The sequence below is a fragment of the Gigantopelta aegis genome, chromosome 3 (genome assembly GCF_016097555.1).
Source record: "Gigantopelta aegis isolate Gae_Host chromosome 3, Gae_host_genome, whole genome shotgun sequence".
NCBI lineage: Eukaryota > Metazoa > Mollusca > Gastropoda > Neomphalida > Peltospiridae > Gigantopelta > Gigantopelta aegis.
In genome coordinates, this window is record NC_054701.1 from 54,229,978 (window position 1) to 54,374,156 (window position 144,179).

General features: G+C 37.7%; 3 protein-coding genes across 9 annotated transcripts in view; 1 reads left to right on the forward strand and 2 right to left on the reverse strand.

Annotated features, from left to right (window-relative positions):
- Positions 1–272: 272 nt before the first annotated feature.
- Positions 273–26,173, reverse strand: LOC121368245 (COMM domain-containing protein 7-like). Of its 5 annotated transcripts, XM_041492890.1 has the most exons (8): positions 25,546–25,762; positions 16,686–16,739; positions 14,930–15,032; positions 9,269–9,325; positions 5,443–5,571; positions 3,976–4,025; positions 2,902–2,950; positions 273–2,107 (listed from the first exon to the last, which is right to left on the reverse strand). In XM_041492890.1, the coding sequence occupies exons 1-8, from the start codon at positions 25,630–25,632 to the stop codon at positions 2,031–2,033; spliced, it is 606 nt and encodes a 201-aa protein (XP_041348824.1). In that variant the 5' UTR covers positions 25,633–25,762; the 3' UTR covers positions 273–2,030. The 5 variants fall into 5 exon arrangements, 3 of the variants coding, with proteins under 3 accessions (XP_041348824.1, XP_041348825.1, XP_041348823.1); XM_041492891.1 differs by lacking the exon at positions 16,686–16,739 and having other exon boundaries at positions 25,546–25,776; XR_005957493.1 differs by lacking the exons at positions 273–2,107; positions 2,902–2,950; positions 3,976–4,025; ... (2 more) ...; positions 14,930–15,032; positions 16,686–16,739 and adding exons at positions 19,182–20,430; positions 20,810–22,633 and having other exon boundaries at positions 25,546–26,173.
- LOC121368246 lies at positions 25,162–85,896 on the forward strand. Of its 3 annotated transcripts, none has more exons than XM_041492892.1 (9): positions 25,162–25,216; positions 45,140–45,191; positions 50,387–50,604; positions 51,672–51,731; positions 52,075–52,180; positions 62,390–62,569; positions 67,943–68,133; positions 80,551–80,616; positions 85,560–85,896. In XM_041492892.1, the coding sequence occupies exons 1-9, from the start codon at positions 25,166–25,168 to the stop codon at positions 85,698–85,700; spliced, it is 1,065 nt and encodes a 354-aa protein (XP_041348826.1). In that variant the 5' UTR covers positions 25,162–25,165; the 3' UTR covers positions 85,701–85,896. The 3 variants fall into 3 exon arrangements, with proteins under 3 accessions (XP_041348826.1, XP_041348827.1, XP_041348828.1); XM_041492893.1 differs by having other exon boundaries at positions 67,943–68,115; XM_041492894.1 differs by lacking the exons at positions 80,551–80,616; positions 85,560–85,896 and adding an exon at positions 64,700–64,769 and having other exon boundaries at positions 67,943–68,080.
- An 8,805-nt stretch (positions 85,897–94,701) lies between these two features.
- LOC121390771 (chitin deacetylase 8-like) overlaps positions 94,702–144,179 on the reverse strand; it is a 67,144-nt gene continuing 17,666 nt past the window's right edge. The window contains exon 2 of the mRNA XM_041522690.1: positions 94,702–96,264. Coding sequence (XP_041378624.1) covers positions 95,315–96,175 — 861 coding nt within the window. The 5' untranslated portion in view covers positions 96,176–96,264 and the 3' untranslated portion in view covers positions 94,702–95,314. The remainder of the gene's footprint in view (positions 96,265–144,179) is intronic.

The window sequence follows — 144,179 nt, forward strand, 5'->3', positions numbered from 1 at the left end:
TCAAGCAAGTACTCGACCAACTGAGCTAAATCCCACCCCAGAAAGTAACAAAGAAAGAAATGTTTTATTTAACGATGCACTCAACACATTTTATTTACAGTTATACATGTCACGACCTTTAATATACCAGTCGTGGAGCACTGGCTGGAACGAGAAATAGCCCAATGGGCACACCGACAGGGATCGATCCCACACCGACTGCGCATCGAGCGAGTGCCTTACCACTGGGCTATGTCCCGCCCCTAGAAAGTAACAATGACAAAACTTGAAAATCAGCTTTTATATTTATTTATCATAATGTTGCATTAGGCTACTTAAGACCTTTTACAAACAATGGAATATAATTCCAGTCTGTAAAATACTATTTTGTTATAAATGCTTGGATTGGTCCAAATGATATGTGATTTCAAAAACAACAAAAAACAATGTTCAAAATTGCATGTATGACAATTTTGCATTACTTTTGACAATGCTTAAAAAACTGAATATGTTTCAGCTGTTTTCTTTATTTCAAATTAATAAAGTAGCTTTTACTTTATTTAACAATGTTGAATAATTAAATGTTGTTAATTGTTTAAAATTGTTAGTATTAATATATGAAAGTGGGAATTCCTCATTTGTCTACTGAGGGAAAGGGATTCCCCTTATTATGGTAATTTCCAGAAGAAAGAGTTCGATGGTAATTTCAGAGTATTTTATATGGATGGAATAGCTATACACATGGAATTATAAAACTGAACCTGATCATTTTTGATGTTCATGAAAGTACATGTATGTACCACAGAACTTCTTTTATAGACTTATGTACATTGTATGAATAGCTGTGCATTAACGCTGTTCAAACAGTGTGTAAAGTGGTTCAGCGGTTTATACTTGCTAGAATATCAGAAATTATCACATTCAGTTCCTAAATAATTTTTACTGCTATGGATTGCCCTGCTAGAAAATTATGGGCAATTTTCTACTTGGAATATTCAGTAAAGTTTTGAAAACAAAATCAGTTACAATATATTTTGTGGGATCAAGGTAAAAGATCATGTAAAACTTTAGCTTTTGAATGTTTAAAATATAATTGTAACATTTATCTGTTCAAGGTCTTTAAACAAGCATTTTTCTTTACCTCCGATTACGAGTTCATATTTCAATGACCTACATGTATACACAGATCTTTAAGACTACTTGGTAGTCCAGATAAAAAGTGTAAAATATGGTTTCAAATGTTTTCCTACTGACAAGTATGTTTACCAAATGTCTTGAAATCTGTGCTAAAAGTTTAGGATTTTCTTGTATACTTGGATCTACATGTAGATGTCACAGCAGTAAAGCATTGAATATATGGTCAAGTAATCATTTTCCCCTAGGTAATGATCCCAAAAATAATACTCCTATCTCTGCCCATATGGGTAATAAACAGAGAATACTTTATCTTGTGAGTTGTTTAAATACATATATTTAACAAGTGAAAGTGAGTTGGATACATTTTTAAACAAGTTGTAAGATAAATAGTATAGAACAGACACACAAATAGTATTCTATTTCTTATATTCATATTCTAAAAAACCAGGTGGAAAAGAAATTTCAACATCTGTTCCAACTAAAACTTATTTAAGGCCCTTATGCCTGCATTTAACTTCTATGTCATAGATCAATCAGTTTCAATTTAATATATACATTATATAGTAATCAATTTTAGTCATGCTTATTTCAATGGATGGTATGGCTGTGGCAACTGGTCATCATCATGAAGCAGCCAATCAGATGCCATAAAATTTATATATCAAGGTCATTGTTAAACTCCACTTTTTGTACTATTTACATGTACAGGACTGAACTAGTTATAGTAATCAACGTTGTTCTTGGAACAGTGTTTTCTTAACAACATAAATTTGGATCATTTACCAAACAGGGTTTTTCAGTCAGTTTGGATTGTGGGAATAGAGCACAATGATACAGAAGTAAATGGAATACTCCAACAATCTCTCAAAATACTCCTGAAGTCTGTCAGATGATGAACACAGATGAGTTGAAATTCAGCTAAGGTACTCTAAACTTGCTTTAGCTTTCTCCATTTCATGCAAAAAAGAATAAAACTGTGGTAGCGTAAGTTCTGCAATGAGACAAAATACAAGTATATGATGCACATAATTCAATTTATCCTTTATCATTACAGTATTTATCCTTTATCATTATACACTGGTCACATGTTAGCAAACACTTTTCATTTCATTAACTATGAAGTTAAAGTTTGTTTGGTTTATGACACCACTAGAGCACATTGAATGTATATTCAATGTGAAACATTTGGTAATTCTGACATATAGTCTTAGAGAGGAAACCCACTACATTTTTTTTCCATTAGTAGCAAGGGATCTTTTATATGCACTTTACCACAGACAAGAAAGCACATACCATGGCTTTTGACCAGTTGTAGTGCACTGATTGGAACAAGCAAAAAAAATCAGTTTGAGTGTATCTGCCGAGGTATTTCGATCATGCAACATAAACACCTCAAGCGAGAACAACACCAATTGAGCTAAATCCCACCCCTTAATTAACTATGAATACAACTATAACTTGTTGCAATGAAAGTGCTCTATTTAGATTGTTTAATTAATATGAAGGAAAAAATTTAAACATTGTCAAGAAATTGTTATTTGAACAATTATCGTGTGTTCACACGAGTCACAATAAGACCTCAATAGCTGTAGAGTTGATAGAGAAATTCCTGAACTCGATATCTGGTATGTCCACCCATGGTTTGAATGCAGCGTCTCAATGACATGATAAATTCATTGCAGGAACACTGGTGGAATTGCCATTCTGTTCACTCACAGTACATGACTGTATTGAAACCAGTGATTGAGAAGTAATGCTAGAAAAGTGAAATATTTCACAACTTACCCATATATGTGTTTCTTGTACCAATCCCAGTGCTAATGACTAGCTTCAACTGAAAGAGAAGGATTTTGAGTGTCAACCGTAGGTTACTTAATTATTTCTTCATTTCCAAACAAATCCAACCAACTACATGTGCTGATCAAAATCTGAGGTGCCAGGCACAATACAATGTACGAAAATATAAGTACATTTATTTTCATAAAATACTACAAATATTTACTTGAAAAACTTCTGGTACTGAACAATAATGTATATGTACTGTTACGGGTTGAATTGTGAGCATTTTTACAAATAACATTATTATGTAATTAGGATTTGACTTTTTACAGGTGTAAAAATAAATACTCCTACATTAAGAAAAAGTTAGATACAGATCTCACCATTTAAGGGCAGCTGTCACCCTCTCCCCACACTCCCCTCAGACTAGCTCCCCTTAGCATGGCAATTTAGATGGTATCAATATGGTAACATCTTAAATGGCTCTCGATAATTTAAGTTAAGGGAGCAATTAATCACTTCCCTTAATATTTTTTATGTCAAGGTCTGTAGATGTTTAAAGTACTAAATAGATTTATTGGTTTCAATACATATCCAGAAATGAAAAGATGAAGTAAAATCACATTCAAGTTAATCAGAGAAAGACAACAAATATTTGCTAAATGTGTGAAGTCATTACATTACAAATGCTAGTAATGATGGTGGTCACTATCTTTTGATGTGTTCCAATTATTCAATACACCCATGTAGCTTCTAAATTACATCATTTTTCAGTTATAAGCATTTGCAAGAATAATAATAACAATGATAATATTTCTAATGACTGCAATAGAGTTCTTTGCTTGAAGCCCTCAATATGAAGGCTTCAAGCTGACAAGCAACTCTTACTTTCTATCTTTAGTTTTGAGAGTATTCTATCCTGAATTCCTCATTTTCAACAGTGATAATACAAAGTATAAGCATTTATCCATGTTTATCTCAAGCCTTCCTCATCGCTGTTAAAAGGTATTATTAGTGTTGAAAGGAGTCTTAATTATTTCTGATATTTGTTTTGCTTCCCAATCCACAAAATTAATTTACCTGAAGAAATGTGTTTCCAACCTTATCAAGTTCACTGCTTGATGCAGTTACTGAAACAGAAATCATTTTTATTAGTACAGTTATCCTCCATGAAGCAGAATGAATGAATGAATGAATGGATAAATGTTTAACGACCCAGGCCAGCACAAAAAACACATCACAAATTTATGCAAAACGAACCTGCGCTGTACTTTCTTGTGGTGAGGTATAGGGTTAAGTGAAAAAAAAGAAGATTGTGCAGTTTTCATGAGGTAATTTTGGTGCATAATTTGGAATGGTTCATCAAAAGAGAAATGGAGGTATTGAATAACTGAGTTATTTTACTTAGTTTGCCAAATAGTAGCTCATACTTGGTGAGCAGCAAGGATTCTTTTATATATAAGTACAAATTAGTCACATGGCCTACAGCTGCACTGTAACTGGCCAGCTGATTGGTGATAGTCTAGTTCAGTTTAGTGCTCAAGACTAATTAGTACTATAAGTCAGGTCAAGTTGTAAAAAAAATAGTTAAAGTTTGTTTTGTTTAGCGAAACCACTACAGCACATCGGCTATTGCATGTCAAACAACTGGACAGTTGATATTTGCAAGTTGACCAACTCTGTCGTGACAGTTGGTAGATTGACATTAGCTTAATACACCTAACAATTCCATCTTTAGTTAATAGGTGGATATTATGTATGTCGTTTTAAAAATAAAAATAGACCTTTTCAATTCAAATGGTTTTACTAGTTGTCTTTGTCAGTGAGTGCAAGTGGCTGGCAGTTTGACTGGGAATCATAATTATTACCCGCAAATCATAAAACAAAGCACAACAGCTCTCGATATATTATATTATTCTGTTCAACGAGTTGTTTGTCAATTGTGAAAAAAAATTTCATCTGTAAGGAAGAATTTGTTTATGGACTAGCAAATTAATGTGGTGTTAATTGTATTTGAAATACAGTATACGTATGGTGTCAAATTATTTGCTCATATTAGTAGAGCTGGGCGGTATTGAAATTTGAGATTCAGTATTGATATCGGTATTTTTGGGGTGATTTACCTTAATTTGGTATCAGTACTATATTTGGTATTGACACAATACCAATACCAATACTGATATAGAGCAGTATTTTTGGTATAATCTGCTTTAAAAGTAAACCCAAGTTGAGGCTCACCTGCTAATTTCATCTGAATAAAATTAAATTCCATTCACAAGGCTCTCGTCTGATTTATACCCAACCCATTTTGCATTCATAGTGTTAGTGCTTTACTAAATGGTGGGAAACATTTTTCAATACTGAAATTTCTGTATTTTAAAATTTGCTCAGTAGGGTAAATCGGTATTGACATGATACTTATTGCGAACAGTATATACAGTAAACCACCCAGTTCTACATATTAGCTAGATTACATGTATAATAGACAAAATAATCGGTCATGTTATACAGAAACAAATGGTGCTGCTATTTAAGTGTTGTGAATACCTCCAAACTTCCACTCCATGTCAACAAGCTGATTAACCATCAACGTCTTGTTTAGTGCATCCTCAGTCAGAACCACCAGATTATCTTTCCACAAATCAGCAAAGTGATCACATTTGTCCTCAGATAGGCCTGCAAGGATTTCAAATTCAGTATCTCCATGAAAACATCAATGATAAATATTTCTGCATCAATACTACATGTGTATCAAAAACAAAAGTAAAGAAAATGTGGAATGAAATTGGTTTGCATGACTAATTCTCATATTATTTATCAAACAGCTCCAAAATTTTGATTGTCTACTTTATGTGTTTCAATTCCTCTTCAATTACTATTTAACACATTTTTCAGTTTCATCCGTATTTCCTAGAAGGTGGTAACTTGCCCATGTAAAACCATTATTTTAAGAAGGCAATAAAAGTTTACCAAATAACTACAGGCCTATTTCATTAATTAACTCTGTTGGAAAAATATTCGAAAGAATAGTGTTAAAAAACCTGTACAATTATTACATATTCAACAATTTACTTTACAAGTTTCAGTGTGCCTACCGACCAGATGTTAGTGCTGTTTATCAACTAATTGAAATATATAATAAAATCTGTAAATCATTAGACAATAAAGAATGTTTTTGTACTGTATTTTGTGACATGTTCAAAGTTCTTGATAGGGTATGACAGAGAGGATTAATCTATAAACTTAAACAATATGGTAGTCTTTTAAAATGGATTAACAATTATATTTCTGATAGAAAAAAGAAAGTGTATATCAATGGTACACTATCAAATTATGGTATTGTGAATGCTGGAGTGCCACATAGGCTCCGATCTGGGACCTTTTCTGTTTTTAGTCTACATTAAGAATATTGCGGATGAACTAGACTGTGCAATGAGACTGTTTGTAGTCTACATTAAGAATATTGCGGATGAACTAGACTGTGCAATGAGACTGTTTGTAGTCTACATTAAGAATATTGCGGATGAACTAGACTGTGCAATGAGACTGTTTGTAGTCTACATTAAGAATATTGCGGATGAACTAGACTGTGAACTAGACTGTGCAATGAGACTGTTTGTAGTCTACATTAAGAATATTGCGGATGAACTAGACTGTGCAATGAGACTGTTTGTAGTCTACATTAAGAATATTGCGGATGAACTAGACTGTGTAATGAGACTGTTTGTAGTCTACATTAAGAATACTGCGGATGAACTAGACTGTGAACTAGACTGTGCAATGAGACTGTTTGTAGTCTACATTAAGAATATTGCGGATGAACTAGACTGTGCAATGAGACTGTTTGTAGTCTACATTAAGAATATTGCGGATGAACTAGACTGTGCAATGAGACTGTTTGTAGTCTACATTAAGAATATTGCGGATGAACTAGACTGTGAACTAGACTGTGCAATGAGACTGTTTGTAGTCTACATTAAGAATATTGCGGATGAACTAGACTGTGCAATGAGACTGTTTGTAGTCTACATTAAGAATATTGCGGATGAACTAGACTGTGCAATGAGACTGTTTGTAGTCTACATTAAGAATATTGCGGATGAACTAGACTGTGCAATGAGACTGTTTGTAGTCTACATTAAGAATATTGCAGATGAACTAGACTGTGAACTAGACTGTGCAATGAGACTGTTTGTAGTCTACATTAAGAATATTGCGGATGAACTAGACTGTGCAATGAGACTGTTTGTAGTCTACATTAAGAATATTGCGGATGAACTAGACTGTGAACTAGACTGTGCAATGAGACTGTTTGTAGTCTACATTAAGAATATTGCGGATGAACTAGACTGTGCAATGAGACTGTTTGTAGTCTACATTAAGAATATTGCGGATGAACTAGACTGTGCAATGAGACTGTTTGTAGTCTACATTAAGAATATTGCGGATGAACTAGACTGTGAACTAGACTGTGCAATGAGACTGTTTGTAGTCTACATTAAGAATATTGCGGATGAACTAGACTGTGCAATGAGACTGTTTGTAGTCTACATTAAGAATATTGTGGATGAACTAGACTGTGCAATGAGACTGTTTGTAGTCTACATTAAGAATATTGCGGATGAACTAGACTGTGAACTAGACTGTGCAATGAGACTGTTTGTAGTCTACATTAAGAATATTGCGGATGAACTAGACTGTGCAATGAGACTGTTTGTAGTCTACATTAAGAATATTGCGGATGAACTAGACTGTGCAATGAGACTGTTTGTAGTCTACATTAAGAATATTGCAGATGAACTAGACTGTGCAATGAGACTGTTTGTAGTCTACATTAAGAATATTGTGGATGAACTAGACTGTGCAATGAGACTGTTTGTAGATGATACCACTACTGGACCATCATTTAAACACATTTCAAACCTAGAACATAATCTGAGTATTAATCTAGTTAAACATTAAGAATGGTCGCAAAAATGGTTAGTTACGTTTAATCCGAACAAAATTAATGTATTGTTATTTTCTCAAAGAAAAGTGCTAAATAAACTACATCTTGAGTTTGGTAACACAACTTTAAAACTATCCTAAATTAACACACAAACATTTAGATGTAACCCTGTTAGCTGATGCAAAATGGTCCAGTCATATTCAAACTGTGAGTAAATCAGCGTCAGTAATGATTTCAGTATTAAAGAAATACAAACTGTTATTAAATCGTCAAACTTTAATGAGAATATTCATATGACCTATTTTAGAATATTCTTCTGAGGTATAGTTAAAGTACAGTTATAACCAGCTAGAATAATCACTGGCATGCCCACATTTGCTTTACGTAATTTGTTATATACGGAAACAGGTTTGACTACTCTAAGTGAAAGAAGAAAACCAAAACATTATGCATTATGTTTAAAATAATGAAAAGAATGGCTCCCGATTTCTTAACTGATCATATTCCAGAAAGTGTAGAACAAAGAGTCTTTTATATGCTAAGATGTCAGTGAAAACATATGAACATCATTTTTGAGAACAAGTTTATTAAAATCTTCATTTATTTATTCAACAATTATTGTTTGGAATAATTTAAATCCATTGATTAGAAACTCTGGAACTATATCATCCTTTAAAAAAGTAGTAACACCAACAGTAGATGTGGTTCAATCATACTTTTGGTGTGGGCAACGAAGAGAAAATGTATTATACACAATATTACAGATGTAGGCAGATCGATCCTTCATGTAACTGAATATTTTATATACAAAACAGCATTCATTATTTCTTTCAATGTAAAAACATATGAGCAACAGAGGCAGGTTCTTTGTAACTCGTTACAACAAGTGCAACCAATACATTTACAACTGCTTTTATATGATTGAAATACCTTAAAACAATATTTCTTTGTGTTCAAAGATTTATTAAACACATCGTTTTGATTAATATATAGTCTAATGGTTTGACAGACTATTTCTTTCCTAGTTTCTTTCAAAATCCTGTTGTACTTAATACCCTCTTTTCCTCAATTTGATTATTATTAAAATACATTTGTATACAAATTTTATATGTATACACTAATATTATATTACATGTATAATTAAGTAATTGTTGTCATTATATTATATGTATATAGGAGAGGGCCAAGTAAGTTGGCAACGTGTATTTGTAACCTACTACAGGTACGTGTATTTGTAACCTACTACAGGTACGTGTATTTGTAACCTACTACAGGTACGTGTATTTGTAACCTACTACAGGTACGTGTATTTGTAACCTACTACAGGTACGTGTATTTGTAACCTACTACAGTTACGTGTATTTGTAACCTACTACAGGTACGTGTATTTGTAACCTACTACAGGTACGTGTATTTGTAACATACCAAGTTTCATAAGATCTTCCTTTATTTGAAATGGACTTAAGTGTTTTTTCATTGCACCTGAAAATTAAATGACAGTATAGAAACATGACATTCAAATACACCTTAAGGCTTAATTACATAATATACACATGTATTAAGCTACAAACCAAGATTGTTAATTTAATGCAATCATGTTTCAGCAACATAAATAAATATATTTCCTGAGTTCGCTGCAATTTTTAAGATGTTATCGACTAACAGAGACGTTTTAACGATTTTAATTACATATCAAATATTAAGACGACCAGAAACACATTGAATATACAGACACTGATTTTTTAAACAAAAAAATATATTTAATATGTAAGTTTAATCATAGAAATATTTTATTAGTCGGAAACATCTTACAATGCAGCAAACTCAGGAATGTCCCTTTAAAAAATTGTATGTAATAATAACTAGCATTCTGAGAGTAGCCTACTGCTAAAGCAATACCGAGCCCAACAAATTTTTATGTAGTTCAAGGGCCATAACTCTGTCAAAAATAGGCAAATCCTCATAAAAATAAAACTTTATTTGTATCTCTACATGATAAACCGGCCTCGGTGGCAGGCCATCGGTCTACAGGCTGGTAGGTACTGGGTTCAGATCCCAGTCGAGGCATGGGATTTTTAATCCAGATACCAACTCCAAACCCTGAGTGAGTGCTCCGCAAGGCTTAATGGGTAGGTGTAAACCACTTGCACCGACCAGTGATCCATAACTGGTTCAACAAAGGCCATGGTTTGTGCTATCCTGCCTGTGGGAAGCACAAATAAAAGATCCCTTGCTGCTAATCGGAAGAGTAGCCCATGTAGTGGCGACAGCGGGTTTCCTCTCAAACTGTGTGGTCCTTAACCATATGTCTGACGCCATATAACCGTAAATAAATGTGTTGAGTGCGTCGTCAAATAAAACATTTTTTTCTCTTTTTTCTCTCTACATGATAAAGCTATATATATCCCTGTTTACTCAAAAACCGTCCTACTAACAGGAAATGGCTGATGTGCAAGCTCAGTATTGTCACTCCAACTTGTTACCAACCATAATAAGGTTTACCTTTTCACTTCAGTAATAAAATGTACAAACAAATGTCCATACAATCTCTTGTTTTTGTTTACATAAACATTCCAATAGATAGTAAGAATCTGTAATTTTTCTACCTTCTCCTGAAAACTGTACTATGCAGTTATATTAAAGTGAATCACACAATTTTTAACTAAATTAAGCAGACATGACTGGCAAGGTTTCTGTAAAATTACATACCTTAAAATTTTGGAAATTAATGGATATATTTTTACATTTTTTAGATAGATGATAGTAAGAGAATTGCTGTTCAACATTGTTTAAAGCACGTAAAAATCAGTGTTCAATTCAAAACATTTAAAACCCATAACCACCTAGTGGGGCACTTCATTAATTATGGTCCAGTTAATTTTTACTATGGCAGAAAGACTGATTGGGATACATCGTTTATCATGTAGAAGTCTTGTTTATTAATTACAAGTCTTATTTTTCACATATAATAGGTATGCTTTGAAGTGGGATTCAGTGTGATGGCAGAATGCAGCATAACTGTAATGATTCATTGTATTAATTGTGCACAAAAATAATTGTTACCTTTTTAAAATTTTTTTATATATTTTATTATTTGTTCAAAAAGTGTGTCCTGCACAAACATCAAATGTCCACAATGCGCTGTTTTATTTTGAAATGCCCCATTTTAAAATAGGACAGTTTTCTATTTAGGGTGGTTTTCGAGAACTAGTGATACATAAAATTTCAGGCACTGCAAAAAATTAAAGCACTGTGGGGGAGGAATATAAATGCGACAGACAGAGACAAAACCTACACTGTATAGTCTCCTTCAGTTGACAGGCAGAGGGCTAATAAAATGTATATATATTGTAACAGTATTATCAGGGCCGTAGCTAGGATTTTTTGTTTGGGGAGGCAACTGAGTAGTTAATAGTCTAAAACTCCTTTTCTTTAAGCCCCCCTGCTATCAATGAACACCAGCTATCCAACAGTTTTAAACTACCTGCATGTATATCTGTGAGATTGTCCTGCTCTACTGAACACCATCCAGCAGTAAACATCAATCAACACCAGCTATCCAACAGTTTTAAACTACCTGCATGTATATCTGTGAGATTGTCCTGCTCTACTGAACACCATCCAGCAGTAAACATCAATCAACACCAGCTATCCAACAGTTTTAAACTACCTGCATGTATATCTGTGAGATTGTCCTGCTCTGCTGAACACCATCCAACAGTAAACATCAATCAACACCAGCTATCCAACAGTTTTAAACTACATGCATGTATATCTGCGAGATTGTCCTGCTCTACTGAACACCATCCAGCAGTAAACATCAATCAACACCAGCTATCCAACAGTTTTAAACTACCTGCATGTATATCTGTGAGATTGTCCTGCTCTACTGAACACCATCCAGCAGTAAACATCAATCAACACCAGCTATCCAACAGTTTTAAACTACCTGCATGTATATCTGTGAGATTGTCCTGCTCTACTGAACACCATCCAACAGTAAACATCAATCAACACCAGCTATCCAACAGTTTTAAACTACCTGCATGTATATCTGTGAGATTGTCCTGCTCTACTGAACACCATCCAGCAGTAAACATCAATCAACACCAGCTATCCAACAGTTTCAAACTACCTGCATATATATCTGTGAGATTGTCCTGCTCTACTGAACACCATCCAGCAGTAAACATCAATCAACACCAGCTATCCAACAGTTTGAAACTACCTGCATGTATATCTGTGAGATTGTCCTGCTCTACTGAACACCATCCAGCAGTAAACATCAATGAACACCAGCTATCCAACAGTTTTAAACTACCTGCATGTATATCTGTGAGATAGTCCTGCTCTACTGAACACCATCCAGCAGTAAACATCAATGAACACCAGCTATCCAACAGTTTTAAACTACCTACATGTATATCTGTGAGATAGTCCTGGTCTACTGAACACCATCCAACAGTAAACATCAATCAACACCAGCTATCCAACAGTTTTAATCTACCTGCATGTATATCTGTGAGATTGTCCTGCTCTACTGAACACCATCCAACAGTAAACATCAATCAACACCAGCTATCCAACAGTTTTAAACTACCTGCATGTATATCTGTGAGATTGTCCTGCTCTACTGAACACCATCCAGCAGTAAACATCAATCAACACCAGCTATCCAACAGTTTTAAACTACCTGCATGTATATATATCTGTGAGATAGTCCTGCTCTACTGAACACCATCCAACAGTAAACATCAATCAACACCAGCTATCCAACAGTTTTAAACTACCTGCATGTATATCTGTGAGATTGTCCTGCTCTACTGAACACCATCCAGCAGTAAACATCAATCAACACCAGCTATCCAACAGTTTTAAACTACCTGCATGTATATCTGTGAGATTGTCCTGCTCTACTGAACACCATCCAGCAGTAAACATCAATCAACACCAGCTATCCAACAGTTTTAAACTACCTGCATGTATATCTGTGAGATAGTCCTGCTCTACTGAACACCATCCAGCAGTAAACATCAATCAACACCAGCTATCCAACAGTTTTAAACTACCTGCATGTATATCTGTGAGATTGTCCTGCTCTACTGAACACCATCCAGCAGTAAACATCAATCAACACCAGCTATCCAACAGTTTCAAACTACCTGCATGTATATCTGTGAGATAGTCCTGCTCTACTGAACACCATCCAGCAGTAAACATCAATGAACACCAGCTATCCAACAGTTTTAAACTACCTGCATGTATATCTGTGAGATAGTCCTGCTCTACTGAACACCATCCAGCAGTAAACATCAATCAACACCAGCTATCCAACAGTTTCAAACTACCTGCATGTATATCTGTGAGATTGTCCTGCTCTACTGAACACCATCCAACAGTAAACATCAATCAACACCAGCTATCCAACAGTTTTAAACTACCTGCATGTATATCTGTGAGATTGTCCTGCTCTACTGAACACCATCCAGCAGTAAACATCAATCAACACCAGCTATCCAACAGTTTTAAACTACCTGCATGTATATCTGTGAGATTGTCCTGCAAACTAATAGTATTTCCATACATCTGCCGTCAAAGTGATGACAACGTTGACAACAAATATATCACACTACCTAGAAAAATGACTGAATTTCATGGTGAAAAATAATTAAATATAACAAAAGTTGTGTGAAGTTATATTTTCACAAATACCAACATTTTATGATTTATCCCAATTAAACAGATTACCCGGTAGAAAAATAAGCAAGAGTGAGAAACACTTGATGCTGTAAGAATACAATGCTGAGCACAGCCAAAATGTCCTGAATTACCGGTACGTATGCAGGTCAGATTTACCAAAGATAACGCAATTAGTTGATGAACCGAGACCCCAAATTTGACCAATTGGTATGATCCGAGGGCACCAAATTTAACTATGCTTTTTTGACAGGTGTATATATTTGGATCTCAAAACAACATGATGGACTTTTCTGCAGGGTATTTTTCTAAACTTTTAATAACGTTTTTCTGTATTAATCTGTTTGTCAATATATAGATAGTTTTAATCATACAAACTGAAATGCACTTGTCAACATTCACCAGTAATTCATTTTGAAGTATCCCCAGCTAATTAAGGCATTGCAATATCATTGTAATCCAAGATGGCCGCCAATATATAAGCAAATCGTAATTTATAACAAGGAAATCGTAATATATCACATTTTACATCAACTGGGAAGATATTTTTATGTTATTGAATGAATTTTATGGGCCAAGGAATTCATTTATAACAATCTCTTGCTAACTGACATATTGCATTATCATTTCAATCAAAGATGGTTATGAAAATGGCTGCCAAGAGTAAGACGTGGCCATATCTTACATTCTAGATATATTCCCCAATTAATAATTTATACTTCAAATAAAGGGATTTTTTTTACATGAAAACATTTCAATTCTAGTAACTACTTTGTAATACAGATACATTTTATTACGGTACTGCATGAATCCAAGATTCCAAAATGGTTGCAAAAACAAAGAAATGACCACAGTATTTGTTATGACCTAAAGCAATCATTTTGAAACCAAATGCTACGTTGTAAGGGTAAACCAATCCTTTTCCCAAACACATCTACATATAAGTTGCTTCACAATGCCAATTAAGCAGCCACCTGTGTCCTGTGGCCACATTTGGATACTCCCAAATTATTTAATATAGTATAAACTGACCTGTATTAAGCAGCCACCTGCCCCTGAAGGACACTTTAGGATACTCTACGTGGCTGTACGTTTGACTACATATAAATATATTATGTAAATTTTAAATTAAAAAAGGAAGGCAAACATTTAGATTTATTTTAGTTGTCTTTCATTTAATGTCTATTTTGAGTTATAACTAATACCAAAATTACAAATATTCGGCAACTTATTCTTTGTCTATGATATGGTTGTGTTTATATTCTGAGAAAGCAACATGCATGCACACACACATTACAAATGAAAATGACACAATGTTGCAGTAAAGACAAGGATTTACACATATCCTGCATTGAAATGTGTAAGCCAATGCTACAAGACAATACTTACAAGCTGGAAATGATAGAAGGCTTTTAAATACATTTCTAAGGGCACCAGCACCAACACCATTCTGCTCAGCAAAGTCATCCAGTTGAGATAAAAGTCTGGAAGACTGAAAAAACAAATTGTTTCATAAACATGCTGATAAATTAAGATTCTAAAATATGTCTGACATTACAGAAATTGTAAATGAGAACCAATCTGTAATGTTATTTGAGCTGTCTGATATTACCAAGCCTAATAGAACAGGCCAGTAGCCAGGATTTTGAGAGGGAAGAAGTTTGTTTAGGCTTATGGTGAGGAACAAAGTGCCTCACACGAGACTGCTTTGTGCCCGAGTTGTTATGGGGGGGGGGGGTGGTGGTCTGGGGGGCATATTGAAAAAAATAAAGCCACCAGTAGGGGGGTCGATCACACACATCACCCCACGCCCACCCCCCCCATTGGCTATGGGCCTGTAGAATAGAGCAAAATAGATCAATGGAACATTAACACCCACTGCCAATTAATTACCAGTCAAGGGGGACACAACTCCAGAAATGTAGCCAAGTGGTTATGAGTGATCATCCTTCTGAACAGTTGTTTTCACTTCCGATGCAGTTTTGATAATGTGGCTATATCTGAACAATATAGTGGGACCACCACAAACTAAAATAAAAAACAGAAATGGAACTGTATGCCAAGTCTCAGTGCTGAGCTGAAAATTCCATTTTTAGTTTGGGTCCTTTTCTTTAAACTTATTGCTCTTGTTTCATCCTTTTTAATTAACATTACGTGTACACAAGTACTGAAAAATGTTATCTCACATGTTTGTTTCACTGGATGATCACTATAAGTGAAGTTTGTATCACATGTATAACCATATTACCGGTAGATATTATTTTTGGCTGTAGATTGATGGATTTGTAGAAATACATCGTTTCTAAAAAGGATCTGCTTCATTTGATTTCAAATAATGTTGCCTGCTACTGAAGATGTAATTTTAAAATCTGAATTTCTTGTGTGCATTTTGTGGATTTATATGTTTTATTAGTTTATAATATAATTATTTATGTCTAGATGTATTTAATTACAATTATAAAATAATACTTAGTTTCTTAAATTTTTGTCTATATAGTAAATGGATTTATTATATACATAACCATTAAATATATATACATGTATCTACAAAAACCATAAAAGTGATACTTAGTGAAAAGTCATATTTTTCACTGTATTTTAGTTACAGTGAAAACATCGAAATATTTTGTGTATTATTAAATGCTGGAACCTTTTGTAATACCCTATGTTGTATAGATAGACTTGATGAAGAGCCATAAAGATTGTAACAAGTCCCTGTTATGGCCAAGTAAATTTTCTGCATGCATCCACCTCGATCCACCGAAACATTGCATAATTATAGTATGGCATCAATTATTAATAAAATATATTATTCTATGTACATGTATTCTATGGATCTCTAATCTAAAATAAAATGTATTATTATTACTATAACCTGTGGGCTTTATTTCATGTGGGCCAAAATATAGACAACATAGTACATGTATAATTCAGGGGTGCAGAGAGTACTCACACGCTCACCAAAAGTGAAGACAGAGTATATTATAATATTGTTAAACAATAATATATTGTTCTTTGGTGGACTAGTAGAAATACTGGCAGGCTAGTAATTTTAGTTTGTACTGGTCCGACGAGATAGTGAAATATTTTCTATTTCTGCACCCTGCAGATATTTCTCTGAACTAAGCATGAAATGCTGTCTCACCGTGGCTGGTTCTCTAAGGAACAGGAACACATATTGTACAAGCTGAGAAAACTGCTGAAAAACAAAGCATTCAAATTATAAATAGAGGATAATAAACGACTTTCCAGTTATTATCAAATAAAGCTTGTGACAACTGAACATTATTTCAATGGGGGCATAAATTTGAAAATAACTGGTACCAAGTTTGTTATTCTATTTATTTACTCTCTAAAAGCCTTTATTTCCACACATATGCACGTACGTGTATAGAAATGATGTAAACCACTTTACGCACTGTTCTGAGTATTGTTATAACTTTGTAATTTAATCACGTTCATAAATCATTTTCAAAAACAAAAGTTCTCTTTATTCTGCTAAAAAATCTATAATGAATTACATTAAAATTTAAATTTTGTTATAAATTTAACACCCAAAACAGAGAGCCGTAAATGCAAACTCTTTAAACTACATGACGTCATTTTCTGTCTTTGCCAAATCGTGATGACGTCATCTGTTTCCATCATTAAATTTGTAATAAAATTTTATTTTAATGCAATTCATTATATATTTTTTAACATAATAAATAGAACTTTGTTTTTTTTAAATTATCTAAGAACGTGATTAAAATATATAGTTAAAGCAATACTCAGAACAGTGCGTTTAAATTCATTCTTTATAGGCAACATGTACATTTACGTATATCAAAAATAAAAAGCTTTTAGAGAGATAAAAAAGCTGGGTAATAAATAGAATAGAATGGAATAGAGTGATGTATTTACAGATAATCTCTGTTCACTTTGCTTTGTATACGTTCCTTCCTGAAAGGGTCATCCTGCAGCACATATGAAAGAATAGTTTTATAATCATTTAAAGCCAACATTACAATCATACAGTAACAATAAGAGTCATTAATTTTGTCAAAAGGTCAACTGAAAAATAGTATGGCACCATACCCAAGTACTATTTCGGGGGATTGCATTTTACCCATTTTACCCTCTGGCAGAAACCCTGACTACTAGTACTACTAACTCCTACTACTAATACTGAGTACTAACTACTGCTATATCAATACTAACTAGTACTACTAACTACTACTACTATTAATACTAAATGATAAGGATGTCTGATATTGATAATATCTATCATTGCAACTCTGTTAATATAAATGTTCATGTATCTTTATTTAAATTATTTAAAGTTATTAAAAATAATCTAGTGGTCAACACTGACTTCAAAACTTAAAAATATTACTAATAAGGTCCAAGCCAAGGTATCACAGGGGTGGCAGTGTGAAAAATAATGCTATGGCTCGGGGCTGCCAGACACTCTTTTCAAATTCACCTTTGAAGGACATTTCAACCCCTGCAAGTAAGAAAATGTCCACAGCAAAAAAAGCCATGCCAATAAAATAAAATAAACTTACGGGTAATATAGTCCAAAGGCAAAAAAGTGCCGTGGAGAATTAAAAACTCCACGGCAATCTCCACGGCATTGCCGATTGCCGTGGGCAATTGCAGGAGTTGCATTTTCACAACAAATATAACCCACAAAAAAAAGAAAGTGGTACAGCATTTTTGAAAATTGCGCCATTCCTGTACCATTTCATATGGTATAATGCAGTATATATACTAATCAGAATGGTACCTTCGCTTGCAAAGATGGGTCCAAAGATGTCTGTTATTCTGAACACAGAAAAATTAGATTGGGACGAGTTGGTGATTTGTTAGGCAAGTTTACCGAACAGAGGGAGGGGCAAATCGTATTTTATTTGGGATGAGCTAACCTGCTCCCTTTTTAACATCCATGATCCAGCCCCACCCCTATCAGTGTCAGAGCTTTGTGGATTTTTTTTTTTTTTTTTTAACTTTTCCTGCCTTTGTCTTCTTTTTTGTAACTTAACCTGCCTTCGAACGCTCAAAAACATTCTTACATTCTTAAGACTTAGATCATAGATGTACCGGGTAGTCTGAATAAGACAGAAAATATGTGGTTTTAATCTGGATCATCATCACACATTATTAAAGGGACATTCCTGAGTTTGCTGTATTGTAAGATGTTTCCGACTAATAAAATATTTCTACGATTAAACTTACATATTAAATATATGTTCTTGTTTCGAATATCAGTGTAGGGGAGACCGGGGCACAGTGGGACACATTTTTCAAAAATTGCTTTATCTCCAAAATAATTTCACTTGTGAGAATAATTTGTTGTCATTTGTGAAGGGTTGCATTAAGTGAATGAATAGACAAACATATTTTAGAAATGAATTATTTATCTGGAAACTATTGAATAAGTTTCAACATCCCACTCTACCACTGGGTGGGGCACACTGAGACAAGCATCGGGGTACTCTGGGACATTTGACCATTTATATTATTACAAGCTTCAGAAGATCTTGTTAGCTTATTTTACCATCAGAATGTAATTTGAAATATGCAACATGGCTTAGTCTAGATCAGGATTTCGGTTAGATGATTGAACAATTTTATGTATAAAAGACAATAAATAATTCAGTGAACTGAAACGTGTTTATTAAAATATAACCATCCATTTTCCAGAAAAGAACAAGCTACACACAAACTGACAGAACATTTTCAGTTTTCTTGGGGTTTTTTTGCTGTGGGTTTTCAGAGGTTTTATATTTCGTGTTCTGTTTTGGGGGAGTTAAGGGTTGATTGTTTAAAACTTGTGCCTTGACCATGGATACCTTACAGTGGATGATACGAGGTAAGATCAGTGGAGAACACGTTTCTTGGCTCTTGCCGTTCCACCAACAGTGGAGGGTGGGGGCAATTTCTTTACTATGTCTTCAGAGTTCACCAATGAAACATCTTCAGGTTCAGACCATCTAAACTGTTTACCACTTTTTGTACTAGATTTCAAGAATTTCACTTCATATTCACCACCAGCTTCATCTTTTGTTATCAGACCAACATAATGTAATACTGATCGTTTGGTGGCAAACTTTACAAGAACATAATCTCCTACAGATATGGAATCTGATAAATCATGTTGTTGATCACTAAGACTGGCTTCATCGCTGTTTTCAGAATAAACCACATCTGATTCGGCGTCGGATTCAGATCCACTGTGATCACTTTTCTCAGGAACTCTCCTCTTGGCAGGAGGAAAAAGCTGTTTCACCTTTCTCTTTTTACACTCCAGTTCTAATGATTTTTTTGCAAGCTGTTTCTCTTGTTCTTTCATTAATTCTTCTTTTTCTGGTGTATCTGTAACAATTCTAGTACGTCCTCGCTTCCTATTTACTACTTTTCCTTTCCTCACTCCAGCTTTAGGATATGGTCGTATTTCTTCAGGACTCACTAACTTGCTCGTTTTATTAGCTTCTATGCTTTGCTTTAGTGGGGTGAACACATACATTGAATTAGTTACATATGTCTTTTTGGTTTGGGTAGGTTTAATGTTTGGGGAATTAACTGTCTCTGTAGCTTGGGTGGCTGGGGTACAGGCCACAGTGCATTTGACAGCTTGTCAGTAAGTAAGTTACAAGCATGTTCTCTTCTTCATCTGTGAATATCTTTCTTACACTGTAGTTTGGTGTAAAACGTGGAAGTTCATGGTTAGCTATGGCTGCCTTTGTTCTTGAAACGTATCGACATAATGTTTGTCTAGCAATATTGTATTTTGAGGCAGTTTGTCGTATGGAACTCCCATTAGAAACATCATTCACCGCCATTGCCATTGTTTTCTCATCCACCATTCCAATGTTAGTCTTTCTCTGCCTGTTTCGGACCATTGTAAACTGAAAATAGACCATAACAATTAATAGCAACAAAACAAAACAATTTGTTTTTTAAACGCCTGAAATTAAAACAAAATAAAATAAAATAATGAAATGAAATAAAGTAAAATAAAACAATGAAAATAAATCATCAAATTATTCTGGGGGCACAGTGGGACATGTCCCAGTGTGCCCCAGCTATGCATGGCCCAGTGTACCCCGACCACCCCTAAAAGTGAAAGGTGGACCCCATTAAGAAAACAAAACATATTTTCCACATAACTTTTATGTCTTTGTAATCACAAATGGTGGGAACAAATATGAATATACAAATTTATAACAGTAGAGAAAACATCAATAAATAAGAAGGAAAATATATCAAATCTCAAAATTTACTTACATGCTGTCAAAACGTTGAAGTTTGTACAAAAGTTCATATGTTGAGCAGAACTCTGTGAATTCTGCAATGGAAGCTTACACATGTGATGCTGCATACCACTATGTAACAAGGTATTTGATTGGTTAATATAAATTAAATAAATTAGCAATGTCCCACTGTACCCAGTGTCCCACTGTGCCCCGGTCTCCCCTATGTATATTCAATGTGTTTCTGGTAGTCTTAATATTTGTAAGAAGCCCAAACTGGATTTTGTCTTCAAATAATTTCATACGAACGAAAAAACTATATTTTAGGAAATAAAATGAAATTTAACCTACGTTACCTAGTACAAATGGTAAACGGACAAAACCCCACCCGGAAAAAAAACCACTGGATAAAACCCCACTGGAAAAAACCCCACTCGGACATAACCCCACACAGAAAAAAACCCACTCGGACATAACACCACTCATATATCTCAATATATAACAAAATCGTATATACAGTATTTATTTTTTATTGAAACAAGTGTAATCTAGCCTACTTCCACCTCACACAGTGGCCGATGCCTTTCAGAACTTCCGAAATGGACTTGATGTCATCCCGTCTGTCAGTGCAGAGGTTATGGAGCTTCGTCTGCAGCTTCTTTATGTGGTGTCGTACCCGTTTTGCAGGTCGTTCACCACGCTCATCCATAAGTCGTGCAGTAGCAGCCTGGGTTTGATCCTTCCGAATGCTGTCTATGGCTCTCCAGATGGTTGGGTGGGCATGTCCAACTAGTTTCGCAAAGGAATTGTTCCACCCCTCACATATGTTATTGGTTCTGGATCCACCTTTCAATGTGATGGTGTGCACATTCCAGATGGATGGTGCGTACGCAGGGGGAATACGGCGCATACGAAGAGGAGGTACAGATCCATCTGATCGTTGAGGAGGCTGAATACGGCGATAAGATCCTGACACATAAGTGCTGTCAAAATACACGAGCAAGGGTTCCAGCCCATCAGGGGTGTTGTCACGCAGATAGGTCATCCCCTCTGGTACATCATTAACTGGTAGGAATGCCAGTCCATCAAGCATACCACAGAAAAGCTTAACATCCTTCTCTTCCCGATAGCGTTGAACAAGGCCGAGACTCTGTATTTTCCTCCACGTGCTCTGCGTAAGATGGTAGAAGCATCCATGAACATTGACTTGTGGACCAAAGGTTGTTATTACTGCATTCATCACAGCTTGTTCAAAGTCGAGGGTGACAGTTACAGGATCAGCCTGGAATCCTAGCTCGCTGCAGCGATCCTGAATTGATATGAATAGTTCCTCATATGTGGATTGGTGCTTGTTTGGTAGAAATGCATACACACACGTCACAGCTGACTCACCGAGTGGAACACGAATCACATACAGCTGAGTAAACAACAGTGGAGCAACTGTGAATGTTCCATCCATAAACCATGACTCAGAACTGGCAAGGTGACGTAATCCGTCATCAGTCCCGAACACTAACATACGATCAGAGGAATCCACACCGTTGTCATATATGAGAAATCTGTCTCCATCACTTGAAGTGGTCCATTCATCATCTAGCATGAGATCACGGAGCGAAGTGGGGTTCTTGGGCATATGTTTAGCCCGTTCTCGACGCAGTGCACGTTTGATGTGATCAGGTTTACCGAGTTCTGCGCGTACATCTACAGGTGTGTCACTGATGGAATCGACTAGGAGCTGAGTAAGTGTACCACGTGATGTGCCAGCACGCTCCTTCATGGCTGAACGCAGCTTTGCCACTGCTACAGACTGATCCTGTGGATCATGGCTATGTTGTGTGAAACTAACGATGGTCTTTATCTGGAAAGATACAAAGTCAAATATTCAGGCTTTAATTTAAATCTACCTGGACTTGGGTAATCTCGGCCCGTAACTAATTTTGAATACATTTCAATGCTAAAATAATAATAATAATAATAATAATAATGTTGCATATTAAATTTAAAGAAACAGCATATACATGTGCATACCATAAATATAACATGTATTGGGGAAAAGGTGGTCAAATTAATATCTATCTACCTACACACATACAAGTTAGTTATGATAACATTATTACCTCCAGGTCTGAAGTCACACCGCCTTTACAAGTAAATGCAGCTCTGCTGGAACACTCCCATCGAATATTCTTCCTGGCATACCTCTTAGTATACAAGTAGCCTTCGTGAATTAGCTTGAGACCACCCTTGTTGTTCTTGATAACTTCCATAGTTGTATTTACAGTTCTCAGGAAATGAATACTGACGTAGTATTCTTCAACCTTATAAGGGGTCCATCTGATGCAGAATTTATGACATACCCAATCAACAATGGGAAGCCCTAAATCCATGATTTCCTTGATCTCTTAGAAGAAAACCTGGCCTCCTTAATCTCTTGATCACAAAGTTCAGATAATCCTTTGTCATGGAGATCAATGCAATCAGTGCAACACTTGACTGATCAAAATACAAATGTAAACTTTATTCTTTATCATAATCTATTTTGTGAATTTTATTTATAATTTTATTCTTCCAAAACAGAAATTTCAACTTTATTTCATATTTTTCAGTTTTATGTGTAAAATGGTCACAGTGGGGTTTTGTCCATTTTTCTCATTTATTGATGGGGTTATGTCCGAGTGGGGTTTTTTCCAGTGGGGTTATGTCTGGGTGGGTTTTTTTCCAGTGGGGTTTTATCCTGGATTCAGTACAAATATTAGAAGGATCAGAAACACGTTTAATATACAGCCACTAATATTTTATGTAGAAAAATATATTTGATATGTAATTATACTCGTTAAAAAGTCTCTGTTAGTCGATAACATCTTTAAAATTGCAGCAAACTCGGGAATGTCCCTTTAATCATCAGCTATTGGATGTCAACCATTTGTTAATTTTGACAGTCTTAAAGAGGAAACCTAAATTGCAAAACAGTATGTTAAAATTACATTACACCCATAGCATGGCCTGTTTGTGAATAGACCCCCCCGGGTCTTCAAATGTTAGTAATATTTGGAGGGTGTATGGTCTGACATTACAGAGCCTGGTATAATATCCGCCGGTCCCCTCCTTTATTATTTTTAGTTAGGGTTAGGGGTTAGGGTTGAGGTTAGGGTTGGGGGAGGTGGGACCGGGCGGATATTTTTCCCAGAGCCTTACGTGGGGGGGGGGGGGGGGGAGGGTGTCTGACAAAACTAGTGTTACATATATTTGAACGGCTTTTTAGTAGCAAGGGATATTTTATATTATGCACCATCCCACTGACAGGATAACACATACCACACATATAAGCACTAAGGGAGCGCCCCCCCCTCCCCACCCACCCGTGTCCCCTGTCTCAGTGTCTACGCTTGTAGTTCACCAAGGTAAACATCTACGGTCCTTTTTTTAACATTTTGACATTTATTGGACCCGATGTTTACAACTTGAACAGCAAAAACAAGCGTGCAGTTTCCGCCCAGATTTCAGGCGGAATCGATACAACCATGGAATTAATTATTTCGTGGCGAAATATGAGATGTACCAATAAATATAAACACTTACTGTATAAAGAAAACTTCCCGAGTCACGTTTTACGCATAAATAGACAGTTTGTCCAAATAGTAATCCTGCATTAATCCAATTTTCAGTTACGAACAAAATCTCGAATATTCCCGCCGGCCATTGTGAGCATATTTAAAATGTGATTGAAAACTGTTGGTGGAATCGGATTATTTTTATTATTATTCGTCTCGGGTTCACGAGTTTATTCCACGATATTTAATGGAATATCACGTTTTATAATAATAAATAAATAAACTTAATTAATGAATAATATTGTTTAAAAATCAATTAATTGATAATAAATTAATAATAACAATTAAATTTAACTGAATAAAACTCCTAAAATAACTAATGACCAGTAATTATAGCTAAAAAAAAGAAATGAAATTAAAACAAAAAAGAAGAGAAAAAAAGAAGAAAAAAACCTTTGAAACACATGTAAGCAATGGCCTGTAATAATAATATTTAAAAACAATTACTAAAGGAAATAATAATTTTGGAAAAAGTAAATAAATGAAGGCCTTAAAATAAGTAATGACCTGTACTAACAATCATTATTTTTTTAATAATAATAAAAAATAATAATACACCCCAAAACTTTAATGTGATAATATTATTAACAATGCTTATAATGCAACCCACACAAAGCACATATGTAGAAACAAAAATAACAAAATAAATAAATTTAATAATCAATTCCATTCAGTTCCGCAATATTTCTTTTTACGTAAAATGCTTGATACGAATAATTCTCGTTCCGCAAAATTTTCATTCCGCATTTTCGATGTGCCAGGATAAAAATAGTTTTCAAATGTTTAAATGTGTCATCTTCAAACATCTAATCCTGGAAAGGTTACCAAAGGTATTGTACTTAATATTTTTGTCTAAAATTTATTAAAATATGTTGTTGTACGTGTTGAGGCTCTTAAATAAAGCACATATGCCTGATTTTATTAAATCGTGATTGCAAATGGAAAATTCGATCCAATGGATAAACGTTACGGCACAGCAATAAACATCACAATAATAAATATCGTGCCGGAGACGTTTATCTTGATGAACTACTACGCTTGTAGCTACGCCCCCTCTTTGGTAAAATATGCCGGCATGTTGGATGATTCGCCATTTTAATTTAAAGTGTTCATAATTAAGTGATACCGCGGTCTTTAATTTGTCGCCTGCGCTATTTACCTCATTGTTAAATTTGTTCACTGTCTGAATGTCAGTAAACATAATATCCGGAGGTGACTCCTTCGTGAAGTGAAAGCTAGTAGTCATCTTGTACCGTGTTCAGCGACGCCCACGTTCGCTATCTATTTAACTGGTCCTCGATGTGGTAATCTGGTTTAAGGTGAAGCGCAACAACCCACAAGCGAACGGGTTTTTTTCTCGGTCTGGTTGAACTCGACTTTGTTGTCACAAACAAATCACGTGCTGCTGAAACGGTCACATGACATACTCAAGCAAGCAGCTATCAAAAGCAAGCAGAATTTCAGGAAAGCCGAATATCGGCGGTGACATTTTATTAGTCATTCAATGAACAAATATGGAAAATGCTACTATATTATCAACTGGCCTGCTGCCCATCTTGTAACAATAGCACAGCTATGTTGGGACATGGATACAGAACAAACTAGTTTGTTAGCTAAAACCCTTTTCAAATGATATGTGGCAAGTCGCTTGTTTTATATATTTAGTCGTTAATTATTCTTATCATTAGCTCCAGGCGCGTACGCAGGATTTTTAATGGGTGGGTGCGAATTGCTCGTGATGGGACCAATCAACATAAAAATAACAATTATATGTATACATCATATGTAACAGTAAGCACGGTAATAAAGCATTTTGTATTGGTCTTTTAAAAGCAAACAATGGTATTGTTTACACGTTCCTCTTCAAAATTAATCTGGTTGACATGTTGAAAAATCACCTTAGAGGTCACAATTAGAACAAAATGAGGCCAAATACTAGAAATAGGGCCAAATTAGGTCAATATATCTGTGTGTGTTATGTGTGTGTGCGCGAGCGCGCGCGGTGGTTTTGCAACAATTTATAATCGTCATTGTGTGCACATACGTCTAGCCATAACTAACTACGTCAAACATTGAGACAAAACAAAAACCCCACACAAAACACACCAACAAACAACAACAAAATATTTTAGAATTTTTTTAAAAAGTGTTACGTGACGCTATTTAGTACACCTATCCACCCCCAGTAACTATGGACCTACACACTGGGCCGGCGTAGCCATGGTTTCATATTGGGACAACCCACTATTGGGGTCAACCAACACTATGTATGTGGGTCATTCTACAATTTCTGACTATTTTCTGATCTCACGTAGATAAAAAAAATAAACTTCATTTACAATTAATTTATTACTGTTTATGCATAAAAAGAATGTATTGATTGTGGGCTATATATTCTGATACTCAGCAGAAAATCAACGTGAGTGATTTGCAGAAGATTAATCTATTTTTATATGATAGTCTCTCTTAATGTCGTTTCCGTAAAATACTTAAAACAATGGGTTTTTTATTATAATTAATTATGAACATTTTTGTGTTTAAAGTTTAATTGTAACATACTTTTATATCTTAAACGTATAAAATCATTTGTGACCTGAAACAACTTTACTAAAATACACATGTTCATGTTCAGGTTTGAAATGGCGATTTACAGCAGATTTTGATAGAAATATCCTTTGCAATACTAACTACTAACATCCATCATACATATCGTCGCCCTTATATTGTTAGTATTGTCTTTTTCACTTTCTGTTAGGCTTAGTTAGCAGTAAGGTAAAATAATTCATTAAATTATAACATATTACGGGAATGACGTCATGTAACGGAGCTGACATTTCCAATTACGCAAATGTATATATGATTTTATAAATTTAATGCAGTTTTTAAAAAAAAAGGTTGATTAGGGGAAGGGTCATGGCCACCGTGCCCCCCACACCCAATCGCTAGTTACACCCGCCCATCCCTTCAAGCGTTACGTAATATCAGAATGACTCCAAACTGACACGGATGTAGTATTCTATTTCTGATACATCCTCCCCCCCCCCCCAAAAAAAAAAAAAAAAAAAAAAAAAAAAAAAACAAACAAACCAGGTTTAAAATAAATTTAAACATAATTTATAGGCCGGGATTGTGTAAGAAATAGAACGCAATAGTATGGGCTCATAGCAAGTCATTAACATAGGTTGGTCTAACGCACAGGATTAAAAAAAAAAACACTAACTTTTACAACAGTATATAGACATCCATGTGTGCTGATATTTACTTGTTTCGTTGTTATTCAACAAACAAAAATACGTTCATCAAAGACGCCTTTCGATTAGATTTTTTGCGTTTGTTGAAACCTTGTCACAAAACGTCTCGTTATTTTTAAACTTCGATTTATTTCTGAAGTTGTTCATGTTTCTCTGCTCATTTTATATACCTCCTGCCGAATCGCCACACTTCCAAGACCAGTATGCCATGTTATAATCTGAAATAGCTACACATAGGTCGATGGATTCTATTCTTTTAATGGGAAACACAAACGCCAATACAGCTGATAACAATACCATACTTAATGATTAGTTTTTTCTCAATAATACCACATTTTGGATTTAAAGGCGCTCAATCACGGATTCAGTGGGCCTTATTTCTCTAAATATGGATTATAAATGGAAATTACATTCATTTGGAATACCAAACCTAGTTATTGTATGATCCAAAACATTTTAACTGAACTACGATCGAGGGAATTACATGAAACGCTTCATTTTTAAAATTTGGAAGTCTTCTTATGAAAAGTCATGAAAAATACGGCAAAACAAACTCGTAGTGATGAGGCTATATATACGACAACCTTATAATGTATTTTTGAATTTTACATAAACGACCGCCGTGTATAGAGACTTGGCAAATGAGGGCCGGCTATATACATGGCAAAAAAATATATTATTTCATGAGGAAAATAACTGAATACGCTGATATAAAATAATAAACAGTCGGAACATGAACTCACCATTTATTATTATTATTATTATTATTATTATTATCAGGCACGTGTGCATGGAATTTAGCAGGGATAGGGTCTAGACGGTTACAACGTTTTAATGCTTGGTTCAAAAACGGATAACATGTTTTCCAGTGTCACCAATGTGGCACACGACCAGTCAGTCGTTTTTCGTTAAAAGTTTGCAAATTATTTTGACTAATTTGCAAAGTGGTCATTCGGTTTAATGTATAGCGTAAAAAAACAAACAGTATAGGGACCTACTGTCGCATGATTTGCCTTCCAAAGGTTGGCTTAATTAGTACTTAACCCAGTGGAATCCAGTTCTACGTGCAGGGACAAATTCAGCCTGCCGTGTGTGCAAGCACGTTAATCTTGCATTTTTACCCCCCCCCCCCCCCACACACACACACACACTAGATAAAACACCACCCCCTCCACTCCAAAATGGTAGTAGTAGGCTAATAATAATAATAATAATAATAATGACTGTGTATTATTATTATTGCATGTATTATCATATTATTTCACGGGGAGTTACCTTGGAAGTTGCCCCTGAGCCATCCTGTTTGCTATTTAATAAACATTGTATGTTTAGTTTCAGAATTGAGGGTACATTGATTTTTATCACATATATATATTTTGCTATATAATCATTGTTTTGTAGATTTTGGCGAGGCTTAGCTCTGTGCTTTATTTCCGAGCCACTATATTATTTTTATCCCTGAACCATCCTAGATTCATCATATTATCATAGGACATACACTTTAATTTGTATCCTAGATTTTAAAGAACGTTGTATAATTCAGAAAAAAACTTAATGTTGAATGTTGTTCTGTCAGAGCAATATTCAATATTGAATGCTGAATATCGAACCAGCTTCAGCTTCCCCGTTGTAATCCATTAAAAATGCGTAGTGATTCGTTTGCAACCCTTTGTAACTGCCAATATGAATAAATATTGTCGGGCATTTTAGTTTAATTCCGGCAAAAAATCAGCCTGACACCCCCCCCCCCCCCCGACACACACACACACACACACACACACACACACACACACACACCCGGGTACTCTGACTGTAAGAGAGCTAGACGGACATTTGGACATAAATACGCTCTCATTACAGTCAGAGACCAAACTATGTAATGTTTTGGCAATCGCCGACCACCAAAAAGTAGTCAAAGATTTCCGCTCTAATACCACAACAATCCTATGTTGACGTCAAATACATTTACATCGACCATTTTCGAGTTCCTTGATTTAAAAAAAAAATCAGATATTAATTACTAATCCAGACACTACAGAAAGAAACCCGACAGCACCCACATTCAGCTAAGCTTCGATAAACTCCGGACAACAGAATTCTAAGTTCGCCGACCTATATCGTGACGGTTTTTTTCCTTCTTTTTAAAATTATATTTTCAAGGGAATATGACTTGATCCCCTAGAAACATCGTTTGTCAAAGTCTAGACACGTCACCCCATATATAATTTACCGCACACATGCCAGGGAGCGAGGTCCACACACCTCCGCTCACTCCCAGGCCGTCTTTAGATGACTCAGAAATTAATTCATTTTTATTTCTGTAAGTACACATTCTTTTCATACTCGTGGTCCTGCTTGGTTCTTTTATTGAATATGACCAGGAAGTTGTACCCAAAGAAAGAAATATCACATGACCGGATGCAAGTATACTTTTTCCTCCTACACGGGGGCTTTCCCAAATGAGGAAATAACTGTTGACCCAAACTAAAGTTGCGTTCAGCATGGCAGGTTTTTGTTGTTGTTGTTTTTAAATATTATTTTGTGTGCTTGCCAATTTCTTTTCATGTAAAGTCTGTTACAACCTATAATGTAATAATTTAATAACTACCTGGACATAACAGGAATAACGTCGTATTCATTATTCGTATACGTACAAATAGTTCTGTGAAAATTAATATATATATATATATATATATATATATGCGAACACATTCGTTTACATATGAGTATGTTAAAGTTTGTTTTGTTTAACGACACCACTATAGCACATTGATTAATTAACCATAGGCTATTGACAATCTGATTAAAATTATCTCTACTGGTCTATAGTAATTAACCAATGGAGCTACTTTTAATTAGATTGAGGCTGTTGACAATCTGATTAAAATTACCTCTACTGGTCTATGCAATTAACCAGTGGAGCTACTTTTAATTAGATTGAGGCTAGTGGATGACACTATGAGTATGTAAACATGTACATGCGTATACGTTAAATTTGGGAACATGAAATTGTGAACTATAACGTGACATATTAATTTTTGCATCATCTGGAGTTGTTTTCCTATGGGCTTCAAACAAAGAAATAAATAGATGTTAACACAATAAGAGAAACTCTGGGGCCAATTTACAAAACATCGTACGTTTACGTCTGAGACTAGCAGTTATACCGGGCAGACATACATTTTACAAGTGTTTGGCATCTATCTCACGAAGAAAATTACATCATTAAGGAAAATGGAGCATTTTAAGGACAAAAGAAAATGAAATATGTGTGTTTCTAACAACATGTATATTTGATGATCTATAATAGTAGGCCCCTACCGTAATAAGAATTGTTGTTTAGTCGTAGATTTACGTTTACGTGCAAAACTAGGCTTACGATATTTTGTGAAATTAGGCCCATGCAGTGTATTAAAAACATCAAGTTATTTCCATTTATTATAATATTATGTTGTCTTTGCCTTATATCAGTCTTTTAAAAGATATATTCATATATGTAAGTCTATACTATTGACTTCATTAACACTTTATCAAACTAGCTTTAATAGATAATTTATCATATTTGTTTTCCACAAAGCCATATTTCTGATTCTGTATAATTAATTAGTGTCCCAGATTTAAACGTTAATTTTTATACACACATAATGTAGTTTTAAAAACGCATATGCGTGACATTTACGAATACACATTGCGTTGTCTGTATTTTATATTGGGGAGAGTCACCCTCACGAAGGGGGTGGGGGGGGGCAATCGCACAAGGGAAAAAAAGAGGTTTGATTGAGGTGCATGGCCCCATATGTCTATGGATTTATGTTTCTTTGGGATATAAATAATTTGTTAAATAGTTATTCCAAATGTAGCACAAAAAAACGAAACAAAAAAACAACAACCCAAAACAGAATGCAAAGCCCAAAATCATGATATAACAATCCAGACTACTACGCCAGGGCCATACCCTGATCGAAATCCTTTTATAAACAAATGAAACACTATACAAATTAAACCCTGAGATGTGTATGCTATTTTTGTGGAGTAATGAAAAAGTGAGATTCTCGGGGGGGGGGGGGGGGGGGGGGGGGGGGGGGGGGGGGGGGGGACTGTCATTCACAACTGTCCTCAATTTGGATAAACTGGATGGAGCAGCTTTTGTATCTAAAAGTCATTATAGGTAACACACATGCATACACGGACGGAAGGCCGCATGCACGCGTAACTATTTGAGTTGATCCTAACAACTATTACTGAAGATAAATAATTTAGTATGAGGCAACCTGTAACAAATGACACGAAAAAAAATCTCCCAAGCGCCTCTTCGCGCTGAACGACAACCGTAACCATAGACGACATTAAGAAATGCGGGTCAGTGAGATATGGATTGTAGACTACTGTTAGCCGTGTTATATTCTCTAGTATGGACTGTGGTCACTTTTCAGCCAACTCATCATCATATTATTTGTAAAACTCCATGCCAGGTGAGTCCTACATTTTGTTTGATTGAAGAAAACTAGTACTGCGCGAACTAGTCCAAGGCGGTTCCAATAAAAACCCAATATATTTTCTACGTCCGATTCGGACTATGCGCGAAATGAAAGTACATGTACAATTTATAGTCCGGCAGAGAAATGCGATGTTTCTCGAAAGTCGAACTTGGGGTATTAAGGGCATTTTTATTGTTGATTTTGTTTAAGGACATATCCTAGAACATATTTGTTTTGGACATTTTGAGATATATTGCTTTATACCCAACTTTTTATTTTTTTGTCTTTTTTTGTTTGTTTTTTTGTGTTTGACTTTTAATATAATATTTTGTTTTATCTATTTTATTTCCCTCACTGATAATACATGGTCCTAGTTATGTGTTCAATATACAATATAATACGCAAGGCCGTTTTATTAGTTTCCCATCGTTCTGACCGCTTCTCATCTTTTAAAGTACTGCCGACTGCTTTCTTTGTACTTACCCTACGCCACATTTCGTAATAATCCTTTGCGCTCAGGTCCAGCCGACTACCACACACATCGTGATAAATACTGCGTAAAAAGATGAATTCCAAAAATACAATCGTCATGTTCTAAAGTAAATCTAAAACAGTATTAATTATAAACGCATCATCACATTCTGTTGATGAGATATTGCAAATTGTCTTTGGGAATGGCTTGTGCACTTTAGTTTGAAATTGTTCGATATCTACGATACTGTCCGGGAAGATGCAGTCTTCTTGGTAATTCACTCCTTGTGTTCTACTGGAAAGAAACCAGGTGAATAGAATAGCTAATCCATTCTTTTAACATGTAACATGCTTCAGAATGTCCCAAATTCTGTTGAAACATAAATATTTTTCTGGTTGCGCATGAGGCCAAGTATAGTTTCTTTCTTTCCACAACAACAACTATTTGAAGAACTCATACTGCGTAAGGCTGCATGGACAATCTTTAATAATTTGTTTTCAAAACGAAAGACCAAAAAAGAACTGATGTCATTTTAATGTCATCGGACATAGTCACTGCGTTATTTTCAAAGATACATGTTTGTACACCCAGGGCTAAAACGTAAAGACGGCACCGACGGCAATTGCCGTCGTTGAGATATAAATTGCAGTAGGTAGGGAACATCACCGACGGCACAAAACTGCCGGCGGTAAAGCTCCTCAATGATGGCAAAATGTTTACACCTGGTGTACATTATCTGCCAGTATAAACATTAATACATTTAAAATATGTCTACATACAGGAAAGTAACCTTTCAGTCTTACTTATTTCCTGCAAAAGTCTTCTCTTTTTTCAATTGTCATCGGTGGGCCGTTTCACCCACGGTACTTTTGTTTTAATATTGCCGTGGGAGACAGATTCTTAAGTTCGAGCTCTGTACACCAGGCCATCAAGTGGTCCTCCTGTGAGAGATAATGTTGGATCTACCCTCTGTAACACATAACAAATATATTTTTAGATACACATGGTGGCACTAGTTTCCACATTAATGACATAACCTAGAAAACAGTCAATGTTTTCTTAAACTAAACCTTTGCCAGCGCTCACACTTTCACGGTTGTTAATATACAATAGTATTAGGGAAAATGTTCCTACAAATACCATTAAGCACAATCCAGAATGGGAAAGAAAACATACGCTTTATTTAGTTATAATGATCCAAACATCAATGGTCTTGTAAGCAAATTCACCTGTGCCATGTCTGGAATCAACTGTACAGCAATATTTGAAATCCGTTATCAAATATTATGTACCCTAAGGCCCAAACGGTAGCGGGTCCACAGTGTTGCATACACTGACCACTAACAGCAATATGAGTTATATTTATAATACTGCCCTGGACACACGCCATTAGCAACCACCATCATTGGTGTGGCCGGGTTGAGGTGGGGTGGGGGTGTTAGGTGGGCATGCGTGGGGGTGGAGGTGACGTGACATGGGGTCATTGCTCCTCCAAATCACAGGTCTTTTCCCTATCATATTTTATATTTGCCTGTCGTCCCTTAAAGGAGGGGACAATTAAGGCATTTGGCCTGGTATGCGTATTTAACGATATATAATGCACATTATTGCTTAATATCAACAAATATAATCGTATAGTTAATTAATAAAACGGTTAAATGTGATGGCTATTATATATAAAGGGGGCAGCCATTTTGTACCATCCTAGTGAACACGCCCTCTGGTGAGCTGGTGGTTACGTAATACCTAACGTGTCACGTCAGGAATTGACCCCTCCGTACGGCGTGATTGACAACCGCGCTGGACCAATCATGTTTCGCGGTTCAAAAACCGCGGGCCCAAATTTGCTTGGACGCCATTAGGTTAGACGACATAACGTTTTTGTATAGTTAGCATTAAAATTAGCTAAAATAACTGTCTCCTCCAACTGAATTATAATCATAGTAAACATATACTTCTGCTGACATGTGTTAACACGATGACAACTATGCGGAGCCTACGATTGACGTAAAATCAGTGTTTTCCTGCGAAACCGTCACATGGTATTGAAAGTGAAGTTTTGCCGAAATCCATCAAAATTCAACTGATATATAAATTCTACGAAGGTAAGAGTTTAAGAATCACTTTCCCTCCAATGTAATGGAATTTACTGACTAATTTAATCAGTCTTCGATGTATATATTGTCGTTAAGAATCTGTCGTTAAACTGCACACAGACGAATGGCCAAAATGAAAGTTTTAGCAAGACTTCCGATCGTTCCAGCATTCAGTTAATTTAGGCTTAAGTTAGGTTTAGGGTTAGTGATAGTATTAACAAGCATGCTGGAACGTTTGGAAGTCTTAGCTTTTTTTCCTTTTCTTTTTGTTTGCATGTGTGTAGGCGTGAGTGTGTGTATGTGCGTGTGGGGGGGGGGGGCGGGGATGGGGGAGTGAGGTAGTAACCTATGGTTGTGAGCTTTAGGGGGATAAGGAAGTATTGTCTGGAAAGTTATAAATTAGGCAAATTTTATGTAGGGACCCTGAAATGTTTTGAAGCCAAAAAAAATAAAATAATAATTGTGATTTTTTGCAATCGGAACAGATTGCCGGTTATGGTTTCTTGGTTTGATTCGATTTAAGCTAGTGCATCACAACTAGTATATCAAAGGCTGTGGTATGTGCTATTCTGTCTGTTGGGTGGTGTATATATATAAAAGATACCTGGCTACTAATGTAGCAGGTTTGCACTCTAGACTATACATGTCAAAAGTACAAAATGTTTGACATCCAATAGCTGATGATTAATAATTCAATGTGCCCAAGTGGTGTCTTTAAATAAAACAAACTTTAACTTATCCATTAGTCCCCCTCCACCCCACCCCTCAATTAAAACAACCCAATTTTACCATAATATATATTAAAACAATTCCTCACCTAACAGCAGATCAATTATCAATCTTGGGTAATTTATAATAAATACTGGTAAGACATTTTATTATTCCTTTATTGTTATTCTTAGAACTTTCAAGTTAATGGTTTCTGCCAGAGGCTACTGAAGTTAAACTTATATACCCTAAAATAGTGGAAATTAATAGATATATTTTTTAATGTTTAGATAAATGATAGTAAAAGAACTGCTGTTTATAAATGGTCATGTGCTTGAAATATAATGTCCTAACCCTAATTTCAAAACATTTCAAACCCATAACCACCTAGGAGTTAGCCCCACTGGCCCTGATTCCACTAGCCCTGGTTCCACTAGCCCCAGATTGTCAGTCATATTGGCTGTTACTGCCACCGGTTGTCATCCCCATTATAAACAAACTAAATCAAATAAGTAATTACAAAAATGAATATAGTTAAATAAATGTTTTATTCGATAGTGTTTATGGTAATAGCACTGTACTCTCCATGAGCTTCAATGTCACCAACAATGGGAGCGTGATTGTGTTCGTACTGTTGTTTGACAACTAACCCCTCAGATACTACAATAAACACATTGCATTTCAAATTCTTAGTCTCGCTACATCTCCACTTCATGCCCGCCTTTACTTGTGCGTACTTTATTGCCTCTGGCACCCTCTACAAAGGTTACCTCCACCATAACGCACAGCAAGCATTTATCTGTATAGTCACATTTGCAACATTAAGTAAGTACTCCACGTTTTTAATTGAGGCATTAAATGGGTATCTCATCTATTGTGTCTACCTAATCAGTAAAACAAGACATGTTTATTTATTAATAGTTTATATGTACAGGGGAGTAGTCTCAAGAAATGGAACATCCATGGCAGCCATTAATTGGTCATTTTTCAGGGCTAGTGGTACCAGGGCTAGTGAAATCAGGGATAGTGGGATGATTCCCGACCTAGATGAGGCACTTACATCTGTTTTGTTTTTATTACCTACCCTAAATATGATTTAATTTTGGAGACAGTAGTTTTGTTTTTCATCATTATTTTATACCCCAAATTTTAGCAAAGCATAGGCATTTTTCTTCTTCCACATGCCATCTTATATGTAGTTTTGTGCAACTTTCTAATAGAAATCAAATAACATCATCAAAGTTAAATACATTGTTCACTACTTTTCATAAGTTACTGCAATACTTTTTAATTTTATACTTTGTTTAGTCACATTGATTTTGTTTCCTGTTAAAACATTTTTTTTCCTAAAATTAAATTAAACTTTAAATTAATACAATGATATATAATTAAGTTACAGACTAATGTACTTCTTCAAATGGATGTGAAATACTTAACATGTTTGTTTTTATATATTTCAGCAACTGGAGTCATTGATTAGATGTCGAAAATGAGATTCTGAAGACAAACTATTAAACAAATTACACTGCATCTTGATATTGAGAACAGAATGATAGAAATAATAGAACAGTTTCAGCTGATATGTGAAAGAAACACTGGGGCAGGGGATGAAATTGCTGCTGAAAATGAAACATTTTCAACAATTTCATTTAATACGATATTTTTTGTTTGTTTTGTGTTTGACATATTGCTGCTAAGGAGTAATTCAGACTTCCAAGACTTGGGATTCAGTTTGACACCACCCATCAAATGGTAATCCTTAATTGCTCAGTTGACTACAAGTTTCGAGGATAATGATTTGGAGATGGATGCCACAGAAAGATACATTTTTGAATAAATATATTTACCTGTACCAGATTGCATGGGGATTAATATGTAAAGACCCTCTCTTTGAGAAAAAAGAAAATGTTAGGAAGTATTCTCATAATAAATATTAAACAAATTGTGCAAACTGCAATCTGTGGTTTAGTTTCATGTTATATATATATATATATAATTTTGCCTCTCTTTTTTTTAATATATATATATATATACTTTTAATTAAATTTTTATTTTGTATTATTATTATTGTTCTGTAGGCATGGGTTGTCTTATAATATTTATTACTATTTTTTATCTACCTATGCCTCTAGAACAGATAAAGCTTTGTGAGTACATTTTGTGTGACAGTAGGCTAACTAATGGGCGGGGTATGTGAGATTGGAGGGGGGGGGGGGGGGGGGCAGAAGCTTCAAGTTTGATTCCCAATAGTTGTTGCCACAACACATGAGTTTATAATTTATTTAAACACTGTTATACTGGCTTAATTGGCAAATATTTTACAAACTGTCCAGCTATCCTACTTTTTCGTACTTTTTGGTTTTTATCCTATTTTTCCTACTTTTTCTTCAGAATACTAGTACTTAGTTTTTCATACTTTTTTGTTTGAAAATGCCACGAATTGCTGTTAAAGTGTGCATATTCCTTGTGTTATTATAAAGTCATCAGTTATGGGAATTATTTAAATTTTTCTTGGCAGCAAGATATATCTCCCAATTTGTGGCACAATATGATCTCAACATATTAAAATTACACCCTCAAAGCCAACATATTTTCCAATGATTAATATGATTATAATGTACAATATGTATGTATCACTTCAGAATCTATAATACATGGAAAACTTAAATTAATCATGTTAACTCTGTTTTACTGTGCATCAGCATTCCTATGCATGTAAATATGTATATTGATTAATATAGTGTACAGTAATTTGAAATAACTGTATAACGTGACCGTTACATAAGATTCACATTATTTTTGATAGAACACAAAATACATGTACAAACTAAGCACCACATAAAAAGGTGTTTTGATCATGAATAATGTCGCTACGTACTGTTTCAGTCCTACTTTTGTTCTACGTTTTCCTACTTTTGTCCTACATTTTCTATATTTTCATTCCTAATTGTGTCCAACTTTTTCAAAAGAGTGTGCTAGACAGCCTGATTTTATAAAGAAGGGATGGGGCACCCAGACGTAAACAGCCCTAATATGTCTTGTCAGAACGAAGACGGGCCAATATGTCAGTATACATAACTGGAGGTCCAAACATGTGGTCCCCACCAACCCACCCTCTGGCTACGCCAGTTGTGATTTTAATTGTTTTTTTGTTTTTTTAATTTCGTGTATGGCTTTGGTTTCATAAATAGGGCAAGTGCCGTATATCGGTTGATTCAAGCAGTGCATCTATGTAAGAATACACCCCCATAAACATCGCAATCCCACAATCTAAACCACTGCCTGCATAATTTTGGCACAGGCGACTGTATCCTGCTATAGTTTTGTAACCTTTCGTGCATAAAATTATGGTACTAGGTACTAAGGAAAACTAGCATAGGATTTTTTAAATGTTCTTTTGGTTGCATTCGACGTTCACTTCCGGGTTCTTGTGCTTCGATAAAATTTACTGAAGTAAAAATGGTTTCGTCGATTTAAATCACGTTAAATCGACGAAACCATTTTTACTTCAGTAAATCGAAGCACAAGAACCCGGAAGTGACGAACGTCGAATGCAAGCAAAAGATGATTTAAAATATCCTATGCTAACTTTTGTCAGAACTGACAAATTAAAATGTCTTGTTTGTTTCGTTTTTCTTCTTCTTTTTCATCTTAATTTTCGTTGTTGTTATTCGACTTTTATATTTATGGAATCCCGATATATGCCGAGGAACAAGTGGATAGAAGGCGCGGCGTCGATCCAGCCTCGACTTGTTTAAAACCGTGGCGTCTTTATTTTCGGTCGGGTTGCGTTAAATGTTTTGTTTGTTTGTCTTTTTTTTTTAAAGGGGGCGTGAGCGGAGGCGTGAGCAGTAACATTAAAATACAAGGCGTGGGGGAATGCCATCATTGTATTATAATTTTATGCATGAAAGGTTACAAAACTATAGCAGGATACAATCGCAAGTGCAAAATTATGCAAGGAGTGGTTTAGATTGTGGGATTGCGAAGTTTATGTGGGTGTATTCTTACATAGATGCACTGCTTGAACCAACCGATATACGGCACTTGCCCTATTTATGAAACCAAAGCCATACACGAAATTAAAAAAAATTCAATAAAAATAAATATATTTAATTTTTTTTTACAACTGGCATAGTCCGAGGGCGAGTTGGTGGGGACCACATCTTTGGGCCTCCAGTTATGTATACTAACATATTGGCCCGTCTTCGTTCTGACAAGACATATTAGGACTGTTTACGTTTGGGTGCCCCATCCCCTCTTTATGAAATCAGGCTGTCCAGCACACCCTTTTGAAAAAGTTGGACACAATTAGGAATGAAAATATAGAAAACGTAGGACAAAAGTAGGACTGAAACAGTACGTAGCGACATTCATTATTCATGCTCAAAACACCTTTTTATGTGGTGCTCAGTTTGTACATGTATTTTGTGTTCTATCAAAAATAATGTGATCTTATGTAACGGTCACGTTAAACAGTTATTTCAAATTACTGTACACTATATTAATCAATATACATATTTACATGCATAGGAATGCTGATGCACAGTAAAACAGTTAGCATGATTAATTTAAGTATTCCATAATGTATTATAGATTCTGAAGTCATACATACACATTGTACATTATAATCATGTTAATCATTGGAAAATATGTTGGCTTTGAGGGTGTAACTTTAATATGTTGAGATTATATGGTGCCACAAATTGGGAGATATATGCTGCCAAGAAAAATTAAAATAATTCCCATAACTGATGACTTTTATAATAACACAAGGAATATGCACACTTTAACAGCAATTCATGGCATTTTCAAACAAAAAAGTAAGAAAAACTCAGTATTCTGAAGAAAAAGTAGGAAAAATAGGACAAAGACCAAAATGTACGAAAAAGTAGGATAGCTGGACAGTGTAAAATATTTGCCAATTAAGCCAGTACAACAGTGTTTAAATAAATACAAACTCATGTGTTGTGGCAACAACTGTTGGGAATCAAACTTGAAGCTTCTGGTCCCCACAATCCAATCTCTCTCTCTCTCTCTCTCTCTCTCACACACACACACACACACCCATTAGTTATCCTACTGTCACACAAAATGTACTCACAAAGCTTTAATATTTATTATGAGAATACTTCCTAACATTTTCCTTTTTCTCAAAGAGAGGGTCTTTACATATTAATCCCCGTGCAGTCTGGTACCAGGTAAATATATTTATTAAAAAATTTATCTTTCTGTGGCATCCATCTCCAAATCCTCGAAACTTGTACAGTCAACTGAGCAATTAAGGATTACCATTACCATGGGTGGTGTCAAACTGAATCCCGAGTCTTGGAAGTCTGAATTACTCCTTAGCAACAATATGTCAAAAACAATAAAATATTGTATTAAATGAAATTGTTGAAAGTGTTTCATTTTCAGCAGCAATTTCACCCCCTGCCCCAGTTTTTCTTTCACATATCAGTTGAACCTGTTCTATTATTTCTATCATTCTGTTCTCAATATCAAGATGCAATGTAATTTGTTTAATAGTTTGTCTTCAGAATCCCATTTTCGACATCCACATCCATTGGTCCAGTTGCTGAAATATATAAAAACAAACATGTTAAGTATTTCACATCCATTTGAAGAAGTACATTAGTCTGTAACTTAATTACATATCGTTTTATTAATTTAAAGTTTAATTTAATTTTAGGAATTTTTTTTTTAACAGGAAACAAAATCAGTGTGACTAAACAAAGTATAAAATTAAAACGTATAGCAGTAAATTAAGAAAAGTAGTAAACAATGTATTTAATTTTGATGATGCTATTTGATTTCTATTAGAAAGTTGCACAAAGCTACATATAAGATGACATGTGGAAGAAGAAAAATGCCTATGCTTTGCTAAAATTTGGGGTATAAAATAATGATGAAAAACAAAACTACTGTCTCCAAAAGAAAATCACATTTAGGGTAGGTAATAAAAACAAAACAGATGTAAGTGCCTGATCTAGGTGGTTATGGGTTTGAAATGTTTTGAAATTAGGGTTAGGACATTACATTTCAAGCACATGACCATAACATTTTATAAACAGCAGTTCTTTTACTATCATTTATCTAAACATTAAAACATATATCTATTAATTTCCCAGATTTTAGGGTACATAAGTTTAGCCTCAGTACCCTCTGGCAGAAACCATTAAGCTGAAAATTCTAAGAATAACAATAAAGGAAAAATAAAATGTCTGGTATTTATTATAAATTACCCAAGATTGGTAATTGATCTGCTGTTAGGTGAGGAATTGTTTTAATATATATTATGGTAAAATTGGGTTGTTTTAATTGAGGGGTGGGGTGGAGGGGGACTAATGGATAAGTTAAAGTTTGTTTTATTTAAAGACACCACTTGGGCACATTGAATTATTAATCATCAGCTATTGGATGTCAAACATTTTGGACTTTTGACGTGTATAGTCTAGAGTGCAAACCTGCTACATTAGTAGCCAGGTGTATTTTATATGTATACACCATCCAACAGACAGAATAGCACATACCACAGCCTTTGGTATACTAGTCGTGATGCACTGGCTTAAATCGAATCAAACCGAGAAACTGTAACCGGCAGATCTGCTTCGATTGCAAAAAATCACAATTAATTTTTTTGATATTTTTTTGGCTTCAAAACATTTCCTACATAAAATTTGCCTAATTTATAACTTTCCAGACAATACTTCCTTATACCCCTAGAGCTCACAACCATATAGGTTACTCCCTCACTCCCCCCCCCCCCCCCCCCCCCCACACACACAAAAGCACATACACACACTCGCGCCTACACACATGCAAACAAAAAGAAAAGGAAAAAAACCTAAGACTTCCAAACGTTCCAGCATGCTTGTTAATACTATCACTAACCCTAAAACTAACTTAAGCCTGAATTAACTGAATGCTGGAACGATCGGAAGTCTTGCCAAAACCTTTATTTTGGCCATTCGTCTCACTGCGTGTTGTTTAACGACGGATTCTTAAAATCGAAGACTGATTAAATGGCGGGAAAGTGATTTTTAAACTCTTACCTTCGTAGAATTTATATATCAGTTGAAGTTTGATGGATTTCGGCAGAACTTCACTTTCAATACCATGATCATAAAATAACTGTAACCATGTGACGGTTTCGCAGGAAAACACTGATTTTACGTCAATCGTAGGCTCCGCATAGTTGTCATCGCTGTTAACACATGTCAGCAGAAGTATATGTTTACTATGATTAATTCAGTTGGAGGAGACAATTATTTTAGCTAATTTTAATGCTAACTATACAGAAACGTTACACATCGAAAAAAATGATGTTGTCTAACCTAATGGCGTCCAAGCAAAGTTGGGCCCGCGGTTTTTGAACCGCGAAACATGATTGGTCCAGCACGGTTGTCAATCACGCTGTACGGAGGGGTCAATTAGTCTTCGAACTGAAGAAACAAAACATAGCTGATTTTTGCGGATGCATCGCAATGTTTTGTAATAATATCCATCCTAGTAAGCCAGCAACAATTATATATTATTTTTCAATACAAAATAAACCACCATTGTCAAAGTGTTGAAATAGCTGTATTATGTTTCATACATAAATTAACCCACGTACTGAAATCGGAGTGTTTTCTTGGTCAATTGGTCTTTTTTTTCCGTGGCCTGTACCTGTGGTTCCTGATTGGCAGGTGTATATTTAGACGGTCCCCAGACACTGTGTCTAGATACACTAAAACACGTGCCTCTTTTATGAAGATCACAGGGTATTGTGTTATAACAGCACGGATACACCTCAAATCGTAATGGACATTACCAACCGCCCTGCTTTATTACTGTAAGTAATTCTGTAAAACCCTTGATTGAGTAGACTTTCCCATCTAAAATCACAAAACTGACCAATTACGTCGTCCCAAAGAAAAGAAAAGTATCACTTGGGTATCGTGAGTGGTCGTTTTTTGCTTGAACGTGCCCTACCAATTGGCCTAATAGTACCAATGTTTTCTTTGGCTTTTTAAAAAAAGAAAAATACTATAACTCCATTTCGTTCTATTGATGTAACCTGAAATATATTTAGTTGAATAGTTTATTATACTATCAAGTCATTTATGTTGTTTTATAAGTCAGGTTAATGAAAGCGAAGCGCCTTGTCATAAATTAGAGCGTTTGTTTACACTGTGCATAGAGAAGATGGACGGAGCTGATGTCACTTCGCCCCAAGCTATACCACCGGGCATCACAAAAACGAAACAAAATGGCTGCCCCCAGTTAGCAGGAATAATCGTGTTTTTTTATTAACTCTAAAGTTACGCGTTTTTCATTTGTTAAAGTGTCAGTATGTGTTGGTGGTCCGGGTATGCATCTTTCCAACATATAAGGCTCTTGTTTGAGTTGACCCTACCTTTAAAGGCAAATCAACCCCTCCAGCCCCCTAAATCAAAGAGTCCCCATACGCCCATGCGTGACACGTTAGGTATTACGTAACCACCAGCTCGACAGAGGGCGTATTCACTGGGATGGTACAAAATGGCTGCGCCCGTTATATATAATAGCCGTCACATTTAACCGTTTTATTAATTAACTATACGATTATACTTGTTGATATTAAGCAATAATGTGCATTATGTATCGTTGAATATGCACACCAGTTCAATAGCCTTGCTTTGGCATTCCTTTAAGTGGCATAACACGTGTAAAAGCCGGAATTAACACTCGGAGACAATGTCGTTTCCCCTCTCACCTGTGTGTGGCCATCAATATAAATTACGCCGATGTGTACTAAAATAATCTACTTGGTGATGCCTTGACCAGAAACGGTCAGGCCCTTTATAAGGGCCCTATGGGCAACCTAGGGAGACACCACAGCATCGTAAAGGTCTAAAATTAACGAGCTACTCACGATTCACTAATATCAAAACCTATATTAGCTCGGCCATTTACCTTTCGACTGACCGTTCAAAATTGCGCCAAATTCCCTCAATCAAAATTGCGCACCCTTTTCTCTTTGGCATTTAACTGCTCCATTCAAATTCCATAGCACCACCACCACCCCCACCCGCCTGCTACCGATTTGATCGGGCTGCTGATGCTCCCTTGCACTTGCCAGTGCAGGCGGTCCCTCCTCTCCCCTCCCCCCACCTTTCCTGTCATGGACGGAGGAGCCGGCTCTTGTGCCCACGACAGGCGTGCGCTACAACAGCTTGTTCTGAATGTACACGTAAAACCCTATGACATGACACATGACTAAAATAATCAATTACAAAATATTCTACATTTAATTTTTACAGATATAAATTTTACCCGAGTTTTTAAAATATAAAATAGCAACTTATCAATGTTCTAAGTATAGTTTAACCCAACCGCACACCATTTAGAAATCCTTATCGGTCACCGTCCTTGAGGTATATGAGGTTTAGAGGTTGGCTGTCGAACTATTACTACAAAATTATCGAATACAAGTTTGATCTTACATTTACAGTGCAGTCTACTATAGAAGTAAACATATTATTATTGTATAAACCAACTACATGTATATCTATTTAGCTATCTAGCTATATCTCTCTGTCTGTATATCTATCTATCTATCTATCTTGTGCATACATGCTCAGAGATGTGTTGTATATTGTCGATGATGAATTTGGGGAAAATAATTGAACATAACTATTCAAACGGACGGGTAGTGTAAGGGGCCCTTGTATTGATGGTTATCCAATAAACTGTAACAATGTTTTATAATATTGTTTTACAGGACCCCAAAAGGTGTAAATGTTTGTTTAAAATGGACAGGCTTCCTATACATGGTAAGTACTAGGTAACTCGTCTCTACTTTCATCATATAATAATTGTTTATATCTCGTATCACATATTAATTTCTTGACAACTGTAAATGCCATAATCATTAAAACGAGGATGCGATCCCATATATAGACAGAACCACATACCACTAGTTTTGCCATGTTATTTATTGCACGAATGTATATTGCGCAAGGATATTATACCCTGATCCCTCCTCATTGCCCATGGTCCATCCTTGTCTGCCTTGATCCCTCCTCACTGCCCATGGTGCCTCCTCGTCTGCCTTGATCCCTCCTCACTGCCCATGGTGCCTCCTCGTCTGCCTTGATCCCTCCTCATTGACCATGGTGCCTCCTCATTAACCTTGATCACTCCTCACTGCCCATGGTGAGTCCTCGGTTGCCTTGATTCCTCCTCATTGCCCATGGTGCTTCCTCGTCTGCTTTGATTCCTCCTCACTGCCCATGGTGCCTCCTCGGTTGCCTTGATCCCTCCTCACTGCTCATGGTGCCTCCTCGGTTGCCTCGATCCCTCCTCACTGCCCATGGTGCCTCCATGTTTGCCTCGATCCCTCCTCACTGCCCATGGTGCCTCCTCGGTTGCCCTGATCCCTACTCACTGCCCATGGTGCTTCCTCGTCTGCCTTGATCCCTCCTCACTGCCCATGGTGCCTCCCTCTCTGCCCATGGTGCCTCCTCGTCTGCCTTGATCCCTCCTCACTGCCCATGGTACCTCCTCGTCTGCTTTGATTCCTCCTCACTGCCCATGGTGCCTTCTCGGTTGCCTTGATCCCTCCTCACTGCCCATGGTGCCTCCTTGGTTGCCTTGATCCCTCCTCACTTCCCATGGTGCCTCCTCGTCTGCCTTGACCCCTCCTCACTGCCCATGGGGCTTCCTCATCTGCCTTGATCCCTCCTCACTGCCGACTCGAAACACTGCAATAGGCTGCCTCCAGTTAGGTGAATCGCAGTCAGCAGTCGCACGCCACAAGGTCCATCAGAGCACCATTTCACGTCTCTGGGACAGGTACCAGCAGTTTCAATCAGCTGAAGACCGGCCCAAAAGTGGAAGACCTCGCATAACAACTGCAGCACAAGATCGCTACATCCGGGTTTTGCACTTGCGTCACCGAACTGCCACAGCAACGAACACTGCTGGACGCATACCTGGTTTGAGAAGGGTGTCTGCACAAACCATTCGGAATCAACTTCGAGAAGCTGGTTTACGGGCTAGGAGACCGTATGTTGGCCCCGTCCTGCGACGTCAACATCGACATTTACGTTTTCGCTGGTGCACGAATGTACAGGGTTGGAACTTGGGAAACTGGCGGCGAGTATGGTTCAGCGACGAGTCACGTTTCCTTCTACAGCAACGTGATGGACGACAACGTGTTTACAGACGCCACAATGAACGTTTTGCCAACAACTGCGTCGCTCAAGTTGACAGAGTCGGTGGAGGGAGTGTCATGATGTGGGGAGCCATCTCATACACCGGCGGAAGTGAACTTGTGTTCGTACAAGGCAAGCTGTACGCTACCGGGATGAAATTCTTCGCCGTCACATGCTTCCCATTTTGGATCGACAGAGAGAACTCTTTCAGCAGGACAATGTCAGGCTGCATACGGCACGTGTAACAATGGATTTCCTACAGAATGAGAACATTAATGTGCTGCCATGGCCACCAAGATCGCCAGATCTCAACTCCATTGAACATCTATGGCACGAACTGGACAGACGTGTACACCAGCGTGACCCGGAGCCTCAGACGCTTCCGCAACTGTCACATGCACTGCAGGAAGAATGGGCTAGGATTCCACGTGCCCGGATTCAGATAATCATTCAGTCTATGCCAAGGAGATGTCGCGCAGTGATTGCTGCTGCTGGTGGCCACACAAGGTATTGATTTCATTGCCCTCGTGCGACGCTGTTTGGTGACGAAAACGCCTCCACTGCCGTCAGTCCATAGCAAGAACACTCACATACTCATGTCAACTTTGACTGTGATACGATCATCAATAACGAAATTATGCCACTTTCCGTAAACGTTAAGAAGAGAATTTTCTTTAAGTTTCTATAAAAAAAAAAAAAATCGACCCTGTATGCAATAAAATATGTTTTCAGTCAATAATTGGTGAAAGTTCGGTGTCAATAAAAAACACAGTTTGGAAAATAATAATACCTAAGAGGTCCTAGGGCCGTGACGGATAACATTTGTCATAATGAAATGAAACCGGCCTCGGTGGCGTCGTGGTTAGGCCATCGGTCTACAGGCTGGTAGGTACTGGGTTCGGATCTCAGTCGAGGCATGGGATTTTTAATCCAGATACCGACTCCAAACCCTGAGTGAGTGCTCCGCAAGGCTCAATAGGTAGGTGTAAACCACTTGCACCGACCAGTGATCCATAACTGGTTCAACAAAGGCCATGGTTTGTGCTATCCTGCCTGTGGGAAGCGCAAATAAAAGATCCCTTGCTGCTAATCGGAAAGAGTAGCCCATGTAGTGGCGGTAACGGGTTTCCTCTCAAAATCTGTGTGGTCCTTAACCATATGTCTGACGCCATATAACCGTAAATAAAATGTGTTGAGTGCGTCGTTAAATAAAACATTTCTTTCTTTCTTTCTAATGAAATCAAATGTCTTTCCGTCACAAAAGTAGCGGAGTCATAAACCTATGACCTATGTTGGCTATTTATAGCCATGTATTATTTAAAATATCACTTTGTTACATTCCAAATGCCAATGTAAAAGACGCTATCCTCAGCCAAGGTTGATACCAGGATAAACATTTATTTGAATGACCCAATCTACCACGTGATGTCCGAGGGATCTCCATTCCAGCCAAAGAAAAACTGAAGAAAAAAAATGAGACGAAACGTACTCTAAATGTCACTATGTTTAAGGCATATCAAAATATTTTGCTGACGTATTTCTAATCTGGAAGGCGAAACATCCGTGGATGAATTTATTGGCGTAAATATACTCTTCAAAAAAAGTAGGGGAACTCTAATAAGAATTTACAATTGCCAAAATTGTAAGGTATATTAGCTGTGGGGAATGGTTATATGATAATAGTGAATTAATTGGGCAAACATTACAACCGGTAGTTCAGTATTACAATAGGTTTTATGACCACCAAAGATCTTGAAGGATGATTGGGGTCAGAAGTGAAATTTTAAAGTTGACGTTTTTTTTATCAGTAGAGGGTCATACCCCTACGATGTGTCAGACATTCATTCAGTCGACGAGGCATACTGCGTATGAGTCATTTGAGGGAGTCTGTTCCACTCTTCTTGCAGCGCCTAGTTCCGCTAACATGGTCGGCGGTTTTTGACGTTGACGCACACGTCTCCCTATCATGTCCCAGACGTGTTCAATGGGGGAAGGTCTGGGCTCATTGCTGGCCATGGCATTCGATAGATGTTATGCTGCTGGAGGTGAGCATTGACGATTCGTGCACGGTGAACACGGGCATTGTCGTCCTGAAAAACAAAATGTCGACCCACACTCCTAGCAAACGGGACGACAAAGGGTGTCAGTATGTTTTCCCGGTAGTACTGCCCAGTGACCCTTCCTTGGACAATATGGAGGGGGGTTCTGTCAGTCATAGTGATACCACCCCACACCATAATCGATCCACCACCAAATCTGTCATGAATTCGCATTGTGACGTTGGCCAGACCCGACCACGCCTGTCAAGGAAGTCCAAAGTGAATAGGCAAACATGACGTGACCAGCGAGGAATACCCTAGTTCTGACGCTTCCTACACCATTCACGTCTGTGGGCAATGTGACGATTTGTCAAGGTAGTCACAACCCGGGGCCGTCGAGAATGAAGATTGGGCTGCATGAAGACGATTTCTAATCGTCTGATCCATAACTCGGACACCAGTAGCCTGATGAAGGTTTGCAACAGTTTGATTTGCCTTTTGAGCTCGATTTCTTATAGCCTGGTTACGGATGAATTGATTCTCTACTCCTGTCGGTGCCCTGGGACGATCGTCAACATTTTGATTTTGTTGGTCTGTTCATAGTCTGCTAATCACTGACTTCGAAACATTGTAGGTGTTGGCCACTTCACGCTGACGTCTGCCTGTTTGCAGCATGCCAATAGCTTGTAGACGCTCATCGCGTTGCCTACGCCGCATCGCAAATTCAAAAAATAAAAATGACTAAAAACAAAACAATAACAACTGTATGATCAACACAATTAAAACGATTGACAGAAATAATGTTCCACAGTGATTAATCGACCTTCCTGGAAATTGTCAAAATCGAGAATGACACCCCACGCACGTTTACGGGGAAACTGCGTGATGCATGTGCAAACTATGGAATGTGCTTCGGTGTGTTGATAAACAGACCTGAACGTTCTTTACTAGGATGTCTGTGGTGAAAACGTATGTTCGGTCTAATAGTTGATATTAACATTAAAAGTTCAGGTTCCCCTACGAGTATATTTTCGTATGACATAAGTGCAGTGTTGGAATATATACTGTTTCCATCAGTTCTTGCTTGTATTGCTAACTTGCATTTTTAAAAGAACCAATATAGTGAACATTGGCGCTCATCAAATTGTCAAGTTGTAACATTCTCGTTGAATTTTGTCAAGATTGGGCGAATACTGCGCACAATCAACGTATATTTGAAACGTTTTAAAACAAGTTCTGTAAGCAATGATCTGCGATATATATTTTTTTCATTCTCTATAAGTTTTGCTGTTTACTATTTGACTTAATGGTTAATGTTGTTTTAGGTATTGTTTGATCATGGTGTAACTGAATATAATTCACCATAGCATAGTATATATGCCTTCGTGTGACACCCACTAGCAGATTTTCTTTTTGCTGGAATGTCATTAAAGAAAGCATGCCACGTGCCACTATTATGGTTCATTTGTTATGTAACTTTCAAATTATGAATCTATTCAGTCTGGGTTATCTTTTAATCATTCATTGACTATTGAATATCGCAAACCTGGTATTGAAGTTGTATTTGTTAATTTATTAGTGGAAAGACGACTCGTGATTCAATCAACTAAAGTACGAAAATAATTATTTGTCTGTGTCTGCGTATGTGAGTGTTTGTAGAAGGAAAAACTGCATCTTAATAGTTTTATTGATTACTTGCCGACATTAAAACCAAAAATCGGATTTGACAATAATAATGAAATAGTATTGTAATAATTGTACATGTGTTTACAGGACGAAGGTCGTTAAAGCGACCTGACAAGGTTTCTAGAGAAGCAGATAGAGACACGAAATGCAGTTTGTGGAAGCCTGTTAACTTTCATGTTGAGCTAAGCTACAAAGAAAGAGTCGTTACGGTTAAGTGGGACTCGGTAAGCACAGCAGACGTCGAAGTTGGACTAATCGCCGCAGACAGACCAGATGTATTTTCCAATTACGAAAAGATATTATCGGTGAGTATGTAACAATTTCTAACCTCGCTCCAACCATTCCAGATGTTGAAATGACATTAGATGTTACGATTGGCCCTTTAATGTCGCCGAGGGTGATGTAGCTTAGTGGTAAAGCGATCGCCTGATGCGCAGTCGGTCTAGGATCGATCCTCGTCGGTGGGCCCATTGGGCTATTTCTTGTATCTGCCAATGTAACTGGTGTAACAAAGGTCGCGCCGTGTGGTCTGTGCTATCATGTTTGTAGGATGCTGCATATTAAAGATCCCTTGCTGCTAATTTAGAGCAGTTCATTGCGTGGCGGCAGCGGGTTTCCCCTCTCGTTATCTGTGTGGTCCTTAACCATACATCCGACGCCATATAATCATATTAGAATATTTTGAGTGCGTCATTAAGTAAAACATACCTTTCTTCCTTTCTTCCGAAGGATGTCTCTAATGTCACATTGCCAGTTAAACTATAATTTTATTGCGAGTGGAATGGCACAGGGTTTATATTGGCATGTAATAATTGGATAGGGTGTAGTGACTTGTATTGCCCATGATTAATTTATTAATTATCGGCTATTGGATGTCAAACATTTAGTAATTTATGACATTTAGTCTTAGAGAGGAAACCCGCTAGATCAAGGGATCTTTTATATAAACCTTCCCACAGACAGAATAGCACATACCACGGCCTTTAATATACTAGTCGTGGTGCACTCGCTAAAACGAGAAATAGCCCAATGGGCCCACCGACAGTGATCGATCCTAGACCGACCGCGCATCAGACGAGCTTTTTTAGCACTGTGCTACATCCCGCCCCCAAGCGGGACAAAGCCCACTAGATTCCAAAATGGCATTACTGAAACAAAACTAATACTAAATTCAACTGTCGTTTGAATGTTGCCTAATATGTTTACAAAATGCTATTAAATTATCTTTAATAAGTCATAAACGTTAAATGGTTTGAAACAGTATGTATGTGAGGGTGTCACTCCGTCTGACCCTCTATCTTTTAGCCTAGATATTCAGATTTGTTCCCACATTGAGGTACCAATGTTTTGTTTAATCATATTTTCGTTTCAGGATTCTGCTTTGAACAGTGTGTCTTTCAAAAACTTTGCAAGTGGCACATACAGGGCATTGGTAAGTTTCTTTTTACAAAGTAAGAAAACAAGCTTATGATAAAGACATGCATATTTATGAACGTAATTATTATATCAATCTTCCAAAGTTACCTTTATCTGACTATAATCAGAATTACCAAATGTTTGACATCCAGTAGCCGATGATTACTAAATCAATGTGCTCTAGTGGTGTCCTTTAACAAAATAAACATTAATTTTTTGTAATAATCATTTTAGTTTTTCAGCTAAGCAAACTGATTGATTTGGCTGCATAAAACGTACAATTAATGTATTTGATGGCATGACTAGATTTGCAGTTGTTTTCTGTCCTTGTTTCAGTAGTATTTATTTTGTTTTCTTAGATACGCCCAATCGGATGTTTTGATTGTAATTACGCTGACTATTATGGCCAGCCCTGTGACGTTAATTATACGTCAACTGCACCATTCGTCTTCCAGGTGCAAGAAGGTAAGGTTATTTCACTTCAAAAGGCTTTGTAAACAAATAAACGACTGCACCAAACCGCTATATATACCCTTCAAACAAAGTAGGAAAATGTAGCAAATAACAGCCAATTAAAGAAGTATGAAAAGGTATCACTGTCTAGGAATAGATGCATGATAATAATAAAGGAATTAGAAAGAAATGACAACCAACATTTCTATAGACATTACCTGTCCTCAAACAAGGGCACCCCCCCCCCCCCCCCCCCCCCCCCCCACGCAAGTGGTCTGGTCCGAACATCCCAACAGCCAATGGAATGGCCTAAATTCTTCTACTGCATACTGCTCTCTAGTTCCGGTCACATGACTGTAACTTCATTCTTTTTCTCTTCGCTAAAGGGTCTGGACGTCCTTTTGCTTGGCTCTGTTTGGAGTCAACTTTTATAAGACCTTTGGTTTTGTATTCGTGTTTGGGTGAAATGTTTTTCACCTTCGTTTTCGTTAGCTTTCGTATGTTTTTTTCGCGTATTTCGCTTGACTTTCCAAGCATTTAATTACATGAAATGTTGTTTATATTGCCGGTTGTCGTGTCGGACGCCATTTGCAAATGGCGTCTTTGTTGACTGGCTTTGTGTTTGGGTGAAATGTTTTTCACCTTAATTTTCGTTAGCTTTCGTATGTCTTTCGCGTATTTTGCTTGACTTGCCAAGTGTTAATTACATGAAATGTTGTTATATCGCCGGTTGTCGTGTCGGACGCCATTTGCAAAATGGCGTCTTTATTTACCGGCTTTGTATTTGTGTTATGGTTGGTTTTTCTTTCTTTTCACAGATTGAAAAATTACTATTATCATATCTGATGATGTTCAGGCGACTAGTTCGAGCGTGTTTACGCTGCAAGAAGTTAGTGCCGGCGGCGACCCACACGACTTATGTCCAGGTTGTCGTGTTCCGTGTGGCCTCACTTCTAGATGCGACCTTTGTTCGGGCTTGTCTGATGTCGAGTTCGCGGCTTACCTGAAGGTGGTGTCAGCGAGGACCAAGAAGGTGGAATCTTCGCCTTCGATTGCTGACTCCATGGCGGAAGTGTTACGTTCAATTCTACCGACCATGCTGGAAGAAACAAAGGCGTCAATGGCGACCTTACCCAAACCGGCGGGTTCGGGGTCCGGTCCAGTTCCAGTCCCCTCTTCAGGGGGTGCGGCTTCTTCAGCTCCACCGATACCTAAGACTTCGTATGACAGGCCTGCGGTCTCTACGCAGCCCTCTAAGAAGCCGGCTCATTCAGATAGACACTCCACGGATTCCAAGGCTCACCGATCTTCGGCGGGGAAGTCCTCTTCGGCGCATCGGAGCCGGGACCGTAGCCGTTCCACATGACCTGTATGGCTCCCTACGGGTTCCACAGATCGTCAGCGCCAACCTTCAGTTGATGTGGCTTCCAAGGCCTCCGAGGGCTAGACGGGACCATCCACGGTTCAGTTTAACCGGCGGCTTCCATTACGGTACATCGATTGGCCTGTGCTCGAGTTCTACGAGACTTTGGTGATGAAGCGCCTGCAGCATCTGTCATTGAAGAGCCCGACTCTACGGACCATATGACTATGAGGGATTGCTTGGCGGCCGTCTACGACATGTTGCCGTCCTTGCCACATCCAACGACGATGTGGTCATCCGTTCCTTGGTATCCACACGGGACCGCCCACGGTCCGGTTCTCCGGTATCTCCATCGGGCCATGACCAGAGCGACTGGCCTGTTCACGGGTGCTACGTGACTTTCTGGTGATGTATCGGTTCTTGCGGTGCTGGAAGATCTGGATGCGGCGGACCACCTGTCACTGAGGGATTGTCTGGCTGTCATATCTGATATGCTACCGCCGCTGGCCCATCCACCGGTTTCAGCCAAGAAGGGTCCGGTTTCGATGATCGCCACGGAGGTTCCACTGGCAGATGTCAGCATTCGATCGTTGGCTGCCACAGGCCCCCGTCGGTTTACACGGCTACCAGTAACCGGCCCGTGCGGATCGTTGTTCCAGCAAGCAGACGGAGCCCTGTAACGAACTGGAAAATTGTGTCATCGGCTCACCGTTCGGTACCGTCGTCCCGTGATCGATCGAAGTGGTGCAGCGTCCAGGGTTCCACCGGCTCCTGCCGGTCCGTGTACATCATAACGTCCACACCAGTCGGCAGCTGATTCGGCGTTCAGGGTTTACACCGGCTCCTGACGGGACCATCCACGGTCCGTGTTTCCGATTGCAGCCAGTACATTGGATTTAAGTGCCTGTGCCAGGTTACTGACTGATTTTCCAGATGATGCGTCGGCACCTTCCGTTATAGAAGATCCGGACGCAGTTACCCACATGGCTGTGACTGATTGTCTCACTGCGGTGTATATGCTTTCGTCACTGCACAGTCCACTGGCACCATTCTAGAAGGTTTCCGTTTGAGGACTGATCCGATGTCGGTTTACTTGAGTAGACTTCGTTTGTGCCGTTCCCCATTCGTCACAACGAACGTATCCCATCTTCAACCTATCCTTCAACGGTGTGGCGCCGGCCTTTGATGACGCTGTTTCCGGCGGGACCAGACGTCTTTTTAGAATTTACAGATTGGCACGTCCTGTCGATGGCTTCAGTTCAGCGTACATGTTGTACATGGCGACCATAACTCCTCATGTGGAGGATGCCAGAGGATATGCCTTGTTCTAGCCGTCGACTTTGATGTTGGTCTACCTTATATCTTCCGTGACGTCGATGTGCACTACGATTGCACACTATCGTCAACCGAATTGCCTGAAGCGATCCATTCTCGACTTTCAGCACAAGCCGGTAATCTTGGCAGACCCGTGGTCTACATACGGCTCTTTGCCGTGAAGGGGTTCGACGTTACAAGCATTCTGGGTTGGTGACGAAGACAGTCTACTGGTCCGGTCACTTGTGTTGAGATCCCGTGCACCGATATTCTCTTGTTCGAGGAAGGTTCAGCGACATTCGGCAGATCGTTCTCTATATCCGGTGGCGATGCAAGACAGTCGCTACTTCCGCTGGTTCCGGAAGTTATCCAGTTGCCATCACGTGGTACGGGGGTTTTACCGTCACCGTTTTCCTATGGTTCATTGTGGCTTATCAACTCACTGACGTTCACTGTTGTTACCGCCAGAGTTCGTGACCGATGCTGTCTAGGTGGTCTCTGCTGCTGTTTCACACCGGGTGGTGTGACGGCCGTGGATTTAGCCGGTTGCTGTTTTGCGTTGCTTCACTTCCAGGTATATCGGGCATGTAGCGTAGCGAGTTGCTACGCTGTCTTGGCTCTTGCCTGTATCACGGGGTCGCTGTTTCCGATGTCTTGATTCCTGAATCACTCTATTACTGTTTCATGAAGTATCATTGCAAGAGTAATTTTGACGTCGGCGCAACATTTTATGCTTAGAGGTCGCGGTATCCAGTTTGTTTCTGAATCCATGCATTCAGTACAATAACGCAGATTTGCTGATCCTGTTACCAGTCACCTTGCAGTCCTGTCCCTGTTGGTGCCTGTGGTTTCCAGATGAAGCCGATCTACACATCAACCATCAGGGCGGAACCCACTCCAGCAGTCTGCTGCAGTTGACTTATCGTCTCTACAAGCTGGTTGACGAAATTCCGTTGCAACTTCGGGCTCGCCATATTCCAGGGGTTTCCAATGTACTAGTCGACACACTGTCTCGGCCGTCGTCTCCACAGCCGACGGAATGGATGCTCCATCCCGAAGCGTTTCGATGGGTGTGCGACAGACTTTGGACACCAAACATCGATCTCTTCGCCACACAATTCAACCATCAGCTGAGGGTTTACGTGTCTCCGGTGCCGGATCCCGAAGCTCTGGATCTCGACGCCTTGGCCATCAGCTGGGAACAGATGGACGCGTACGCTTTTCCTCCACCAATCCTCCTTCCAAGGGTGCTTCAGAGGTTTCAGCTGTACCATTGTCGCCTGTTACTCATTGCTCCAATGTGGCCATCCAGGATGTGGTATCCAGATCTAATACGTCTTGCCGATCCACATCCTTTACCGCTGCCAGACTGGGATCATCTGTTGCTGCATCCCACGTCAAGACTATACCATCCAAGTCCGCAGTTGTTCCAACTGCACGCGTGGACTTTATCTCCAAGAGTTTGAGAAAGAAAGGTTTTTCTTCACAGTCTACGGCGGCCATTTTGAAAGCGCACAGATCATCTTCTACTGCGGCTTACAACGTCAGATGGCTTTGCTTTCACCGATGGTGTGTCCGGCAAAAACTCAAACCTCAGACGATCCAGATACTTCGTCTTGCTGGGTTTTTTTGCTGTATCAGCGGACCACTTTACGATTAAAGGGGTCTACCATCGCTGGGTACGTTTCGGTCATCGCTACTGTTCGTGATGTCGCTACTGGAACGAAGTTATCGGGTATTCCTGAGATCCATAAGATGATCAAAGGGTTTCGCCTTGATGATCAAGTACACCGGTTTCGGCCACCAAGATGGGACCTGAATCTGGTGTTACGAGCGTTATCGACCGCACCTTATGAGCTGATCGGATCCTCTTCCCTGCAAGACTTGACGCGGAAGACGGTGTTTTTACTCGGTTTTGCCACGGCTGCCCGTGTCTCAGAACTCCATGCTCTTGATGTAGACTTGGTACGTTTTCACCGAGATCGGCGTGCAGTCAACTTGGGGTTACTCATGAACTTTGTTGCAAAGAATCAGTTACCAGACCAAGCGCCTCGTTCGTATGTTGTGCAGGCCCTCTCCTCTATCGTTGGTCCAGCGGACGTTGAGGACTTGGCGTTGTGCCCTGTCAGAGCCCTGCACCAGTACATCGAGAGGACCAGATCTTTTCGACAACATCGCAAAAGACTTTTCCTTTCCTGTAACCAGAGTCGGTTGAGGGATATTACCAGAAACACGGTGGCCACCTGGATCCGGTCTTCTATCCTGACCACCTATCAGAAGGAGGGTTTACCTGCTCCATCTGCTTCTAATCCGCATGAACTCCGTGCCTTGGCTGCCACGATGTCCCTGCACTGCAACACACCCATTCAGCACATTATCACTGGTTGTTTCTGGGCTATGGACTCTTCGCCAACTATTATCTGAGGGATATCTCCACAGAAGACGTTGAGGGGTTCCATCATCTGGGACCGGTTGTTGCTGCACAGACTCTGTTGAATACAAGCCGTCCTCGTCGCCGTTGATGTCTGTCTGATTCTGGGCTGCATACCGAGATGTCCATCGAATCGACAGATGAGGATTGCTTAGACTTTTGTTCTTTTGCACAGTTCACGTACTGGTGCCGGAACTTTTGTCTCGATAACCTTTACCCTGCACTGCATGTGGTTATTGGTTGTCGTTATTGAACTAACAGTTCTTTGGTGTACTAGACAGAAAACACTCGGGGTTCTTGTTCTGTTCAATGTTCTGACGGATGCACCTCATTAGGTTGTCGCTTGTTATTACAAAAATAACACTTCAATACGTGAGGGTTACCTAACACCTGCATCCCTGGTAGCTACGACTTCCCACCCTGTCAGAACCAGCATGAGATGTGGCAGCCGCCTCCTGGTCCTTTTTTCTGGGAGCCGTACCTGCCACTGCTGACGGATGCCACCATTCTGGTTGTTGTTACTAACATCACCTGCATTGGTCTGTGACGGGCATCCCTAGGAGGAGGGCTTACCAGGGTTGGCCTTATTCTTCCACTAGTCAGCCTCTTTCCGGTTTGGGGAGTTATCACAAGCATCTACGGATCTCGGCACCCACCACCATCTGTTGAATGCTGCCCTTGTTTGAGGACAGGTAATGTCTATAGAAATGGAGAAAACTTGGAGTGTTTTCTCTTTTATAGATACATTACCTGTCCTCAAGATTTCATCCCGCCCAGGCCTCCCTGCTTCCTGTTCTCCGTGCGATGCGCTCAGGGAAAAAGAAGGAAGTTACAGTCATGTGACCGGAACTAGAGAGCAGTATGCAGTAGAAGAATTTAGGCCATCCCATTGGCTGTTGGGATGTTCGGACCAGACCACTTGCGTGGGGGGGGGGGGGGGGGGGGGGGGGTGCCCTTGTTTGAGGACAGGTAATGTATCTATAAAAGAGAAAACACTCCAAGTTTTCTCCAGTTTATGTTGGCAGCAGATTGTATGGCTGCATACGATGTAGAAACAAGATAGGGATGCCATCTGAAAATGTAACTTTCACGTCTTTTGATCAATAATTATTAATGGGTAATACCCCCACGATTTGTCAAATATTCGTTTATTCGACATGGCATGCTACGTATCAATCTCCCAATGACGATTTGAGGAAGTCTATCCCACTCCACTTGCATCGCCTGACTAAGGTCTGCTAAAGTAGCAAGCGGCCGTTGACGTCGCCGTACACGTCTCTCGATCATGTCCCAGACGTGCTCAATGGGGGAAAGGTCAGGGCTCATTGCTGGCCATGGCATTCTGATAACGTTTTGCTGCTAAAGATAGTCATTTACGATACGTGCACGATGGGCCCGAGCATTGTCATCTTAAAACAAACCGTCAACCAGCACGGCGAGCAAACGGGACAACAATCGGCGCCAGTATGTTATCCCGGTAGTACTGAGCAGTGACCCTCCCTTGAACAATATGGAGTGGCGTACTGCCAGTCATGGTGATGCCACCCTACATTATAACCGAACCACCACCAAATCTGGCATGTGGCCTTAGGTTGACGTTTGCTTGGTGTTCATTTTGACGTTGCCATACGCGACCACGCCTATCCAAGAACTTCAGAGTGAATCTGGACTCGTCAGAAAACATTACACGAGACCATCGACAATTCCCACAGTTTCTACGCTGTGCACACCATTGGCGCCTGTTTACGATATAGCGATTCGTTAACATTGGGGCACAACAAGTGGTTGCCGATCATGTAGATGACTGCATTTCGACGACTTCTAATCGTCTGGCCCGTCACTCGGACCCCAGTAGCCTGGTGTAACTGTGCAGCGATCCGAGTCGCTGTTTGAGCTCGATTAGTAATTTTAAAAAAGCCACAAATGTTTTGATATCTGCTTCCATGCACTACATAGCATATTACTGGTGTAAACGGAATACGGTACAAGTCCTAAGGGATAATTGTCACCCCTGACTCTATCTCCAAGGAATACAAGTCCTAGGTCTAGCATATCTATCTTTTTCATTACTTAAATCTTCGTTTTTTAAACGCCACAAACATTTAACACAGACATGTTTTGGTTTTGGAACATTAGAAACATGGATGATGATGAGTTGAATGGTGAAGCCACAGTATTTCCATTTCGGTATGGTACAGGGTCATGCTCCACACTTGTTGTCAGTTTAGCTATCTCGTACGGTATCACCAGATCCCGGGGTACACGGAACCTGCAGTGTATATTGGGTAATCATCCCCCATGTGGGGTCATACACTCGGTAGACTCGCACATAATCATAAAAAGGTTATTACTAGAGTGTGGTTCGGTATTGTCAATATCATATATATTAGGAATAAAAAAATGTATTATGCGATCCTCTACCGAGCATAATACCTCATGTTTATCTCTAATATTTAAAATTGACGATACCGAAACATACGAGGGTAAAATCTCTTTGTCATATTTTCTCAAACGTCAATTCGGGAGTGTCGCCGTAGTACGTTTGCTTAAATGTCAATAAACGTATTTACATCTAATTTGCAAATTTATCAAATTCTGAAAGTATGTAATCTGAAAAATATCACATACTTTGATTACACTGGATATACTAGCTAGCTAATTATTATATCACACACACACACACACACACACACAGTGAAACCTGTCTTAAGCGGCCACGCAATGAGTAACACAACCGACCGCTTTAAACAGGTTACCGCTGATTACAGATTGCCACATATACAGTCTTTGGAATATTTGTTGTTATTGTTTCTTTTTTACCGTCTGTACTGCTAATTAACGAATGTGTGCTATATAGTTTACTATAGATCAACTTTCGACATGTCGTCGTCTTCATACATAATGAAATGTAACTGCAATATATAGAGAATAATACATGAGTGGCCGTTAGATACCATATATCTTACAACGAGCTGTTTTAAAATGTATCTGATGAGCGAAAGCGAATTGGATACGTTTTTAAACGAGTTCTATTTCTTACATATCTTCAAAAACTATGTTTTAAGCAAATTTTAGTATCTTTTTCGACTAAAGGTTATTTACAGCCCTTGCACTTACGCGCCACAGACATGATTTGCAGGTTAACTATACGTCACAGTGTAATCGATTTCGATCGTGCTGTTTTTTCATTGGATGTATGACATTGGTGATCTGGTCATCACCTAGGAGCAGCCAGTCGTATGTCTGGAAATTGTTAACACACGTAAATGTGTAAACAAATATATGTTATCAAAAATAACGAATGATGTTCTCACCAACGGGTTTGTGGTGCCCTGAATTGTAATAAATTGCCTGAATTGTAATACCTGCCTTGAATTGTAATAAAAACTGCCCTGAATTGTAATACTGACTTGAATTGTAATAAAAACTGCCCTGAATTGTAATACCTGCCATGAATTGTAATAAAAACTGCCCTGAATTGTAATAAACTAGCTGACTTGAATTGTAATAAAGAATTGCCCCGATTTGTAATAACCAGAGCTGCTTTGAATTGTAATAAGACAACGACTTGAATTGTAATAACACAAAAATGGAACGGAACGTGTGCTTGAACGACACCTCACCGCATTTCTTCAATTTGAGGCTGTTGAGTTTATTGTATTTAAGACGATCATTACTGCCGATCTAATTATTGAGGATGTCTGGTACCATCAATTTTGTCTGGCCTTTACGAAGTAAAAAGACGAGATATAGGTATTACTTTTTAGACGTTAATAAATATATAGAACATTCATTTATCAAAAAATAAAAATAATGGGATGTGGGTGGGAGGGTGAATGGTCCATTTGGAATAAAAACAAATTGGACAGATTTTTATTTTCACGGTGGAGACAAGAAAATGACCATTAATTTTGTTTTTGTTGAAATTTCTGTTCAGCAAAATAATTTAACAATAATGTATTACACATAAAGTTAATACCAATGAGATTTGCCAGTGCTACTAAAAGCAAAAGAAAACCGAGTAAAACAATGTTTTGCTCTGGCACAAGAAACACCTAGATGTGGTGAGTACTGCGCGAATATTTTTTAAAAGATAATGATAGAGGAAACCCGATGCCGAAACTCGATGGGCTACTCCTACCGAAAAAGAAGGACGCGATCTTTGATATGCACTTTCCCAGACACAGTACATACCACGACCTTTGGTACACCAGTTGTGGGGCACTGGTTGGAACAGAAAAAAACCCCAGTGGTAGTCTGGCCTGATGTTGCGACATATATATATATATACATTTTAAATTTCTATCGACAAAATATATTAATATTATTTAGATTGAAAACGATCATCATTATTATTATTTTATTTTTTTTATTTTTTTTATTATTATTATTATTAAAGGGACATTCCTGAGTTTGCTGCATTGTAAGATGTTTCCGACTAATAAAATATTTCTACGATTAAACTTACATATTAAATAATTTCAAATAAATGAAATTTAACCTAGTACAAATAAAAGAACGACCAGAAACACGTTTAATATACAGCGACTAATATTTTATGCAGAGAAATATATTTGATATGTATTTACAGTCGTCAAATCGTCTCTTTTGGTCGATAACATCTTAAAATAGCAGCAAACTCAGGAATGTTCCTTTAAGAATTACAAGAAATATGACAAACGTTATTTATATAGTATTTACTTACAATTTCTATTGTTTATATACATGTATATATATATATATACACACACACACACACATATATATATATAATTCTTCTTCTTTTTTTTTTTGGGGGGGGGGGAGAGGTTGTCAAAAATTAGGAAAAATGTTTGTAGTAAATAGTGGGGTTTTTTTTCTTTTTCGGATACTATTTTCATATCAATTTGTGACATGTGATAGCCATATTTTGTGATAAGTATTGTTTTCACACATCTCTCGCTAACATGGAAATCGTATTCAGAACACACACACACACACACACACACCCCCCCCCTGAAATAACTTCTATTTATTAAAACCATAGTGGTATTTTAACTGTGTATCAGTGACGTATATTATATGATTGGGAGACGAGATTGCAAGTTTAATAACTACTATAATATATTTCCAGCGCGAGTCGTCCAAAAAAAACCAGGACTCGGAGAGGCTAAAAGCAGGAAAGCTACAGACGTCGACGTTTCTATGTGGCTGGTAGTAGGGATGCTAAGTGTGGCAGCGTTTTTTATAACTTCTGGATTCGTGTATTTTGCCATAACTAATTATAACGTAAAAGACTACAAACGACTACCAGGTAATACGTTATCATATTTACGAATATATAGTACGTTGCTCTTTTTGAGTGTTAAAGTGGCACACTACAATGACAGCTGACTCCAGCCGGGCCCCCTCACCGTTAGGGCTCAATCACACGGGATGCGGAGCGGGCGTGCGGTCCGGCTCTTCTACATAATTATAGTGTATATATAATTTTCAAAGGTTAAATATTTTTGTAGCATGGTTGTTTTGATTTTGATTTTGATTTGAGGTAGTATGTACAATAAACCGTCGACAGTTTGGTCCAGGGACTGTAAGAAGTATGTGGAAAATAGAGAGACTGAAAAACGTTTAGTGCATTCAATTTGTTATGGGGCGGAACGTAGCTCAGTGGTACAGCGCTCGTCTGGAGCCAGTTTCACAAAACATCGTAAATTTACGTCTGCGACTAGCAGTTAAACCGGTCATACGTTTACCTGTGTTTGGAATCTATTTCACGTAGAAAATGACATCATTACGGAAGATGGAGCATTTTATTGACAAAAGAAAACGAAATTTATGTGTATTTTAAACTATTAGTGTAGTAGAGTTAGGGTATAATAGTACAAAATGTGATACTAACATGCCACTTTGCATGCAGTTAGGCCATCATGTGCAGAGTAAAACATGATATAGGACCAACCTGGCAGTGACCCCTATTGGCCACGAGATGTCACAGTTAAAAATGGCCGCCAATTAACTATTTATCACATTTAAAAGTGTAAGGTATAAAATATTAGCTTCAATGACACATTTCAGACAATATTGTTGCTATTTATGTGTTGCTGTTATATATTAATCATTATTTCTGAAAAAATAATTAATATACTGAAGAACAAAAGAAACACGTCTAATCACAAATACCCTATATATATAATAGCCCAATGGCCAAAGCCTAAATATCAATGGGAATGTTCACATTTTAGAAAAACATGCAACTTGAAATATCTTCTATTTCTTAGTTGTGTCAATTTAAAAACAGATATTAATGTTTATCCTTGTGGCCGCCATTTTGAATTTAAAAATAGCTGCCACCAGTTATAATTTGTACTGAAAATCACGGATTCTAAGGCACATAGAACCATGATTCCAAAACATTTTTTCATGTTTTAATGAGCTGCGAATCTACCAGTGCATATAAGAAGTAGGTAATATTTTCGCATATTGGATTTAAAATATCGAAGTCTAAAGCAGATGGGACCATGGTTTTAAAGCATATATACATATTTTATAAACTATAAATCTGCCAATGCGTGTAAGTAGTTGTATACACATTTACCAACATAAAATTACAATAAAGCAAAATTGAAGATGAACCATGTTGAAATTATATTCAACTAAGTCACCTTTTTTCAGGTGTTTAAAGTGTGCTTGCCTGTATATAACAAGGTGCCAAAGTATTTCAAATTGATGTTTATGCATACTGTGAAATCATGTTTGTCTGTGGTGGTCAACTGTTCGTGTAAGTCAACGAATTTAAAAATGAAAATATAATACACGTATTCATATAATACAAACTTAGTTATTAGATCCACAAATTCAATACCGAACTAAATGTGTGTGTGTGTGTGTGCGCGCGCGCGTGTGTGTGTGTGTGTGTGTGTGTGTGTGTGTGTTTAGGAAAATCATGAAAATTTAAACTAATTAAAATAAAGTATTTCACGGTAGTTTATTAAAAGACTTCGTCTCAATCATACGGTCAAGGCAATTGGTAAAAGGAGAAATTTGTTTAACTTGCATATATCCAATTGAGGTTGACACACACCGACCCTGTATAGGGCATCTGATATTGTCAGCATTTAATTCTATTACAAAAGTGTATGTGCATTTGATTATGTTGCTGGACCAGTAGGACTACATTCTAGAGCTTCTACCTTTTGACTCAATAAATCGGTTTGTCTCTTACTACTACACTTATTAACACAAAAATATTGGCAAAAGTGGCACATGACAAGAAATGATTTGTTGAAAACAGATAATCACAAGTTATACATTTAGTCAGTACACACAATACTGAAAATAATAATTAATTTGCCGTGTACCCTAGTACTGCACTTGATATTGTTACATGGGGAATTAGGTAGGCAGAAGCTGCCTTTCCTTCTATCTACCTTATTGCATTCCACAGATGACAAGTCCAAATCTGATGAAGAAAAGATTGCCTTAGAAGCAAGTTGGTCTCCTTTCCCTGACTTACGGTACACGAACATTTTACTTGCAGAGCCAATACCACAAGAAATGTTAGCATTTATTACCCATTGCCACTATTAAAGCAAATATTGCTACAAATGGAACTGTAGATAGCTTTATTCATGCAGTATACGTTACTAGAACCAATAGAATTTTAAAAGTTTGCAGAAGAAAACATTTTGCAGGGTGTATACTACCAAATTAAATCCCATAGACAACAATAGTAACATATGTGGCTAAACCTCCTATCAATCAATGGACAAAAACGCCACGGATATAAATATTACTACCCTCACCCTTAAAGTGAATCACAAAAAAATGGGGGGTCAAGCTGCTCATTTCTGAGATAATGGGTAGCGTCTATGACTACCCTAATTCCGCACAAAATTTGAGTACTTGTTTTTACAGGTACCCCATACATGTTTCAAGCACAAGGCTACGTGATACAGTGGTACTAGATGAAATAAAATTGCATACATTTTTTGCCCAGATGAAACTATTGTTTTTTACAAGCAACACACTCACATTTATCACTAATCACAGGACTTGTGGTGTTCACTTCTCTATCAAAAGTTGGGTGCACCTCGAACTTTGACCCAGCCGGAAGTTATTTGGTTTAGTACTACCTATACTCATAATCTCACAATTCAGAAGACTTTCGTGTTTTGGTGAGGGTGGATAATGCATCTCATGTCCATATATTGATCCACGTTTCTTGACTTAATGATAACTGTATTGATATGTGTGTAGATTCTACTGGTGTCCAACTTCCATATGTACGAAGAGTCAATTGAAACATAATTGGTACTCAGATTCTTTGAATTAGACCGTTCCAACTATTCTCACTGTCTCCCTGTACACATTAGAGACACTTCCAAATGTTCAGATGATCATCCCCATGAACATGATAATGAATTGTGTTGTTTTAGATCGTGGTGTGACATAGAAAAACACTAATGTTTTGTTATTTCCGGGTACTTTATCAGACTTTAAAAAAAGAGTTTGTTTTAATTAGTATCATATGATAATTAACACAGTGAAGATTATATACAGGGCATTTGTAATTAGTATCACGTGATAATTAACACGGTGATGATTATATACAGGGCATTTGTAATTAGTATCACGTGATAATTAACACGGTGAAGATTATATACAGGGAATTTGTAATTAGTACCACGTGATAATTAACACGGTGATGATTATATACAGGGCATTTGTAATTGGCATCACGTGATAATTAACACGGTGATGATTATATACAGGAAATTTGTAATTGGTAACACGTGATAATTAACACGGTGATGATTATATACAGGAAATATGTAAATAGTATCACGTGATAATTAACACAGTGAGAATTATATACAGGGCATTTGTAATTAGTATCACGTGATAATTAACACGGTGAGGATTATATATAGGGCATTTGTAATTAGATGTGTTTCTTTTGTTGTTCAGTATATCCATATTTTTAGGCGAATATGATGAGCACATATATTACTTTCTTTTTATATGCACCATTAGATTCATTGTTCCTTGAAACAGGAGTATAGGTTTTAATATAATGGGTTTATGTGCCTTAGAATAAGAGTTTCAATACAAATTGAAGCTAATGGCAGCCATTTGTAAATTCAAAATAGCGGCCACCAGGGAGAGATATTAATTTCGTATGTTGTGATTTTTCAATTGACCCCATAATGATAGTGAACATTTGTGCCAAGTTTCATTTATATTTGGGCCTTGGCCACTGGGCTAATGCTGGGTATTTGTGATTAGACGCATTTCGTTTTTTGTTCAGTGTATTGATATTTTTTTCAAAAATAATGATTAATATATAACAGCAACACATAAATACTAATTATATTGTCATACTGGAGTTAATATTCTATAGTTTACACTTTTACATGTGACACAAACAGAGTAAGAAATAGTTAATTGGTGGCCATTTTGAATTATGACGTCACCTGGCCAATAGGGGTCAATGCCAGGTTAGTCCTATATCATTTTACTAAGCACATGATGGCCTAACTGCATGCAAAGTGGCATGTTAGTATCACATTTTGCACTATTTCACTACCATATGTCACAACTCTGCTACACTATTTTTTTGGTTTATTGTTAATAGTAACAAGAACTGTGGTTTAGTCGTAGATCTACGTTTACGTGAAAAACTAGGCTTATGATGTTTTGTGAAATTGGGCCCTGATGCGCAGTCGATCTAGATAGTTGGTGGGCCCATTGCGCTATTTTTCGTTCCAGCCAGTGTTCCACAATTGATGTAACAAAGGTCGTGGTATGTATTATCCTGTCTGTGGGATTGTGCATAAAAGATCCCTTGCTGCTAATCGAAAAGAGTAGCCAATGAAGTGGCTACAGTGAGTTTCCTCACTCAATATCTGTGTGGTCCTTAACCATATGTCCGACGCCATATAACCGTAAATAAAATGTGTTGAGTGCGTCGTAAAATAAAAACATTTTCTTCCTTCCTTTCCTTCAATTTATTATAAATAATATAATATGAATTGTTTGTCGAAGGCATTTTTCCTTTTTCCGTTTTTATTATTAATGTTTTAATTTTTTAATTACAGTATAAATGAGTGGCAGATACTACTATTTTAATGACTTAGTCCGATTTCACAGTTATCGATCAGCGAAATGTTTGTCGGCTGAATGTCGGCAAAAAGTGAAGACACCCCTATTATTCAATGATGGTTTAAATATTGTAATTTCATTATCGTTTCAAATGCTTTGTAGATTCAACGTAGTTCTGTGTACGAAAACCAAATTAACAATAAGGTAAACTATGTATTAGAATTAACTCGATTTTCTTACGCACATATAGTCCGAATCTATAATGTATAAAAATAAAAACATAACCTTGTACAATCTTGTAATCCCAAGTTCAACCATTTCGCTTGTGAACCCTCCTACCTGTCCACTACAGACGCCATTTCTACGGGCCTGCCGCCTCCTTGTTATTTGTACTCCGATTGTACTCTCTTGAGACACGAATTTACTTGTACAATGCAGATTGTTTTACTTTTTAGTTATTATATTGCCATATAAATAGCTACTTTTTTCTAAATATGTATGGAAATAATAATGTATGTTATAAGGAAATTTGTTTGTCTTATTTTTGTTTGTTTTGGTTGTACACTATTTTTTGGTATATTTTCAGGTTGTGATGGAACATTTTCGACAATGAAAGAGATAGTTCTAATCTACAGCAAGGATTGTGATCGCCATTTCAGTGCTGTAGAAACCTTCATAGCTTTGCTGAAAAAGACGGGCAAAAGAGTTATCTATCCTGATGACCGTCAGATTATATCCTCAATCAGACAAGACGTCAATGTATGGGCTGACAATCAAGTTAGGAAAGATAACGCTACCACCGTATTTGTTATTGTGTACTCTGAGCTGCTAAATCAAATTTATAAAGTAATGGAATCTGACCAAAATGCTTATAATACACTTTGTAACAACAATCCAGACCCATTTAAATATGTTGCTCCTCGTATTTTGAGATACTTGAAGGGACATATGCATATTGCTCATATAATTATTATTGACTTTGGATACATAAGGGGTGGAGTTACTACGAACACTTTACAAAGTATCGCTTCTTATTGTTATACTTTGACCAGCAATACTAAGCATTTCCAAATCAAGAGAAATAACGGTGTGTCAACGAATCAGTTTACGAATATACAATATACGAATATACAACGAATCAGTATAAACCAAATGTTATCCATGTTCGCACCTGACGGGGACTGCCGGCAGTTGCTCGACAGTGAAGAAGCAAAAACATTTTGCCAGGCGCTGAACGAAATTAGTGATTTGTACAAAGACTCGACACTCGTTTAATGACAGATTGCTTTAAAAAGTGAAACTCAAACGAACAAAGTCCGAGTTATCGGGAACCCGACCTTACCTAGGAAAAAAACAAACATAATTTTTGCCTCACCTTTGAGAAGATTTTATTTTGTGTTAGAGTTTAACCTAAAGTTTTGCGTTTCATCGGTTTACCACAAACTATGAGTTCAATGTCAGAGAAACTTTTTTGTAGTTATTCCTATTCCTATATGGGTGTTCATGTGAAAAGAATTAAAAATTAATTAATTAATTTTTTTTAGTAAAATACTTTTGCATTTAACTTAACATTAAAGTTTTGCATTCGACTAAATTTCTCAATAAGTCCTAGATAACCTTGGATAGCCTTGTTGATCTTTTTTATTCTTTGTGAACATTTATCCTGAAACCATCGTTTCTATTGACAGAATATGATGACTACTAGCAGGATATCACTTTTGACGTAAACTACTACAGCATAATTTTTTTTAGAATTATCCATCAAATGCATCAAGATCTTAAATCAATGATTCTCGTAAATAACCAGCAATCCACTTTATTCTCATGTAACAACGGTATCCGTCAAGGTGAAAATTTATCCCCGATTCTATTTTCCCTGTACATGTAAATCAACATGTTTTGATTGTTATATGCAGACGATACTGCCCTATTATCAATCACTGCAGCAGACATACAACACACCTTAAATATGTTTTATCAATATTGCAGTAAATGGAAACTTAAAATAAACGGTAACAAAACGAAAATATTGATTTTTAACAGTAACACTAGAGATTATAAACATAATTTTAAGATTGGAAATAATACATTAGAAAACGTGAAAGAATACAAATACTTAGAAATTATTTTACAAAATTAAACAACTTTCGAATTACTAAGAATAGACTTAAACAACAGGCTACCAAGACCATGTACTTTGTACTATCAAAATCAAAGGACAACTATCTATCAATCGAATGTAAACTTAAAATGTTCGACTCTATGGTTCTGCCAGTTTTATTATATGGACGCAAAATATAGGGATATGAAAAAGTTGATATATTTAATTCTGTACAAATAAACTTTCTAAGACACATCATACCTGTTAAGAACACAACACCAATATTTATGCTTTATGGAAAGTTAGGGAGAATGGCAATCGAGTTAACTACATATAGAAGAATGGTATGCTACTGGGCGCGACTGATATCAGGAAAACAAACAACATTGTCTACTCTTTTATACAAAATTATGTTCAATGACCACCTTACTAACGGAACTAACTATGACTGGATTAATACTGTTAAAAACACACCGGATAACTTGGGAATGGGTGATATCTGGATAAGACAATATTTCATATCAGTAAATTGTCTCTCACAACAAATTAAACAAAGTCAATGCGATCAGTATTATCAAACATGGAAAATAACATATTACAGTCATCGAGAGGCAATACCTACCTATTATACAAAGAACAACTATTTTTTAAAAGCTATATCAATAAACTATCAGAAAATCGGTTAACAACACTCTTAAAATTTAGAACGTCTAACCATTACCTACCCGTTGAAACTGGACGCTGGAATAACATACTCATAGAAAATAGAATGTGTACATTTATATAATGTAATGGACATTGGCGACGAGTTCCATTATCTTTTCATTTGCCATTTTTTCATAATTCAAGAGTCCAGTTGCTACACCCATATTATTATACGCGACCAAGTACTTATAAATTTAGAGAACCAGTCAAAACCAATATGTAATAAAATATTACCATTATCCACTGCACCATATACACATTTAACAATCTATTCGTTTATAAGTACTTGGATACCCGTATACCAGTATTAAATATCTGTATTACATAATATATTGATATGTATGTTTGTATGTGTTTGTGTATGTATTGTATGTATTGTAATTAATGTATTTACTGTCAACCATCTTGTCACGTGTATATAACAAAATGTTTATGTATATATTCGTCCTATGCCGTTGTGTAACAGCCTGAGTGTAAATAAAGTCTTGTCTTGTCTTGTCTTGTCATGTCATGTGACGTCACACGCATAGCCTACATACAAAATCGCTCATTTGACCTCTAGGTCATCGTATAATGTGGCTGAAATAACAGAAATAATAGCTTTTCACCTTAAATGTTATGGTCTGCAAGATAAAGATAACAACCTAGATAATGACGTCGGATATCTGCTTTATCCTATCCAGGCCGAATGTTAAATTCTGCTCGGCGGAGCCTTGCGGAATTTCCCATTCTTTCCATTACAGGATACAGCAGATATTCGACGTCATTAACTAGTTATTCTCTATTGAAATCTGTAATCAGAATATTATTAATATTTAAACATTTACAACAGTATATCACTGTTTTTCTTCTTTCTATGATATGTGTTTCTTCAATTTTGCTTAGATCTGATATTTATAATCTAGATCACATTGAAATATAGTCCTAGTTTAATATAAATTGTTTTCTTTTTTAAATACACCCCACCCCACCCTCACCCTCCGCAGTTTTTATTGATATGTAGGTGGAAAAAATACATACACAGCGACCCCTAGAGGTGCATGTAGTTTTGGTACTCTTCGTAATTTTTACCAACATTTATTCCCGGAAACATCTTTTGTAGTTTTAACTAATAGGCTAATATATATATAAACAAGTTAGAATACAATCAGCCATCGAGGCCGGTTTGCCCCTGGGCCACCGCGTCGTGTTGGCCACCGTGTCGTGTTGGCTGTCTACAATAACGCGAATAAATAGGCATTTCAAATCCATATAGTTTATCAATAGTTCAGCAGGACAACGCTCATATAAACAAATCTAGGGTACTGTTAATGTTTGTTTTGTTTAACGACACCACTAGAGCATATCGACTTATTAATCATCGGCTATTGAACATTTGGACATATATAGTCTTACAGAAGAAACCCTCTACATTTTTGCATTAGTAGCAAGGTATCATATGCACCATCCCACATACAGGATAGCACATACCAAGGCCTTTCGTGGTGCACTGGCTGGTGTAAGAAATAGCCCAATGAGCCCACCGACGGGGATCGATCCTAGACCGACCGCACGTTAGGCGAACACTTTACTACTATATAAATATGATGGCGACCATCTTTGATATCGTCGAGTTTACGTGTTTTAAACATAGCCACATTTTTTTCTACAGCTCTATAACATGATTATACAGAATCAAGTGGAAATTTGCTTTTATCATCAACAACAAACAACAACAACAAAAAGGAAACGAAATGACACGAATTTATCTATATATCAAACATAAGATGATTATGGTATTTTCTTTGGGTAATAAATTCATATTCACTTGTAGCAAAACAATCTTTCACATTTATTTTCTTTTATGCAGACGACGACATACCACGTGTAACAGAACCCTTATGGCTCACTGAATTGTATTGGTGTTTGCGTCTGCCACAATAAAGTGGGCGAAGTGCCACCGAGCTTCACCAGTTTGTAAACACCTCTTGGATAATTAGCAGTTGGTGACGGCCAGCATGTGTACTTTATAACTCTTTCTGTTGTAGCGCCTAGCAAATAAAGAACACGAGTTTCTATAAATGAAATCGATATGGGCAACAGATTGAAAGATATCAATTAATGTAACACCTACTTAACACATTTAAAAGCCGCCAATCTTTGTCTCGGGGCGTAATATGACAAACAATTGAATTCTATTGTTCGCTTTTAATACCTCCCGCGGTCGATCTCGGACTCACGGTCTTATTGGCAAGTTAATTTCATTTGGAATTTGCCAGTTAAAAACGTGTCTTCTATTTCTCTTTGGGTACATTTCGGACTTTAAAAATGAAATACTGTTGTCTTCTTTTGTTGATTATTGTTGTGTCTGTAAAGGCAGATCCACAAGAGGTAAGAAGATATTTTCACAATCACACCACATACGGTTAGATATGCAAATGAGTGATAAAACAAAACGTATATAAAAAGAAAAAAGGTAGCGACTAAACAAACACGTTAAAAATAAAAACATAATTATATAATAACAATAATAATAATATAGACTTTTGACTGGATAGTTCTGAAAATCGGTACAAAGATTATCTGTGGAAGTCTCCTAACACTATGGAGATATTAAAAAATATGTTGATTGAAAATAAAATAAAATTTAAGTTTAAAAATTAACATTTTAAAGGAATTAAATTAATATAGATTTTTTTAATTTTCAAAAATTTAAAATAAAACCTGATGTTTAATTTGGAAAAATATATATTCTGTTTCCTCCTAAAGCTTGGACTGTCTAGTTCTCAAACTTGGTAGGCTGTAGTGATTTTCTATGGCAGTATTACAAACAAATACAGACATTTAATTTAATTCAAAATAGCTCATTGAAGGCGGAGCTGTTCAGACTGATGTGCCATTTATTCACATACTGGTATTTACCGTTGTTGAACACCGAGGAGCCGATTCATTTTTAGTGCTATTAATTCTATTTAACTAATTTATTTTTGGATTTCGACAATATAAAAATTGTTACAATTAATGGGCTCGGGTTGAGCTTGAGGAAGGAACGTGTTTTTTTGTTTTTTTTGTTGGGTTGTGTTTTTAAAGTTGTTGTTTTTTGTGTGGGTTTTTTAACCGTTTTCGTTTCGTTATTTATTGTTAAACGTTTACATGCAATTGTGGGCTTGGAAACTCTTGTTTTTGACAAATATACGGGTATCTAAGCGGACGCTCAATATAGTAGGCTCAAGGGGGTGCGTGAATGGAATGTTCTCCATAATGTTATGCAAGGCCGTGGGAAGAGATAAGGTCGCTCAATATAGTAGGCTCAAGGGGGTGCGTGAATGGAATATTCTCCATAATGTTATGCAAGGCCGTGGGAAGAGATAAGTCCGGTCAATATAGTAGGCTCAAGGGGGTGCGTGAATGGAATGTTCTCCATAATGTTATGCAAGGCCGTGGGAAGAGATAAGGCCGGTCAGTATAGTAGGCTCAAGGGGGTGCGTGAATGGAATGTTCTCCATAATGTTATGCAAGGCCGTGGGAAGAGATAAGGCCGGTCAGTATAGTAGGCTCAAGGGGGTGCGTGAATGGAATGTTCTCCATAATGTTATGCAAGGCCGTGGGAAGAGATAAGGCCGGTCAGGTTTCGGCCTGACCAATACCTGGCCTGATATTAATTTAAAAAAACAAAAACATACTGCATGATGTCGTTAATTCTGCTCAAAATATAATATCACCAAAGAATGCCATCGAACCTTGGGCTATAAACATTTTCTTCAAAATACCCCCAGAATGCAGCAAAATAATAATACATAAAATAATAATAATAATTTTTAAAATCTGGATTGGGTGCATGCCAATCCACCCATTAGGATTTCTTTGCGCCCGCATTATCTCTTACTCAGGGGCGAGACGTAGCCTAGTGGTAAAGCGTTTGCCCGATCGCGATCAGTCTGGGATCGATACCCATCAGTGGACCCATTGGGCAATTTGTCATTCCAGCCAGTGCACCATGACTGATATATCAAAGACTATGGTAAAAGATTCCTTACTACTAATGGCAAAATGTAGCGGGTTTCCTTTCTGACTATTTGTCAAAATTACCAAATTTTTGATATCCAATAGCCGATGATTAATACATAAGTGTGCTCTAGTGGTGTCGTTAAACAAAACAAACATTATCTCTCACTCTCCACACCTTTGTGGCCGTGCCCTTATTATTATTATTATTACCTCCAGAAAACGTCACAATGCGAGGTTTAATCTTTCATTCCATACATTTCGTATGACACACGTTCATGTAACAGTCTATAACCTATACCCATCAGCAAGTGTTCTACGGCCACATTTGATGATCAGAGTGAGACATTTAGAACTAGAAACGCGTAACGAAAACATTTATAGTGCACAATCATATACCGGTATTCCCAATTATGCTTGTCCCTTAAGTACCTTTTAAGGTGAATGAATGCATTGCACAGAAAGATTTGGCAACTGATATCACTAGCCAACAGAAGTAACAGTTCAAGTGAAATTCTTAACACTATTTACCAGACAAACCATGGTTCGGTACCACGTATAGCATAAACTCAAGACTGGATACGGAGATAGGCTGTATATGCCATTGTGAAACGGTGGGTTAGAACTGGTTCTGGGATGTACCTAGACAACAAACAGCAGGAATGAACAGTCTGTCATGAAAATCTTGCATTCAACATCAAAGAAACCCGCGCTTATTTGGAGAGAAAACCCCTACCATTCCCTATATCGTAGTCTAAGAATGTATGCAGAATATATGGAAACATAAACTACATTTGGAGTCCATGATATCATCCTGTGCCTTGTCAATCTAATTAAAATTAGCTCCACTATTACATGTGGATCTAACACCAGCCAGTTGGAGCTCATGTCCACCAATCAAAACCTTACTTGCAGAATCCTGCCAGTGATTTGAAAATAATTTGAAAACATTCCGAATTATCCTGAGGGTATACGACATGTTTCGTGTGAATTAGGGGTGTTATAAATAAATATACGGGGACGAGTGTGGACAGCTCAGTGTCCCTCTGGTCTGTCTTGTCAAACTGTCAATATCATCAATATATCAAAAGAAAGAAAGAAAGCCTGAAAGGTCGCTTTCCAACGTATGTGAACAGGTGTCACATATAATTTGCACTCCCCTGGATTTACACTCCCTAGTCAACATTACACGTTGAATAAGCATTCCCTAGTGCATATTATACATGTAATATATAATGTTGAAGCCCAAAATGTCCCAATTGCCGAAGATGTCCCAATTGGGACATCTTGGGCCAAGAGATGCCATATACTTTGTTACATTTGCTTAAATCATTCAAATTGTTGGGTTTTTTGTTCTTTTTTCAGCATATTAATTAATTAATCATCGGCTATTGGATGTCAAACAAATGGTAATTCTGACACGAAGTCTTGTGAGGAAACCTGTCACACGTTTGCATTAGCAAAGGGTCTTTCATATGCACTTTCCCACAGAAAGGACAGCACATCCTAAATTCTTTGATATACCACTCGTGGCGCACTGGAAATGATAAATAGTCCAATGGGTCCACAGATGGGGATCTATCCTAGACAGACTGCGCACCAGGCGAGCTATTTACCACTGGGTTACCTCTTGCCTCGGATAGATGTATATTTGTGTTTGTTCATGCGTGCCTGTATGTGTATCTCGTTATGTACATGTGTTTGCGTGTCCATATGTAGCTATATCCCAGTTTTGGCGATAAATTAATGTTGACTTTCACTTATATTTATACGTCGTACTTATTTTACAGTCGGCGTATTTCCCACAACTCAACCCGCATGATGATATCCCGGTTCTTCTGTCACAAAAATATATTTTGATCACTGGTATATTTGTGTGATATCTCCCTTCATCATGTTGCTCTCTCTCTCTCTCTCTCTCTCTCTCTCTCTCTCTCTCTCTCTCTCTCTCTCTCTCTCTCTCTCTCTCTCTCTCTCTCTCTCTCTCACAAACAACAATACATTATACATTCCCATTATATCATTTTCTATAGGTACTAAATAGACGTAGCTAATACATACAATAATTCTGTTGTTCTAAATACGTCGTGACTAACAGACCAAAATTTAAGTCCGTCTCTTCATCTAAAACGATGCAAAAAAAAAACCACACCCAAAAAACATGTTTCACTAAAAAGATTTTTAAAAAGTATGCACAAGTTCAAAATATGGAATAGCATCAGTAATAATTTTAATCAGGGATGCATCGTAATTAGTAGATATAGCCTCCAAATGTCTACCATAAACCTTATTGGATGCCTTCAGAGGTTCCTGGACACCATAACCCTGATGGATTAACTTCTGTGCCAGAATGATACGGCGTTGTTTCATATCTGCATACAATGAGCATATTCTAAGGTTTCTTAGAAGTTGTGATATGTAGGCACCAAAACCTGGAGCAGAAGGTATAGTACTCGACATAAAGGGATAATTGACTATTGGAAAGTTGATGTCATTCCTTTTATCATACAGATTAGTTTGGAGATTTGTGTCTCTTTGAATCTGTCTGCATAGATCTAAACCAATCTAATACCTTCAAATGTTTCTTTTATTTCAAACACTCATGAGTAAATCAATAGAAGGTAATCTGTGATCATGCTATTATTGAATGATATAAGATCGTCAATATAGCGAAGAGTAACGTTATACGTTATATATCTGCCTCAGTATACTTTAGTCTGGATTCACTCGCGGTCTCACGCAGATTGTTGTGTATAATGTTGACAAATCAAATGTTTTTAATATTAGTGAACTTGATCTGGATTGAGAGGGAATGATCTGAAGTAAATGTTTGGAACTCTCGAGAATCCACTTGTCTCGAAAACATTTTGGCAATACCTACAAAGGCCATCCTTGATAGTAGTTAGGATTTGAGCAAGTATTTGGTGATGTATTTGCTGGACACCGCGAAAAATCTCTCCTTGTATGGATTCTTATGACGTATTAGAGTCACACACACACACACACACACACACACACACACACACACATATACATATATATATATATATATATATATATATATATATATATATATATATACACACACACACACATTCATACATACATATCATACATATACATGTATACATACATACATACATATATATATATATATATATATATATATATATATATATATATATATATACCACAATAATTATACAAAGGATATTAGTAGATAAGACTCCAGCTGTTCAGACGCAGGCAGATTATCTGTTGGTGGCTGGGTATTTTTATCTTCGTATTATTAATTCATATGATACATTTTAATATGGGTAAATATGTTAACACCAAACTGTATTAATACCAAAGAATTAATCAGTGGCCGAGTGGTTAACATTGCGGTCGGTCATTCAATGCCATATGCAAATGAGCCACATAACTAGAGGGGGTCCAGAGCGAAGTTCACACAGTCAGTAGCGAGTGTGTCCACCTGGAGCATTGATACAGGCCTGGGCCCTGTAACACAAAGCACTCGTAACACTTACGTCAGACGTACGCCACACATTATGTATGGTGTACGTCTGACGTAAGTGTTACGAGTGCTTAATGTTACTGGGCCCTGGTACCGCCGTCTCATTGAGGCCACTAAACGCTGGAGAAAGGAATGGTACGGGCTGTGAGGGTTGCTGGCTGGAACCTGTTTCGCAGATGCGTGGTTCGGATCCATGTGTCTTGGCGAGGGGTTGTCGCGAGTGGTCGGCCGCTACGGGGATGGTCCCTAACATGGTTGTTTTGTTGATATCGTTGCCATAAGTGCCATACGGTGTTTCTTTCTTTATGTCAAATTGAATTTAATGCATTTACATTTTATATGTTAACCGGTGGCTTGACATTTTAAACTGCAATAATGTTGCCATCCTGTTTCGTCTCTGTTGTAGGTATAACTAGTTTCTGTATGTTTTTGGTTTTCCTGCCAACATTTACCCTTGACATTTACCAATGTGAAGATACAAATGTTGCAACAAAGATAGTATTTATTTTTATTGTATTGAATTGTGTTGTGTTGTATTGTGTGGTGTGTTGTGTTGTGTGATGGTTCTACATGCTTTATAATTAACAGGACTTTTGTAGTCAAAGAAGAAATATTTCGACGAAATAAAATGTTGTTTTTGGTTTTTCTAAAAACACTGTTTCTAATGTCCTAAGTTAGTTTTGCAAAGAAAACAAATAAACTATAAACCAGCGGATTACTGCACTAATCTGCACTAATCTGCACTCCCCATTCGTTACTATACATATAAACTACGCTATGTATTCATTACTATAAACACCACCTGCACTCCCCATTCATTACTATACATATAACATGTAATCCCTTTTAATTACTATACATTTAATCTGCACTCCCCATTCATTACTGTACATATAATCCGTAATCCCTATTCATTACTATTCATATAATATGTATGCCCTCCCCACACATAACCTACATTACGTATTCATTACTATAGATATCATCTGTACTACTCAGTCATTATATAGAGGATAATAAACGAGTGAAATAATTTTCACTTACCAATCACTAAAGCTCGTGCCAAGTGAAAATTATTTCACTCGGGACATAAATTTGATAATAACTGGTACCGAGTTTGTTATTTTATTTATTATCCCCAGCTATTTTGGAGGGTTTTAAAGCCGTTATTTTCGATATAGCCTACATCGGCCACACCTCCATGTATATAGAAACGACGTAAACTACTTTACTGTTCTTGGTATTGCTTTAACTTTAACTGTATTTCATTCACGGTTCACAGATAATTTTCAAAACCCTAAGTTCTAATTATTCTGTAAAAATAAATCTATAATGGATTGCATTAAACTACCATTTTACTACAAGTTTAAAGGGACACACCCTAGTTACAGTTATTTGTTAACCATTACGGCGTTGTTTTTCGCTATTAAACCCCATTTTTCACAAATAAAATTGCACTTTACTTACATTTTAAAATTTAGAATACACATTTCCATTCACCTGAAGTGCTTTTTGGTAATCCTGATGTTTGTAAAACCACGAAATGCATTTTTTGCATTTTTTCACAAGACGTGCTATCGAGAAAAAACCGTTAAGCAAGCGAGGTCCAATCTATTTTTTAGAGGGAATCTTCCTGTGTAAACGTCACAGATGTTGGTATACCACGTGACCGTTATCATTTTGGTTTGTTTTCTCGTGCACGGTTCGCGCAATCAACATCCGATTTGTTGTTGTTCATTTGTGAGATTTTTCTTCACAGTTCGTGAACATTTTCAGTAACAATAAAGTTCAGATAAGTAAGTGTCTCAATACAAAACGTTACAAACCCTTAAAACCAATAATTTTGCTAAGTCTTACGATATCTGGAGAGGGGATACAACCAGGACAGAACAGTTGGTACATGTCCAGGAGAGGTGAAAAGAACGCACCCCAAGTCTGTGCGCACTCTGTGAAATTTGTCGTGACGTAGGCATTGTTGTGCTTCGAGCGACATTTACCGGTGACATCAGAATACTAACTTTCAAAATTATTTCAAGCAATTGGGACATGGGGATTCCCATGGTATTTATCGATATAAAACCTGATTTTTCACTCCATTTGATAAAAACGTGATCTAAGTGTGTTACAGGTTTGTAGATTAACCAAATTATAATTTATTTTCGCTGGATGGAACTAGGGTGTGCGGCTTTATCACTGAAATCAGAAAAACGTAAACGCAAACGCTTTAAACTACGTGACGTCATTGTGTTTGCTTTACCAAATCGTGATGACGTCATATTTAGTACCGACAAGGCGATTGATTTGTTGGCGTCAAATCGTCCAATAGTAGTGTACGTTAAACCAATGCATGATAATTTCTCAGTGAGAAATCATGATTTTTATTCCCCCCGTTATGAGTGCCTGCTGGGGTACTACTACTACTACTACTACTACTACTACTACTACTTATTATTATTATTATTATTATTATTATTATTATTATTATATTATATATATATATATACTAAACGAGCTTGCCTGTCATACCATTTTTATGAGATGAGTGAACAGTTTTGATATCTGGCGAGAGAGATTTTTGTAAAATGAAAATAAGTCAACTTCGTGCATTTTAGATGATGAATTGTATATAAAACCTGTCAGGGTTTGGGTTTGTTTTCATACAAATGTAAAGAAAACAAGGATTGAATAGGAATTAAAGGTAACATTTGCAAAAAACAACAACAATTGAACAGGACTATCTATAGGTCTTTTGTAGAATATATCGTTAAAGCATCTGCTCACGTTTATATTATGAAGCAAAATAATTTTTGCATGTTTCAAACTGGTTTGAAAATGTTTGGTGTTGTTTGTGATTTTATAACCTTTGATAATATTTATTTTGTTTTAGTGCATTGCTGACATTCCTTTTAAAAACTTCGACTGCAGATCAGAGGGATCTTCGTCTAATCTACCAGTAAGTAGATATTTTACTTCACGGTAAAACGCAATTGTATTTCACGAAAATTAAGATCACATGTACAAAAGCTAGGTATTACACATATAGGAAACGGGGGACGGGGGGGGGGGGGGGGGCAGGCTCCTAGTTATGGAGCAAAACATCAAATTCGGGTAAAAAGTATAGAGATATCGGTGAAATGTGATAACCTGAGACCTTTTTACATTGTATTTCATTGATTCTATTCTCAACATTACTTGTAATCCACGTAAAAATACTTTGTGATTCATTTGCAACCATGTGTAGCTGTTTGATTATAATGTTAATACACTTAAATGTCGTTTTTCAGAATCCGGCATTTTTGTTTAATTCGAACAAAAACAAGCCCCCCCCCCCCCCCCCCACCCCCACCCCCCCCCCCCTTACAACAATGAGAGCCCGTACGCCTATGGTATTATAGCATGTATTCCCAAACGAAATATATCTTATGCCTTACTTGCTTACTTGCCAACCATTTAAAACAAAACATTTGTTTCATTTCTTATCCTGAAGATGTTTTTTCTTTTGCTGACAAAACATCGATTATTTTTATATAGTTTTTACTGGAGACCTTTAACCCTTTTAAACTCAATACGTCAGGGTGCATTGCAAATAGACGTAAACATGTTATGAATAAATTAGTGGACAAAGATTAAAGGAAGATACATAGGAGAAAATATTAGATTAATTTATGACATCATGTTATAAACAAATTAGAAAACATGCCGTTTTCCCTTTTAATCTAACATATATATTTAGAAAACAAAAAAAAGTTGTATATAAATATGTATGATACGTTAAATTCTCAAAACATAATTCCAAAAGCACAATTAAAATATGCCAGTGCAGGATATACATGTATGTATGATACAAAAGAGTGGGGAAATTATTATGTTATTCATTTTCGATGTGCGAAAGACACAACTCTATCATGATTTCAATATACAATAGTGCACAGAATCTTAAAGCCCGTGCAAGGCTTTTGGACTGGTATGCATATTCAACGATATATAATGCACATTATTGCTTAATATCAACATTTATATTGGTATATGTAATTAATAAAACGGTTAAATGTGAGCGCTATTATATATATTATTTTAGTCGCCTCTACCCATGATTCTTGACTGGCAGGTGTTTCTTTGGTAGGTAACCAGAGCAGGCAATTAATTAACTTCGTCTAGACACAAACATACATACCGGTATTATTAACATCACAGTGTCATAGCATATCCTAATATTAGTCTTTGTTTAATGGTATGGAAAAAATGTAGACACTTATGTCATTAGCATGTAGTGGATCAGGACCCGTGTCATTATATTACTGTAGAAAATTAAAATGTTCTCCAGCAAATAACCTGCCACCCCTAAAATGGTAAGGGGCATTATCAGCCGACATGCTTTATTACTGTAAATAATTCTGTAAAACTCTTGATTAAGTAGACTTTCCCATTTAAAATCACAGAATTGACCAATTACGTAGTCCCCCCAAAATAAACATCACTTGGGTATCGTGGGTGGGCATTTTTGCTCCAACGCACCAATAGACCTTATGGTATATATTTTGTCTGGATTTTTTTCAGAGAGAAACATACCATAACCCCATTTCGTTCTGTTAATACAAATAGAAATATCTTTAGTTAAATAGTTTATTATATTATCAAGTCATTAATGTTGTTTTACAAGTCAGGTTGATCAAAGCGAGGCGCCTTGTCGTAAATTACTGAGTTTGTTTACACTGTGCACACAGGAGTTGATAGGAGCTGACGTAATTTCCGTACAAGCTAGAGTACCGGACGCGACGAAAAAGAAACAAAATGGCTGTCCCCAGTTAGCAGGAATAATCACGAGGTTTTTTTTATTAATTCGAAAATTACGCGTTTTTCATTTCTTAAAGTGTCAGTATGTGTTGGTGGTCCGGGTATGCATCTTTCCAACATATACGGCTCATATTTGACTTAGCTTCTCCTTTAACTACAAATACATTTTTACATATATCATTTCAACTTATATTCGTGCTTATATCCAATTGAGGTTCAAGCACGCTGTCCTGGGCACACACACCTCAGCTATCTGGCTGTCTGTCCAGGACAGTGGGTTAACTGTTAGTTGGTTAGTGGTTAGTGGGAGAGAAGAGGGTGTAGTGGCCTTACACCTACACACTGAGCCCTTAAGAACTCGCTCTGGGTGGGAGCCGGTACCGGGATGCGAACCCGGTACCTACCAACCTGTAGTCTGATGGTTTAACCACTGCGCCACCGATGCCGGTTTTTTACATATGATATATTATTATGTGGATTCTAATGCTTGTGATGTCTGCAAAAATGATTGTGACTCGTTACAACATCTGGGGCTGGACGTAGTCCAGTGGTAAAGCGCTCGCCTAAGATCGATCCCCGTCGGTGGGCCCATTGGCCCATTTCTCCTTCCAGCCTGTGTATCACTACTGGTATATCAAAGGTCGTTGTATGTGCTATCCTGTCTGTGGATGATAATATATATTTCCGAATGTTTTCAAATCTATGACCTGATTGTCTAGCGAGGTTTTGACTGGTCTAATGAAACGTTATCTGAACGTGAGTGGTGAAGTGGTTAAACCATGGGACGTAAGATACTAGGTCCGCAACTTGGAACAGGATCCCACCCAGAGCGAGTTTTAACAATTATTTGGGTAGGTGTAAGGCCACTACACCGACTTCTCTCTCACTTACCACTAACCCAATGTCCTCGACAGACAGCCCAGATAGCTAAGGTCTGTGCCCAGAACAGCGTGCTTCAACGTTAATCGGATATAAGCACGAAATTAAGTATATGTGATTAAATAGATGAGCTACTTTGAGATCGACTAAGCTGTTTTCAGTCAGACCGTTTTGAACATTCCGGAGGGAAATGTCATTCAGTACACCGCCGCAGATCACAAGTTGCACAAATATTACTTCAAACAAAAAAGTTGTAACCTCATCTGAGGTATGTTGTTTCCAGTTTCCCTGTTCTACAAAATGCTCATTTACCTCCCTCCCCCCCCCCCCCCCCCAACAAAAAAAAAGAAAAAAAAAAGGATTTAAAAAAAAAAAAAAAAGAGTATAATAATACAACTCCACCAAATTCCTGCGATTCACTCCCGTTGATTATGTAACGATGTCCAGGTAATGAATGTATACCATGGATTAATTTGTATGTTACTAAATGTCCGACTTACTGTCCTTTTACATAGCCGACGGAAGACGCCGGTAACTAGGGAGGAGGGTGGCAAACTGGAGGGGCCAGTTATTAAATACTAGTACATAATTGTTGTAAACTAATTTAGAATACATTTGGTTGTATTAAAACAGCTTTACGTCGGTAGTCCCATTGGGCTATTTCTCGTGCCAGCCAGAGCACCACGACTGGTATATCAAAGGACGTGGTATGTGCTATCCTGTCTGTTGGATGGTGCATATAAAAGATCCCTTGCTATTAATGGAAACATGTAGCGGGTTTTTTCTCTAAGACTATATGTCAAAATTACCAAATGTTTGACATCCAATAGCAGATGATTAATAAATCAATGTGCTCTAGTGGTGCCGTTAAACAAAACATACTTTAAAAAAGCAAACTTCAAAACAGTTTCTAACTACATGAGCTACAATTTTGTGAACGGTTGGAAGAAGAAGTTTGTTTAGTTTAACGACACTACTGGAGTACATTGATTAATTAATCATCGGCTATTGAATGTCAAACATGGTAATTCTGACACGTAGTCACAAGAGAAAACCCGCTAAATGTTTCCTAATGCAGCAAGGGATCTTTTATATGCACCATTCCACAGACAGGATAGCACATACCACGGCCTTTGATATACCAGTCGTGATGCACTGGCTGGAACGAGAAATAGCCCAGTGAGTGTGGACGGTTGGGGTGAAAACAAATTAATCAATAATTGAGATCGGCTTTCAATGGGGTGGACAAAACATACTTTGGGGTGCTAATCCCCCCCCCCCCCCTCCCCCGCTACCGACGCTTATTTTTTATTGGCAAATATGTTTATAAAATCATACAAATTCAACAAATCATTGTTTATAGTTAAATTAATAACATTTCCTGAAATGACACAGGCAGGTTTACAACTGAGTACGAGGAGAACAGTTATTAGTAATTACTAGTTGGGTTTTAAACGTCTAATAAATGGAGAATACTACACTCCTTTCAGTTTGATACCATGTTTGTGTACTCGTTCATAAAAATGGTATTAAAGTGAAAGGAGTGTAGTATTTTAGTTATTACCTGCCCATAATGATTGCTTAGAATTCATAAAAAAAAAGTGACAAAAGTAAATATTCAGAGCAGCTGGTGTTGAGTATTTGAATAGGCCACGCCCACAATTGAAGTTAATGATCCACATTTGAATTTCAAAAATAGGTTATTCGATCGCGGTATTAAAACTACTTCGTATTACTGAGAGAAAAATCAGTCCAAAGTTCAGCCAGCCGTTTCTCGATAACGTTTGCGAACTATTTTGACTGGTTTCCGAAGTGGTCATTCTTTTTAACATGAAGCGCATAAACCAGTCTGGCTGAACTCAGCGTTGCTTTTAATAAGAAATGTACAAAATCGTACGTCACATTGTGTTGACCCCATTTAATATGCTGTGGGCCAATCGCGTTAGGGTTTATATACCAGCTTTGTTGAGGAAAACGGTATCCCACAATGTGACGTACGATTTGGTTATTAAACTCCGTTATCTCTCATAGGTATGTAATAATATTATTATTTATGTCGATATGTGTAGAAAATAAAACCTCACCGTGATTCTCTTGTATGTATTGCGGCTCTCCAAGAGTTTTTATTTGAATACCGAGTGTGATCTTGTAGTCAGGCGCATTTTGCAATTAATATAACATGATCATTATAATAAATGATGTCTTTTTGTTTCTTTATTTTAGCGATGTATCTGTCCAAATCAAGCGAAATGCATAATGACTGCAGAGTCGAATGAACTTGAATTCAGATGTCAGTCTCCATGGGTTGAGAACATGATCGAGAAAAACAATGAGAAGTTTGAAAACGGACCAGTCCGAAAATAGACATATCTAACAAGAAATCTCTTGTCTAATATTTTAAAAATAAACGGTTTATTGACACCAAGGTTTAGATAAAATATTTACTGTATGTTTTGGTTGTTCAAAATTAATGTTTAGAAATGTCATTAACGATCTAAATTTCAACAACCCTGTTGACGATCAATTAATAAAATATCCTTCGATTGAACTAAACAACAAATTGTTTCATCCGTTATTATTACTAATAGAAAACTATGTTAGGGTTCGGAAAACCCTGTTTGTCTGTGAACATAATGCCTATTTTACGGCATCCACGTAATGTTTTCTTATGTGCATGCAAAAGTCGTCCACATTCCCAGTCTGGAGCTAGACGCAGTAAGACGTGTTTGTTTCGCTTGTGCATACAACACGTGCTTTTGTTTGGTTGACTTCATTTTGTTTTGTTTTTGTCGGCGAAATGAAGTTTTCTACTGAAATGTATGCGGCCACTGGAACTGACTGAACGCTGGAACGCTTCTCGTTTTGACAGCCTGCACCACCAGGTTGGATTATCTTTTTAGCGAGATTCCTTGCCTCCACGTCATTTCTCTGGCTGACTTATGTCGACTGTTTTTTCCGTGACTCGTATGACGGCCATTCTGCAGAACGCCACGGTTGTTCGCGTTTAGTCTCTACATGTCCGAGCCTGTCCTAGCAGCACTGGAAGATTGACCGCCGACTCTAAGAAGAAATAGGAAGCGGGGTCGGCTCCTACTACTTTTTGCTTTCTAGACTTTTACTTTGTTTTATATTGATACCATCTCGGATCCTCCGGAGTCGGGCCCGTTCGCACCACTATACCAACCCATGACGACTGGAGTATACCCTAGTCTGATACTCTCTCTGTCTGTCTGTCTGTCTGTCTGTCTCCTCTCTCTCTCTCTCTCTCTCTCTCTCTCTCTCTCTCTCTCTCTCTCTCTCTCTCTCTCTCTCTCTCTCTCTCTCTCTCTCTCGTTCAGACATATTCGGCTTCTCAAGTATTTCAGCACAGCACGACACTTTCTAATTACTGTCAATCTAGTTTTTTTTTGACGGGATGTAATCTATCTCGTCCCTACAAGCTGTGCACCCTAACAACCATAACGAGGCCACTCGCGTGGACATATAGATCGGACTTTAACCTTTTAGACCTTCGTTCAAAATTTTATGTCCAAATTACTTTCTTTTTTTAATATTATTAAATAGTCCGATCCTCTCTTCTTTCTCTTATTTATTTTTAGACTGTCCTTCTAAAATGCTCCAAATTACAAAAATATTCGGCCGAGCAGCATAATGTAGCATACATTTTACATAGATTCTATATATACATGTGTGTGTGTGTGTGTGTGTGTGTGTGTATATATATATATATATATATATATATATATATATATATATTAATATATATATACTCTTCAAAAAAAGAAACGCAAAAGGGTACAAATGGGTTATAACTCCGATTTTATGTTTCCTACCGGTTCATGCTTTATGAATATAAGGTCATTGCATGTCCCAAACACATTCCCACGGTTACATTCGCTAAAACGCAGCTACTGTACAATAAAGTTCCAAAATGTGAATATTCGCAAAAACGCAGCCACGTGCAAACCATGTCACCACTGTACGTGCGTTGTCTGCACGTGCAACATGAACACCGACAGTATAAAAGTGCAGGGTGTTCGCTTGCCTGGCCTCTGTATCTGGCCGACAGTTGACAATCCAGGACATGCCACGTCTCAGTGAACCGCAGAGAAACAATGCCATCGGCCGACTAGACGCAGGCGAATCCAGAACGGCCGTTGCCAGGGCATTCCATGTGTCCCCAAGCACCATCTCCAGACTGTGGGACCGTTACCAGCAACATGGATCAACACGTGACCTCCCTAGATCCGGTCGACCACGGGTCACTACCCCCGGGCAGGACCGCTACATCCGGGTACGCCACCTTCGGGAACGATTGACTACTGCCACCTCCACAGCCGCAGCAATACCAGGTTTGCGCAGGATATCCGACCAGACCGTACGGAACCGCCTACGTGAGATAGGAATTCGTGCCAGACGTCCAGTTCGAGGTGTCATCTTAACACCACAACACCGTCGACTCCGACTGCAGTGGTGCCAGATTCATCGACAATGGCCTCAACTGCGATGGAGACAGGTGTGGTTCAGTGACGAGTCCCGATTTCTGCTCCGACGTCATGATGGAAGATGTCGCGTGTATAGGCGTCGTGGTGAACATTATGCGACAAACTGCGTGCAGGAAGTGGACAGATTCGGCGGGGGTAGTGTCATGGTGTGGGCAGCCATCTCACACACTGGCAGAACTGACCTGGTCCACGTGCAGGGCAACCTGAATGCACAGGGCTACATTGACCAGATCCTCCGGCCACACATCGTTCCAGTTATGGCCAACGCCAACGCAGTGTTCCAACATGACAACGCCAGGCCTCACACAGCACGTCTCACAACGGCTTTCCTACAGAACAACAACATTAATGTCCTTCCTTGGCCATCGACATCACCGGATTTGAACCCAATTGAGCATCTATGGGACGAGTTGGACCGACGCCTCCGACAGCGACAACCACAGCCCCAGACCCTGCCCGAGCTGGCAGCAGCCTTGCAGGCCGAGTGGGCCACGATCCCCCGGAACGTCATCCGTACTCTGGTTGCTTCAATGGGCAGGCGGTGCCAGGCAGTTGTCAACACACGCGGAGGCCACACCCGGTATTGACTACAGATGACCTTGACCTTGGTGGTGTGTCCTATCACTTACTCACAATGGACTAGAGTGAAATGTGAACAATCCTGCAACATTTGGTAATTATCGGACTCACCATTCAATAATTAAATCAATTCTCCAAATGTTACGACAATGTGGTTTTGCGTTTCTTCTTTTGAAGAGTATATATACTAAAAGGCAAAAGTTATTGTGACACACAAAAGACAAAGATGATTGATGATAGGTTTTTACTGCCGTGTATGAAACATTATAACATGGAAAGAGAAATGTCCGAAGGTATGGAAACGAGCAATAGTCCATGAAAAGGGCGCACCTGCCATATGCAAATGAGCCACATCACTAGAGGGGGGCCCAGAGTGAAGTTCACACAGTCAGTAGCGAGTGTGTCCACCTTGAGCATTGATACAGGCTTGGCACCGTCGTCTCATTGAGGCCACTAAACGCTGGACAAAGTTTCTGGGAATGCCATTCCAGATCTGAGGAAGGATCAGCCGGAATTCTTGCAGTGTTGTTGGATTTGGAAGACGTCGCAAGCGTCGCTCTATTTCATCCCAGACATGTTCGATTGGTGACAAATCCGGGGACCTGACAGGCCTGAGTAGCACAGTAACATTGTTCTGATTCAGATACTGCTGCACAACTCTAGTGTGGTCTGGCGTTATCGTGTTATAATGTGATCCCGGGCCGTTCTGTTGCAAAAACGGTAACACAGTTGTTTGAAAGCAATTTGAATGCTGTGAGGTACCGAGATGAAATTTTACAAACAACTGTGTTACCACAACCATCTGGGTCCGGGCTGTGGCTGTAATTCCACCCCATATCACAATTCCACCACCTCCAAAACGACCCCCTTCAAGAACACATGGCGTGACGTAACGTTCACCTTGACGTCTGTAGACACGTGTCCTGCCGTCAGATCTGTGGAGAAGAAAACGGGATTCATCAGTGAAGAGGACACGTCTCCAGTCACGTGCTGTCCATCGCAGGTCTTGTCTGCACCACTGGAAACGTCGACGTCGATGTTCTGGCGTCAGGATTGGCCTTCTGGCTGGGCGTCTTGCATGGATGCCGTAGATGCGTAGACGTCGTCGTACTGTCCATTTGACACAGTCATAGAGAGGAAACCCGCTACATTTTTTTCTCCATTAGTAGCAAGGGATCTTTTATATGCACCATCTCACAGACAGGATAGCACATGCCACGGCCTTTGATATACCAGCCGTGGTGCACTGGCTGGAACGAAAAATAGCCTAATGATCCCAAACCGACCGCGCATCAAGCGAGCGCTTTACCACTGGCTACGTCCCGCACCTCATTGCCACAAGTGCCATATGGTGTTTCTGTGGACGTTGAAATTTACGTGCGACGTCACGCTGCGAGGTCCCAGATTCTAACATCCCTACTGCTCGCCATCTGTCATTTTCACTGAGGCGTGGCATGACGAAATTGCATCAAACAGTTCACTTATGGTGTTTTTCTGACTTCTGGACTTTTGAAGGCTGCATAGAGTGGCATTGATTTGAGACTGAATGTCTGGCCTTTTATGGTGAACACTGGACAGGATTTCTCCCGAATATTCCATGTTTCTTTCACAAAGCATGCAATCGCTGCAACAACTGCTTGGTTGCATTTCTTCGAGCTGTTTCATGCACATTTTCTCTGGTTTACATCCATAAATCCATTCACAAATTTATTACTCCAAACAATCCATGTCACAATAACTTTTGCCTTTTAGTGTGTGTGTGTGTGTGTGTGTGTGTGTGTGTGTGTGTGTGTGTGTGTGTGTGTGTGAAAATTACCATGACCGACTCACTGCCGGCCCCGAGCAGCGATGTGTGTGTGAGCTCCATCTGGACTGAATTAGACAGCAATGGTCTCACTTCACTGATAGTAGACGCGTTTGACGACAGGAAACGCGTTTGGCGCAGTCGGAGAGCTCTTCATTCGACACGCTGTTCGACAGTCGGAGAGCGCTTCACTCGACACGCTGTTCGTGTGGTCGCCGCTGTGGATGCGTTAGGATGTGAGCATGTGTATGCAGTAGTGGTGAACTGCAGAACACCCCTGTAAGTCGTTCAGGGTTTCCTAACTGGCGTACGCTACAGGAACGAGATCGTGCGCCCCTCATCCAACCTGGTCTAGTAGGTGTCGGGTCGCCACAGAATTCCTCAGGGGATCCTCAGGATTGACTGGCTCGCTCTCCTTGTATGGGGCGGTGTGGGACGAAACACACACACACACACACACACACACACACACACACAAACGCGCGCGCGCGCGCACGCACACAGAGACAGAGAGAGACAGGCGCACACAGACACACACACACACAGAGAGAGAGAGAGAGAGAGAGAGAGAGAGAGAGAGGAGAGAGAGGAGAGAGAGAGAGAGAGAGAGGGAGGAGGAGAGAGAGGAGGGGAGGAGAGAGACAACCCCCTGAGAGATCGGGGACACACACAACACACACAGAGAGACAAAAAGAGAGACAGATGAGAGAGGGAGAGAGAGACAGATGTACAGAGAGGAAGACAGACAACACACACACAGACAGACAGAAAGAGACAGAGAGAGGAGAGAGAGACGAGAGAGAGAGAGGAGAGAGAGAGACAGAGAGAGAGAGAGAGAGACAGAGAGAGAGAGAGAGACAGAGACAGAGACAGACAGAGAGAGAGAGACAGGCACACAGACACATACACAGAGAGAGACAGAGAGACAGGCACACACAGACACACACACACACACACAGAGAGAGAGAGAGAGAGAGAGAGAGAGAGAGAGAGAGAGGCACACACAGACACATACAGAGAGAGAGAGAGACAGAGAGACAGAGAGACAGGCACACAGACATATACACACAGAGACAGAGAGAGACAGGCACACACAGACACACACACACACACACAGAGAGAGAGAGAGAGAGAGAGAGAGAGAGAGAGAGAGAGAGAGAGAGGCACACACAGACACATACAGAGAGAGAGAGAGAGAGAGGAGAGAGAGAGACAGAGAGAGACAGAGAGAGACAGACAGACAGAGAGAGAGGCAGGCACACAGACACATACACACACATAGACAGAGAGACAGGCACACACAGACACACACACACACAGAGAGAGAGAGAGAGAGAGAGAGAGAGAGAGAGAGAGAGGGAGACCACCGCCTGTTTTTGTGAGCAAGTTCACTGGTTTCCTGCAGCACCGATCAGGAGTGGCAGAACACCCACCCCACCCCCACCCCCTCCCAATTGACTCAAACAAACAACGTGCTCTCCAGGCGTCGGTCTACTGAGTTCGCCTTGAACACGAACTGCGTCTGTGACTTTTATAAAGAAGGGTGCGGTTGTTTTAGAGCGCGTGTCTCTTTAGTTATTGCGTGAAATGATATGAATCCTGTTGTTAAATAATTGAAATAAATTTGTCGTTTTGAAAATTATCTTGTAATTTTCAGCGCAGTGTTCATGTGGCCATTAACATATTGTAACTAGTATAATATAAAATCCCACTTGTTTTTCATCACAGCTTTATTAGCAATGCAACAGTAAGACTTTCTGATGTAGCCCAGTGGTTAAGCAATATCCTGATGCGCGGTCGGTCTAGGATCGATCCCATGGGTGGGCTCACTGGACTATTTCTCATTTCAGCCATTTTTGGATTGTAACTTTGTTTTTCTTTCTTTTTTTAATTTATTCTATTAACTTTTTTACTAATTGCTATTTTCAAAATTCTGCCCATTTTCAACTCTACACACACACCCCCCCCCCCCCCCCCCCCCCTTCATCCCGAGTCAGGTCACCGATCTTATCGGAGGTCGGACTCGGGATGGGCGTGTTCGAAACCCTAGTGGTATATGGGCACGTTAAACAAGTTATCATCATCATCATCAGCCAGTACTCCACAAGTTAGTGTATTTTATATAACGACACCACTAGAGCACATTGATTTATTAATCATCGGCTATTGGATGTCAAATATTTGGTAATTTTTACATATAGTCTTAGAGAGGAAACACGCTACATTTTTCCATTAGTAGTGAGGGATCTTTTATATGCACCATCTCACAGACAGTATAGCACATACCACGGCCTTTAATATACCTAGTACCTGTCGTTGTGCACTGGCTGGAACGAAAAATAGCTCAATGGGCCTTCCGACGGGGATCGATCTTAGATCGACCGTGCATCAAGCGAGCGCTTTACTACTGGACTACGTCTCGCCCCTCAAAGATAGTAGTAGGTATCACTCTGTGCTGGATGCTGCCTATAACAAATCTCTTGATGCTAATCAGAAAGGATGCCCATTGCGTGGTGGCAGCGGGTTTCTTCTCTCATTATATGTGTGCTCCTTAATTAAAATTAAACGTAAATAAAACATTCCTTGTTCCGAAGTGTTCAAATCTGCCATAGGTGAAATGACGGTGCTGTGCGGTGAAGACGTGGTATCAATAACGCATTCATTTAGACTGGTACATCAGACCTTTTAATCATTCTAAAATGCTCAACAACCGTCTGTGGTGTACTCATCGAAACTAAATTCGTTCCACGTTTGTACGCAAGAACTAGACATGACGCAATCAATGCTGAACACGAAGAGCAAATCCATATGAACACCAGTGAGTCAGTAGCTATAATAAGGCCATAGTAAGAATACTTAAACTGAATTTTAATAGGTTGAATTTGAGAGTTTTTGAATGGTCTGAACAATAAATCAGGTTCACTTTGTATATATTGGCATTTTAGACTTAAATTCAAATTTAGTGCTCTAGGTTTTAATAATACAATGAATATTTTTAATAATCCATTTCAATTTCAACAGAAACGGAAAGAAAAACAGTAGATGATTTCGAAATTAAATAGACAAATGTTTTGGAACATGACAGGTCTCTTAGAAAACAATACAGGGAATAAACTCCGTACTTTTGGAAATTTTAAACATGTTTTTAACACTGAATTGTGTTACTACACATATACCCCAAGTCGTATCGACGTGCGCTGTTAATGTTTGTAGTGCTACGGCGCTTTGGAAAGTCACAAAAGACCCTATTTTAGCTGTCTTAATTATGTAGACTCTGCAAAAAGTCACTGTCCTCTTTATGATGACATTAGAGGTTTTAAAAAAAAAAGAGAAAAAAACTTTAATAACGTTTTAGAAAGAAAACAAAATGTCATTACTTTGAAGCAACTCGGATATTGTTAAGATTACAGCTAAAAGTTTACATGTTATTTCATTACGTCGCCAAAGATTGTTTTATATATACAAAATATTTCTGATAGTCTTTTAATATTCTAACGTCTTTCATAATTCCATAGAGTGGCTTGTGTACTTTCATTGCTGTATTATTGTATTATTACTGTTGAACTCGTGTTTTTTAATCTGTATACAAGGTAAGACGTAAATAAAGAATGTGTCTACCTGTCAGCAACAGCTAACGTTCTTCACTAGACGTGTACAGAAGACCAACATCTGCAAATCTTTATGTAACGTCCTTGGAATGTAACGTTCTTCACTAGACGTGTACAGAAGACCAACATCTGCAAATCTTTATGTAACGTCCTTGGAATGTAACGTTCTTCACTAGACGTGTACAGAAGACCAACATCTGCAAATCTTTATGTAACATGCTTGGAATGTAACGTTCTTCACTAGACGTGTACAGAAGACCAACATCTGCAAATCTTTATGTAACGTCCTTGGAATGTAACGTTCTTCACTAGACGTGTACAGAAGACCAACATCTGCAAATCTTTATGTAACGTCCTTGGAATGTAACGTTCTTCACTAGACGTGTACAGAAGACCAACATCTGCAAATCTTTATGTAACGTCCTTGGAATGTAACGTTCTTCACTAGACGTGTACAGAAGACCAACATCTGCAAATCTTTATGTAACGTCCTTGGAATGTAACGTTCTTCACTAGACGTGTACAGAAGACCAACATCTGCAAATCTTTATGTAACGTCCTTGGAATGTAACTCGTTAATGAAATATTTAATTTGTTGTCCTGAAATTACAAGCATGTCTCGAGGTGTGTGTACAAATCATATTGCTAGACGTGTAGAACATAGACTGAAATAAGCTCAAAGGTATTCATTAAAAACTGAATGTATATAACGTGTTGTGACGAGAACATCCACGATGTCTTCGGTCTAAAGCTTGTAGTTTGCGAGAAAGGGTGCGTAGAGTTAACACCGAGCTAAATGCAAACAGTGAAGTCGTCACCGTCATTGTAAAAATACCACCTATATCTAGACAGAAGTTAAATGAAAACAGATGGAAGTCAAGAGGAGATAAAGGTAAAGAAATAATTAAACTAGTTTATCTTTCATTTAAACTTTATTCACAATATTCACAGTATTTACAATATAGATACAATAATGTCTAGCATACTGCTAGTATAGGAGAACCATAAAAATAAATAATGAATAAATAAATTAAATAAACTAAATAAATAATATATATATATATATATATATATATATATATATATATATATATATATATATATATATATATATATATATGAATAGATACCCCACCACACAAAAAGAAGAAGAAAATACCCAAACAAAACAATAAAAACAAACTAAACATGTCTGAATATACCCAGAAACCTCCTCCCCCCCAAAAAAAAAAAAAAAATAATAATAATAATAATAAAAATAATAATAATAATAAAAATAAAAATAAATAATAATAATACTAATAATTTAAAAAATAATAATAATAATAAAATAATAATAATAATACAACAGCCTCATAAATATAGGTCCTGGAATAAACCGTATCATAACAAATTTAAACGTTAACCTAAACGTCTCCAGTAATGTTAATTACTAAGTGTGTTGTGAATATCACGCATAGGGCTGGTCGTCTTTGCTCCTAGTTAACACTGCCACGAATCGATATTCTTCACTTGAGATATGGGAACTGGTTTTTTGATCCAATCAAGAACCTGGGAAGCGGAAATAACCCACACGTCGTCCATGCGAGATAATTCTTGCAAAAAGTCCATCATGCCTTCAAAGTTACCAGCCTTTCTTCTGAACCACGAAGCATGCAAAAAGATCCCTAGGGGTGACCGGTTGGTGCTGTAATGCCGGTTGAAGTTGTCATTCAAATAATCCAAAGTTCCCTGTCTTCCTAATCCAATTACACATCCGTCAGGCATAGCGCAGGCCATTTTGTTGGACCCATACCATCTTATTAAAGGTATTTCCCACAAACCAGGGTACGATTTTTGTGGACATGGGGCGAGAGAACATGTTTTCGAGTCGGGTGCCCAGTCAAGGGTGAAAGGCCACACTGGCGGTTTGTCATTTTTATACAGATGTCCCGTGACCATTGACGAGTCGTAAAGATAGTCATAGTCTGCCAACATCTGGTACTGGTCGTCACCGCCAACCTGTAGGAATGGGACTCGCATACCTTTGATATCATCATGTGGTATTTTACCCTGACGTGACAGTCTTTTCCTCATGCCCTCGATCTCGTGCACGTAGCCATCATACCCAGCCTTGGCCCACCATGTCGTCGGAGATCTGTGCGACAGACTATGTGAAGATATTTCCATGCCCATTTTGTACAGCTCTTCCACCAGATGATACTGGGTTGCATCCCCCGATACAAAAAAAGTACCTTTGATACCACATCCATTTGGGTTTCGGAATTTTCCGTCAAACAATTTTCTAAAAAAGTCGAAATTTCCAACATTAACACTATCATCGAATGTGAGCATTACCATCATTGGTGTTTGAGTGACGGGCAGGCCTCCCGGGATGTCCGATCCGATACACCGACAGTTCGGCAACTCACACTTCTCTGGCTGGCATTTACCTGTGAATAAAATGAAAAAAGTCCGTAAGTACATGTACATCAGTTTACGTATTATGGCAGAAACAGGTTGTTTTTTGGGGGTTTTTTTTGTGTTTTTTTGCACTAGTCCACATATTCTAAATATACAATGTTTTGTAGAATATATCATTAAAACAGTTGGTTTATGTGAATTTAACATATTTAATACTAGGTTCGTAGTTAAGTGGGAGATACGTTAGACTATGCGGAAGATTTGAAGGTTTTAAAATATGTGATGCTCTAGGAAAGCATGAATGAATGAGTGAATGTTTGTTAAAGTAGACAGTTGAAAAATCTAACTATTTTAGTCGAATCGACAGTGTTTTATGTTCTTTTAAGGACGATTTGATATGCACAGAAATGGATCCACTATAGCAGACGAAGTTCACAGAAAGTTGTGCAAATTATGTAGGATTTGTTGTTTTTATATAGGTAAAATATATAGATTGTGTGTAACAAATTTTAAATGACTAAATACTGAGACGGGTTTTATTTCCTACGGTCGTTTGGAATCATGTTTTGAACAAAAATAATGCCAGATGTTTATAGTCACCTATGCTACCCATAATTAGGTCGTCTATACCATCAATAGAAAACGAAAACCACTATCCCACCTGGCGAGATAACCCGTCACTGGAGGTTTTTTCTATTTTACACACGATTGGTGTATCAAAAGGTGGGTTTCCACTCTAAGACTATATGTCAAAATTACTAAATATTTTACATTCAATGGCTGATGATTAATAAATCAATGTGCTCTAGTAGTGTCGTTTAACTTATTTTCTATTTTACAAAGCATGCCACTGCGAGGAGGGTGGCTCGAAGAAAGCAAACAAACACAAAACATGCAAAGTAATGACTTAAGCATAAGCTTAAGAATGTTGGGTAGGCTGGCATTGTCCTGTACCACCAACACTGCTATGTCACCACCGAAACATCCAACTACATCAGTTCTACACAATAGTGGAAAGATCTGACATTTTTATCATTTTATTATATTAATGCCAGTAAATAATATTACAGAATAGTTGGTGTATATTAATTGAAATGATATACACGATGTCGTCCCATTTGGCCGAAAACAATAGAGTGATTACTTGAGATGACAACCTAGCGTTTCCTATTTAATAAATGGACTTGCTTAGGTCTGGGGCCCAGGTACAAAAGAGAACAGAACAGAATAGAACAGAATCTTATTACACCAGGCCGTTAGGCAACGGCATTGGGAGGAAACATGAATAATTACATAATATAATATGTGACAAGACAGGACAGGGTTTACAGGAGAACATTAAATAGTAAATAATATAGTATATGAATCGTTAAATTATTTAAATACATGTATACAGAACTACAACGAGTGAAAATAACAAAAATACATATATACAATAAGTCAATAATATTAGGTATAGTAGAATAAATGAAGTTCAATATATAATTTGTTATACATGTACTAGTATATTTCGATTTATTAAAATAGGGATATCTGTGATATAATAATAAAGCATATTTAACTCGAGTGATGTGGTATATGTTGATACAAATAGCTAAGGTCTTTTAAATTTATCATTAATTTCTTTAATTAATTTGCTGACTTTTCTTAGGACACCTATTTTATTACTAGTCAATCACTCTTTAAATTTTAGGGTACTGGTGTTCACATAATAATATTGTTTTAGGAGTGTTTTTCGAGACTTAGTAAAGAAGGCACAAGTGAGTACATAATGATATTCATCACCAATATCGTTAGAATCACAAAGTGTGCATAACCTATTTTCTACAGTATTGTTTTACAGATGAGCTCGCTTGGGTTTACGTGACTACGCTTCTCGGTTGTTGTTGATTTGGGTTGGGGTTTTTAGCGCCTTGAATAAATTAGACTATAGTAGCTGATTTAATAATAACACATTGAACAGTTCTCTGATTTAATTAATACCCTACACCACATCAACATACTCAGTATAAATTAGACAAAGGTGACCAAATTGCACATAGTAGCAGTATGGCTGGTGTAATAAAGGTCGGGTTTGTCCTCTTCTCGTGGTGAACCCCAAGTTTTATTAGATGGATATGTATACCCTAAGAACCGCATCTTGGAAGATTGCACTTACTGGCAATGTTCAGCTAGACCATGTAAGGGTAAACTGACGACCGTTGGTTTTGCGGTTACAAAACTACTTAGTTGGTTAATTACGTAATTTGTTTATTTATCTATATGTATTTTGCTATTAGCAATACAATCTTTATTGCAACCATTGGCACAGATTCTCATTTAATAAAAATCAAAAGAGAAAGCAAACATATGAACTGGTTGTAACAACAGTAAACAACAGATATTTAATACGGATATCTGCATCCATATGCCACACATACATAAATACACATTCACATTGTACGCACGCACATGCACACACACATTTACATTCATGTGCACACACGCGCGCGCGCGCACACACACACACACACACACACACACGCACACACACACACACACACACGATAAGATAAGAATATACATGTAGTAATGATCTGCCAAACAGCTACAGGCAAAATACCCAACCAGCTCCGCAAGGGGTCTGCAAAGGGTGGTTTTTTAAAATTCGTTTTACTATTAATTCGTGTCTGAATTTGGATACTCGTAGCGTGGTGTTTGGATTACATTCAATAATAAGTTTTACTTTGTTAGAATCACTCAATGATTTGAAATGTTTATGTTCTACTTTCATGTATGAGAAAAGTTTATTATGTGTATTTTCCAGTATGGACATGTGCATATAAAATGGATTTCGCTCTCTATTTCTTTACCATATAATTTGCAAAGGCTGAATTCTCTAGCAACATTTCTGGAACATCCTTTTTCTATTTCCAGGTTATGTGCAGATATACGTAGATTTGTTAAAGCTTGTCTATAGTTTTGGTTTTTGATAATCTTAAATCAATACAAATGATTCTCAGAGTTGTGTAATTGTACGTTTTAAGTTTCGGAGGATTATGTATTTTGTTCGTTAGATAATTTTTGAATGATGTAGACTGTTTATCTTCAAGGATATGCACAATGTGTGTGTTAACTTGGAACTGGGATATCTTGTAGCTCTAGCAGCCTTTGAATATAGGTATCCCAGGTTGGATAGTTCCCTGCATGTAGTAATTTGCTTCACTGATAGACGTCATTAACAAGTGTGTTGTTTGTATCTTCATTGAGGCGAATTTTGTATTTTAAAATGGCAGTATTAATATCAAATATATATGGATATCTTTCTAACTTTTTTTTGCAAGCACAATTTGAAGAATGTTTACTTACCCTGAAGTTAAGTTTACAAAATTTATTATGTAATTTTTTATATGGTTCACTGTCGATTAGATAATAATAGTGATTTATGTTATGATTGCATTTTGCTATTTGTTCAGCCCCCCCCCCCCCCCCCCCCCCCCCCCAATTTCGCATCCGTATTATAATATGGGTTTCATTAATGTTTGATTAATGTGTCAAATAGTTTATTATATATAGCAGGCGGAAGGTTAATTCCGTTAGATGACCTATGGACCTTAAAGAGTGCTTTAATAGCTTTGTTATAAAGTGATTTGGTAGGTGTCAAGTTCCCGTGATAATTCAGTGTACATCCAAGATATGTACTCAGTTATGCTTTTTAATTCTTCCAAGTTTAATATAAAATTAGGAATATTGCCCTGTCTGCCTCTTTGGATGATCATGGTGTTAGATTTTAAAATATTTATTTGGAGGTGCCAGCGTTTTCAATACTCTACTAGTGTGCTCAGACCTTGTCAGAGACCTATTGGTGTTTCCGAGATTACTACATAGTCATCGGCCCAAAGCAAGTGTAATATTTTATTTACATTTATGGTAACAGGAATGGTGGAATGACCAAGTCGTTAAGGAAAGTATTAAAAATGGTAGGACTTAAAATTGTCTCCTTGTTTTACACCTATATTAGATGGAAAGAAGCTTGTTCTTCACATCAGACGTATGCATGTAGTATTGTCTTGATTATGCATTACTGCAATTAACAACCATTTAACCATGATAAGCTTTGGTGGGCGTAAATGACCTTGTCCTTGCACTTTTGTAACGTTTTTTTCCAGCAATGTACGGTCGATTTTTGGTTCAATTAGTAAAACAATTGTGAAGAAATAGTTTTAATGCTGTTAAGGCCAGTTCTGTTTATTAATGATGTAACTAGTGCGTGGTTATTTGTTACTCTACACTGTATTTGTTTTAAGAACTATGACTTTATGACTTGCGCTATTAGAGTCACGTCCACAAAATTGTCCACTTAAAGGCAGAGACGCACGGATTGTTTGGCAACTAGGGACGGGACGTAGCCAAGTGGTAAAGCACTCGCTTGATGCGTGGTCGATTTGGGATCGATCCCCATCGGTGGGCCCATTGAGCTATTTCTTGTTCCAGCCAGTGCACCACGACTGGTATATCAAAGGTCGTGGTATGTGCTATCCTGTCTGTGGGATGGTGCATATAAAAGAACCCTTGCTGCTAATCGAAAAGAGTAGCCTATGAAGTGGCGACAGCGGGTTTCCTCTCTCAATATCTATGTGGTCCTTAATCATATGTCCGACGCCATATAACCGTAAATAAAATGTGCTGAGTGCGTCGCTAAATAAAAACATTTCCTTCCTGTTTGGCAACAGGTCATTCGTAATTTATAGTGTAAATTATTATAAAAGAAAATTACATTTGCACAGATACCTAACACTACTAGTGCACCACTCCAAACTCGTTTAGCAATGAGCAGTAGGAAACAGTGTATTTACATAGATACCTAACACTGCTAGCCCACCACTTCAAACTCGTTTAGCAATGAGCAGTAGGAAACCGTGTATTTACATAGATACCTAACACTGCTAGTCCACCACTCCAAACTCGTTTAGCAATGAGCAGTAGGAAACCGTGTATTTACATAGATACCTAACACTGCTAGTCCACCACTTCAAACTCGTTTAGCAATGAGCAGTAGGAAACAGTGTATTTACATAGATACCTAACACTGCTAGTCCACCACTTCAAACTCGTTTAGCAATGAGCAGTAGGAAACAGTGTGTACCATGTAAACAAAGGCATCAGTTTTTAAAGAGGCGGGCCTATGACATGTTACAAAAATGAGTACATCTGGCTATTTTCTCGATTTGAAAACGCGTCATTGAACGTTTGTAAAACGTTCGTAAAAATAAACTAAAATAAAGTGAATAAAATGAAATGAAATATTATACGGATCTCATATTTCACAAACATGAAAATTACAAAACTAGAGACAAATAGACCTTTTGATGACACACCTGTGAAGTGTGAACTTTACCATACAAAAAGGTTCAAAATTATAGTATTACTCATTAATGTCTTTCCATGTTCTAAATGCTGCTACGCCTGACGGAATACAATTTCACTTCTTATTTTAACTGTCCACCTACCTATTTACAAACAATTATAAGCAAACAGGAAAAACACTAATAAAATGGTTTCAATATAAAATGCTACACTGACCACCAATACATACCAATTAAAACTTAGAAACACTGATGAATGGACATTTGATTATTGAGTGTTGATTATTTTCTTTTTCTTTCATTTTTTCTTTTCATTTATTTTTTGGCATTCATTTTATAACTGTTTACGTTTGTTGTGAGAAATCATGTCCTGGTGCGGAGTTGAGCAGGCAACCTATTTCTGGGTAGTTAATATTTTTCTTTTGATTTCTTAGGAGTTGAGGAGTCTTTGTTTTCAACGCCACGGAAGTTGACCGCACTAATTAATATTGAAGAACTAACGTCTCTGACTCCTGTTAAATGTTTATAGATAAATCACTAATGTCTCTAATACATTGTTAAACGAAACAAAGAAAGGAAGAAAGAGGAAAGCAAGATAAAAGTAGTTAAGAGCTTTAGAAATGTAACAACGTTGAACTCGTTCTATTGGTGTGTTTTTGTTTGTTTGTTTGTTTGTTTGTGGGGGTTTTTGTGGGTTTTGTGTGTGTGTTCTGTTTAGTTTTTTATGCCCGATACTCAACCTACATTTCAAGAGTCAAATATTAAAACAATTACATTTAATTTATGTTATTCATGTTTAGGATAGCTATTTTGGATTTCATGATGCTTGGCGTGTATTTGTCATATTTGATCTTATCACAGTGTCTAAGAATGATAGAATTTAATGTTAGAATCTAAACCTACATTTCAAGACTCAAAAATTCAGAACATTGCATTTATTGTATGTCATTCTGGTTTCTTGTCCCTTTTTTCTTATTTTCTAATATCTCAGCATCTAAAATGATAGTACTTGTTTTGTGCTAAACCTACATTTCGTGAATGAATTAATCATATAATGCATCTGTAGCTCAATTACAAATCTACTTGTGTGGTAATTGTATCATAATAACAAAACAATGTGTACAATTGGGGTTAAAAATCTACAAACCAACAGTATTGAAATGTAGGTTTAGCATCATACATCTAGTTTCTATCATTGTGAGTGATTGAGATAGAGTATTTATGTCATATGTACATATGTGGAAGCACGTGAAGTCTGTAAACTCTTGTACCCACTCGTACCTCACCCCCACCACACCTACATTTTACGTATGTGATGTTGCAAAACTTCACCATCATTTTTAGACGGGAAAATTCAGGCCGAAGTTTTGTGTTTTTTTTGGTTACCAAATACGAATCCGACGGAATTTTGGCTCTCCAAATATAGTTCTTAAAAAGTATACATTTAGGTTACACCACCATATCAATATGTGCGTTTGTGCTGGGGGGGAGGGGGTGGGTGGGTTAGAGAAGACATATAAGCCTCTTGTAAATAGTATAGACTTCAGATAGAATCAGTTTGAAGATCTTTCTGAGAAACAATGGTTTGGATATGTTTTATATAGGTGTACTCGAATCGAATCGTATAATGTCAGTTGGTGGTTCTCACTAATAAACATTTTGTTGCAATGATTGGTGAATACAAATTTACTTTAGCCTAAGATGTTCCATAAACAAAACAAATGAAAAAACACAAAACAAATGAGTATATTTTTAACTTTACCACTGATACTGTGAGTCACAAAATGTGCATGACAACATACATTTTACAATACCAAAGAGATGCAGGTTAAATTATTCAATTCGACGATCAGGAATATGACACTGATACAAGACGTACAAGACGTATTCAAAGTACTACTACCTCATCTTCATTTTAATACAATGTGTCATGACGCAATCATTTAAACTGTGGATATGAGCAACTATTGAATACTGACTGACCACTTTGTAGAGACCATTTGTTTTTCATATCCAAAGTAAAAAAACAAGTCAAATTTTTTTTTCTCTAAGACTACAGGAAAACGCCAGATTATATCCAAAGAAAGTGTAATAATATAATATGTAATAATACATTGCAGACTCTTTATAGTTTGGTTTTCATGGGACAAAAGAAGGTTCCATTGCATATCTGCATCATATAGACTATACTGTGCATGACATCTGTTGGTCAAAACAATTCATCCAAAGTTTTAAGCATGATATAGAATCATATATCAGTGATGAGGAAATTCAAATGGTTGAAACAGCATCAACTCCGTTCACTACTGACAGGGATGGTATACACTCTGCTATGAAATGTATTCATAACACAATTCTCATGTCGTTTCATTATGTGATGCAGATGATTAAAACAAATGATATAATTTCATAGACTGTCGGAAACTAATTTCAATTGTAAAGTTTGTAGGAATAAGAGATGTTCCACGTGAACGACAAGACATCGACAGTACGTAACGACTTCAGTATTTTGTTATATGACATTTGTATTTTCTATTTACTACCACCAATATTGTGTTAGACAGACAGAATATTTACTGACAAATATCAGATTCACTCCAATTATACCTCAGTCAGTTACTGAACACAGCGCCATATACATCTGTATGAAATATTTCCAGGACCTGTTTCTCGAAACATCTTTACAATATACTCAATAGCAGACATTACAGACATGAAACTGCAAACAGTTGTGTAAATCCTAACTTTCCTGTACCGTGTAGCATCCAGTTGAACATTCATGTAAATGTGGTGCTTCTAAAATACATGTACTAGGTTAAATTGCATTTTAGTTCCTAAAATATAATTTTTTCGTACATACGAAATTATTTGAAGATAGAATCCAGTTTGGGCTTCTTACAAATATTTATACGACCAGAAACACACTGAATATACAGACACTGATATTCTAAACAAGAAAATATATTTAATATGTAAGTTTAATCGTAGACATATTTTATTCGTCGGAAACATCTTACAATGAAACAAACTCAGGAATGTCCCTTTAAAAACCAATATGACATTTTCGCACAACATCCCATTATATGGAAAATGAGCCATGAATGTTCTTCAGTTAATATTTGGAGGATGTGTTGAGCAATAGTTTCGTTAATGTACTGCATGTAGTATTTTGGCCTCATGTCTCTTCACTTTGTAAACTGCTGGACTTCACTTGTACGCTCTATAAACACATTGTAATGGATATTACTTTACAATTTTACTTATGCAAGCAAATACCCACTCAGTATAAAAAGTACATCACTAAATTAAGGTTGTCATCTCTTCACTTAGACACTGAAAGAGGGAGATATTATAACATTGATCGTATTAACAGAAAATGCCACCTCTGTAATAATGATGTAGAAGATGAATATCACTTCATGTTGGTATGCCCAGTATTTCAATAGTTAAGGAAAAATGTATTAAGTTATACTACAGTCGCTATTCGTCTGTTCTCAAATATACTCTGTCAAAAAAGAAACGCATAGGTGATAGGGAAAGAAGAAAAGTGTTTGATTTTACAAAATATCGTTGTTTTTTTTCTACAATGTTGAGGAATGACTATGTTTGTTAATGTTCTTAGAATAAGACAGCATGCCCAAATGCACCCTAAAACAAATTTGTGCGACAATTGCAGGAAATCGGCGTGAAATGGTCAGATTTTGGCGAATGCACGTGAAACTCGGGGAAAAGATTGGGGTAGTGATGTGTATTTAAAGCTGCAATGTTCGCAATGATGCCTCATTTCCATTTCGACGCAGACGAGTTACAAGATGCCAAGACTAAACCTGCTGAATCGAAACATTGCAATAGGCCACCTCCAGTTAGGTGAATCACAGTCAGCAGTCACACGCCACATGGACGTCCATGAGAGCACCATTTCACGTCTCTGGGACAGGTACCAACAGTTTCAATCAGCAGAAGACCGGCCCAGAAGTGGAAGACCTCGCATAACAACTGCAGCACCAGATCGCTACATCCGGGTTCTGCACATGCGTCACCGAACTGCCACAGCAACGAACACTGCTGGACGCATACCTGGTTTGAGAAGGGTGTCTGCACAAACCATTCGGAATCGACTTCGAGAAGCTGGTTTACGGGCTAGGAGACCGTACGTTGGCCCCGTCCTGCGACGTCAACATCGACATTTACGTGTTCGCTGGTGCACGAATGTACAGGGGTGGAACTGTGGGAAAGTGGCGGCGAGTATGGTTCAGCGACGAGTCACGTTTCCTTCCACAGCGACGTGATGGACGACAACGTGTTTACAGACGCCGCAATGAACGTTTTGCCAACAACTGCGTCGCCCAAGTTGACAGATTCGGAGGAGGGAGTGTCATGATGTGGGGAGTCATCTCATACACCGGCAGAAGTGAACTTGTGTTCGTACAAGGCAATCTGACAGCTGTACGCTACCAGGATGAAATTCTTCGCCGTCACATGCTTCCCATTTTGGATCGACAAAGAAAACTCTTTCAGCAGGACAATGCCAGGCCGCATACGGCACGTGTAACAATGGATTTCCTACAGAATGAGAACATTAATGTGCTGCTATGGCCATCAAGATCGCCAGATGTCAACCCCATTGAACATCTATGGGACGAACTGGACAGACGTGTACGCCAGCGTGACCCGGAGCCTCAGACGCTTCCGCAACTGTCGCATGCACTGCAGGAAGCATGGGCTAGGATTCCACGTGCCCGAATTCAGATAATCATTCAGTCTATGCCAAGGAGATGTCGCGCAGTGATTGCTGCTGGTGGTGGCCACACAAGGTCCTGATTTCAGTGCCCTCGTGCGACGCTGTTTGGTGACAAAAACGCCTCCACTGCCGTGATTCCATAGCAAGAACATTGTCACATACTCATGTCAAATTTGACTGTGATACGATCACAAATAACGAAATTATGCCACTTTGTATTAAAGAGATAATTCCATGAATATTTCGCCTCTACGTTTCGTTTTTGACAGAATATATATTCAGCTTATGTGTACTGAAAATACCAAAGATCTGATTAATATGGGTAAATATATTTAGTTTGCATACAGATTAAGACACTTAGTTCCTGATTAATATAATGGTAACTATATTGCATATATCTACTTGGCATATGAATTAATACACTCAATTTTGTGTAATACGGTATAATAGTAACTATACTGTTTAAATCTGTTTGGCATACATGTTAAGACATACTAATTTTATAATGTGATTATTAAATATATAGGCATGTATTACAATTTATTATTATTATTATTTTATTATTATATAATCCAGAACAAATAATATATATATATATATAAAACTTGTTTGTTCTGGATTATCGATTATATTTATCGTTGTTATCTATACATATACACTTGTATATCACTAATATACTCAACTTAAATGAAATCACATCTCCTAATGATCAGTTGTTATTGATATTGATTTATTGCTAAACAAATATATATACATACATACATACAATAACTCTAATCCTTATTTTCGATTTTGAGGTTACTTACAAGATAACAGCTAGTTATTAAAAAAACACAGTTAATTCTTGATTTATTATTTTCTCAATGACATGACCGGTGTGTTTTCACTGAGGTTCTTTATACATTATATTTTATGCCTCAGTCACAAATGCACCGGTCGCCATGCGGTGGGGATAACCGTACGGTGTCCTGGCGTCCGCGACATCGGGAAAGAATCGTAGCGTTCTCCCAAAAAGCTTTGCCATGGTCACATTAGATACGGTGTGTTTACGGGAACCCTACGGGCTGACACATTTTTTCGGGCCATCAAATCTTACGGACATCGTAAGGGCATCGTAAGTTGACCGTACGTTGTCCCGACATCGTAGGTGCATCGTGTGGCCTCCCTGCGATGTCTCCAGATACCGCAAGGTTACCTGAAGGCCGCTGCAAGGTCACCTCAAGGCCGCAAGGTGCCCCTACGATATGGCTGCGGTGGGTTTCTGATTTTAAAAACCGTACGGTCTTCAAAAAAGTATAATTCCGCATTAAAAGTATCCGATAACCCTACGATGCTCAAAAACTCAACGATGTCACCGATGCCCGTAGGATATTCGTAGGATATCGTCAAAAACACAAATCGTACGGGCATCTTACCCACTTACAATGCATTTGTGACTGAGGCATTATATATGATCCTACCGGCCTCGGTGGCGTCGTGGTTAGGCCATCGGTCTACAGGCTGGTAGGTACTGGGTTCGGATCCCAGTCAAGGATGGGATTTTTAATCCAGATACCGACTCCAAACCCTGAGACAAGGCTCAATGAGTAGGTGTAAACCACTTGCACCGACCAGTGATCCATAACTGGTTCAACAAAGGCCATGGTTTGTGCTATCCTGCCTGTGGGAAGCGCAAATAAAAGATCCCTTGCTGCCTGTCATAAAAGAGTAGCCTATGTAGCGACAGCGGGTTTCCTCTAAAAATGACCATATGTTTGACGTCCAAAAGCCGATGATAAGATAAAAAATCAATGTGCTCTAGTGGCGTCGTTAAATAAAACAAACTTTACTTTATATATGATCCATGTACACTTTGACAATCGAATCCTTTGTGTGTATTTTATTTCTGCAATACACTTACATGATAAAATATTGTTTCTTTGTTTTTAGTTAGATATGTCTAAAGTATAGTCTTCAACCACGTTCCAGTCAACTGCCGTAATAATCGAATACCGTACATTTTCTGACGGATCTTTAATGTTTTTAAAGAATATAAGGGAATCTGAATTTAGACTATAAATTAACGAATAACAATTGATATTTTTTCTATAGTGAAGTCCATAATAAAATAACGACCATTTTTATCACATATAATATGATTCACAGTATATTCAACATTATTCTTAAAAGGTATCATAACGCCGGCACTATTTGAGCTTCCATGGAAAAATATAATTAATAATGTCATTCTTCAGTCCAACGTTTGTCATCTTTTTTTCTGAGCTATGCATCTCCTGCAAAAATACTAACTCTTATCTCTCTGTAAAATATGTGGGCTACGAATTTTAAATGGTAGACATTCTGGAGACAGAAATGGAAATATCACGTTTTATAATGCAAATGGCACCAGCCTCATAGATTATATACTTAATTCAAGAATTTGAGTCGGGTAAATTTAATTGTTTTTCGGACCAATATGTTGTCCTGTTAAAGAAGACGATAACTACATATTTGATGAACAGACACGTAATATTAATGTAAAATGGAATGAAGAAAACAATCAGAATATAATCGATGAAATTGCTGAACAGATGGACAACTTGATAAATATATGTACGCTAAAAGAAACCAGCCAGGAAAACATAAATATATGTGTTGACAAATTTACAAAAGAATTAAATAACATTATTTTACGTTTTTGCTCCGTTAAAACTTACAAAACTAGTGCGAAAGTTAAAGGATCATCCAAGATTGAAAATGAAGATAAACCTTGGTTTAATGTTGAAACAAAGGTACCAAGAATACAGAAAAGCTATTCAAATTTTCAACGCTACAAGTGATAATTATATTTAAAAAAATAGAATTTAAATTGAAAAGACAATATAAGAACCAACAGGGTAACATGTTGAATTAATTACGTAAATATAACCCAAAGCAATTCTACAAACATTTTAAGAAACGAAAACAAAATCACCGATCGGATTTAAGTAATGAAGACTTTTTAAACCATTTTTGTAATCTTGCTACTAATAAACCTAACATAAACCATGAAGTAGATGATTTTTTAAAATCAAATTATGATGTGCATACTAGTGGCTCATCATTTAACGCATTTGACCAAGCCATTACTAAAAAGGAAATTTCTGAGGCTATACACGGTCTAAAGAAGAACAAAGCATGTGGCTATGGTAATGTTTTAAATGAATATTTTATTAATTATAAGGATGTTCTAATGCCATTTCTGCTCTTGCTGTTTAATAATGTGTTTCAATCTGGTCATTTCCTGTAGGCTTGGTCAGTTGGTTGTATAGTTCCTGTGTTTAAAGGGGAAATATAAACGATACAGATAATTACAGAGGTATTACTCTAGTTAGCTGTTTTGGAAAACGTCTATCTTAAATAATAGATTGATAGATTTTGACCAAAGAAATAACGTGATTACTGATGCACAGTTTGGGTTCAGAAAACAGATGTTCACTATTTATGCTATTTTCATTTTACAGTACTTAATAGATAGAACACTTAAGAATAGAAAACGTTTTTATTGTTGTTTTGTAGATTTAAAAAAAAGCTTTTGATTTTGTCAACAGGCAAAACTTATGGTATAAGTTAATCCAACAGGGTGTCAAGGGGAAAATGATTTCTATTATATGGTCTTTATACAACGATGTTAAATGTTGTGTCAAATATAATAGCGTACTCTCAGAATTTGTTATATTTAAGAACGGTTTATTTCAGGGAGAAGTGTTGTCACCCATATTATCTTCTATGTATGTCAATCACTGTGAGATGCTATTACTATCCGATAATTGCCCTTATGTTCAAATACAAATGTTAAATATATTTTTACTAATGTATGCTGATGATATGGTACTTTTATCTGAAACACCAGAAGGACTGCAATTAATGCTTGATTCACTATCAAAGTATACCTATAAATGGGAGTTAACAGTAAACACAAATAAGACTAAGGTTGTTATTTTTAGGAATGGTGGCAAAGTTCAAGATATTGCAAAATGGTTTTATAATGGTTACCAGTTAGAGATTGTATTTACAATTTAATATAATTTTTAATTATCTTGGTATATTATTTTTTTATAATGGCAAATTTAACCGTACTCAGAAAAGAGCAGCAGAGCAAGGTCGTAAAGCATTGTTCTCAATACTTGGTGTGTGTAATAAGAATTATTTTAATACTGAAACAATGTCATCTGTATTTGACACATATGTTAATAGTTTTCTTAGTTACGGAGAGGAAGTCTGGGGTTTTCACCCTGCTTAAGACGTTGAAAAGATCCATTTACAATTTTGTAAAAAAATTATTAAGGTTACAAAAAGTCACATGTAACGATTTTGTTTATAATGAATTAGAACGATTTCCATTGTGTATTATAAGAAAACTAAGAATCTTTAAATATTGGATAAAACTACATAATACTAATAACTATATATCAAAAGCTATATATGAGGAAATGGAGCAATATGGAGATAATTGGTTAATGAATGTTAAAAAAGAACTTAATGCACTTGGTCTAACATATATATGGAACTTAACACATGTTGATGACATTATTTATAATGTACTTAAAGAAAGGTTATTTGATGTGTTTAAGCAGCAATGTTATAACAGAAGGAAATGTATATGCACACTTTGTGATAAAAATGAAATAGAAGACGAGTATCACTTTATTCTCTAATGTCCTAGATTCAATAATATAAGAACCAAATTTATAAAACATTACCAAAGACATCCAAGCATTTAAAAACTTATTCAACTTCTGAGTCCCGCACAACTTTAAGGAACTTAAGAACCTTGGGAAATATTTAGTGTGACGGAACATGCCCTTAATTTTGTTTTCGCCTGTGGCGATATTAATTGTTTTAGAGGGCCGTGTGCAGTTCCATATGCACTTAGCCCAGATGGGCAACTTGTTATGTGATACCTTTGCGCGACGGTCGTCGAGCGTCTAATACACACCCAGCGCAGGTGTGGAGGCCATGTGGCCAGTAGTTACGTAATAACTCCGCTAGTGCTGTTTATGACCAGGAATGGCGACAGCCAGTCTGGGCGATCTAAGAAAAATATGCCGGCGTGGTGGCTGTGGAAAATCCACATGATACGTGAGGTACCGCCTTGTACCCCCAGACGATATTCGGAGTTTTGAATAAATAGCTAGGGTTTTAGAGATATCAGGGAGAAACATATTGGAAGGCGTCCAGGGGGAACGTTAGTCCGTCCGGACTGGTAATTATATATTTTCTGCTCTGTTGTATAACCTTGATGTGATTGATGTGACTTTAAATATTTTAATACTGTATTATACCAATATTATTTAGACGGTGCTGCCGGTCATCTGACGCAGTATACTGTAGGTTCACTGGTCTAAATATATATAAAGATTATCCAGTCATCCTAGAGGACCTAGGTAAACTGTAGGTTATTGTCTTTATTGTGATAGGTACCAGTATTAATTCTGTGTTACAAGGTTATTGAACGAGTAGTAAGGGTTAATTAAAAATTAACCAGTTAGGAATAGAGTTGTAATTCCTTTATTAATTAAGTTCTCCTGGCAGCGTTTCTCAATTATCACACGTTACTGAACGAGTAGTAAGGGTTAATTAAAAATTAACCAGTTAGGAATAGAGTTGTAATTCCTTTATTAATTAAGTTCTCCTGGAAGCGTTTCTCAATTATCATACGTGTGGGTGTTGTGTCACGGTGAAGTGATTAGCATATTGTGTAAACTAGACACCTGGAGATTAACTAACTAAGTGATCAGTTCTGGGTTGTTATTATTTGTTATTGTTAATTAACTACTGCGGCAGTACATTTGTCAGCGTCGGTTAATACAGATTCCAAAGTGTATTGTGTTTTTGTTGTGTTTTCTAGTGAACTAAACGTGCTATAATAATATATACTTTATATAAGATCGTATCTCTGATCATACCTAGACGAGCCACTCGGGTAAATACTGCTCGATACAGAGAGATCTAATAGATATACAGTTAGGAGAGATATTTGGATAATCGTGTTTCATCCAGTTACGGGTATTATAGGATCCCCGTGACAACAAGCAAATAATGTAAGAAATAAATTATTGGAACAAATTGTATAATGCTGTATAATACAGAACCTGCACCTGGTAGCACAAAAGTATACTTTACATCTGGTATATGCTCAATAATGACATATAGCCAACTAATATATTAATCAGTAAAACTGATATGTTGAATTAGTGTTTGTATGTATGTATGTATGTATGTATGTATGTATATATATATATATATATATATATATATACATATGTGTGTGTGTGTGTGTGTGTGTGTGTGTGTGTGTGTGTGTGTGCGTGCGTGTGTATATGTAAGTATGTATGTATGTATATATATATATATATATATATATATATATATATATATATATATATATATATATATATAAGTATATATTATGTATTCAATAAGGTAAATCACTCTCCACCATTATCCTGTACATTATTTATTTTATGTTGATGTTTGTATAATGCTGATAAGTTGTAAAAACTAAAAGTAATAAAGAATTTGAATTTGAATACGTAAAACATTGAAGATATCGTGCATTTACTGATCAGAATGAACACCATTCACATTCAGTGAGAGAATAGTTATGTCAGACATTTTTGCAGATAAATATGTCCATCGAATTAGTTGAATAAACAATAGCTATTTGAAAGACAACGGTTAAAAGTGGAAGTAAATATCTGGGTAAGATGGCCCGAACCATGTAGGCGAAAACCTGTCACCAAAGCCATATTATTTTGTGAGAACATATTTATGTTAGTGTTGCTAATTAGATGGGAAAGTAAACGAATGAAAAAAAACCCCAAATGATTAAATATTGCCTCGTTTTGAATTACGAACAATTAAATCTTGGGGGGGGGGGGGGGGGGGGGGGAAGCAGTACATTGAAATTGTGTGCGGAAGGGAGGTGGGGTCGTTCATCTAAAATCAAAATATCAAGAACTAAGAAACAATTATATAAGTGATGCATTAATATCCAACTAAGCTAAGTTGCTGTCCATAAATTAGTAGTGTGTGTTGTAACGCCATGATATATTTTCCAGAAAATTTACTTGACAGATTTTTTAAAAGCAATTGGAATAAAAAAAAAAAAACCTTTATTTAATTATTAAATTAACATTTATTTAATAATAGTGCTGTTCAAACATACCTGAGAAAGCGATCCTAAAAAAACAACAACCCATAAAAACAAAACAAATCGAACGCCGTTACATTTTAACTTACACTCAATGACAGGACATTGTGTCATTATTATTTAGCTTCGTATTCAATTCGTTTAAATATTTTATCGTAATTGCATTTAACATCCTTTTTTTTTATAAGTACAGTTGTTTAAATTACTTTTTTTTTCTTCAAATACGATCAGATTCTTTTACGTACATCCAATACTATTTTACAAACTTGTACGTGGACTTTGTCAGTATCGTGAGTAAAATCCTGCAGAATTAAGATCCATAACCGAGAATACTGACATGTGTATTAAACACAGCTAATATTAAGCAATTCTTATTACAAATATTTGTGATCCAATATTGGGGTTTACTTATTGCAAAACATTTTGTGCACGATTAAATATGTCATTATAACAGAGTATTAATCCAAAATAATTAAATTCGTTTCCAAGCTCTAATTGTTGAGTATTATATGACCATTTCTCGTTATCTTTAAGCTTCCTTTCCATTTCTAAAAACCAAGAATTTTTGTTTTATTCGTATTAACAATACGATCTCATTTTCCAGTGCAATTTACAAGTGCATTTAACACTGATTATCCTTGTGGCGTTTCACCGTAGTTATTCATTTTGAAAAGGGTTTTGATGGGGGTTTTGATCATAATTTTCCATCAAGATTATCAAAGTGTCCAACCCTATAGTCTGAGGCTCAAACAAGCCACAAAGGCTACTTCTAAGTGACCCGTGTGTGTTGCATTATGGAAAATATTCAAGTATGCAAATTATCGAACGCTTTTACGGAAGACACATTATGAGATTATTGTTTATTCACCATTATCATTGTCATAAATCACACGAGGTTTTGGGTTTGTACTGCTAATATTCTCGCAATGTACAGTCACGTCTTAAAACGTGGACTTGACTGTATATGTGCGTGTGAGCACTGTAAGAGTCTTAGCTGTACACGCACATAACTGGTGTGCTTTATGCTTGTGATAATGGTGAATAGACAATAGTCTCTTCTGCAAAAAGTGCTTGGTAATTGATTGAAAACATATCCGATTGCACGCGCGCGCGCACATACACACACGCGCGCGTTATCCAACTTACATTAAGTTGTACATAAATAGCGACTGCAATTTTCAATGAATAAATAAATAAATCAATCAATAAAAAGTAAACGTTTGTGAATAATGATTGAATAAAATCAAAGGACACAAAAGGAAGAGAAACAGAAATAATCAATGGTTTATCGGTATTCATTATTATCATTTTATCTTTTCAGACAGCCCAACTAGTAAGTAATAACAATATAATAGTAAAAAATAACAACAACTAAATAAATGATTCCGCACCACGAGATAAAGTTTTCTTTGTCAAATCGTTGTCTGTTTAATGTATTTGTGAACATGCTCAAATATGTATTTATTGGTATCTTCAATAAACGTGTCTCGACCATTTAATATCATCTGAAGTTTAACTGGTTCGAAACACTTGGTAATTTGCATATTTTGACATTTGCTTTCATAAACCAACATATTCTGGCCGGCGTTTTTGGCTTCATGAACACAGGGTTAAACACCTTGATGGTTTTGATTGGATGATTTTTCATCTAGTTATGACTAAAAGCCGCATAGTATTTTCTTTACAAAAGAACAATTACGGTGGTTAATTTACATATATGCCATAATGCAACATAATGCGATGTACTTGTAATAGCTTACTTAGCTTCCTTGACAACATAGGGTTAGCCATTTGTTTTGATTTAATTCGATGTTATTCTACATCAAGTTATGACTAACACTTTAAATAGCGTTTCGTTAAGCGGCAGTCGTAGTGGATATCTTGTTGATTTGCATTCCAAATGTGTATGCAGTTATCTGTGATATTTGTGTTCCAAATGTGTATGTAGTTATCTGTGATGTTTGTATTCCAAACGTGTATGTAGTTATCTGTGATATTTTTATTCCAAATGTGTATGTAGTTATCTGTGATATTCATATACTCGACATTTTAATATACTTGTCATATTTATACTTTACACAGCTCTTTAAATTGTGTTTTTAATTTTATATCGGTGTTGATCATCAAATCATTTTTTTTTTTACCATTGTTTGACACCCAATAGCCGATGTATTTTTGTATTGGGGTGTTGTTCAACATTCATTCATTCATTCATTCATTCATTCATTCCTACAAATTCAACATACAGCTTATCAACAGGAGTAAACTTAGGTTTTTATTGAATATTGCCCAATGTCTAAATAACCATATGTTAGTAATCTATGTGCTGTGGTATTGTATCAAGTATATCTTTGCTCTCCGGTTGTCGTTGTCGTTTAATTGTGTATTTGTTTGATATTAATGATAACTGGAAGCTTTCAAATTCATTTTTCCAAGGAGTATTTAAAAAAAAGATAAATCAATAAAAGTGCATTTCATTTCAGTGGTAACTGGACGCTTTGAAATGTCTGGGTGTTCCATGTAGAGACAACCAAAATATTTGAGATTATTTTGTTCTTTGATGGGTTATTCAAAAACATAAATCAATAAATGTCCATCATATGTTAAAGAATGTTTTGGGTTTTTTATTGCAAGAGAACTCAAAGGTTGTCAACACCGTAACATATTGTTATAATGGTGTTGATCAAGTGTCTAAATAACCATATGCTAAACACCAAATGGCTTTAAAATGTGCTGAGGTAGCATTGTCTTTGTCGTTTTATTTGGCTAAAAGTGCAATTATATTTAACTTCTAATTTCAGTAGTAACTGGAAGTTGTGTGTGCTCCTTGAAGATATAGCTCAACAAGTGCGAGAAAAAGCTCTGTCAACAATGATAGTTTGATGACGAATTAAAAAGCTGTCAACAATGATAGTTTGATGACGAATTAAAAAGCTCTGTCAACAATGATAGTTTGATGACGAATTACCATAGGACTGCACCGTGAAAGTCAGAACATACTTTTTGTAAAAATATGCACTACAAAACGTCATGGTAATCTGCAAGTTTAAAAGTTTGCTATGTTCCAAGACAAATAATGAAAGCATTTGTGAGTATTATTGTACGTATAATTTGCACTCTCCCAGTTACTATTACACATATAATACACACTCCCCTATTTATTATTATTATTATTATTATTATTATTATTATACGATTTACAATATGCACTCTCCACTACTGTGTTTGAATACTGAATACATTGTCTCTTAAAAGAACTTTGGACTGATAATTCAAGTGCTATTCAAGGCTAGTTTGTTGTTTAAAAAAGAGATATGCAGAAAACATATATCCCTTATCCACCCATTCGGCTTGAATCTAACATTTATTAGATTCAAATATATATATAATGTTATAATATACGTATAATATTATTCAGAAGGAGTGCATATTATACATATAATATAGACTGTGTGTGTGTGTGTGTGTGTGTGTGTGTGTGTGTTACATGTACTATATGCACTAAGGAGTGCTTATTCTATGTTTAATAGGAGTTATTAATTTTGAAATAAATCTTTTTATTATAGCAACTACGGTAGTATTTTGTGGGGGTTTTTTAAAGACCAGTCGGAAAGAACACCAGTGTATTAAATGTTGTTAAAAACCAATCTCTCTTGGAGCTCTCGGTTTTGGAAATACCAGTCAATCTGTTCAAGAATTCGGCAGTCGAACAATTCCAAGAAGAGGAACCGGAATTAATTAATTTGTTTTCTTTTGATTTTATATATCTTAGTGAAAACAAACGTTAAACGTATTCTTCGTTATGTTTGTGTATACATTTTGGATGAATGTTCGGTCAATTTGTTGATGTAACAATTAAAATTTCAGTTTTTTTAGCGAACAAGGGTGGGGGAGATTCTTGTTTTAATTTTAAGTTACAGGGATTTAATACCTCATCAAGGCAGCCAAAGTCGAAAAAAACGAACCAGCAGCATCCATGAGCCAGGGTGAATCGAGGCCAGCTGTGGCACCGGCAGTCCCGGGGGTTCAGGTGTCTGGCCCATCCTAATGTGCTTACGTCGCAGGATCGAACAACCTCAGTGGATCCATTCAACTGATTGGGGGTTTTTCTCGTTCGAACCAGTGCACCATAACTGGTCAAAGGCCGTGGTATGTGCTTTCCTGTCTATGGGAAGTGCATATAAAAAAATGTAGCAGGTTTCCTCTGATGACTACGAGTCAAAATTACCAAATGTTTGAAATCTAGTAGCCGATGATTAATTAATGTGCTCCAATGGTGTCGTTCAACAAAACAAACTTTGTTTGTCGGAATTCGGGGGTGCCCATAGCCGGGAAAAGCACTTGTGGCCCTACCACCTCATTAGTCTTCCTGGGTCTGGTGATCGATACACAAGAGATGGTGTTTAAGATACCAGGGAAGAAAGTTAAAATCACTATTGCTGTTGTGCTTGGGGAAGAAGGTTACATTAAAATAATTGCAAGCAGTGCCCAACGCTAGTGATTGTCAACAGGCAATTTTATAATGCAACTTGCGGGGTCAGGCAACCACACTACTTTGTTCGGGTAACTGCTGGAATGTGGGAATATATAGAAATGTTGGGTTTTGGGGTTTTTGTGGGGGTTTTTTTTTTGGGGGGGGGGGTCGAGGGGGGTTGTTTGGGGGTTTTGTTGCAAGATTTCGATTGTGGGGCTTATTTTCAAGAACAATGGGTATTTGTTCCATGGCCTTCACACTGGAAGGGGCTCACAATCATGAAAGGTGTTATATTCTTAGAGGTGGTACTGGTGGTCCTGGCCATATAAACTTGGGGCTGCACTTTATGTAATAAAAAGCTGGTAACACATTCTGACAATGAGGTTTTAGTTGCAGTCCAAACATGTTGTCACTGATTGGGAATTTAGTTATCAAATTACTGCAAAATAATATTAATTTCCACGCGCAACACTTGGCAGATAACGCAGATCAAATATCGGATTCCATTTCACGCAAACAGTGGTTGAGATTCCAATCTATGGCTCCCGAGGCCGACAAGCTGACAGCGGAAGTACCAGCTCAGAAATGATATACAACTTGAACTTGACAGACTCATGGAGGCAATGGTTACGGTCAGTACTCGCACAACATATGACAGAGGGTTTAGTTTATATGTGGATTTTTGCGCATAGCTAAAAATAACCAGTTATTGGCCACCACCACTAGAACAGGTTGTGCAGTTTGGGTATTATATGCTACCGTAAAATCATACCTAGTTGGTCTTTTATTTAAATGCAATGTTTCTGACATTAGCTATTTTACATCTATGCTAGCGGGTTTTCGAAGGTCCAGGGCCAACCAAAAACACAATATTGCAAATTTAATTTCCCTTTTTGTCCAAAAAGTTAACATATTGCCCATTGTATGCAGGGACTCCTACGAGACAGCTATTTGCAGCATCATATACATACATTAGCTTTCTTTGCTTATTTACGGGTGGGGAAAATCACGACATGTAGCGCGACAAATGCATCTCATTCTTTACACAATACTATCACTGTAAATATATATCTTTTTAGATAAATACTCCATTTGGTGCGTCGGCTCCTCCTTGGCGAAAAGAGCATTTTTCGGTGCGAGACAAAGACCAGGCGGCACCAACCTAGGCCTAGCTAGGTTGGGTTGTACCTTCTGGTGGCAGGGAAAAGGTGGAATGTAGTGAAGAGAAGTCTCAAGGAGGGATGATTTATAGTCTGTCCCATCATTCTATACAAATGTTTTTTGTAAATAATTTCAGTTTGGTTTTACGTAAGATGAAATATAAAAGTGTTTTGGAAATAACACAAAAGTACTATTTCTATCTGCTCAGAAATAAATAACTTCCTCAGTTTTTGTTTTTGTATTGTGTATTGGGGAGGGATGCTATATGGGGAACATGCCGACAGAAGACTTGCGATTCGCAAAACCGGAGACCATACAAATATTAGCGTTTCAACTCCCATCTACCAGGCTTGTATGGTCGCAGATTCTCCCCCGATTAACCTGTAGACATGCTGTCACAGAGAAGGTTATGGAGGCTGCCAGGAAGCGCATCAACAGTGCAGCTGTGAAAGCTGTACTGATGCACGGGGGATGCTACGTCAAATACCCAGACATCAGAGTAGACCAGCCAGCATTGTTTATCCATCTGCCAGATGGGGTATTTCTGAACACCATAAGAGGATCTTTCAAAACCGTTGTCTCATCCAATGAGTCCGTTCACCCTAGCCAATGGTAGGTTAGGAACACGGGCGGGGGGGGGGGGGGGGGGGGGGGGGGGGTAGACTTAAATAATCTGGTCACGGCAGATTGGGATTTACCCTGTGTTGCTCCCGCACCTATTGTGGTGACGGTGGGCTTCAGGACATGAACACCCATCTGGGTGGTGTGTTACCCATTTGGCATATGGCTACACAGGATGAACATTTAACAGTTATTGGGAAGAGGTATACTCGGCTGCTGTGTTCAGAGCTGGGTAACTCCCCCACCCCCCAAAATAATAATAATTAATTCATTAATCTCGTTATATTGTGTACTCTGATCTGGGGCGAGACATTTAACCTTGTATTTGAACAGTTTTATATTGTGCTCTATAACCTAGAGCGAGAACATTTTATTATTGCTTTAGATGGGTGAAAACCTAAGATTAAGATGGCGGAAAAGTTGCTATTGGTTGATTTTAATGTGAATGGCTCACAGTTTGCTTTTTGCTTTTATTGATCACTTGAATATGTAAGGGACCGCTGTTCGCAAGGCCCATCGACTCTTTATTTGATATGTTTCAGTTTGATCACTGGAATTTATGGTTTGTTTTGCGTGTCATTGTGCCTTTTGTTGTTGGCAGCAAATTAAAAATCAAGCCGTGGCCAATCTCATGCCAAAATTATCTGAGGAGTAAAACAAAAATGTAAATAGTCGTCAGTGTTTGTCATTTTGTTAGTCTAGAATACGGTTGAATGGGAAGTGCACATTACATGTGACGCCGATCTTTAGGTGTAGTCAGCGTGCGGCTATCCATACATTTCGCGACTCGTATGTATTGTAAAGAGTAAAAGGTTACTGTGAATATTACAACAACAAATATCGTTGTGTTTTGACAAAGTTGTCGTTTGAAGAATAATGATCACAGGCTGTATGATAGTGAAGATACAGAATTGTGGACTCATTTAATTATTTGGGTTTAATCTTCAAATACAATGGTAAGTTTAACAACACGCACTTTCATATAGCTAGCAACGGGTGCCAAGCTTTATTTGCCTTGAAGAGATCTACAAGCAATATAAAAGTCAATGTTGAAACAGAACTGTTTTTGTTCGATACATACATATATATTATATCTAACCCTTACTTAACTATGGTGGCGAGACTTGGAGTTTCGCCAAACTGGATATTGAAAAGCTTTTGCCTAAACAACTGCTTGGCGTCAACGGAAAAACCACAAGTCATATGGTGTACCACGAATTCCTATGTTGATTTCACGTTATATTTCTGTTTGAAAATATTGGCTGATATTATTAAGAACTGATAATTGTATTTCATGGAAATTTATCTAGAAAAGGTTAAAGATTGTAAAACATATGTAAACTGGGCTAAACTTATTCAAAACCTTCTTGATAATGTTGGCATGCCATATGTTTGGATACGTCAGAATGTCAGTAATGAAGCAATATTTATCACATATGTTACAATTCCTTCAAGAGATAGATTTATTCAAGAAATGTATGCTACTCTCTCAGTTTCTTCAAAATGATTAATTTAAAAACTTAACTAATAATCAGTGTCTCAAGTACTATTTAACAAAAAAAACCTTTCTTTAACATTTAGAAGTTATATTTGTAAATTTAGATGTTCTGCTCATCAACTCAATATTGAAATTGGTCGATATTGAAACTGGACGTACACTTAGTACTTGCAGTCTCTGTGACAATAATAAGTATTGAAACTGGTCGTTATAGAAACACTGTACGTACACTTAGTACTTGCAGTCTCTGTGACACTAATAAGTATTGAAACTTGTCGTTATTGAAACACTGGACGTACACTTAGTACTTGCAGTCTCTGTGACACTAATAAGTATTGAAACTTGTCGTTATTGAAACACTGGACGTACACTTAGTACTTGCAGTCTCTGTGACACTAATAAGTATTGAAACTGGTCGTTATAGAAACACTGGACGTACACTAAGTACTTGCAGTCTCTGTGACACTAATAAGTAATGAAGACGAATTTCACTTTATTTTGCAGTGTTTATTCTATTCTGATCTGCGTGTTACATATATTAAGCAGTATTACTGGGAAAAACCGTATGCATTTAAACTGATAACACTTTCAAGTCTTCAAAATGTAACTCAATTAAGCAATCGTTGAAGATATTTTATCCAGTCTACCGAAACGCAGAGAATGTTCTGACTGAATGTAATTGTAAACTGTGTCTATCTTCAAATTGTTCTTTTACTTTTCTAATTGTTCCTAACCTATTACTACATATTTTGCTAATTAGTATATACGCAATACCATGTTACTTGTATAGTATACGTTTGTCTGATGTCGCCGTGTTTTGGGGGCGTAATTATGTACCTTTATTATGTAATATTATGTTTATGCTTATAGGCAATTGCTTTGGTAAATAAATTAATGGAATTGAATCACCCTTGGACTACGTCCCGCCCAGAAGATAGTTGAATGAAGTACTTATAGAGACAAATCAGATGATATACTTTCATGTTTTACTTTGTTGGGCTACGTCCCGCCCAGAAGATAGTTGAATGAAGTACTTATAGAGACAAATCAAATGATATAGTTTCATGTTTTACTTTGTTGGGCTACGTCCCGCCCAGAAGATAGTTGAATGAAGTACTTATAGAGACAAATCAAATGATATACTTTCATGTTTTACTTTGTTGGGCCATTAAATTGGTTAATGGCCTGTGACAATAGGTCTTTTTAAAGATAAAATATATGCTTATTGTACCGGTTTGAACATGTTTTCTCTCATTTTCATTTCTTTTCTCTTAATCCATACCTGTCACGTCACACTATTGTTCTAGGTGTGTATTATTGTTCAAGAATCTACAAATGACACAATGCAATTTTATACATTTAGGTCAGGAATTCGAACGCCCTACTGACAGAATTTGTAAATTGTAAACAGGTGCAACGCTTTAGTCCCCGAGGCTAGTGTTACAAAGGAATCACTACGTATTTTACATGCATTACAATTAATATGTCTGATACGCTTATAATTCACAAGTTTTGCAATTAATGTATTACCATTTAATGTCGTTACTTCGACACATTCTTAGCCTTAAAGTACAAGCAAGACCATGACTTTACTTCAACCAGTGTATATACCACAACCAAAACGAGTAAATAACGAACTCGCATCAGATTTCAAATAAATGTTAGATAAAGCAAAGTACAGCGAGCTCCATGGTCTAGTGGATAAGCTGCTGGGCAATCAAACTGACGACAATGGTTCAAATCCTGTCAAATTCGTCTATAACCCTCTGCCTACCATTCTCATTATCTTAATATAAAAAAAAACCCTTTCCAATTTGTGCCATGATTTCATTCTGTTTCGACCCTTTCTGTTAGTTTCCCTCAATTCTGTCTTCTGAGCTATCCACACCATCGCCTGCCTGTCTGTGTACCCACCTGGTATTCTCGTCCTCTGCCGCTAATAAAGCTGGTCTGACCCACGTTACTAACTAACGACCGCCGGTAGTAGGCGAGCAGAGTAGATGGTTACAACTGCCTCTTAATGCCAGAAGTAACTACTGAACACTCTCCAAAGTGGGGGCGGGACGTAGCCCAGTGGTAAAGCGTTCGCTCGATGCGCGGTCGGTCTGGGATCGATCCTCGTGATGGGCCCATTGGGCTATTTCTCGTTCCAGCCAGTGCACCACGACTGGTATATCAAAGGCCGTGGTATGTACTACCCTGTCTGTGGGATGGTGCATATAAAAGATCCCTTGCAGCTAATCGAAAAGAGTAGCCCATGAAGTGGCGACAGCGGGTTTCCTCTCATCTGTGTGGTCCTTAACCATATGTCTGATGCCATATAACCGTAAATAAAACGTGTTGAGTGCGTCGTTAAATAAAATATGTCCTTCCTTCATTCTCTCCGAAGTGTTCAGACTAAGCCCACAGCTAAAAGCTGATGGGAAATGGGCAGGGATAGCCACAAGAGACAAGCACCTGTCGCGGTTGGAGAGACAAGGACTGAGATGTGGAGGTGGACAACGGGAAAAGTTGAAAAATAGGAGGAGTTTGCCAGATCGGGAAGAAATGAGACGGAATTCAAAGGAAAGGGGGCAGTGGGATAAATAAATAAATAAATAATAATAAGAAGAAGAAGAAGAAGGAAAATACGTAAGTATGAACCAACCCTTAATGGACTGGACCTTTTGACAGATCGGACGTAAGAGGGTTCGTATCACGAATTGACGTATCCAGCCCAAGGGAAATTTTACATTGTAATAAAATACCTGTAAGAAATCAAGTATTTTGATTGGCTCATTGACAAGTGGTTCATTCTACAATATACCACCTCCGAAAGGCAATGTACCTACTGTAACGTTGTTTATTTCAACAAAACTCATAGATCAATTTTTGCAAACATGGTACAGTCATATTGACACTTCATCGAAAGCATCTTGTTACAAAATATTTTAAAGCAGTATAGCATTCGAAAATTATTTAAATTTATTAGAAAAAAAACATTGGTACCCATTGTTACGTTTTAGAGTATCAAACCACAATCTTCCAATAGAGACAGGTAGATGGATACGTAAACCATTACATGATAGATTGTGTTTTTTATGCAACACTAACGACATCGGAGATGAATTCCATTATATTTGTACATGCCCATATTTTAACCAATTCAGACTTCAATGTATACCGAAATATTATCGATCCAAACCAAATACATATAAATTTCACGAATTATTTAATTGTAAAAAAAAACTGGTGTCCTCCGAAAACTTGCAATATTTTGTAAACATATTATGAATACTTTCAAGCCCTCCGGCTCATAGCTTTATTGTATTATTATTGTGTATGCAAACCCAAACCAATTATTTATAATTATATTCCCATGTTCGTTTTATGTAGATATACTTATGTGAATAGTTTTACTCTGTCATCTTGTTAAAAAGTGTGAATTGTTGTATTATATATTGTTCCTCATATGCCGTGGATTACGGCCTGAGAGAAATAAATGTTCAGTTCAGTTCAGTACGTGTATTCATACTGTCACTGTTTGTAAATATGGATGACGAGTCGTTTAATTTGGGTGAATTGGAAGACATATTCGGACCAGAAAATGACCATGAAGAATACTCTCCAGACGATATAGCAACATTTGCTGCATCGGCCTCTTCAAGCAGATTTTCAACTAACAATCGTCCTGTTGAGCGAAATCAGCTGATCGAGAATGTACAGTCACTGACAGCAGACGACACCGGTAAGTCACGCTTTGCCAACAAAAACGCAAATATTAAAAAATTCTACAACAATTTGATGAAAATATTGATCTCTTAAGTGCACCTAGCAGTGAAAAATCATTGTGTAAACCCCAAATTAAAAACGCGACAAGTGACTCCGTTTACCCGATCATGGCCTCTCGAAGTTTTCAAACGAACTTGCAAAACACGAATATTACAACAAACACAGCTTCCAACATCAACAAAATTACTCAAAAGACATCTACCTTTAACATGACAGGCAGTAGAGTTGAAATTCATAACCATTATCACACAACAAATATGATTAGCAACGTAGCACAAATAAATAAAAACGAACATATCCAAATCTGTTTGATCGACAAACACTTTTACAAGTTTACATTTCAGACCGTTCCATATTGCAGGGATTTTGAAATTTTGATATGTTCTTCCATCTTAAAAGTGGTTTATTGGTATTGTTTTCAGTTTAAAGCATTATGTTGTTGTTATTGTTGCTTTTGCGTCTATATAAAAAAAAATTGGTTCAAATACACAATAGTATTTTTCATATAACTAGTTTTGAAAATTTACTTTCAGTTTCGTTACCCCAATGATTGACGTCATTCAGTTACAGACACGTTAAAGAGTAACTTCGGAGAATTTTGTGAATTAAAATAGATCTCTATTTATATTACATTAAAGTAAAACATATATAATTTACTGGAAATTAAATAAAAGAAGGTAAAAGGTATTTTACAATGGAGATAACCAGTTTCCATTCTTTGTTCTTCTCGAGGTGATATCGTCTAACTGACGGTGGATAGGCGGATGATCACCAGTTTCCATTCTTTGTTCTTCTCGAGGTGATATCGTCAAATTGACGGTGGATAGGCGGATGATCACCAGTTTCCATTCTTTGTTCTTCTCGAGGTGATATCGTGTAACTGACGGTGGATAGGCGGATGATCACCAGTTTCCATTCTTTTTTCTTCTCGAGGTGATATCGTCTAATTGACGGTGGATAGGCGGATGATCACCAGTTTCCATTCTTTTTTCTTCTCGAGGTGATATCGTCTAATTGACGGTGGATAGGCGGATGATCACCTCGCCTCTACGTGGCTCGGTGTCAATCCGTCAATCCATCGTCAATTAGACCATATCACCTCTCGAAGAAAAAAATTGAACCAGGTGATCTCCTAATTAAGCGATAACATGCAGGGACATTTCAGTGAACTGACATTGAACAATGAACACATATAAAATGTAGCTTTCTTGTGTTAAATAAGTAAAATTAGTCATATTTAGAAAAACAAATTAAAATGCTTGTTTAAAGCCCAGTTCTCACTTGAACGATTTTTCGTACACTGCGGTCTCACTTGTGCAACTGCCATGCGACTGCCTTTCTGCACCGGGCTCGCATACGCTCCCATGAGATTTGCACAGGTTGCACGACAGTTGCACAGAAGTCTGATGGATGTCACACGGGAGTCGCAGGGGGTCCGCTGGGAGTCGCACATCTCGGCTCCCTTAAGACTCACGTACGACTCCCTTGCGACCTGTCATACTGCGTGCGACTGCTGTGCAACCTCTATGCGACCAATGCGAACTGTGCGAACCTAGAGACAGCCGTACGATAATTTTAAACATTTGAAAAATGTCGCACCGGCATGCGACATGTCCGAAATACACACGACACCCCTACAACGTGTGCGAATCATCAACATACTGCCGTGCGACTCCCGCACGCCCTGTACGATTTGGTGGTCGCACGGAATTCGCGTAGAAAATCGTTCAAGTGAGAACGGGGTTTAACACAAAAATTTACATTAAAAAATACGCACGTCTCATAAAGTCTGGTCGAATTTTACGAAATGTGACATATGCGAGCATTTTGTTTTAGGATTTGGTCCAAGATAGATTTTAAATCTACTATCTAATCTCATAGCCAAATTATGAATTGGGTTGAGATAAACGCTGTAGTTTATAACAATGGTGCCAGAATGGTGTCGACAGTAGTGTAAAAGTAGTTGCCTCATATATCCGGCTACTTGCACAAAAGTAGTGCGAGTGGAGTGCCCAGTATTCCCATGCTAATCAAATTGCGTTAGGTTTGACGTTTATCAATAGCTGTGTTTTGAAATTCCAAGACATACTGAAGCAGAAAGTAAGAATATGTACGAAGACTATGTTCGTAGACTAGTACCGCTCCGTACTCTGTAAAATAAAACAATGTATTACACTTTGGACCTTAAATGAAAGCATTCTCCCTGAACGTATTGCAATTGAATGATTAAAATGTATTGCATTGCTAGATGCTACTCAAAAATAGTAAACTTAATAAAATTACTCCAAACTCATCCGAATGCTTACCAACTGTGTGTTGTTTCAATTAATATGGATTGGCTTGTCTGTTACAGACAACACACCGTTAAACACGCACTTATCAAGGTTACCTACGAATACCACTACTACGGTTTAAATATATTAAAATTATACAAAGTACGTTTTTCACATAATTCAAAACTGGTGCCAAATACAGTAGTGATGTTAGAACAGTTAAAACCTTTGTCCAGATTTCTTCTATCTTGTTTTGGTGTACTTACAAACTTTTATAAACTATTTTGAACACCTACCTTGAATACATGAGTTTATTTCACATGCTGCTATTTTAACTAGTAAATCATTCACTAAATATCTCATAATGTACATGGAAGAGCAATAAAAAAAATTTGTTTTGTTTAACGACACCACTGGAGCACATCGATTAATTAATCATCGGTTACTGGATGTCAAACATTTGGTAATCGTAGTTATCAGAGGAAACCCGCTACATTTTTTTTCTAATGCAGCAAGGGATCTTTTATATGCACTTTCCCACAGACAGGAAAACACATACCACGGCCTTTGTCCAGTTGTGATGCACTGGTTGGAACGAGCAAAAAACCAATCAGTTGAATGGATCCACCGAGATGGTTCGATCCTGCGACGCAAGCACCTTAAGCGAGCACTCAACCGACTGAGCTAAATCCCGACCCAGGAAGAGCAATACATGCAAATCCTAACTGAGCTAAATCCCGACCCAGGAAGAGCAATACATGCAAATCCTAACTGAGCTAAATCCCGACCCAGGAAGAGCAATACATGCAAATCCTAACTGAGCTAAATCCCGACCCAGGAAGAGCAATACATGCAAATCCTAACTGAGCTAAATCCCGACCCAGGAAGAGCAATACATGCAAATCCTAACTGAGCTAAATCCCGACCCAGGAAGAGCAATACATGCAAATCCTAACAAAGAAAGAAAGAAATGTTTTATTTAACGACGCATTCAACACATTTTTTTATTTACGGTTATATGGCGTCAGACATATGGTTAAGGACCACACAGAGTTTGAGAGGAAACCCGCTGCCACCACTACATGGGCTACTCTTTCCGATTAGCAGCAAGGGATCTTTTATTTGCACTTCCCACAGGCAGGATAGCACAAAATATGACCTTTGTTGAACCAGTTATGGATCACTGGTCGGTGCAAGTGGTTTACACCTACCCATTGAGCCTTGCGGAGCTCTCACTCAGGGTTTGGAGTTGGCATTTGGATTAAAAATTCCATGCCTCGACTGGGATCCGAACCCAGTACCTATCAACCTGTAGACCGATGGCCTAACCACGACGCCACCAAGGCCGGTGCAAATCCTAACAAGTTAGCTACTTCGAAATTGCACCCAAATTCAGTGAATGATGGATGATTAAGAATATGCATTCGTAGGTGGCGGACATATAACACACTTTGCTGTAGGTAATACTACAATCTAAATTGTCATTCAAACAAACTAAGTTATTCTCAACATTTGCCAGTGTGACGGAACATGCTATTATCTTTTCGCCTGTGGCGATGTTAATTGTTTTAGAGTGCCGTGGGCAGCTTGGTTACGTAATACCCCCGCGCGACGGTGGTGGAGCTGCGTCTAATACACACCCAGACCAGGTGTGGAGGCCATGTGGCCAGTAGTTATGTAATAACTCCGGTAGTGCGGTTTATGACCGGGGTATTGCTGGCGAACTGGCGACAGTAAGACTGGCCATCTAAGAAAATATACCGTCTCTGGGAGTTGTGGAACTATCACATGATCGGTGAGGTACCGCGTTGTGTACCCAGGCGATATTCGCTGTCTCTAAGATTTTTGAATAAATAGATAGGATTTTAGATATATCGACCGACCGTTCAAAATTGCGCCAAAATTTCCTCAACAAAATTGCGCACCACTTTCTCTTTGGCATTAACGGTTCCATTCAAATTCCATAGCAGCACCACTACCTCCACCCGCCTGCTACCGATTCAATCGGGCTGCTGGTGCTCCCTTGCACCTGCCAGTGCAGGCGGTCCCTCCTTCCCCTCCCCCTACCTTGCTCTGAATGTGCACGTAAAACCCTATGACATGATATGACATGATATATCGGGGAGAAACATAGGAAGTATCCAGGGGAACGGACGTCGTCCACTGAACGATCTATATAAGTTCAGTCCGGACGTGGTAAATATATTTTTCTGCTCTGTTTTATAACCTTGATGTGATTGATGTGACTTTAAATATTTTAATACTGTATTATACCAATATTCTTTAGACAGTATCTCCGGTAATCTGACGAAGTAAATTGTAGACTTCACTGTTCTAATATTTTTATACGAGTATTTGGTAATATAAAGCTTAGCCGGTCATCCTAGAGGACTTAGGTAAACTGTAGGTTATTGTCTTTATTGTGATAGGTACCAGTATTAATTCTGTATTACAAGGTTACTGAATGAGTAGTTAAGGGTTAATTAAAAATTAACCAGTTAGGAATAGAGTTGTAATTCCTTTATTAATTAAGTTCCCCTGGCAGCGTTTCTCAATTATCACACGTGTGTGTGTATCACGGTGAAGTGATTAGAATATTGTGTAAACTAGACACCTAGTGATTAACTAATTAAGTGATTATTATATTGTTGTTGTTAATTAACTACTGCGGCAAGTACATTTGTCAGCGTAGTGTTAATACAGATTCCAAAGTGCATTGTGTTTTGTTGTGTTTTCTAGTGAACTAAACGTGCTATATATATATATATATATATATATATATATATATATATATATATATATATAAGATCGTATCTCTGATTATACCTAGAGCCGAGCCACTCGGGTATTAGACTGCCCAATACAGAGAGAACTAATAGATATACAGTTAGGAGAGATATTTGGATAATCGTGTTTTATTCAGTTACGGGTATTATAGGATCCCCGTGACAGCCAGGTTGAATACTGAGTAGCAAACATCTCCTGTCATTTATAGAGGATGAGCTAGTTTTTATTAAAAATGCATGAACGGTCAAACAGCCCTTCATCCCTCTGTTTCCACACCCACTTCCAGCGTGATGGCTGGAGTGGAGCAGTAGTGATCACCTCTGGCCCTGCAAAAACAGGATCGACCACGGTGGTGTTACTCATCACCTCTGGTCGTGCAGCATCAGGAGCGACTACAGCAGCTGCAGTGACGACCACTACCCCAGCCTAATTTGGAGTGGCTGTAGTGATCACTTCTGGTCCTGCAACATTTGAAGTGACTAGAGTGGATGTACTGATAATCGCTGTCCCTGCAACACCAGAAGCAGTTTTAACGGCCATATTAAACACGACTGGCCCAACAAAATCTGAAGCGGCCATATTTATCACCTCTAGCCATGCAACATCTGGAGTGCCTGCGGCAGCTGTCGCACAACGTCTGGGGTGACCGCGGCAGCTGTAGTAATCGCCTCTGTCCTACAACGTATGGGGTGACTGCGGCGGCTGTAATAGTGCTCGCCTCTGTCCTACAACATCTGGGGTGACTGCGGCAGCTGTAGTGATCGCCTCTGTCGTACAATGTCTGTAGTATCTCCCAACACCTTTTATATTTGCCTGTCACCCCATATCAATGTAACAAATAGTGCCTCCCCCCCCCCCCCCCCCCCAGTATAGATATCCCCAATAAAATATGCTGGCTATGTCAATTCTCATTGCATGTACCATGAAACTAAAAGGAAGGGAAAACGTTGCTACCAAATAAAGCTCCAATTATATTCAAAGAATGACACTAGGTCTTAAATACATAATTGGCACGCCCAAACTCACCAGCAAATTTATTTGTGATTGGTAAACCATGTGCTTCCCACATTTAGCTAACACTAACAGCAATGTATTTATAAATGTGTAAATAAACATGAAAATCCATAAGATGATACCAAACGTGTTTTGAAAATAGCCCGCAACACGTGTTTTTTCAACATCAGTCTAGATGGCAGCACCAATCTTTTCCCCACCATAGATACGTCGGTATTCGTAACTAACATTTGACAATTTAACAGTGACCTACGAACACAGGGTAATCTCTAGATATCTCATTAATAAATCTACAGAAAATTGTAATGTGTGGCACATATGTACACAATGCCATTCCCCAGTTGTCCATGAGGTATTGTTCACTAATCTATTTGCTTGTTGAAACGGCATGTTTCTAAAAGGTATTCGTAGGTAACATGATTTTTTGGCACCAAACTGACCTCTGCATCTTTGAAAATGCCTGAGAGCGTAACCTAGAAACCAATGTATATGGTGACAATGCATTCCAATAGTAACCATAAAAGCATAAAATAGTCATACCACTACAACAGTATTATCAAAATATTAGGGAATTGGTTTGGACTCAAAATATTTTAAAGAATTATTCTTATTTTCTACATCAATCAGACAAGCAATGCATAATTTATTCAAGTTAAGAGCCAAATTCTGAAGTTCGAGCCATATATATCAGAGATGAGGTAATCATAATCAGTAATCGTAATCAATTGTAATCGATTACATGTTTTCATGTAATTACAATGTTTACAATATTTGAGAATGCTATGTAATCGCAATACAATCGTAATCGGTTACATTGCTAATGTAACCGTAATCAGCAATTACATTCATGATTACTTATAATTTTCTAAACCCCTCAGGTATGTTTAGCATCAACTGCAGTATTAGTCAATCAGTGTAGACAATATAACTGATATCCCATTGTCTTTTACTCTAATAGTAGAACTGTTCGTATAGACTGATTAACCCAAGTGAAATTTAGCATTAGTGTCGCATTTTATAAGAAACACATAATAAATTATGTTTCACTTAGACGTTAGCACAATGTGCTTTTAAACATTTTAGAATTTTTAATGTTTGGAGTGTCTCGTGACTGACTGGATGCTGTACTTTCTAACCTTTTTATATATTCATATATTTATATTCTATGATTTATATACAGCTTGTGACACAATAATAAAACAACGTTCCTTCTTCTTCTACTACTATCATTTCTCTTCGAAAAAGAATCGTCATGACTGGATTATCAAATGAGCGAAACCCAGGGGAATGAAGCCATATATATACATAATGGTATCAATACACAGAGTAAAAATTTGAAGTCCATCACAGCCCACGTGACCCGATCCATAGCACGTGCACAGCACCATTGAGGCAAAAGTGGTTTTGCACGTGCCACTGGTCACGTTACTACAATAGCACACGTGTTTTCATCGTTACTTGCTCACAGTAGTCTGACACAACGAAAAAATACATTAAAACGATATTTGTTACGACCTCTTTCGATGCCACGCCGCACAAATGTACAGCGTGAACGTGCCGTCGGATTGTTGCACGTGGGAACGTCAGTAGCTGACGTTGCAAGGGCGTTGGGTTGTAGTCGACGGGCAATTTATGATCTGATGACACGAGTACAACAAATGGGCACCACAGCTGATCGCCACCGACCGGGAAGACCACGTGTGAGGTCAAAGGCAGATGACCGTCATATAATATTGTGTTACGTCACCTCCGCAACCGTTTTATGACAGCTACAGCAACCAGTAATGAACGTTTCAGATGTCTGGTATCCGCGCAAACGATCCGAAATCGGCTGCAAACCGCTCACCTCCACGCACGGCACCCATATGTTGGTCCCATTTTTACCAAATTTCATCGACGTCAAGTCAACTGTGGGCACAACGCCACTTGCGAAGGGAATGGAATAGAGTCGTGTTTAGCGATGAATCACGATTCACACTGCGATTTGCCGATGGCAGGTAGAGGGTTTGGAGACGACGTGGTGAACGTCATGCTCAGTGTTGTGTCAGTGAAGTTGACAGATTCGGAGGCGGAAATCTAATGCTTTGGGTGCTTTCTACGAAAATGGACGCTCTCGACTTCTTGTCATTCGTGGCAACCCCAGTGCTGCATACCGCGACCAGGAACGTGTGCCCTTCATGGCAGCTCACGGTTCAGGGCTGATCTTTCAGCATGACAACGCCAGAACCCACCCGGACATCTTGACAAGGGATTACCTGAGGAACGCGGGCATCAATGCCTTCAAGGTCGCCCGACGTGAACCCCATGAGCACGTCTGAGGTGTGCTGGGAAGACGCCTGCGCACTCTCGGGAACCCTCCACAGACTTTGATGGAACTTGCTGTCTCATTAGTGGAACAATGGCGCCGTATACCTCATGCAGTCTTTACACGCACCAGGCAGTCAATAAGGAGGTGTTGCCTTGCAGTTGTGGGTACACATGGAGGGAATACGCGCTACTGAACCTGTGATTTCAACAGACGACCCTGCTTGTGAATTACCATTTTGACGAATGCTGTGGGAGCATCGAACATATTTTTGACTCAACATTTATTCCTATTCTTTCTTTGGACGTCATATAATAAAAAATACATTATTTAACACATTCTTCTGTCATATTTGCTAATTAGCCAAGATGAAACGGTTGTGAAGTTTTTAATTTGACTCAGTATATCTTGTTTACCTGAATAAATACGGTGTCTTAGCTGATAATAAATAGAAGGGCGTTAGCTGCGCCCTGTCCCAGTTTTGTGCCGCCCTGCTGTTTGTTACCCCTGATTATCGTCGTCCAGCTCTAATTCATTCACGCACAAAACTAGTAATAAAATAATTTAAAGTATTGCTTTCCTCTCAAAACGTGTACAGTGTTATTGCTGGTCTGACTTCTCAACTAAGAAATGCTTAACTATATATCATTCGGTCACAGGAGGTGTAAAAGTCCACCACCAGTACCGTGACAAGATTTCATTTCTTTTCTTAGTCGCTACGACTGCAGCCAGTCGTATCAAGCCTGATTCCATAGAGGGTTATCCTCACACTGTCACAGACCCAGCCACACATTGCAGAACTAATTAAGCAAACACCCATTTAAATTGTGTAATTTAATTAATGCATGACTGCAAAAACTTGTTAATAAAATCGATCTCGAACTTCAATAATAGTCATTTTTAGAGTATCAAAAATTAAATGCAATCATCAGTTTATTTATTTATTTATTTATTTATTTATTTGTTTGTTTGTTTGTTAATTTTGTCTTTCATTATTTCTTCATTAATAGATTTAAAAATGTTTTATTTATTTTAATTTTCATTTGTGGATGATATTATATGGTATAAATACTACAAACAATACAAAACAAAAAATAATAGTGATTAGACAGATAATTATTAATTATGGCTTGGTTCAATATTTTTAAAATACATAAATAAATTTCTGAAATGATTTAATAAATAATCCAAAATAATTCATTATGTCTTTCAATGAATAAAAATGTGAAATAAAATTAACAATATGTTGCTGACTTCATTTCACTACGAGCGCATATTTGTTGAAATGTAATCATGATTGTAATGTAATCGCAATCGTAATCGATTACTTTCAATTTTCTTATAATCGTAATCGTAATCGTAATCGTTACATTCTTAAGTAATCGCTATTGTGATCGATTACCTTCATCAAGTAATCGCCCCATCTCTGGATTACACACACATGTATACACACAAAACAAAACACATTAGGAGAGTGTATATGGGATAAGGCAACACCAAACACTTAAAACATTAATTGGAAAATACATATCCTCAAATATACATGTTGACAGTGTTTATTTCATCAGTGATTGTCTTGTTAAAATCAGATAAACCGTTCTATAGACCAGTTGATGTGATTTTAATTAGATTTTTATTTCATTTAATGGGAAAATTTGGGAGAAATACAACTTTCACATGTTACAACATATAAGTGATTTGTTTCTTCCTTACAGTATTTTGGTTGAGATGATTAAGTTTTTATTCTTGGGGCATCCTGCCTGGTAAACAGAACCAGGTTGATACTGTTATAACATTAAGTAATAATGTAGATAGAGTGAGACAAAACGTTATTTACTTTCAAAACAAATGTCAAAAGTCTAATTGAGAGGTTTTATTTAGGATATTTCACCCCCAGGTAGTCCCATCATTCACCCCCAGGTAACCCATCTTTCATACCAGGTAGCTCCATCTTTCACCCTCAAGTATCCCATCTTTCACCCCCAGGTAACCCATCTTTCACCCCCAAGTATCCCATCTTTCATCCCAGGTATCCCCAATTTCACCCTTAAGTATCCCATCTTTCACCCCCAGGTATCCCATCTTTCATCCCAGGTAGCCCCATCTTTCATCCCGGGTAGCCCCATCTTTCACACCAGGTAGCCCATCTTTCTCCCCCCTGGTAGCCCATCATTCACCCTCAGGTAGCCCATCATTCACCTTCAGGTAGCCCATCTTTCACCCCACGTAGCCCATCTTTCACACCAGGTAGCCACATCTTTAACCCCAGGTATCCCATCTTTCACTTCAGGTAACCCATCTTTCATACCAGGTAACCCATCTTTCACCCCCAGGTAACCCATCTTTCACCCCCAAGTATCCCATCTTTCATCCCAGGTATCCCCATCTTTCACTCTCAAGTATCCCATCTTTCACCCCCAAGTATCCCATCTTTCATCCCAGGTAGCCCCATCTTTCACACCATGTAGCCCATCTTTCACCCTCAGGTAGCCCATCTTTCACCCCAGGTAGCCCATCTTTCACCCCCAGGTATCCCATCTTTCACACCAGGTAGCCCCATCTTTCACCCTCAAGTATCCCATCTTTCACCCCCAGGTATCCCATCTTCCACACCAGGTAACCCCATCTTTCACCCTTAAGTATCCCATCTTTCACCCCCAGGTATCCCATCTTTCATCCCAGGTAACCCCATCTTTCATCCCAGGTAGCACACCTTTCATCCGAGGTAGCCCCATCTTTCATCCCAAGTATCCCATCTTTCACACCAGGTAGCCCCATCTTTCACCCTCAAGTATCCCATCTTTCACCCCCAGGTATCCCATCTTCCACACCAGGTAACCCCATCTTTCACCCTTAAGTATCCCATCTTTCACCCCCAGGTATCCCATCTTTCATCCCAGGTAACCCCATCTTTCATCCCAGGTAGCCCATCTTTCATCCGAGGTAGCCCCATCTTTCATCCCAAGTATCCCATCTTTCACACCAGGTAGCCCCATCTTTCACCCTCAAGTATCCCATCTTTCACCCCCAAGTATCCATCTTTCATCCCAGGTAGCCCCATCTTTCATCCCAGGTAGCCCCATCTTTCACCCCCAGGTAGCCCATCTTTCACCCCACGTAGCCCATCTTTCACACCAGGTAGCCCCATCTTTAACCCCACGTAGCCCATCTTTCACCGTCAAGTATGCCATCTTTCATCCCCAGGTAGCCCCATCTTTCATCCCAGGTAGCCCCATCTTTCACACCAGGTAGCCCATCTTTTTCCCCCCAAGTAGCCCATCATTCACCCTCAGGTAGCCCATCATTCACCTTCAGGTAGCCCATCATTCACCTTCAGGTAGCCCATCTTTCACCCCACGTAGCCCATCTTTCACACCAGGTAGCCCCATCTTTAACCCCAGGTATCCCATCTTTCACACCAGGTAGCCCCATCTTTCACGCTAAGGTATCCCATCATTCACTCTCAGGTAGCCCATCTTTCACCCCAGGTAGCCCATCTTTCACCCTAGGTAGCCCCATTTTTCACCCTCAGGTAGCCCATCTTTCACCCCAGATAGCCCATCTTTCACCCCAGGTATCCCATCTTTCACACCAGGTAGCCCCATCTTTCACCCTCAAGTATCCCATCTTTCACCCCCAGGTATCCCATCTTTTACACCAGGTAACCCCATCTTTCACCCTCAAGTATCCCATCTTTCACCCCCAGGTATCCCATCTTTCATCCCAGGTAGCCCCATCTTTCATCCCAGGTATCCCATCTTTCACACCAGGTAGCCCCATCTTTCACCCTCAAGTATCCCATCTTTCACCCCCAAGTATCCCATCTTTCATCCCAGGTAGCCCCATCTTTCATCCCAGGTAGCCCCATCTTTCACCCCCAGGTATCCCATCTTTCACCCCACGTAGCCCATCTTTCACACCAGGTAGCCCCATCTTTCACCCCACGTAGCCCATCTTTCACCCTCAAGTATCCCATCTTTCATCCCCAGGTAGCCCCATCTTTCATCCCAGGTAGCCCCATCTTTCACACCAGGTAGCCCATCTTTCTCCCCCAGGTAGCTCATCATTCACCCTCAGGTAGCCCATCATTCACCCTCAGGTAGCCCATCTTTCACCCCACGTAGCCCATCTTTCACACCAGGTAGCCCCATCTTTAATCCCAGGTATCCCATCTTTCACTTCAGGTAGCCCCATCTTTCACACCAGGTAGCCCCATCTTTCACGCTAAGGTATCCCATCATTCACTCTATGGTAGCCCATCTTTCACCCCACGTAGCCCATCTTTCACCCCAGGTAGCCCATCTTTCACCCCAGGTAGCCCCATTTTTCACCCTCAGGTAGCCCATCTTTTACCCCCAAGTAGCCCCGTTTTTCACCCCCAGATATCCCATCTTTCAACTCCAGGTATCCTATCTTTCATCCCAGGTAGCCCATCTTTCACCCCAGGTAGCCCATCTTTCATCCTCCAGTATCCCATTTTTTCACCCCCAGGTATCCTATCTTCCATCCCAGGTAGCCCAATCTTTCACCCTCTGGTAGCCCCATCTTTCACCCCCGGTAGCCCATCGTTCACCCCAGGTAGCCCCATCGTTCACCCCAGGTAACCCCAAATACAAGCGACGTCGGACCATGTCGGCAATGCTGGGTCGTTGCTGGGTTCCAGTCAGTGGTCTTGGTGAATGGGTCCTGCAGATATTGTCGAAGAATATAGCGACCTTGTCGCGTTGTGATGACTCGGGGACGACGGTCGCTGCAAATTTGTATTTTTATTTCTGTCAATGTTCGACCGAACCATCTCAAGTCAAACGGGGTTAACCGAGGAATCTGATATTCATAATATTAATGAAGGTTCTCCTGCCTCCAAACGAAATAATATTACTTAACTTCCTAATCTGAATGATTTAGAAGGCACAAATTCCATCCATTTCAGATATACTGGCTAGTTAGGATATTCTGAGCAGTTACACTAGGTTTTGCGGGTAAAATATCTATTCTAAAATCAAATTAAACGATAATTATATAAAAACAAAATTAATATCCCTGTCGGTGGGCCCATTGTGCTATTTCTCGTTCCAGCCAGTGCACCACGACTGGTATATCAAAGGCCGTGGTATGTACTACCCTGTCAGTGGGATGATGCATATAAAAGATTCCTTGCTGCTAATCGGAAAGAGTAGCCCATGAAGTGGCGACATCGGGTTTCCTCTCAATATCTGTGTTGACCGTAACCATATGTCTGACGTCATATAACCGTAAATAAAATGTGCTGAGTGCGTCGTTAAATAAAACACTTCTTTCTTTCTGATCGTATTTGAACAATTAAAATATATATATAATTTAAACAACTGCCTATAAAAAAAATTGATATGAAGTGCAATTATGACAAAATATCTAAGACGAATTGAATACTAAGCTAAATAATGATGACACTATGTCCTGCCATTGAGTGTAAGTTAAATTTTAACGGCGTTCGATTCGTTTTGTTTTGTGGGTGTTTTTTTGTGGGGGTTTTGAGGATTGCTTTGTCAAGTATATTTGCACAGCAGTATTATTAAATGAATGTTAATTCAATAATTAAATAAAGATCATTTTTATTCAAATTTCTTTTAAAGAGTCTATGGTCAAGTAAATGTTCTGGAAAAGTTTCATCGGAAGAAATATATCATGGCGTTACGTGTTTTTGATTTGTTAATGTTGAACTTTTTAAAATTCTTGTATCCATTTTGATATTTTTATGTACAAGGGCACACATTTTTATGGTTTATTTTGACATAAATATAAAACTGCAAAATCTGTTATTAATTATTATCTAATTGTTCCTACCCGGTAACGAGATTAGCAAGTTTCTTGTTTTGGGTATTAGTAACGCAATAAGTCTTTAGTTTCATTGTGTTCTGGCATTTTTGTTTGTCTAATTATTTTTATTTTTTTGTTGTTGTTGTTGGGGTTTTTTTACACATAAGGTTTTCTGGCTGTCTACTGCATTATCTATTATTTTGAATAGTTTAGTTTTAAACCTTATATTATTTTCAAAGTAGTATGTACTGCAAATCTGGCCAAAATAAAGGTAGCATCATCCCCATATATTTACTTAGGTGCTCACTAGATTCTCGGACGAATTCTACAATAGTCTGATTAGTTATTGAAACTAGAGGATAGTCTGTTTGGGGAGGGAGGGGGAATTCTACAATAGCCTGATTAGTTATTGAAACTAGGGGATCGTCTGTTTGGGGAGGGAGGGGGAATTCTACAATAGTCTGATTAGTTATTGAAACTAGGGGATCGTCTGTTTGGGGAGAGAGGGGGAATTCTACAATAGTCTGATTAGTTATTGAAACTAGGGGATCGTCTGTTTGGGGAGGGAGGGGGAATTCTACAATAGTCTGATTAGTTATTGAAACTAGGGGATCGTCTCTTTGTGGAGGGAGAGGGAAAGATCATGACACGATTCAAAATATGTTGACTAATAGATAACCTTAAGGAGTCTTTCACAATTCCCCAGTAGATATGACCATGTTCTGGCCATTTTACATTTCATTTTATAGTTTAAAGAGGATTTTGTCTAAATGTAATCTGCCAAAATTACGTGATTAGTTCTGCCCATAAATAGGTATTTTAATTCAAAGTAAGGAGTATTTGCAAATTTACAAATCAGTATTTTAAAAATAATGGTGTTTAAAAATACTTGACTGGTCAGTCCTTCCTTAAGTTATTTGAATCCACAATGATGAATATTTACATTGTCGGGTTCGGTTTCGCTTTATCGTACTTCGGTAACAAAAATAATAAATTCTTACCTCAACATCTTTGTATAATAACATCTTTATGTGATTCTTACCTGAAAAATAATAAATAATATTAACGATTGTTTGCCACAATAAATATACAATATAATATAATGTATCTTCAAGCAACAAATATGGGTTTTAAGCTACAATTTGCCTACAAATTACGAAAAGTGTTTTTTTAATTATCTATCAGTCGTTTTTATTGTTGCTATAGTTGTCATCTTGCGTCCCATAAAAGAAACAATCAAACATTTTCGAATGTTATTTTTTAATACAAAATACCCAATAACCCATAACAGTAGCATTATAAGTTGTAAATATATTTCACTCTAAATAATGTATTAAATACTGCCATGCCTGCCACTGATCAGCTGTATGGTAGTAGTGTACCAGGTACAATATTTTGTACAGGACTAGAGTAACTATCCAAAACTCTCGCTTGGGAAATATGATAATTTAGGCACTCGTGTCGTAAACATCCAAGGTTGAAAATTAGTAGTCGCCCGTCGCCATGGCGACCTTTATTGGCTAAGGACGACTAAGAATTTTACCAAGGTAGTCCGTTGGGCGACCATCGAATTTAGGGTCTGGAGAGATTGTACCGTTTGAGAAAAGAAAGGCATTGAAACTGAATTGAATGTGACAAAACACATCTCGTATGTGTTGGCCAAACTACAGATCTGGCAGCAGAAGACATAGAACATGCTCTATATTTTGACAGCGCCAGACTCGGCTTCTGTGGCTTTGGGCCGTGTCATTTTAAAATAAAGCTCAAAACGTATTGAAGACACTGTATGTATTTCTAAAATCTGGAAGTTGTCGGCTTATTGGAATGGACTGGATACACCATAATTATCTAGTAGAGCTACTATTTGACAATTGTTATTTAATGTTACGGTAAAAAGGAATCAAATTTATAGCTTACATTATTCTGGTACAAAATCAAAATCTTGTAGTTTTAACACATTAACGTGAGTGCATGCGCGCTTATACAAATAACAATGAATTTTTTTCATTACTACAGGGCTTATTCCAAAGGTCAGTTAACCGATTGTCATTGTCTGTATTCTTTTACGTTTAAGCAATTTGCATAAAATAAGAACTGATCTAAAGTGACACCAAGACTTACATGATGTCATAACCGTCCAAATATTACTGTAATAAACAATAAGTACATGTTTATACTTTGTAATATGATAACAAAGTACATCGTATATTTTGGTAAAATGTTTTTTTTTGTGTGTGTTTTGTTTTTCACCGATTTGTTTTTCTTTCCATATTTATTTTATTAGTAACCTTCTACTGTAGCATTTACAATATTCATATATATTAAACGTGCACGTGTGGGTGCTTCGTCTATAGGACAGCCACTTCCGAGGAAATCCTTTACTGAAGATTTTACCCTCTTGCATCACCACAAAGTTTATTTCATCCTGCTTGCATCGTCATAGAGGACTGCTACCCATACTAGTTTATATACTACAGCACGCGCAGTTCTACCTTTATTATCATATTGCATTATTATTTGTTTACTTCAGAGGCAATGCAAGTCAAGCTGCATTACTTGGCTGTTCTAGCATTTTGTCTTTACTCCTGTATTAAAAATGACATTTAATCTGTATAATTTAATGGTAATTTGCAAATAAACATTTTATTTATACTGGATTTCTTTTTTCAAAAAATGTTATTTAATTTTCAACCTTGGATGTAACATCGTCTGTGATGGACACTCATATACTATCGTCTATATACCAAACTGAGTTTACGGTTTCATTAAAGTATTATATTCAGTAAAAAAAAATCCCATTTAATTTTATTCATATACTTATATTTAGCAAAATGGTACCAGAATGTATTCACTCTGCATTAATGTCCGTAATATAACAAAACGTATGTTGGGATCAAAATAATATATTTGGTAAACTATGAAAATTAGGTAGACATTTTTTATGATTTAAACTCTACATTGATACTTCGTACAATACATAGTGGGTTTTGTTTTAGCCGTGTCATAATGAAGACGTTTTCGCATTTTCATCATCGTAATTGTAACACTTTTCCTGGAAAATAAATATAATAAAACCATACACACGTTCCCGCGCACACATATAAACAAAATACGCACACACACACATACATACACATCAAACACGTACACACACACACACACACACACACACACAGACACACACACACACATATATACACATCATACACATACATACAAAACACATACAGTGTAGTGGTTGAGTCATCGGTCTAAATGATGGTAGGTACTGAGTTTGCACCCCGTAACGGCTCCTACCCAGTGGTTTGGTAACTCAGTATGGAGGTGTAAGGCCCCTACACTGACCTTTCTCTGACAATTGATTATAAACCATCTCTCCTCAGCCCCCGTTTAACGAAACGCTAAGATCACTTTTAAGTGCATAAGACATTTATATACTTACGGTGATCTTAGCACTAAAGTCGCTACATAAAACGGGGCCCTGGACAGGCAGCCCAGATAGCTGAGTCATGTGTCCAGGACAGCATGTTTGCACTTTAATTGGCTACAGGCACGAAAATCAAGTTAAAATGAATGAAGCAAATAACATCTCACCCGATCAATATTCGAAGTGTGTCCAATCCATGCTTTTAAAAAAAAAAAAAAAAAAACCCCACGCTAAATCAATAAAAATAATTAAACAAAGTTAAAAAAAAAAAAAAAAAAAAAAAAAAAAAAAAAAAAATTGAAAGAAACCGATGACTGCATCAGTTTTGGAAGTTTAGTCCGACTAGAGGCGGGCCATGTGTGCGGCTTGTATCCAAGGTGTACCGGGGTTTACCAATCAAAATGAAGCCCATGGGCCTAAAAACGGAAACTTTTACCGGCTTAAATTCTGATAATATTTTTCAACAGGAATCTGCCATAGCTTACAAAAAAACGATATTGTATTTACTATTAACAATAGAAAATGTGTACGCCTAACGACAAAGTCATTATCATAGTTGCAAATGTCATATTTCCTTACTTTTTTACATTTACATGATAAAAAATATAATAATAACAATACAAATAATAAAACATAAATCCAATATAAGAAACATTTACTTATATGTAATATATTAATTATAGTGAGTCGACAACATCTTACCAATGGCAACACCACTAATATTAACAGGCATCGGAAGCATTTACATCGTCTCACCGAGCTGACTAGAATGCACGTATGCATCCCCCCCCCCCCCCCCCGAACTGACATTAACATTAATAACTGCCACCTCCTCTGATTTTTTAAATACATTTGGTTGCCATAGAACGATAATTATTATGCTCTGATACTATCCTAAGTTGCAACTTTTATCTTTATTATAGTGTAATTTAAGCCCTGGGCCTAATTTCAGATACAAATGTTACATCTTCTCTATGGTGATATCTTGCGGTCCACGTGTGCTGACTGAAACGTCGCATGTATCGTCTATAGGATTTAATTTGATGGTATATACTCTACAATATGATGGTCAGCATATGCTTTGGCACGGTGTGTTTCACACCTGTATCTTTCCAGTCTGTTACTCAACATATTTATCCCACAGATGGATCAGCTTTGCATCCATAAAAACTGATAAAAGCATTTCCATATGTGTGTGACAAACTGTTTATAGTGTTAAAAACTGACCGATTCGCTAAATAAAACAGAAAAAAAATGATACTCGCATTATATCAATTAGTCTATGTACATTTCAGACGATTTTGTCAAAATGTTGACATTTTTATACTACCTACAGCAATTTAAGAATCATATAAACAGGAAGACACACACACACACACACACACACACACACACACACACACAATAAACAAGCTTATATGCGATGTACATAGAACCAACCTGTTGTGAATAGAATCTATCTAGCAATGAAAGTATCAGCTGGCAACATATTTGTTTTGGAATTATCTAAGTGGCTTTAGTTGGCTGCAAAAAAAACCCCGAAAATGTTACATCTCA

Excerpts from the sequence above, each read along its gene's own strand:
- LOC121368246 (XM_041492892.1), top strand. The coding sequence starts at position 25,166 with ATGTTTAAATGTGTCATCTTCAAACATCTAATCCTGGAAAGGTTACCA. Across the intron at positions 51,732-52,074 it reads GTGGCACATACAGGGCATTG|ATACGCCCAATCGGATGTTT; the intron begins GTAAGTTTCTTT and ends TTGTTTTCTTAG. Across the intron at positions 80,617-85,559 it reads GATCTTCGTCTAATCTACCA|CGATGTATCTGTCCAAATCA; the intron begins GTAAGTAGATAT and ends TCTTTATTTTAG.
- LOC121368245 (XM_041492889.1), bottom strand. The coding sequence starts at position 20,048 with ATGTATGTGTTCACCCCACTAAAGCAAAGCATAGAAGCTAATAAAACG.